The sequence below is a fragment of the Strigops habroptila genome, chromosome 1, assembly GCF_004027225.2.
Source record: "Strigops habroptila isolate Jane chromosome 1, bStrHab1.2.pri, whole genome shotgun sequence".
NCBI classification, from domain to species: domain Eukaryota; kingdom Metazoa; phylum Chordata; class Aves; order Psittaciformes; family Psittacidae; genus Strigops; species Strigops habroptila.
Window position 1 is genome coordinate 124,185,641 of NC_044277.2, and position 144,179 is coordinate 124,329,819.

General features: G+C 39.4%; 3 protein-coding genes across 8 annotated transcripts; 2 read left to right on the top strand and 1 right to left on the bottom strand.

Annotated features, from left to right (window-relative positions):
* The first annotated feature begins 12,324 nt into the window (after positions 1-12,324).
* Positions 12,325-42,591, top strand: MIOS (meiosis regulator for oocyte development). Of its 4 annotated transcripts, none has more exons than XM_030511851.1 (11): positions 12,325-12,667; positions 13,362-14,728; positions 14,937-15,035; positions 15,908-16,165; positions 17,432-17,601; positions 19,313-19,378; positions 20,019-20,177; positions 20,904-21,056; positions 22,416-22,620; positions 23,702-23,831; positions 24,058-26,310. In XM_030511851.1, the coding sequence occupies exons 2-11, from the start codon at positions 13,432-13,434 to the stop codon at positions 24,152-24,154; spliced, it is 2,634 nt and encodes an 877-aa protein (XP_030367711.1). In that variant the 5' UTR covers positions 12,325-12,667; positions 13,362-13,431; the 3' UTR covers positions 24,155-26,310. The 4 variants fall into 4 exon arrangements, with proteins under 4 accessions (XP_030367711.1, XP_030367721.1, XP_030367729.1 ...); XM_030511861.1 differs by having other exon boundaries at positions 12,428-12,458; XM_030511869.1 differs by lacking the exons at positions 12,325-12,667; positions 24,058-26,310 and adding an exon at positions 40,600-42,591 and having other exon boundaries at positions 12,684-14,728.
* On the bottom strand, positions 28,570-32,724 carry RPA3 (replication protein A3). The gene is made up of 4 exons (XM_030511923.1): positions 32,510-32,724; positions 32,108-32,182; positions 29,967-30,075; positions 28,570-29,077 (listed from the first exon to the last, which is right to left on the bottom strand). Exons 1-4 carry the CDS (start codon positions 32,606-32,608, stop codon positions 28,995-28,997), a joined length of 366 nt encoding a protein of 121 aa, XP_030367783.1. The 5' UTR covers positions 32,609-32,724; the 3' UTR covers positions 28,570-28,994.
* Positions 32,659-114,190, top strand: UMAD1 (UBAP1-MVB12-associated (UMA) domain containing 1). 3 transcript variants are annotated; one of them, XM_030511891.1, is made up of 4 exons: positions 32,659-32,751; positions 40,600-40,720; positions 95,360-95,445; positions 112,182-114,190. In XM_030511891.1, the coding sequence occupies exons 2-4, from the start codon at positions 40,639-40,641 to the stop codon at positions 112,437-112,439; spliced, it is 426 nt and encodes a 141-aa protein (XP_030367751.1). In that variant the 5' UTR covers positions 32,659-32,751; positions 40,600-40,638; the 3' UTR covers positions 112,440-114,190. The 3 variants fall into 3 exon arrangements, with proteins under 3 accessions (XP_030367751.1, XP_030367757.1, XP_032776275.1); XM_030511897.1 differs by having other exon boundaries at positions 32,667-32,747; XM_032920384.1 differs by lacking the exons at positions 32,659-32,751; positions 40,600-40,720 and adding an exon at positions 94,635-94,785.
* The last annotated feature ends 29,989 nt before the right edge of the window (positions 114,191-144,179 follow it).

Below are 144,179 nucleotides of genomic sequence, written 5' to 3' on the forward strand. Positions count from 1 at the left end.
GAAGGAAGGAAGGAAGGAAGGAAGGAAGGAAGGAAGGAAGGAAGGAAGGAAGGAAGGAAGGAAGGAAGGAAGGAAGGAAGGAAGGAAGGAAGGAAGGAAGGAAGGAAGGAGGAAGGAAGGAGGGAAGGAAGGAGGGAAGGAAGGAGGGAAGGGAGGAGGGAAGGAAGGAGGGAAGGAGTGAAGGAAGGAAGGAGGGAAGGAAGGAAGGAAGGAAGGAAGGAAGGAAGGGAGGGAAGGAAGGAAGGAAGGAAGGAAGGAAGGAAGGAAGGAAGGAAGGAAGGAGGGAGGGAGGAAGGGATGGAAGGAAGGAAGGAGGAAAGGAAGGAAGGAAGGAAAGAAAAAGAAAGAAAGAAGGAAAGAAGGAAGGAAGGAAGGAAGAAAGAAAGAAAGAAAGGGGGTTTGGTTTTCTCTGCATGAACTTTGCTGAAAGGTAGAGAGCATACAGGATTTCCTCACCATTCCTTACCAACAGACCAAGTGGCGTTTGTTACTACGCTGCTTATGGTGAGGTCTTCTTCTTGGAAAGATGAAGAATTTCAGAAATCTCTCCTGCCTTTGTTACACAGGGGGTTTAGATATTTGCTTGCGTTTATTACCATTCATCTGTCCAGTTTGGGGGTTCAGCTCTTGTATTACTACTTGAATGTCACACTTCACCGGCTGCGGCCTAATTCCGTGTTCTTGATAGCTCAATAAAGTATTTTGATCCCAATTCAGTTTAAACCACGTGGACTGAGCAGCTTTTGCCTGCAACACTCAAGAAAAACAAGTAATCTTCTTATCTTCTTAATCTTCTTAAACAATGTTCTTATCAATGATCTGGATGCAGGAGTTGAACGCATCATTGGCAAGTTTGCTGATGATGCTAAGCTGAGAGGTGCTGTTGACTCTCTTGAGGGACGGGAGGTCTTGCAGAGGGATCTAGCTAGACTGGAGCATTGGGCAGTCACCAATGGCATGAAAGTGAACAAGTGCAGATGCCGAATTCTGCACCCAGGATGGAGGAATGCCAGCCACAAGTGTAAACTGGGAGGGGGGGGCTGGAGAGCAGCCCTGCAGAAAGGGGTCTGGAGGTGCTGGCTGGCAGCAGGCTCCGTGTGAGTCAGCAGTGTGCCCAATGGCAGCCAAGAGGGCAAACCACCTGCTGGGGTGCATCACACACAGCATGACCTGCCAGTTAGAAGAGGTGATGGTCCTGCTGTAATCAGCGCTGCTGCAGGCTCACCTTGAGTACTGGGTGCAGTTCCAGGCCCCACCATTTAAGAAGCACAGGAAGCTCCTTGAATGCATCCAGAGGAGGGCAACAGAGCTGGTGACAGGGCTGGAAGGCATGTCCTGGGAGGAGCGGCTGGGGACACCGCATTTGTCTAGTTTGGAGAAAAGGAGGCTGAGGGGTGACCTCATTGCTCTCTACAGCTCTTCCCAAGGAGGGGAAATGGAGAGGGAGGTGCTGATCTCTTCTCCCTGGGATCCGTTGATAGGACGTGTGGGAATGGTTCAGAGCTGCGCCCGGGGAGGTTTAGAGTAGGCATTAGGAAGCATTTCTTTACCTAGAGGGTGGCCAAACACTGCAACAGGCTTCCTAGAGAGGTGACCAATGCCCTTTGCCCATCACTGTTTCAGAGGCATTTGGACATCACCCTTAATAACATGCTTTATCTTTTGGCCAGCCCTGAAGCGGTTGAGCAGTTGGACTTGATGATCACTGTAGGTCTCCTCCAACTTCCACTTTTTTTCTCCCTACTTCCTTCTTTCCCTAACAGTACATGCTGAAGGAAATTCGGGATGACATTTCTTCCCAGCCCTGCACTAGCGGAAGGGATTGAATGGGTATCACGTCCCCTCACAGGCATTGGCTCTGTCATTTTGTGGGAAGGAGGCCTGTGCCTTTTAATGGCGGGAGAGACGTAGAGTGTCTCTGGATGATTTGAGCATCTGAACAGATTTGCGAAAAACACGTGTGAACTGGTTTTTGAAACTCTTCTGTGTTCATCCAGTTTATTTGGGTTTCCCCAGGATGGCAAAAGACCACGTCTCTGACATCAGCGACGCTCAAAGATCAAGCCCTCAGCCTGAAGCAGGATGTGCTCCTGAACTAAACGGTTGCAAATCTTCCGTATGTGGGCAATACCTGCTCATTTCCTTGTGATTTCCCCCCACTCCCAACCACACCCCTCCCCCAGATACTGGTTTTTCAGAATGCCCAAGTTGGTGCTTTTGGAGAAACAGAACAAAACACGAGAGCCTGAGAACACTACCACTCTGTCAGAAATCCATCTGGCCCGATCCTCTGTCTCCAGTGGCACCCCGTACATGTATATGAGTACTGAGAGTATATGAGAATGCAGGTCTGCTTCTGCCAGGGTCCAGAGAGTGTTCATAGGCCTCAGTGCCTGGGACCGGCCTCCCTTGGGACCTACGCTGCAGATGGCTCCTCAGACCTAGGTCAGAGCTTGTCATGCAGAACTACATGCATAACTTAGCATAGCTGTTTTGTTCTGTTCCATCCCATTCCATTCCATTCCATTCCATCCCATCCCATCCCATTCCATTCCGTTCCATTGCATTCCATTGCATTCCATTGCATTCCTTGCAGTCACGATGAGTTTTATGATGGTGTGACCACTATTTACCTGAAATGCCAAGGGGTTTTCAGCACCAAAACCACTTTCGAAGACACAAATCAGACACAAATCAGGTTACAGGTGGAAGGAGTATTTTATTTATTTATAAATAAAGTTATTTTATTTATCCTAGTTCATTTTAGTTTAATTTAATTTTAGTCTAGTCCAGTTTAGATAATACTTTCTTTTTCTAGACCTTGCAGAGCTGATGCTCACAAGCATTAGCTCGATGCACACGCGCAGCCAGCAGCAGGCTGACGCATCCTTCAGTTTAGCTTGAAAAAACCTCCCTTGCAGCCTGACAAAGGAAAGCCGGGGCAGGAGCAGTGCCGTGGTGGTGCGAGAGCAGTGCAAGAACCCAGCCAGAATGGGCCGGGGAAGACCTGACAAGGGGGGGTGCTCAATGCTACAGAGGAGAAGCAGCAAGTCCCGGGGCCACGCTGTGGGGCCACCCTGGGAGTCCAGAAGGCTTCCTCCCCCCGCGTGCGGGGCACGAGGGCCAGCTGCGTGGAGCGCGAGCAGCCGCCTTTGGGCCACAGTAGCCCAAAGGAGCCCCATGGAGGGGCTGTGCTCGGCTGCGGAGGAGGCAAAAAACCCCGGGGACACTTGCCAGTCCACCCTGGGGGCAAAAAAGCCTTCCCCCCCCAGCTGCAGGACACGAGGGGCCACCTTCGTGGAGCATGAGCACCAGGCGATAACCCAGAGCACCAGGACCAGGGGAGCCCTGACAGGTGGTCATGCTCAGTGCTCAGAGGAAGGCAAAAAACCCCCAGGAACCAGGGCCAATCTGCCCCGGGGGAAAATTCCTTCCTGACCCCAGCGCTGGCGATCGGCTACTCCCTGAGCACATGAGCAAGACCTGCTCCTGGTCCACGGGCTGGTTATGCCTCTGAGGGGACACTGGCACTGCCTTTTCTGCCTCCACCTGCAGCCATCTCCGGGGCTTCCCACAGCAGCAAAATGCCGCTGGGCTGGTCTACCCTGGGAGCAAGAACCCTTCCTGTGCCTGGCACTGGAGCTCCAAAGCACTGCGGGAGGGCGCTGGGCTTTATACTGCCCCAGAGCACTGTGATGCTGCGCTGGCGGGTGGTGGCACTATGACACGGGGGTGACGGGGCCCCCGCAGCCCTGCCCAGCGCAGCCCTGCTGCTGCCCCTTCGCCCAGCGTGCCTTGGAGAAAGGCCTCTGGGGTGCTGGCCCTGAGGCAGTGCCTGTGCCCAGGAGGCCCAGGGGGCTGCCCCTGCCCATGGCGGCCATGCACTGGGCACCGCTGCGGGGTGTCCCTGTAAATGAACCTGTATGTCCGGACCATCTTAGTAAAGGCTTTTATACCACGTACAGTCATTTGAGTGTGGCGATCCCAGAGGTGAAAGAAGGAAGGAAGGAAGGAAGGAAGGAAGGAAGGAAGGAAGGAAGGAAGGAAGGAAGGAAGGAAGGAAGGAAGGAAGGAAGGAAGGAAGGAAGGAAGGAGGGAAGGAAGGAGGGAAGGAAGGAGGGAAGGGAGGAGGGAAGGAAGGAGGGAAGGAGTGAAGGAAGGAAGGAGGGAAGGAAGGAAGGAAGGAAGGAAGGAAGGAAGGGAGGGAAGGAAGGAAGGAAGGAAGGAAGGAAGGAAGGAAGGAAGGAAGGAAGGAAGGAAGGAAGGAAGGAAGGAAGGAAGGAAGGAGGGAGGGAGGAAGGGATGGAAGGAAGGAAGGAGGAAAGGAAGGAAGGAAGGAAAGAAAAAGAAAGAAAGAAGGAAAGAAGGAAGGAAGGAAGGAAGGAAGAAAGAAAGAAAGGGGGTTTGGTTTTCTCTGCATGAACTTTGCTGAAAGGTAGAGAGCATACAGGATTTCCTCACCATTCCTTACCAACAGACCAAGTGGCGTTTGTTACTACGCTGCTTATGGTGAGGTCTTCTTCTTGGAAAGATGAAGAATTTCAGAAATCTCTCCTGCCTTTGTTACACAGGGGGTTTAGATATTTGCTTGCGTTTATTACCATTCATCTGTCCAGTTTGGGGGTTCAGCTCTTGTATTACTACTTGAATGTCACACTTCACCGGCTGCGGCCTAATTCCGTGTTCTTGATAGCTCAATAAAGTATTTTGATCCCAATTCAGTTTAAACCACGTGGACTGAGCAGCTTTTGCCTGCAACACTCAAGAAAAACAAGTAATCTTCTTATCTTCTTAATCTTCTTAAACAATGTTCTTATCAATGATCTGGATGCAGGAGTTGAACGCATCATTGGCAAGTTTGCTGATGATGCTAAGCTGAGAGGTGCTGTTGACTCTCTTGAGGGACGGGAGGTCTTGCAGAGGGATCTAGCTAGACTGGAGCATTGGGCAGTCACCAATGGCATGAAAGTGAACAAGTGCAGATGCCGAATTCTGCACCCAGGATGGAGGAATGCCAGCCACAAGTGTAAACTGGGAGGGGGGGGCTGGAGAGCAGCCCTGCAGAAAGGGGTCTGGAGGTGCTGGCTGGCAGCAGGCTCCGTGTGAGTCAGCAGTGTGCCCAATGGCAGCCAAGAGGGCAAACCACCTGCTGGGGTGCATCACACACAGCATGACCTGCCAGTTAGAAGAGGTGATGGTCCTGCTGTAATCAGCGCTGCTGCAGGCTCACCTTGAGTACTGGGTGCAGTTCCAGGCCCCACCATTTAAGAAGCACAGGAAGCTCCTTGAATGCATCCAGAGGAGGGCAACAGAGCTGGTGACAGGGCTGGAAGGCATGTCCTGGGAGGAGCGGCTGGGGACACCGCATTTGTCTAGTTTGGAGAAAAGGAGGCTGAGGGGTGACCTCATTGCTCTCTACAGCTCTTCCCAAGGAAGGGAAATGGAGAGGGAGGTGCTGATCTCTTCTCCCTGGGATCCGTTGATAGGACGTGTGGGAATGGTTCAGAGCTGCGCCCGGGGAGGTTTAGAGTAGGCATTAGGAAGCATTTCTTTACCTAGAGGGTGGCCAAACACTGCAACAGGCTTCCTAGAGAGGTGACCAATGCCCTTTGCCCATCACTGTTTCAGAGGCATTTGGACATCACCCTTAATAACATGCTTTATCTTTTGGCCAGCCCTGAAGCGGTTGAGCAGTTGGACTTGATGATCACTGTAGGTCTCCTCCAACTTCCACTTTTTTTCTCCCTACTTCCTTCTTTCCCTAACAGTACATGCTGAAGGAAATTCGGGATGACATTTCTTCCCAGCCCTGCACTAGCGGAAGGGATTGAATGGGTATCACGTCCCCTCACAGGCATTGGCTCTGTCATTTTGTGGGAAGGAGGCCTGTGCCTTTTAATGGCGGGAGAGACGTAGAGTGTCTCTGGATGATTTGAGCATCTGAACAGATTTGCGAAAAACACGTGTGAACTGGTTTTTGAAACTCTTCTGTGTTCATCCAGTTTATTTGGGTTTCCCCAGGATGGCAAAAGACCACGTCTCTGACATCAGCGACGCTCAAAGATCAAGCCCTCAGCCTGAAGCAGGATGTGCTCCTGAACTAAACGGTTGCAAATCTTCCGTATGTGGGCAATACCTGCTCATTTCCTTGTGATTTCCCCCCACTCCCAACCACACCCCTCCCCCAGATACTGGTTTTTCAGAATGCCCAAGTTGGTGCTTTTGGAGAAACAGAACAAAACACGAGAGCCTGAGAACACTACCACTCTGTCAGAAATCCATCTGGCCCGATCCTCTGTCTCCAGTGGCACCCCGTACATGTATATGAGTACTGAGAGTATATGAGAATGCAGGTCTGCTTCTGCCAGGGTCCAGAGAGTGTTCATAGGCCTCAGTGCCTGGGACCGGCCTCCCTTGGGACCTACGCTGCAGATGGCTCCTCAGACCTAGGTCAGAGCTTGTCATGCAGAACTACATGCATAACTTAGCATAGCTGTTTTGTTCTGTTCCATCCCATTCCATTCCATTCCATTCCATCCCATCCCATTCCATTCCGTTCCATTGCATTCCATTGCATTCCATTGCATTCCTTGCAGTCACGATGAGTTTTATGATGGTGTGACCACTATTTACCTGAAATGCCAAGGGGTTTTCAGCACCAAAACCACTTTCGAAGACACAAATCAGACACAAATCAGGTTACAGGTGGAAGAAGTATTTTATTTATTTATAAATAAAGTTATTTTATTTATCCTAGTTCATTTTAGTTTAATTTAATTTTAGTCTAGTCCAGTTTAGATAATACTTTCTTTTTCTAGACCTTGCAGAGCTGATGCTCACAAGCATTAGCTCGATGCACACGCGCAGCCAGCAGCAGGCTGACGCATCCTTCAGTTTAGCTTGAAAAAACCTCCCTTGCAGCCTGACAAAGGAAAGCCGGGGCAGGAGCAGTGCCGTGGTGGTGCGAGAGCAGTGCAAGAACCCAGCCAGGATGGGCCGGGGAAGACCTGACAAGGGGGGGTGCTCAATGCTACAGAGGAGAAGCAGCAAGTCCCGGGGCCACGCTGTGGGGCCACCCTGGGAGTCCAGAAGGCTTCCTCCCCCCGCGTGCGGGGCACGAGGGCCAGCTGCGTGGAGCGCGAGCAGCCGCCTTTGGGCCACAGTAGCCCAAAGGAGCCCCATGGAGGGGCTGTGCTCGGCTGCGGAGGAGGCAAAAAACCCCGGGGACACTTGCCAGTCCACCCTGGGGGCAAAAAAGCCTTCCCCCCCCAGCTGCAGGACACGAGGGGCCACCTTCGTGGAGCATGAGCACCAGGCGATAACCCAGAGCACCAGGACCAGGGGAGCCCTGACAGGTGGTCATGCTCAGTGCTCAGAGGAAGGCAAAAAACCCCCAGGAACCAGGGCCAATCTGCCCCGGGGGAAAATTCCTTCCTGACCCCAGCGCTGGCGATCGGCTACTCCCTGAGCACATGAGCAAGACCTGCTCCTGGTCCACGGGCTGGTTATGCCTCTGAGGGGACACTGGCACTGCCTTTTCTGCCTCCACCTGCAGCCATCTCCGGGGCTTCCCACAGCAGCAAAATGCCGCTGGGCTGGTCTACCCTGGGAGCAAGAACCCTTCCTGTGCCTGGCACTGGAGCTCCAAAGCACTGCGGGAGGGCGCTGGGCTTTATACTGCCCCAGAGCACTGTGATGCTGCGCTGGCGGGTGGTGGCACTATGACACGGGGGTGACGGGGCCCCCGCAGCCCTGCCCAGCGCAGCCCTGCTGCTGCCCCTTCGCCCAGCGTGCCTTGGAGAAAGGCCTCTGGGGTGCTGGCCCTGAGGCAGTGCCTGTGCCCAGGAGGCCCAGGGGGCTGCCCCTGCCCATGGCGGCCATGCACTGGGCACCGCTGCGGGGTGTCCCTGTAAATGAACCTGTATGTCCGGACCATCTTAGTAAAGGCTTTTATACCACGTACAGTCATTTGAGTGTGGCGATCCCAGAGGTGAAAGAAGGAAGGAAGGAAGGAAGGAAGGAAGGAAGGAAGGAAGGAAGGAAGGAAGGAAGGAAGGAAGGAAGGAAGGAAGGAAGGAAGGAAGGAAGGAGGGAAGGAAGGAGGGAAGGAAGGAGGGAAGGGAGGAGGGAAGGAAGGAGGGAAGGAGTGAAGGAAGGAAGGAGGGAAGGAAGGAAGGAAGGGAGGGAAGGAAGGAAGGAAGGAAGGAAGGAAGGAAGGAAGGAAGGAAGGAAGGAGGGAGGGAGGAAGGGATGGAAGGAAGGAAGGAGGAAAGGAAGGAAGGAAGGAAAGAAAAAGAAAGAAAGAAGGAAAGAAGGAAGGAAGGAAGGAAGAAAGAAAGAAAGAAAGGGGGTTTGGTTTTCTCTGCATGAACTTTGCTGAAAGGTAGAGAGCATACAGGATTTCCTCACCATTCCTTACCAACAGACCAAGTGGCGTTTGTTACTACGCTGCTTATGGTGAGGTCTTCTTCTTGGAAAGATGAAGAATTTCAGAAATCTCTCCTGCCTTTGTTACACAGGGGGTTTAGATATTTGCTTGCGTTTATTACCATTCATCTGTCCAGTTTGGGGGTTCAGCTCTTGTATTACTACTTGAATGTCACACTTCACCGGCTGCGGCCTAATTCCGTGTTCTTGATAGCTCAATAAAGTATTTTGATCCCAATTCAGTTTAAACCACGTGGACTGAGCAGCTTTTGCCTGCAACACTCAAGAAAAACAAGTAATCTTCTTATCTTCTTAATCTTCTTAAACAATGTTCTTATCAATGATCTGGATGCAGGAGTTGAACGCATCATTGGCAAGTTTGCTGATGATGCTAAGCTGAGAGGTGCTGTTGACTCTCTTGAGGGACGGGAGGTCTTGCAGAGGGATCTAGCTAGACTGGAGCATTGGGCAGTCACCAATGGCATGAAAGTGAACAAGTGCAGATGCCGAATTCTGCACCCAGGATGGAGGAATGCCAGCCACAAGTGTAAACTGGGAGGGGGGGGCTGGAGAGCAGCCCTGCAGAAAGGGGTCTGGAGGTGCTGGCTGGCAGCAGGCTCCGTGTGAGTCAGCAGTGTGCCCAATGGCAGCCAAGAGGGCAAACCACCTGCTGGGGTGCATCACACACAGCATGACCTGCCAGTTAGAAGAGGTGATGGTCCTGCTGTAATCAGCGCTGCTGCAGGCTCACCTTGAGTACTGGGTGCAGTTCCAGGCCCCACCATTTAAGAAGCACAGGAAGCTCCTTGAATGCATCCAGAGGAGGGCAACAGAGCTGGTGACAGGGCTGGAAGGCATGTCCTGGGAGGAGCGGCTGGGGACACCGCGTTTGTCTAGTTTGGAGAAAAGGAGGCTGAGGGGTGACCTCATTGCTCTCTACAGCTCTTCCCAAGGAGGGGAAATGGAGAGGGAGGTGCTGATCTCTTCTCCTTGGGATCCGTTGATAGGACGTGTGGGAATGGTTCAGAGCTGCGCCCGGGGAGGTTTAGAGTAGGCATTAGGAAGCATTTCTTTACCTAGAGGGTGGCCAAACACTGCAACAGGCTTCCTAGAGAGGTGACCAATGCCCTTTGCCCATCACTGTTTCAGAGGCATTTGGACATCACCCTGAATAACATGCTTTATCTTTTGGCCAGCCCTGAAGTGGTTGAGCAGTTGGACTTGATGATCACTGTAGGTCTCCTCCAACTTCCACTTTTTTCCTCCCTACTTCCTTCTTTCCCTAACAGTACATGCTGAAGGAAATTCTGGATGACATTTCTTCCCGGCCCTGCACTAGCGGAAGGGATTGAATGGGTATCACGTCCCCTCACAGGCATTGGCTCTGTCATTTTGTGTGAAGGAGGCCTGTGCCTTCTGATGAGGGGGAGAGAGACAGGCTGATAAAGTTAGGGCTGTTCAGCCTCGAGAAGAGAAGCTGCGTGGAGACCTCATAGCAGCCTTCCAGTATCTGAAGGGGGCCTGTAAGGATGCTGGGGAGGGACTCTTCATTAGGGACTGTAGCAACAGGACAAGGGTAACGGGTTCAGACTTAAACAGGGGAAGTTCAGGTTAGACATAAGGAAGAAGTTCTTTATAGTGAGGGTGGTGAGGCACTGGAACAGGTTGCCCAAGGAAGTTGTGAATGCTCCATCCCTGGCACTGTTCAAGGCCAGGCTGGACAGAGTCTTTGGCAACATGGTTTAGTGTGAGGTGTCCCTCACCCATGGCAGTGGGGTTGGAACTAGATGATCTTAAGGTCCTTTCCAACCTTAACTATTCGACGATTCTGTTCTATGATTTTGTGATTTATATGCCCATTAGTAAGTAATTAATTCCCACCAATACTTTATAGATGATAAATGCTTGTTTCATCATCATCATTTACCAGTTTTCTGGAAAAGACAGACCAAGAGATTCTATGTACTGCTTTCTTGGCTTTGTTTGTTTGTTTGTTTCAGGCCGCCTTTGAAACATTCCTGGAATAATCTGTTATCTGATAAAACAGTTTTTTTTGGGATCTTACAGCTTCTTGGAAGGTTGTTTAAGATATTTTTTGCCTTTCTTACATGAGGTATGCAATAATTCCTCACTAGATTGATGTTTGAACTTTTTTTTATTTACCTAGAATTCCCTTATTACTAAAAAGATGCTACAAACCCCAGGGAGACCCCAAACTTCCCATGCCTCCAGAATGTTAAAGACATGTGAAAGACATTTCTATCCTTTGACAAACTTCTTGCTTTCGTTTGAGCTCTTTATTTAAATAATTTTCTTAATGACTGCCCTCTGGGAACTGACAAACCTTTCCATTTTGTCTTTGGTATAATATAGAGACTGTAAGGAAAAACACTCAGAATTACCATTGACAGGATTTAGATATGATCCACATGACAAATCTGTGCAATCACAGTAATATCTACTTTTAAGTATTTTTTACTTGCAGAAGTACGATAATTTTGAGTTTATCCTATATGTCTAGGTAGTAAGCCTTCAGTTGTTCTTCCCCTGTGCATGTTTCTGAGCCTACAAAGTCAAATGAAGACTGACTTGGCATCTGTAGGGTGTGGATTAGACTCCATATCCATGTGTATTTCCCCTCACAGAGCATATTCAGAAGCAGAGATGAACCAAAGGACACATCTAGAGAATGTGTATGGAAAACATCTGTATAATTACTGACAGGCTGAGTACCTCCCCCTTTTAACATTGCCCAATATTTCCTATTTAAGGCTGTGGTTTTTTATTGTTTATAGTTTTATTTAACTTTAAAGAAAGAAACTGAAACTATTTGAGCCAGATGTTTTTCCAGCTAAATTTTATCCAAAGCAATCCAGTCATTTCCAAGAATGAGGCTAATGAAAACCAGGTGGTTTTCTTTAGTTAAATAAAATCCACATATAACGTTTTAAAGCAGCAAGCTATACTTTGGAAAGTAGAGAGATAGAGCTTAGGGGAGGAGAAATAAGGTGAAAGAGGGATATACTTGCTGTAGTTCTTGTGCAGATCTACTTAATTTTGGCCAATCTGTATACCTTTGGAAAAGGTCATCTGCACCCAGTCAGGGAACACTTGGGTTGGAACAGAAAGAACTTGGGACAGAGTGAAGGTAGAGGGGCAGAACACAAAGCCAAGAGAGCTGCTGCTGCCGGAGGTGTGGTGTGTCGCACCCTGCACACTCCTGCAGTGGAAAGGCTCTGGAAACCAGCTATTCGGAGGGCAAACAGGCACCCAACAGCGTGTTCCAGGCTGAACGCTTTCTGAGGTTTTGTTCACACCGGTACAATCTTCAGCGTAAGAAATACCGTCCAGTTGTTAACTGCTTACGTGGTACTTCCACTCGTGGGTAAAAATTGGTGGTGATGTCACTGTTAGCCTTTTTCCCACCTGTTGGAGTACTTATCAATGCTAACTTTTTAACAATGAGCCATTGAACAATGCAACAGAAAGCAGTAAGAGTGTTGTGAATGCTCCATCCCTGGCAGTGTTCAACCGCGGGCTGGATGGAGTCTTGGGTGACACGGTTTAGTGCAAGGTGTCCCTGTCCATGGCAGGGGGATTGGAACTACATGAGCTTTAAGGTCCTTTCCAGCCCACCCCAACCCTGTGACTGCGCTATGACACCAGCGGGGTACGCAGCCGCCAGCTCGCGGGGTGACCCCAGCTGGCTCACCCACTCCACCCGCCATGCGGGTGTGCGCTGCTCTGCGCGGCGCCGCCCCGCCCTGCCGGGGGGCCGCGGCTCCGCGGGCCAATGGACCGCAGCGCGGCCGTGGCCAGCGGTGGGTGCGCCGCTCCGCCCGGCGGAAGGCGCCCTGCGGCCGGGGTCGCGCTCCTCCCCTGCCAGAAGTGACGGTGTTTTCCCCGCCCCGTGCGCCGGAAGCGCCGCTGTTTTCCCTTCCCGGCAGCCGGAAGCCCCGGTGCGCCTGCCGTGCGTCCAGCAGGGCCGGCGGGGCCGGCTGGCGGCGGGGCCGGGGCGCCCCGCGGGCTGGGTGATCGCAACCGCGCCCGGAAGGGAGGGTGGGTGCGCTCCTGCCGCCGTGTCCCCGCAGGCAGGAAGCGGCGGGGCAGGGGTGTGCTGCGGCCCTGCCGCCACCCCGGGCACGGCGGAGCTCGGCCGGGGCGTGAGCAGCAGGAGGCCCAGGAGGAGTAAATCCGCTCCCGTTTCGTGCTTCCCGATCGCGTGTGCGCCTCTCTGCAGGTACAGATGATGTTTGTAGGGTCTGTGGGGTCGGTTTGTGTATACGCGTGTGTGATGGTTCTGGGCACGCAGCTGCTGAAAGCGTAAATGGACTTTAACAGCAGTGCCCGTTTGTGAATGCTGTTAGGCCAAACGTGAGTGAAGAGAAGGTAGTTCTGGGACAGAAGTTGGGATTAGGAGCGGTAGAATAAGATAAAGAGTGGAAAGCTGTATTTCTGTAGAAATCTTTAAAGAGGGCAAGCCTTTCCAGGCTGTGAAACAGACTTCAGGCAAAACAAGCAGACTCGAGTTTTTGTCAATTAGTGCACTTCAATTAGACGCAGAGATTTTCTGTGTGTTTTAGGGAGTGTCTCTTTACCAGCAGCACACCCACATATTATGCCTCCTCACATCTCAGGTAATCCTGTCTTCATTAATACGCGTGTTGAGTTTGTAAACACAGCAAATCCTGCTGTTAGGCTTGTAGGTGGCTCTGTTGGCTCTGTCTCTGTAGGAATACACCAGCAAAACCAGTGAGCTGTGGGGAAGGTGATGTAATGCAGAGAACGCGTCAGGTTTCGGCCTGGAATTTGTACGTGTTCAACCCCTGGGCTAAAAGTCATTCAGAACCATACTTTTGTTTGTTTAAAGATGATCTCAGATTGCAAAGGAATGTGGGTTTTGATAACATTCGTACAAATTATTCTCTCAACAGTTTCCATATGCATGGATGTCACCTGATTCTTCTTACAAGAGTTTAAATCGTGTGTAAACCTACCTTAAACATGAGTGGCTCCAAACCTGATATTCTGTGGGCCCCACACCACGTTGACAGATTTGTTGTGTGCGATTCAGAATTGAGCCTTTATCACATTGACTCTGCTGTAAGTTCAGAACTCAAGGCGGGGTCCTTGCGCTTATCGGAAGAAACGACAGCTACGCTGTTGTCTATAAATTCAGATACACCATATATGAAATGTGTGGCTTGGTATCCAAAGTACGATCCCGAATGCCTCCTTGCTGTTGGACAGGCCAATGGTCGAGTGGTTCTTACTAGCCTCGGTCAAGATCACAACTCAAAATGTAAAGATTTGATAGGTAAAGAGTTTGTTCCCAAACACGCACGGCAATGCAACACCCTCGCGTGGAACCCACTGGATAGTAATTGGCTTGCTGCCGGGTTAGATAAACATCGGGCTGACTTCTCAGTGCTGATCTGGGATATCAGTAGCAAATATGCCCCAGAGACTGCAGTTGCTACAGAGAAAGTAAGACTTTCATCAGGAGATGCAGAAGCAGGACTGGTAGTAACAAAGCCACTATATGAATTAGGTCAGAACGATGCTTGCCTCTCTCTTTGTTGGCTTCCACGGGATCAGAAGCTGCTTTTAGCTGGAATGCATCGAAATCTGGCTATTTTTGATCTGAGAAACACAAGCCAAAAAATATTTGTAAACACCAAGGCTGTCCAGGGAGTGACTGTCGATCCCTATTTCCACGATCGTGTAGCTTCCTTCTATGAAGGTCAGGTTGCCATATGGGATTTAAGAAAGTTTGAAAAGCCTGTTTTGACCTTGACAGAGCAGCCAAAACCCTTAACAAAAGTTGCATGGTGTCCAACAAGAACGGGACTGCTAGCTACTTTAACAAGGGATAGTAATATCATTAGACTGTATGACATGCAGCATACTCCCACCCCTATTGGAGATGAAACTGAGCCAACAATAATTGAAAGAAGTGTCCAGCCATGTGAAAACTACATTGCTTCATTTGCCTGGCATCCCACAAGTCAAAATCGAATGGTAGTAGTGACTCCCAACAGGACTATGTCTGACTTCACAGTTTTTGAAAGAATTTCTCTTGCATGGAGTCCGGTGACCTCCTTAATGTGGGCTTGTGGACGACATTTATATGAGTGTACAGAAGAAGGAAAGGCTAGTTCCTTGGAAAAAGACATAGCAACCAAAATGCGGCTCAGAGCTCTGTCAAGGTATGGTCTTGATACTGAGCAAGTTTGGAGAAATCACCTCCTAGCTGGAAATGAAGATCCTCAGCTGAAATCACTTTGGTACACTCTGCATTATATCCTTTATTTTACAGTAGTTTATGTCCTAAAGAAGTAATACACCTTTGTATGTAAACCAGTTATATGAAATGCATGAAAATCTTTAACTATAATGCAACATCTTGTAAATACTCTGCATGTGTTAATATGATGTGACTTTAAATTATAAAAGAAAAGTTTTTCAAACACTTGGGAAAGAATTAAGCTTCCTATACATGAAAATACTTATGAAGCAGTATACTGAAGATATGGATCAAAAACTTTCAGGAAACAAAGGTCCCTTAGTTTATGCTGGCATTAAATCGATTGTGAAGTCATCTTTGGGTAAGAATGTTCCAACTTTGATAAGTTCTGTTGTAGTATTCTTTCAGAGTGATGCACTCATGGGTTTGCCTTTAAAAATTGTTGAAAGAGGCTATTTAAAAATACAGAAACAAAGTATTTCTGTTTGTGTTTTAATACATGTTAACAGTTTATGTTACAGTAATTTCTGGAATTTTCAGTGTTCTCAGACAGTCAGTAACAATAAAAACAAAGTATCCTTGGAGGTAAATCTTCAACTGAACTATTTCAAATATGTGGATTTTGACTATGGCACTGAAAATTCTTGCTCCCCACTTAACTGTTACATTTTTTGAAGTTCCACACATTGTAGTCACTGTGAATGTACTTACTACATTTGTGTGGCTGTATTTAAATAAGCTGTCTGGACATCCCATGCCTCTCATGCTCAGAGAAGTTTTTATTAGGATAATCTAATATTTGAGTCTTTCATTCTTTATTAATTATGTCTCTTATTAATATTATGCTCCTTGGAGCAAAAAGTAACTCTTCAGTGGTGGGAAAGCTTCTAGCACATTGGTGCTTGCTAAGAAGAGAACTGGTAGAACAGGTGCTCGGCTGTGTCATGTATTTTCAAATTGGACATACTGATAACTCCTGTCAACTGTAACAGGAACTTCCAAAATCTTAGGAGGTAGAGGATGGAAGAAAAGTCTTACTGGGGGATATGTGTCAAGTTTCGATGCATGATTTTTGGCAGATCAAAATAATTTTGTGTATGTTGCTACTTACTGTGGAGTTTTTGGTGGTAAAGTTCTAAAAGATGATACTCAGCTTTATGATGGAAATCAAAGTGTTGTGTTGTCATTGCAATTTAAACTGTAATTTAAGCATAATTTATTTCCCATTTCTAGGAACAACAGAGAACCTCAGGCACAGCAGGAGTGGATCTGATAGACAGGCAGATATTATTCAGTATCTGAGTGAGGAGAGATCCTTGGCTTTGCAGCTTTGTGGGTGGATAAAGAAGGGAACAGACTTAGATGTGGAACCTTTTCTAAATTCATTGGAACAGGAAGGAGACTGGGAGCGAGCTGCTGCTGTAGCACTTTTCAACTTGGACATACGGCGAGCAATACAAATTCTAAATAAAGGAGCTTCCTCGGGAAAAGGTGTGTATTGTGTTTAGTATCTTTTATTTTAGTATTGTAGCACCTTAGTAGATTTTTTTTTTTTGAAAACAGAATTATATACTATGAAAAAATGCCCGTTGTCTTATAGGTACTTGAAATGGTTGTATTGGAGCCTGAGAATCTGACAAATCCTGATATTTCACTCCTCAGACTATCATAAGCCTTACTGTCTAGTTAAAATAGATTGTATGTTTCAATTTCCTACTGATACGTACCACAGAAAGTCTTATACTCAGAAGCAGTGGGATTCTTTTATTTTAATGGAATTTCGTCTTGGCAAGGTGTCATGTATATCTGCTTCTGTTGAACTGTATGCCGCTTGCTGGTGGTACAGCAGCTGTGGAATAACTGAAATATAATACTCAGTCTATGCGGAAAACATTTGATTTTGAGTAATATTTGGTAAAAGTTGCAATGTATGAGGGAAAAGTTAAGATAATGGAGCCAGGAGATGGAGGTATTTTTGTTCTGTTTTCTTGACAGGATTCCTCCTACAACTCCAATTTGCATCTTTGTTCTCATTAAATTTAAAAGACTGTCTTGCCACTGAAGTGGGTAGGTGACACATGAAGGGAGCTGTTAAGGTTCTTTTATTTTTGATATTACCCCTTTTTGGTGGGGGAAGTGTGTGCTTTACATGGGGACAGTTCAGAGTAGAGACACACTGTCTTGTAATTAAAAAAAAACCAAACCCAAAATTAAGCTTTATGGCAGAATTAATATCTAGATGAAATAGATTTGATGTTTTCAGGAAACTTGTTAACTTGAAGCTGCTGTATGCAATCGTCATCCTTCAGCTAGGTCTGTTAAGTGATGGCTACATATACAATCCTATCTTTTCAGTGCTTGTGAATATGAATTATGGTAATGACAATCTTATCATAGTGATACAAACACATTTAGCAGTTCAAAACTATTTCAAAGTGCCAGAACCAGAGTGTTGTTGCTTAAAATATAACTCAGGCTGTCATGCATATGGGCTTGTGTCTTTTAGAGCTGTTCCCTTACCTGAGCAGAGGCATTTAAAGCAGACACTAATAAATGATAGTGTATGCACATTTATTTTAGTTAGTCCTACTATGTTTTGTTTTAGTTTGTCTACTACATTTTGTCTTACTTCTACTACATTCTGTCATCCTGACAGAATGTTCTGTTTCAAACTGATGCCTTCAATTACAGTTTTAATTGTATTTATTTAAGTCCTTAACTTGAATATTGTTTCACTGTTTGTTTTTAATAAATCAGGTGATTTGAACCTTAATGTAGTGGCAATGGCTCTATCAGGCTACACAGATGAGAAGAACTCACTTTGGAGAGAAATGTGCAGTACTTTAAGACTGCAGCTGAACAATCCCTACTTGTGTGCTATGTTTGCTTTCCTGACAAGTGAGTCTGGTTCCTATGATGGTGTTTTGGTGAGTAAATTTCTGTTTGTTAAAAATGCTGTGACTAATAGGTGCCTATGTATGTGTGTGCGCGCACACATATATGTAGGGGAAGTGCTTTATACTCCATGAATTAATTAATTAGAGTGTATTAATTTCTCCTGATGCTGTTGGATAACATTTTTTTTTCTGCTAAACAGCCATATTAGTGAACAAAACATGCATAAGCAGTGAAAATAGTCATATAGCTTACACATTTTTTAGAGGATTTATTGGATCATGGATTTATTGAACTACCAGAAATAGATTATCAAAATAATTTAAGCAGGGGGAAAAGGGGAAGGGAGATTAATAATGGAAATGCACAAAACTGAGTAAGTGCAGGGGATTTTACAGAACTTTGATCAAGCTGTATATGCATTGGATTGTATTTTTACTTGTTTACTGCTTAAAATAATTTCGCTGTGTTGAAACAGTAAACAGAATAGTTTCACATCTTCTGAACTTGGTATAAAATTGCCATGTGAAGAACAAACTAAATCTTTAATTAAGAGATACTTTGAGCCTTTGGAGGAGTAACATACTTGATCCTTGGTTAAAGAACAACAGAAATACTGGATTCCATAGGAATTATTTAGGTCAAGGGAGGACTCCTGTAATGCAGCAGGGGTGATTGGCCTAAACCTGTTGAAAACAAAGTTGTCATATGATATGATGCTTTTAGGGTATTTAATAAAAAAAAAAAAAAAAAAAAAAAAGTTAAGAAACCCAAAGGAGAGAAACTTGAGTTTTTTTCTCTTCAAGAGAGAATGTTCTGGTTCTCTGGATTTTAGGTAATAATTTTATAGTTGTTTTTTATTGATGAATTGCAAACTGACAGATTACAAGATGGATTGTTTTTTGGGGGTTTTTTGTTTGTTTTTGTTTGGTTTTTATTTTGGTTTTATTTTTTACTTCAGTGAGACCTGTTGAAGTTTGCATAAAAAAAGATTTTGGCAAGCATATCTCCTTGTTTTGGCATGTCAATCACAGTTTCTATTCTGAGAACATCAGGAGGGAAAACATGGGCACAGCAAAGTACCAGAATTTTATCTACTCAAGGATTTTTTCTTTTTCCCCATTCAGTGTCACTTCTAGTAAAAGGATTAAAAACCAGAAAGTAAATATTATTGCATTTCTGCACCTTGAGTGCCAGTGTTCTTGTAAGAAATCCACATTCTGGGTGTTTGGAATTAGTTTTCAGTTGTTTGGGTTTGGTTGTTTTTTGTTTTGGTTTTTTTTGTTTGTTTAATAACTTTTAGTTGTGATTTTTAGAAAGGAATTGGTGGTTAGGCTAGTTACTTTGTAAATATGGTGACTGAAGGTTTGTTTTCCTTCCCTCTGTGACTTGGTGAGAGTCTTGGCTATATGTGCTAGAAAGCTCTAAGTCCAGCTCTACATGACCTGCAAAGTTTCTTTTTTTAGAGTTTCATTAACCTCGCAGGATGTGTTGTACCAGGTTTTCCTGCCGTTTGAGCAGATTATTCCTGTAGCTAGTCTTGCTCTGATACCTGTATCCGAGTATCAATGATTAATCTCATACTTAGTGTTTGCTTTCTTCAGATGTGCCGTTTTCTTTGTACATAAGTAATTTCATAGTATTAGCTATAAAACAGTGCAAATGTTCTGACTTTTACAAACAATGTATTGACAAGGTGGAAACTTGCGTGTGATGGTAGTATTTCTGTGTTTCTCTTCAAAGTATGAAAATAACGTAGCTGTACGAGACAGAGTGGCATTTGCTTGCAAGTTCCTCAATGATGCTCAGGTAAGTTTGTGGTTGCACATTTAAGCAACTGTTAGGCTGGGCTTTATTTAGAGGCAGAAGAAACTCTGGGGTGGAGGGGTGAACAGTGGAAGCAATGAGTCATGAGTGATTTGTCTCATTGCAGTAGGTTATAGTCTGGTCTTTGGTTTGTACCTTCAGCTTGTTTTTTGTTGTTGTTTTTCTTGTTTGTTTGGGTTTTTTATTAGTATTCATGACATGCTGGTTTGTTAAATGCTGTTGCATTACCTTTATGTCTGTTTTTCTTGAGAGTATTTGTACTTACTCAGTGCTTATTTCCAGATGTTTACATTCGAATTAAGGCTTGGCTTTACAGCAGGAATGTTTTCTTTTAAATTCACTGAAGTATTTAAATACATAACCTCCCTCTTTGCTCTTCCTATCAGGAGGTTTAAAGTTTGTTGATAAATACTTGAATTCTTGCAATATGGTGGATATAGCCATATAACTTTTTCTGTGTAACGTCCAGCAAGCAACATGGTCTGTTGGCAGCTGACACTCTTAAAGAAATCTATTCAAATCATGAAAGTTTTGTCATATGCCAACATAAGACAAAGGTTAGGAAAGGAGTTAGGAAAGGCTGAATAGATGGCAAAAGTTAAGTAAATTTTCTGTTTTATAGCTGAACAGGTTTATTGAAAAGCTGACGAATGAAATGAAAGATGCTGGGAATTTGGAGGGAATACTGTTAACAGGGCTGACAAAAGATGGAGTTGACTTGATGGAAAGTTACGTTGACAGAACTGGCGATGTCCAAACAGCAAGCTATTGCATGCTACAGGTTAGTGTTTCACTCAGATCTTTATAGAGGAGAATTAAACATAGTTTCTTTAGCAGTATAGTACTGCATCTTGGGACAATATATGTCATGCCTGTTTTGTGGAATCATCTGAGACAATCGGTGTTAACTATGAATATGTATCTTCACTCTCTCTGGTTGAGATAGCCTGAGGCGATAGTAGGGGAAAGAGGCAAAAAGAAAACATAGCCCTTTTCACAAGCTGAAAGGGCTACCATTCCCCGGCTTATTGCTGATGTATCTCCAGAGAGGTTCGTTATTCTTTTTTTGCTTCCAGGATTTTGACAGAGAACTGAGGTGAGTCTTTTTATTTGTCTGTAGACATTGGGTTTTTTTATGATGGACTTGTCTTGGTCCTTACAGTTGCAGCTATTGCCAACACTGTGTTTAACTGCATATATAATCATAACAATGATATAGACTGTGTTATGTGACAGCATTTTGTAATGCTTCATTTGACAGACACAAGTTTTTAGGAGGACCTGGCAGCGCAAGTACTTTCAACCAGAGGCAGACTGGAGAAAAAAACTATCAAACTTGTGTTACAGTTTAACAGAGAATTAATCTTTTTCTAGACAAATTATGCTGTATTATTTCTCATATCTTGTAGTAAAGCTTTGTAAATCACTTTGTAAAGCCTTTTTCAAAAGTGAATAATACGTATTGTGTATCTTCAGCCTGTCTGACACTTTTCCCTGCCTGCTTTAGGGTTCTCCGTCAGAAGTACTAAAGGATGAGAGGGTTCAGTACTGGATTGAGAACTACAGGAATCTTTTAGATGCTTGGAGATTTTGGCATAAACGTGCAGAATTTGATATCCATAGGAGTAAGCTGGATCCCAGTTCAAAACCTTTAGCCCAGGTAAATATAATTCTTGTGTGAAGTATGACCAGAAAGGAAGGTGTCCTGGTCCTTCTGTAGAAAAAAGTTGCTGGCTGCACATTGGCTTTCATGAGGATTCATGTGCAAAAGAAAGATTTCAACTAAGGCTGCTCTAAAAAAGTAGCTGAGCTGTGGGTTGGGGTTTTTTGTTTTGTTTTTCCCAAATTTTTATTTTTTTTTTTTTAACTGTTGATAACTGTTTTGACAGAGAGTGCAGAAATATAGTAAAAAAAAATCTACATTTATTCATATCTAATCTAGGAAATCAGTTCCTCCCTTTTTTTTTCTTTAGCCTTTTTTCTTCCAAGTAACAGATTGTCTTTCGGAAACTGAAACTTCTCAACGCTTTTTTTTCTGAGAAAACTGTTTGGGTTTTTTCCCTCCCATGTTGAAAAACAAAGTCAGAGATGATTCATCCAGCTGAATTCAGCAATAGGGTGAGGACGGTGTTGAAACCAGGGAATTGAATCAAGAACTAGTTCAAATTGGCTCTATTTTAATTGAGGTGAACCTCAAAGCTATTTTGAAGCTCTCGAACCCTAAACTAAAAGTGAACAGCAGCAACTTTCGTTATCAGTTCTGAACATGAGCTAAACCAAAAACTAACGCCCTGTCCAAATGCTATCTACTTAACGTCTGGTGGCATTTTTAGCCAATGTGCTCTTACCACAGCACCTTCTGCTCTGTCATGTCTGCTAAGTGTGTGCACTACAAGCCTGAGGGCCCAAGGGTTTCTGAGGAAGGCTATTTTTGAATTCATGTATCCATCACAGCTGTTTAAGGAGAGCTGCATACATGCTGCTCCAAGCAGGAGGGAGTAGAGTTTACTCCTCCTTCCTTATGTGATCAACATAAATAGCCCCTAAGGAGTTTAAAACATGCTGCATGGTATTAAGTCACAACTTGTGGCATAAGGTATGCAGAGAAAGATTATTAGGAAATTCCTCATGTTGGAGACTGGTCATAGAGTGGGTCACCTGACTATAAGGAGGGAGAGACCAGATTTAATTATGCAGTAATTAGAGTAAACTTAGTTTCTTTCATGACTGTAGATACAGCTTTTTATTATCTTAACTAATACCTTTCCAAGTGGTCATAATTCTGCATGTTTTCATGTGCTTTTGGGGTAAGTGAACATCAATAAGGCCTACTTCTCAGAACTGCGTGGCACATCTCTAAGCCAAGATGTTAGGGACTCTTTCACAAGTTGCCTTGGCTTTCCAGGCCACTCTCTAGAATATCTGGTAAATAAGTGTTTGCTAGCTTGAACGAATTCACTCATAGGTGTAGCAAAAGTGGAACCAAACAAAAAAATTAATGGGTTTTTGTTCTCTTTAGGTGTTTGTGAGTTGCAATTTCTGTGGAAAATCAATCTCTTACAGCTGTTCAGCTATTCCTCACCAGGGACGAGGTTTCAGCCAATACGGAGTTAGTGGTTCACCAACAAAGTCAAAAGTTACAAGCTGTCCTGGTTGCCGTAAACCCCTTCCTCGCTGTGCACTTTGCTTGATAAATATGGGAACACCAGTTTCAAGCTGTCCAGGTATGACTCAGTGGATTTGAGTTAATAAGCTGGAGTACTTGTTAGAGGCCTAATCGGCAGTTCCCATTGGAAGATCTTCAGTTGCACTTTTTTCTTTCTATCTGTATTCATTCTGTAAATATTCATTTGAGGCAGGAAGACCATAATTGAAAACTTGTTTACATCCTGTCTGATTTTATGATGAAACCTATGTCTCAGTTCTTTGGTGTCAGACAGCATGCACAGTTACTGGGTTCTGACAGTTTTCCCAGTGAGATTGTCAGTGAAATTCCATGGTTAGACAGAAGAAAAGATGCAGGTATTGTGGTGGTCATATTGTGGTGGTATTGTGAGCTTCAGAACTGTAAGAAACGGGAAGTGTGTTTTCTTGAGATGAATTGTAGGGATACTACAGAAATTATGGAATGTAAATGAATTGACTTTTAGCTGGAAGAGAGGATAAATTTAATGTGCTATACTTTCTGTCACTAAGTATGAAAGAACAGATGGATCATGCTGTCACAGCTAAGAAATACTATGTCTAGAAAGAATCTTTTGGTTCTAAATGTCTTGGCCTCAGCATTATACAAGGTGTAAATGGAACTGATTTTGTTCGTATTTGTTACAGAGCCATGAGATTCTGTGCAGTTGTCATTTATTTATGTATTTCTTCTCGTTCTTTCACTGATCTGTTATGACTTCTATATTGTCGTCCCAATTCATAACTTGGATTTTGTTGATTTGTCTAAAGCAAACATTTCATGTGCAGTGAAACAGGCCTATAATTCAGTGGAACATAATCATTGAAACATAAATCACTGTTGAAAGAGATTCTGTCTGTAAAATTTGTTCAGCAGGCAAGTTTAGCATGCCTCTAAGATGTGAAACAACAGCTCGGCAATGCAGTTCTTTTTTTGGCATTCCAACAGTTCTTAACTTTACTGACTTCTCTTTTACTGAATTGTCTGGCTCTTTTCAGGCCACTTCTTCACATAATGTTGCTAATTTCAGATTTATTCTAATAGTGTTACAGGGACTGAAATGTAAACGAAGCATAATGATTCACGAGCGTGTTTGTGGGGGTGGGTTTGCTTCTGCACAGGAGGATCCAAGTCAGATGAAAAAGTGGATCTCAGCAAAGACAAGAAATTAGCCCAGTTCAACAACTGGTTTACTTGGTGTCACAACTGTAGGCACGGTGGACATGCTGGGCACATGCTTAGCTGGTTCAGGTAAGTTGACGTTAAAATCTTCCTTCACATGTGTACGCTGCACTGAGCAAGACGTGCCTCCTTTGCCGTATCTGGTTTAGAACATATGCAAAACTTCACTATGATGCTGAGTTTTTCTGAGCTACAATTAAGTATGTGTCCCTGCACATACTTAATTGTATAGATTACAAAATTATTGTTAGTTTTATTTTACCTGTTTTTTCTTTTTTCTACTATTGCTATCTAGGGACCATACCGAGTGCCCGGTTTCTGCCTGCTCTTGTAAGTGTATGCAGCTGGATACAACAGGGAATCTCATTCCAGCAGAGACTGTCCAGGCATAAATATTGCTTGAAAATGTGAGGCTTTCTTGTGGATCTCCATCATAGCCCAAGCATATATTTTATGACAAAGGTCACTTACTGACTGTGAAAAAATAAATTGCTATCAGGTTGGTAAAATGCTGTGTGTATGACTGTGCTTGGTAGAGACAGGTATTCCTGAAATGAGCTTCTGGGTGTAGTACGTGGTCCTTGTTCAGAGGATTGAAGCAGTCCAGTTCAAAAGCACTCCTGGAATTGTGGACTCTTTGGATTTCCTGAAATCCAAAGAACTTTTAATAAAAAGATTTTCAGAGTAGTGCCGTTCGGCCCTTGTGGGTTTTTTCCCAAACAGAACAGTGTTTATACGCTGTGAAAGTGGGCCTTCAAAATAAACACCTCAAAAGTGTTCTTCAGAAGATGCAAAGTGACTCTTCATTGTTTGATCACACTTTCTTATATGCAAATGATAGTTTCCTTGAAAGTTCTTTCAAAGTGCCACTGTTAATTGTATTCTAAAGATTTATTTTAAAGATAAATCAATTTCTTTCTGCTCCCACGTTTTGTTAATAGTAAAGCAGCATGTTTGCAGTTCAAGGTCTTATTTAATTTACCTACATACCTAGCTGATGTGAATTTTAATGCTAAAGAATTGGGGGTTTGTCTCCTAGTGATGTCTGTCCTAGAGAAGAGTTCACTGAAAAGTCATATGTCTGTTTCAGTGCAGAGTGCAGGTAAACTATGGGAGGTTTCATTTGATTAATTTTTAATGTAGTACTGTGAAGATCTGAAATCTCAAGGACTGGAAACTTGTAAATATTTAAGTTTTAAACTACATGCTGAATTTTGCCTACAGACATATTTAAGGACTTTTGAATAGTCAGCATTTCCCGGTACTTCTGAAATACGCTGGGAAGTGTGAAATGAACCTATATAAATCCTGCTTCTGGTCACTAGCAGACACCAATCTGCTCCCTAAAGGCTGCACAATTTTAGGTCATTGAACCGAAGTAGTTCTAGATGTTACCAGCTGGAATTAGGGTTATTTATTAACTTGAGAGGCAATGCTATTTTGCTAATACTGTGCTAGGAGCTGATCGGTATTGTTGTCCTTGATTTTACAGGCAACAAAATTCACGCAAATTAGGGAAAAAAACCTGTTTTAAGGTATGTGATAATAACATCAGTTTACATGGTGTGTGTTTATTTACTGGTAGAAACAGTATATGAGTTACTTAACACTTGCGTGCTATGAAATATTAAATGGAATGCTAGCAATAAACTGGTACTGTATTGCCAGGACTGTGAAAATGGGTGTTTTAAAAGAGAATATATTGTAATACACCACTAGTTTGAAGTGCTCTAGTGTAGTTGCCACAAGATAGAACGTAGAAGCATTTTCTGTAGCTGTACACGATTCCATTCAGGGCTTTGGGTTGCGTTTTCTGGTTTAGTGCTAATGTTGTAATACATCTGCTACGTTTATTCTGATCTAAAATTGTTGCCTAGGTGACAAAGATCTTTTTAAAGTTAAAATCTAAGAGGTACTTGGTATTTGTAGGCATGGGAGAGGAGCTACTTTTTTTCTTGTTAGAATATTTATTTCTCTTTCCAGTATTTTTGCACACTTCATGTTGCTGTTGAAGAGCTCTTCAAAATGTTCTCCATTTATAAATGTAACCTGGGGTTTACTGTATGATACCCTATTTATATGAATACAGGCAATAAAACGTTTGCTTTATGGAAATGAGGGTTTGTAAGTGTCAAGGATATGTTTTTATTCCTCTTAGGAAGAACATTTAGTAAATTTTCCTGATATTTCCATGTCCAGATGAACACAACTATTAACATTGTCTCATTTTCTTACGTAAAGAAAACTCATTTGTAATGTTTTCAACTTGACTATACCTGTTTGTGTCAAATTCTGTCATTTCATTAAACTAGGTGCTTACTTTGATACTTGGCATGTCTTTGAAATGTTCTGGATTATCAGTGTGTCCACATTCTAGCACAGTATAACTGTCAGTTTTGGCTGTTGTAATTGGGCTCTCAGACAAGTAATTCCACTATTTACAAAGTAAATGGTGTATGTTTTTTAATTATTAGATCTTTTTTTTTTTCCTGGTTTTGCTTTTACATTAATAAAGCTGTGATTTTGGGGGTGATCCGTTGTCTTCTAACACAAATGATCGCTACAGACATTTTATTAGCTGCAATTACTTTTACATTTTTACTGTTTTCTGATGTTTGCTTAACTCTCAGAGTTAACTAGGTGAAAGTGGCCTTGCATGCTAACATGGTTTGACACTATGGTTCATGCTGGTTACATTTCTTCATTTTAATTTCATTATATGCTCCAGCCTTGCTTCCCTTCCCTGATTAAGCACAAGCACTTCCTCATTTTATGCAAAGGATGCTTGCATGTGAGCACAACAGGAGTAGTACATGTGTCCGTGCCCGAGCGAGGACAGTGGAGCAGTCCTGGTGCTGGTGACCATGGTCAGCTGGGAGTCCAGGGAGCCAGGCATGTATGCAGTGACACTCCAGATGAGGCTTCTCCTTCCTCACCTGTGCGCAGTCCTGGAGCTTCCTGTGTGGTGCTTCACTGCACTGCTGCGTTCTGGTGCCCTTCCCTGGGGATCCCCAGTCAAAGGGAATTTCTGTCCTCTGGCAGACACCCCTTCTATACCACATTTGTGTTTTCTAGTTATGCTTACTTAGATTAGGATACTGCCAACTATGCCAGATGTTACAGGAAAAGGCAATGTGGCAGTGTCCCCCATGCCAAGGTTAGAAAGGCTTCTCCAAACATTCCCTTGGCAAGGGCAGGAGAAAAAAAAGCCAGGTCCTCAAAGTCAGTCACAAGTGTGGGAGCCGCAGGCTCACTGCTCTGCTCTAACTGACAGGAACTTCTCCCAGTCAGCTCTGTTCCATCATTCATATACTCTCCTCCGCCAGATGCCCATCCTTTACCGTACCCAAATCTTCCCAAAGCAACTGCTGGCTCCTATTCACACGTTCTGTTACTGGCCCTTCTGCTACCCTGCTTTTGGTGACATACCTCTTCAGTGTGTATGATAGAAGTGCTCTGGTCAGCGACACATGAAGCCATTATTTCCCATTTTATTATCTACCAGGTCTGGCAGTTTCTCACACCTTCACCTTGTTAGTGCCATCCTACCAGACAGCAGGCTCTATGGCTATTCATTTCCTTTGGGTACATAGAATGGCAATTTCCCACACTGCAACCCTGATAAAGGCATATGTGACCTGAGCATTACTTTACTTTAACATCAAGAATATTTCATAGTTCCTTGCATTGCTGTCTTACTGGTACAGCCATATAGCCAGGGTAGGCCATTTATTGACAACCCTTGATAGGCTGTAGAGAAGCAGATGAATGAAGAGCATGTACTGGAAACTTGGAGTTGTACACTGCTTGCCTAGCCACGTATCATTGCTGCACGACTGTGTAAGCAAGAGTCTTGACCAACAAAGAGAAACGAGCATTTCCCACTTGGATGTGTTAAAACATTTACACACAGGCCCGCACATCCAAGGATGGTCTCGGTGTGGGGGTAAAGTGCTGTAGCCATCTAGTGGTAGACTGCTTTATCAGGCCTGGATGGTCTTGGCTTACCAACTGCATGTAACATTTTACAGAATATATGTACGAGCACAAATACCAATTTTCTAAAGTATAATCATACAATAGACTTAAATGCTAGGAAAACATGCACGCAGTTAATAAGAATGACATTTTTTTCTACTGAGCACTAAAATATAGTGGTAGTAGTGTTACAGCACAGAGCATGGCTTCATGCCACACTGACCTCATGTTCTTGTTTGCTGTACAAGACTGACTCAGGTTTCCTTCCCAGTGGCAGTGGTTTTGTCATTGTCTTCTGAGTAGAGAGGGGGGAAAAAAAAACAGATCATCTGTTATCTTGATCATCCACCCAGTTTGTAGTAACTTTAATAAGTAATCTTTGAAACGTGAATTCCTTGACTGAAAACACACGTCTATAAATAAGCACAAAGCCAGGCGTCTGCATAAGGCACTAAATCTAGCTATTAAACCTGAAACCTGTTTGTATGAAAGGTTTAGTTAAACTACATTAAAATACTTTAGTAATTCAGAGAGAATATTTCCAAAGTTAGATTTTCCTTTGATTGTGTTACCTTAAGAGCTGTAAGAATTCTGCTATGTGCTGTAAGTAGACTGGATAGTAACAAAATTGGGACCCGTGTGGAAGTTTACATGGTTAAAGTCATCACTTGGACTCCCACCAAGAACAGAGGTCGTGGTGGGAAGTCAACTGCACTTGCAATCCCCAAGCAATCTTCCAAGTATTTAACATCAGAGCAAGAGTAAGTACCTTGTACTCCACTTTCTTAAAATTACCTGTGTCAGCTAAAATAGAACAGGAGTCACCACATATCACTGGAAAAACCCACTTTTTTATTGGAGGCCATTTTCAAGATGCGAAATACCCTCTGTTCAATAGATGTCTATCAAATCAAATGAGATTAAAAAAAAATCTTTACATTAAAACCCCACCAAGTGTCCTCAGTACAAGTTTCCTGTAAAAAAGGAAACTCTACCAACAACAAAAAGATGCTTACAAAACTTCAGCTTCTAGCAAGACCAATCCTGCAAGAGAACACCCCTCATGGATGCAGAAGGGTTAAATATATACAGACAGTGAGACAGCCACAGAAGTGTTCTCCTTGCTGAATAAATACATTTGCAAAGAAATCATTCCTCGGTGGCAATACATGGCGCATGTAACAGCATCTTTTCAGTGAATCGGTGGGAAATAAATGCAACTGTTACCATGCTGTCAATGTATGCAAAGAAAAATCAAGTGTTCCTCCCAGTGCCGAACGGGAAGTATTCAGGGAATTCATGAATAATTTTTAGTGCTTCATCGTATAGTTCCAGATCTGAAAGAGGGCAAAGAAAATGGCTATGATGCGCAAGTAGAATTCCCCACAAGCAAATGACAGCATTAAAGCCCTGCTTATTTCAAAACAGTATAGCTGAGCATTCCCAGAGCCCCTCATCCTCCCCGGTTTTCTCCAAGGCAGCAACCCTCCCATTGCTTGCTTTTTGGAAGGTTATTTTTAGGCCTGCAAGCTGCACGATTACACAAGGCAAGGCAAGAACCACGTGGTCAGGAGTGGGAGAATGACCAGAATGATCTAGGCTGGCTCCAACCTCAAGTCAGTCCCTACAGGTTGACAGTAAAATGGTATATTTTGTACAGGACTTTTCCCATGACACTCAACTTTTCTACATTTTACTGCATATGTGGTAGATTGAAGAAAGACCTTGTCCATAAGCAAAGATAATCAGGGTCTCCCTTTTTACTTATTATAGAATCATAGAATAGTTTGGGTTAGAAGGGATCTTAAAACTCATCTAGTTTCAAGCCCCCTGCCATGGGCAGGGACACCTTCCACTAGACCAGGTTGCTCAAAGCCCCGTCCAACCTGGCCTTTGAACACTGCCAGGGATGGGGCAGCCACAGCTTCTCTGGGCAACCTGTGCCAGTGTCTCACCACCCTCATAATAAGGAATTTCTTCCTAATGTCTAATCTTTCAGTTTAAATCCATTCCCCCTTGTCCTATCACTACATGCCCTTGTAAAAAGTCCCTCTTCAGCTTTCTTGCAGGCTCCCTTTTAAGTACTGGACGGCTGCTGTCAGGTTTCCCTGGAGCATTCTCTTCTCCAGGTTGAACAAGCCCAACTCTCTCAGCCTGTCTTAATTACTGATTGAAGAACTCAATATGAACTCAAAATGAATGTTATAATGTATATTCTTAACTTACCAAATGGACTTTTATCTTCTCTGAACTGGACATATGACATGCACATGATGGTTGCTTGATTTGTTACTCTTCCAACGACTTCAATAACTCCTGAGATCTCTTCGTCTAGCTAGAAAACACACCAAATATAAAATTAGTATTACTAAATTAGCTGCTGCCTTTACTGCACAGCACTTAAGCTAGGAACTCTCCACAACTGACTGACTGTTCATGACAGATTCTGTTCCCCATCAAACAGTACAGTACCACTGAACAGCCGTGTCCCTGTCCCGAAAAAGCCCCACAAAAGCCTTGAACCACTTACAGATTTAGCGTTTGTAACAGACAATTCAGTACTGACACAAAAAAAAGATACAAAGAAGCATCAGAGGGAAAATAACAGTTTATAAGCATATAAAAGTGTGTAATTTGATCACTGAACAGAGACTGGAGAAGACAGCAGAAGAATACAGATTTTAATGCCCTGCATTTAAACCTGAGAAAATTATAGAACTCTGTAAGAGCTAAGGAGGTATCATACACTCCAGAGAGCAGTTCCAGTTTTCCAGATGCAGGAGGTATAATGGGAAGTTATTTCTGAAGTAATCTGTCAGTGAGTGTTCAGAATACAAAGACATCGAGAATACAAGCTTTTGCTTGAACAAGGAAAACAAAATTAAAGGACCCCCCCCCCCAACAGCTAAAACTTTAACCTTGTTCCAAACCCATGTAGCTTGAAGATGTTTTCTTTCTTTTTTAAGATACCAATTTTAAGAATGTGGTACTATTTCAGTAATGTTCTTCCAATATCTAACTCTTACTTTTAGCTTTCTACCAAATCTGCTGGTACCCAGCAATAGCTTCCCTCTCCTCCCCATAATTTTGGATTTCTGTGTTGAAAGCAGGAACTACACATAGACACAAACAAAGGCATCTGTTAAAGGGAAAAAAAGTTAGAAAGCATTTTGGTTAGCAAATCTAGAAGTCCCTCCATTGACATTAGACAAACCAGAGAGATGAACCTGGTGTGTTTTTTCTGCACAGACCAGTTTCTCCTACAGCAGCGGAACACAGACTGTGAAGTGCCCAGTGCTGCAGCTATGCATCTGTGAAATTCAACCATTTGCTCTGCTATGGACTGTTGTGGAACTGTCGGTCAGACGTTGACATCTGAAGTTTCAACAACCCAAGGCAGGAAACCTTTTCACAAACTCAAGAAGGAGTGAAGAGACAGGCAGAACTTCAATTTCTTTGAAGATGAAGTCAGCAAGCTTCACCTTTATAAGACAAAACTTTGCCAGATCAAAGTCCACTTTTAATCAATAAGGAGAGCCTCCCATCTTGAAAGTCAGAGTGTACCATGCGCAATTATTTCACATGGGAATGACAAGATTTCTCAGAGAAAACGATGTAAAGACCACACACATGCTCAGTTAAAGCATTTGCCATCACAATGAAAAGAATCCTTTAATTACAACATTTGCTACAGGGACAAAAAAATACTTAAAGACAGAATAGAATACAGGGTGTTCTTCCACTAGTGAGTGGTATGTGGTAACAAAGGAAGCAGTATTTTTCTGCAGTAGTTGCTAGCATATCTTATACCCACTGCACTAAGAATGTTTCAAGCTAACTATGAAGTTTATCAGAATGCTCTGGCAAATGTTATAAAAGCATATAGAAACGTCAACTCAAAGTACTCATGAGAATACCATATTCTTGGTTTTTTGTTTTTTTTTTTTTTTTATTATCTTCACAAAATATTGTTAGGCATATAAAGGCAATAAGAAAAAGGGAGGAAAAAGCAAAATGAAAATCAAGCTAATACATGTAGTGGCATATATGACACTGTAAACAATGAATAGAGTAAGACAAATTAGCAGACAGGGATGTGTCTGACAAGGAATGAATTCTCGCTCTTAACATCAGCCAAAAACTGATGAAGACCAAGGCGGTTCCTGACATGCAGACTGCATGGAAGCTGGAAGATGTAAGAAGTAAAGGCAATGAAACAGGCGGAAAAGGGAGAAACCAGGGATTATTTCTTTTTCCTGACTAAAAACTCAATACACGTTAAGGCACGCACAGGTTTCAGAAGGGACCGAACCTCCGGTATCCACAAGAGGCAACATCAAGTATTTCCAAAGCATTCCCTAACTTACAGGGTCTCTCAGCTCCACCGTCGTGTGCTTTCCTTTCCCATCCGACAGCACGAGGAGCTTCCCGGTGGGGTGAATCTACAAGAGACACGAGGCGGTCGCCTTCAGAGGCCGCCGCGCTCCCAGCGTTACCGGTTCAGCCGCCTCCACCAGAGCGGCGCCGCAGGCTCTTCCCGGAAGATCAGACCGCTACCGCCGCCTCCCGCCCTGCCCGTAGCCGCGGCCTCCCTCAGGACAGGGCCCGCGACCTGCCGCACCAGGCACGGCGACAGCGACCCCTCGCAAGGCCCCAGCCCGGAGCGCACCCCGCGGCAAGGCCGTACCCAGGCAGGGCAGACACCCCCTTCCCAGCCCGCTCCCCCCGCAGAGCCCAGGGCGGCAGCGACCGCCGCGCACATCCCGGACCTTCTCGACGCGGCCCACGAAGCAGACGGGCTGGCCGATGAACTGCGCCAGGTGGCTGGTGGCGATGCGGTGCCGCGGCACGTCGTGGACGTCCCCCATGGCCGCACGACTTCCCGCCCTTCGCGGAGGGGAGTGGCGTCGTTACCCCTGGCAACCGCAGGATTTTTGGGAAGGCGAAGGAGGGGGATAGGGGCAGGACTTCCCTTTCGCCCGACGCGACCCGGAAGAGGAGGTGGAGGTTGGTGAGTGGCGGCGGGGCCGGGCGGGAGAGCGGGGGGGTTGTCGCTGCTGTTTGACGGCCGACCCCTTCCAGCCCTGACATTTAATCCTTTTCTCTGCTATTACCTCACGTTTTGCCTCCCCTAACAGCCGTCTGCCCGCTCCCTTTAGATACTGGCTCCCCTCAGGTCACTGCTGCCCAAGCCAGGTATTCCCGGTCTGTTAACCCCCGTTAGTTTTACAGGCTGTAGTTGACGCTCAAAACGTTGTGTGGCATGGCTGTGATACACATGTTTCCACAGACACGAGTAGAAACTGGGAGAGGGGTGGCTAGAGAGCAGCCCTGCAGGAAGGGATCTGGGAGTGCTGGCTGGCAGCAGGGTCATGTAAGTCAGCCAAGAGGGCAGATTACACCCTGGAGTGCATCAAACACAGTATAACCAGCTGGTCAAAAGAGATTTTGATCCTGCTGTGTTTAGCACTGGTGTGGCCTCACACTGTTCTGTGTGCAGTTCTGGGCCCCACCGTTTAAGAAGGATGTGAAGGTACTTGACTGCTTCCAGAGGAGGGCAGCAAAGCTGGTGACAGGGCTGGAAGGCATGTCCTGGGAGGAGCGGCTGAGGGCACCGCGTTTGTCTACTTTGGAGAAAAAGAGGCTGAGGGGTGACCTCGTTGCTCTCTACAGCTTCCCGAAAAGGGGAAGTGGAGAGGAGGGTGCTGATCTCCATGGTATCCAATGGCAGGATGTGTGGGAATGGTTCAGAGCTGTGCCAGGGGGGGTTTAGACTGGACATTAGGAAGCATTTCTTTACTGAGAGACTGGTCAGACAGTGGAACAGGCTTCCTAGAGAGGTGGTCAATGTCCTAAGCCTGTCAGTGTTTCTGAGGCATTTGGGCAGTGCCCTTAATAACATGCTTTAACTTTTGGTCAGCCTTGAAGTGGTCCAACAGTTGAACTAGATGATTGTTGTAGGTCCCTTCTAACTGAACTGAACTGTTCATTTTGTTTCTTTTCACCATTAAAAAGCTTATGCTTGATCCTCAGGATATGGGGACTGATGGACATAAGACAGAGCTAGCATCTGGATGTGGCACTCTCACCATGTCTTGCCTATTTCCATGTGTTTTCCCTGGCTGTCCCTTGGTGGAGAGGTTCTCCCAATTGCCCTGGTGGCAAAGGTGGCTGATGGTATCCTGGGCTACATTAGACATAGTGTTGCTGTCAGGTTGAGGGAGGTGATCCTTCCCCTCTACCCAGCTCTGGTGAGGCCACACCTGGAGTGCTGGGTCCAGGTTCTGGGTCCAAGATAGACGTGGGCATACCAGAGAGAGTTCAGTGAAGGGCCACAATGATGATTAAGGGGCTAGAGGATCTTACATATGAGGAAAGGCTGAGAGAGCTGGGAACTGCTTAGCCTAGGGAAGAGAAAGCTCAGGGGGATCTTACAAACACATATAAATACCAGAAGGGAGGGTGGGAAAGAGGACAGAGCCAAGCTCTTTTCAGTGGTGCCAGTGACAGAACCAGAGACAATGGGCACAAACTGAAGCACAGCTTTCCTCTGAACATCAGGAAACACTTTTTTTCTCTGTGAGAGTGACCAAGCACTGGCGCAGGTTTCCCAGGGAGGTTGTGGAGTCTCCATCCTCGGAGATAATAAAAAGCCATCTGGACATGGTCCTAGGCAACCAGCTCTAGGTGGCCCTGCTTAAGCAGGAGGTTGGACAAGGTGACCTTCAGAGATGTCCCTTCCAACCTCAGCCATTCTGTGATTCTGTGGTTTCCTTTCTGTTTTCAGGACTGGTGTTTCAGGAAATAATTGAGAAAATTTACCTCTGCTCTGGCTTAAAAGGGCGATGCCAGCACTGCCTATGTGCTGTGTGTCTCTTCTAACAAGCCACGGGTTAGTTCAGCTTGCTAACCAGCAGTTCAGCTTGCTAACTGTCACAAAGTGGTTTTTGTTAGTTGTGTGGGTTAGTGATGTGATGGCTCAGCAAACTGAACCAGCTTGCCAAGGAAGCAAGCTACCACCCAAAGCTGTGCAGAACCAGCATGTGGCCAGGAAGGGGAGTGCTGTGGGGTTTTATCTTCAGTAGGGTGTAGCTGGTTGTTATCTCCTCACTGTCACTATGCCATTCACCTTTTCAGTAGTTTATTTGCAAGAGAATATCCTCATGTCCTTAGCATGTCTTCAGAGATTCTAAAGGAGAGATCTCATGAGTGCAACAGTTGGAGCAAGATGCAGCAGGCTGCTGCAAAGCATTTCTTTTAGGGCTATTTGTCTTCCACATTTGAAGGGTCAACTGTTAGAAAAACATGTTGAAGTTCTTACAAATATGTGTCTGTATCATACTTAGCAGCTGTTGAAGGTTTGCAGTTAAAGAAAACTGCATGCAGGGAAAGAAGCGGGTTTCAACCTATTGAATATTGTATCTAATAAACACCTTGCTTTCTATTTTAGCATTTTCTATCTTCTTCAGAGTTTTGAAAGTTGACATTGGTTTGAGTACTGTTATTTCACTCCTGGCTTTGCCTTTGTCACAAGTGCTTTTATGGTCTGACCAGATTGTGGTTGTGTTTTGGTTTTGGTTTTTTCTTTTTTTTTAAATGATGCAGCATCTTCGAGTGGTTTTATATTATGGTAATGTGGGTTGCATCATTCTTGGTATTTCTGATTCCCTTAAATTTTATGAAAACTTTAAAAATAAATATTCACTTTTTATGTAAGTAAAAAAGTCTTTGTTAGTGTTTTGTTATATGTATATACCTCTTTTGTATTTGTGTTTCTCTTCATACTTACTCTTCTTTTTTTAAGAAGCACAAACTGAAGGAATATCACTAATGATAATGCCAGATAAAAGAAATGATATGTTATATTTTCTTTTACTTCTTCACATAGTAACTTACACTAGGGCAAAAGCTTTTAAACCGTTCTTTTGGTGTCACAGGGAAATTGTTTCGACATGCATGTTCTTGACTCTTAAATTGGTTATTTTCGTGTCATAAGCAGGGCTGTACAGGGCTGTAAATGTCTTGCTCTATTTATAGTTGATGCTTTATTGATGAATCACAGCAGATGCCAATATGGAAGAGATGCTCTGTTTCCTCCTTCCATAGATTATATAGCTTAAACTGCTAGATGTGAAATTACTCTGGTCCTTTCTTTAAGGTCAGTTTTGTATCTTGTTTTGACCACATTTCATCATTTATATAATTCCTGGCAGTGCCACTGCAATTCCGCTTTTCTGTATTCCTGGGCATCACCTCTTTATCTTGTCTGCATCTTTGTGGTTTTTAACATTAAATTACCTTTCTCCTCCTGCCCTTGTGAACATGCAGGAAAAAGCCAAAAAGTAATGCTAAATATGCTAGGATCTTCATTGTATAGAAAATTTTTATTGAATGTAACGTATTGGTTTGGCTCAAAGGTCACCCATACTTCTTGTCAAAGGAGACTAACAAAATGCAGGAGGAATAAATTAACCCCTTTGTGCAGCTCTGTAACTCATCTTTGTCGAATCTCACTTATGTTCTTGAGCCTCACAGAAAGACAAAATATTTTTTGCAGCCTCACAGAATTGCTATAGTTCACAGTTTATTACTTGCTAATATCTGAAGCGATGCCAAAAGTATTATCTTTAACTATCAGCGATTGAGATTGGAGAAAGAAAAAAATTATGTTCACTTTTTGGTGAGGGGGAAACATGAGGAGAAGGCAATTGCATATTCCTACCAAGGGAGATTTTTATCTTTAGGCAGTGAATTCAATTTTAGGTCTCCTATAGAAATAAAATTAATCCCATCTGGCAGGGAAAAGTGCTGTGCTATGTAGGAGAAGTTACTACAGGAACATGGTACTATCTCTGAATGGTGGGTGTATTTTCTGTGATTTTGTGCTGACAGCTTTAAAAAAACAACCCATAACTAAGTGGTTTTTTTTCTCTAGTTTGTGTGACCGTGCATCCAGGTCCACAAACTTCAAATGTAATTTTTACTCTGAAATTAAACTTTTGTGGAAACTAGTTGTTCTCAACTTTTGTTAACTGAAACCTCATCTTATCTACAAGTAGTAAAACTCCAGCCTGATTCTGCAAGTGCTTAAACTGTGTTCTTATCTTCAAGAGCACGAGTGTTTCCATTCAGCTCTGTGTTTCTTTGTTGGACAGGGGCTTTGTTCTGGTTTTAACATGTAACTCAAGAAATTTAGTGGTTGCATTTCCCGTTGCTGGAGAGATTTATGTTTACTTTTGAAGTACAACAGTTGATAAAATTCTGAAGAGAGAAAATATCACAAATGTCCCAGCATTGCCTCTCTACAGCTTTTCCTTTAACTATGCCATACGTGCTCTACATTTTGTTTCTGTACCCCCCTTTTATTTTGTTGTGCATTGTTAATACTGTGTTCAGCAAAGGTATTGAAATACTACAAGTAGTAGTTGGCAAGCTCCTTCCTTCACATTGGTTACACAGACCCGAGATCTACAACCACATTTTGTTCCTAAGTGGTAAACACTGAAAGCAAGAAACTGCCTCACTAAGTACATTAGTCTTTTTAATATGTGCATTCCTTACCACCTCCCCAACATTCACAATCACAAAATATCATATATGATGTTTTCTTACTGCTGGACCAGTGGTTTTGACAGCATAAGAACTGGAGGCCTGAGCTTAAGGAGTACTTTTGTTAGCTTTGTTTTTCTGCTTCAAGTAAAAGGATGTGTGGGGTGGGGTTTTTGTTTTGTTTTGTTTTCTGTTTGAGAAATACTGCTGGCAGTGGAATTAAGTTAAAGCTACTTCAGAAACCAAAAACTACAAAGTAAAGATCAACCCTCATGTACGTAGAGAAGATGAATTTTGTGGGTTTTAGAAGAAAAATGGGATACTCAGGCTGCCTTCTGTCAATGAAAGGAAGAAAATCTAGCATGTGAAAGTGCTTGTGACATTAATTTGGCTAGATCAAATTGTACTGATCGATAATTTACTCTGAATTGAAAGGTCTGTTGTCCTTTAAGCAGTGAAGTTTAGGGATGATAAATATGCAGGATTTAAAAGGTGACAAATAATGGTTTCCTATACAACTCTTTTGTGTCATGTAGATACTGCTTTTCTTTGTGCAAGAATGCAGGGAAGGGGAGCTCTATGTGATAAAGCTGAAAACTGTACAATAATGCAGATCTCAAAGAGAAAAAAAATGTGATCGGAACAACTGCAGCTCTGGCACCTGAAGTGGCCAACTGGAATCTGAGGCTTTACCAAAGCTATCTGTGAGATTTTATACATCAAGTTGATTTTGCTGTTTGTTGTTGCACACTTAGGATGAAGGTAAAATTGCATTTTAAACTGTTCCACAACTGCCTCTCCTTCATACATCACTGGAGCAGAAACCTGACTCTTGAGCATTACAGCACAGGTTTTTACCACTTGAGCTATGGGACTGACAACCTTAATTGGTAGCAGGAGAAGACTTATTCCCTGAGGGCTGAAAAAGGAATATGCTGCTGGCGCCATGTGTTGAGCCTGGGTGTGGGGGAAGGTAAGGAATAAATGAGATAATTAGGAGTTTCTACTGCATAATCTCCACAGAACTGGAAATATCAGTATTTCACATGGCAAGGCTGGGAAAAAAGCAAAGGGAATAAAGTGTAGATAAATAAATAAATAAAAAGTTACTTATTTTTATTGCTGCATACCTGGTTTGGATCATTTGTTCTGTTCTTGTGTACATCAGTGTAGTTTTAGTTGGTTGCTAGAAATCGCATTGTGTCAGCATAAGCAAGCAGTAGCTGGCCAGCCTGGGGGTATTCGGTCTTCAAGTCTCAGGTATCAGGCCACAGATCAATCATTGCTGCTTTTGCCATGTTCTGTTTATACACTGTTCCTGAAGGCCAGTGCTTACACTTCACATAGGACTTTCTGTGGTCTGGAGTATGGAAGTGTTTGCTATTGCTTGTAATAGCTGAGTGTGAGCTAGTTTGTATCTCATGAATAGTCAGTGCTGATTGTGCAGTTAATTGCTACAGGTCACTGGCTAGGGTTAAAAAAGTCTTGCTTATGGTACCATGAGTATTTGGGTGGGAAGTGAGGAATTCTGGTAAATAATTAATGCAGGATTTTTATTTTTCTTTTATTATTTATTTATTTGTAAACCCAAACACTACATGATAGCACTCTTTTTCCCACCTTATAAAGATTCTTTGTTAAATAGAGTGAAACAACATTGCCGAAACTTGACACTGTTTCAAATAACCCCTCTTTTCTTTAGACTGGACTCCTTTCCTGTGTTGTAGGTGTGTGTTAGATGCTGATACTGGTTTGACAGTCCTCCTTTAAATGTTGGTGTCTGCTGTAGCAGAATTCTGCTCCTCAAACTCTACTTCAAACATGAAATGACACTATTCCACTTTTCCCAATGTCATATTGGTATTTTAACAGAGAAGATGTTCACACACCTTTCTTTCAACCTTCCTCTCTGCATTGGGTGCGCAGAGCGTTTCAGCCAGAACATGGGCTGCTCCAGAGGTTGGATTGTCCTAAGTTCAGCCCTTGGAGGCTGGAGGCAAGTGCACCTTCAAGGGGTGACTGCTGCTGCAGTGCCTCTTTCCTTTTCTCATTGTCCCAGTGCTACAGATGGAGTTGCTGTTGTGGGAGGAGGCTGGGGAGTCCCATTGCTGCGTTCAGTACTGCCAGTTAGGTAGCAAGTAGAAAGTAGGTGGTGGTACATCGGTACCCTCTCAATAAGCAGAACCTGTGAATATGTGCTTTGTGTAGTTCTGTTTTTTGTTCTCCTGATAAAGCTTTTCTTATAATTTTTCTTGAAAGAAGAGAAACTCCCTTGAGCCTACATCTTAAAGTTCAGAATAATTAGAGAATGTGCTTAGAAGAATGTTTCATGATGTATCTGTGTTTATGGAGTGGTTCATAGGACTTACTTTGTAAAAGCTGGCTCAACTGTCTATCTTTTGGCTAATGTTTGGGGGGGGGGAGATTTAATATGAATTTGTGCTTTTTAAGCTATTCATAACTGCTTCTATGTAATCTTCCGGTCTTGAGAGAGAAGAAATACTGAGCATAATCCTTTGCAATTTATGTTTTTATCCCACTGGTTTCCTTGTTTTGTTCTAACTGTTGTGAACTCCTAGTCCTTAGCTGCTTTGGAAGACTCTTTTAATGAATTACTCTTACAAAAAATTTGCAACATATGATTTTGTTGCAGTTTGTTTTAAGGGAATCAGTGGTAACTGTTAATCAAATACAATGTTAAGCTGTCTCTAAGATTGCAAACTGGAAAAATGAAAATAGATACTACGCTAATATGTTAGGGATGCATGGGTTGGTCTTTTTAACTGATGCGCAGACACTTAATACTGAAAATTTCTAGTGCAATTTGTCTCTTTCAAGTATTCCTGTATTTCAAAGCTACATTCATTTTGGGCGTCTGTCTTTAGAGGCTCTAGAACTAACTCTGATTTCTGATGTGAAAGTTTGTGTAACAAGAATTTGAAGTAGCAAAAAAATAAGGAAACATGCTGGATAAATGCTGAAGGGAAATTCTTTCTTTAACTTTCCTTTAGAAAGGTTGAAGGGTTTTTTTGTTTTGGTGTTTTTTTGTTTTTTTTTTTGGTGTTTGTTTTTAATGGCTCCATTCATAACTTTTTAGAAAAGCCATTGATACTCTGTTCTCTTTTTGTGTATTGAAGTCAATTGCTACATCAAGAAAGTAATCTGTCTAACATAGACGTGCCTGATACTTCAAATCTGGTAATAAATATTAAGCTGTAACACCATGTATGCAGCCGTTGGCGTGTTGTGACCTTCTTATGGTAGACTCTGTTATCTTATGTTTATTTAACATGTTTTGTCTTCCTTTTAGGTAACGATTTAGAAGAAGGAAAAAAAAAAAAAAGAGGCTATGTTCAGCTTCTTCCGAAAAAGTCAAGATTCAAAGAAGGTGACAGTGCCTGAGAGAGAAGCAGATGGATTTGTTATTGTGGGTAAGAGGTGCTTCTATATACAGTGATTCTTACCATCTTTTAAATATAAAAATTTCTTTGAGGGGTTTAGACCAAATGAAATGTTAAGACATGATAAAAATTTTTCAGAATTCTTACTCTCCCTGAAGAGGTTCATATTCCTACTTTCATCATTTTGGACTAAAAACTGAAGTTTTATTTACATAGGTACAAACTCTTATTCAAGAGCATTGAAAATATGTTTTCTTGTTTTCCTCTCATATTCTGAGCAAGGAGAAGTTATGTCCTTACAAAACAAGAAAGCTCAAAGTTGAGGCTTCTAGCTTTATGATTAGGCTTGTGGGAACAGAATATCTCATTGCAGTTGTTAGAGGCCTGGGATTCTTTTTTCAGGTTCCTTCCTTTTAGTGTTACCCCCAAAGTCTTTTCTTATTAGAAGCCAAGAAGCATCTATGTGTTCCTAGTCACATGGCAAATGTAGATAGATGTTCTGTCTCAGAATCTGATTCTTGCTTAGTTTCATGAAAATTAGGCAGTTCAGGGTTTTTTGAAATCTTTTTGTTATTCAGATATCAATCTGAAATGTACTCACCTGTGAACTAGCTAAATTTGCAGCTTTAATCAAGCTTTTTCACAGCCTTGTAGGATGGCTCGAGTGTGCAGAAGAATTTATTGCTGTCATGCTGTAACAGATTCTTTTTCCTCTTTGAAAATTTGTGTTTTCCTCATTGTAAATCTGTCATCATCACTATTCAGGTTCTGCTGTTCTGATTTACTGACTTGTTCAGGAGTATTACAGTGTTTATTTAAGTGTTACTTCTTGAGCATTTTCAAGGCATAAAACCCTCTAGATTATCAAAATCTAACAATATGAGACACTATTGGAACTCTTTCTGAGGAGAACTTACTTATATTTTTTTGTAATAACTCCATTTAAGCAAATCTGATTTTGCATCCGTGACTGTGTTGTCATGTTTAATGGTTGCCTTTCACTAGATTTTGTTTATTTGTTGGTTTCAATGGCTACATCAAATCACTCCAGCAGTTGCATTGTGGAAGGGTCAAAGGAGACACATCATTGCCCTAAAAAAGCCTGGAGGCCATTTAGAGTTTCAGATTCTCTAATAGAGAGATCTGCACCCAAATGGTAAACATTGCTTATGCCCCACAGTTGCTGGTCCTGTTTCTGCATTTGATTTAGCTTCTCTACTTTTTCCTGAAATGCTGTCAGCGACTACTTAAACTTTGTTCATGTAAATTCATATTAAATCAACCTGTTAAATGTAAACTTAAGAACTATCAGTTTTGCTTGAATCATCTCTTATTTTATTCCTATTATTAATTTTTTCTCAGATGGAAGTTAATTTAGCAAACTGCAAGGACATGGACTGTAATTTCATCTTAACTAACTTCTACTGGGCAGAAGAATTGCCATCAACATTGTCAGTGTAGCATATCAGTGTCTTGCTAAATGGATGTAGCTGCAAAATTATAGGTCAGCACTTACACGGATACTTATCTAAAAGGTTTTTTGTCTAGTAACAGGCAGACCAAAAAAACCCCAACAAACCACAACACCTAGCTATTCTGCTAGTTAGTTTTTTTATTACTCAGATGGGAGGTTCTGAAGCTTCTTTAAACTTGGGTCTAAAATATTCTAGAATACCAATACTAAATGTCTTTAACCAATATGAGTAGAATTATAGGACCATCAGTGTGAATACTGCTCTAGGCAGTGAACACTCTTGAAGGGATTGAGAATTTCATTTCTTATGTTTTAAGTTGGTTCCCAAACCCAATCTTTAATTCAAAGCACGTAAGAACAAAAAGCCTAGTTCACTGATATTCTGCAGACATGGGAAGAAATGCTTCGCTTTCCTTTCCTGGAGAAAGAAGAGGAAAACTTACATCCTTGGGGGATGCTTGTGCCTGATTTCCACTGTTGTGGTCAAGAAAGCTTGTCTGTCACAAATCACTTGCAAGATTGTTCACACCATGCACAACTGATAAGGGCAGCCAGGAGTCTTACTGGAAGTCTGAATGAGACTTATCAAGAAAGGATCAAATGTCATGTCCATTAAGGTATGAAAGAAGGTACTTCTTTCAGTAATGTAGTGAGAGTAGTGAGCATCACCATTAAAAATAGGTAATTAAGTTGGATTTTCCTAACAATATTTAATCATTTACTTCTCTTTCTGTATCATCTGATATTTAAAAAACAGGGAAAGAGGTTCAACATTGAGAAATAAATCAGAAATATCACCCTGTCAGACCTTGAGGGTCTTTTTTTTTCTTGTTTTCTATTTTTTTTTGTCATAACTCCTCCAAATCTTGTTATATATTGCTGTATTTTAAATCTGTCTTTGCTTGTAGAATATCAATGCATTCAGAATTTCAGTATCCGAATACCTATTCTTTGACTAGAAAGATGATTCATAAAAACACTGGCAGCAACAAAACCAACTTCGCAGCATGGTAGCTGAAATTCTCTAGTTTAGCTTTTGAAGCAAATAATACGTGTGTGGGAGTCAAGAAAAAGAATCTGTAATTCACTTTCTACTAAATAAATATAAAATGTAATTTTCTACCAGGGAGTAAAGCATTTTTATGTCTAGCTACCAGTTCACTTATTTTCCAGATATTCCAGGTCATCTCATCTGTTCATGAAGCTGTAAAAGTGATCCTTGTTCTGCAGCAAGCCGAGCTGTTATTCTGAAAAGGGAAAAGAGGCTTATGGAATATGCACAACGCATGCAATTGGCTTTGATGAGTGAATCAATTGGAGAAATATGAAAAATGTTTGCCTGATCATCATGATTTCTTTTTAAAGTTAACATTCTGATTGCTAATATTCAGAAAACAAGTAAGTTTTTTGTTAGCTTGGTGATCTTGAAGAGTAGTAGTTCTTAAGGGAATTTTCATGTTTGTGGCTTTTGTAATATAAAATAAGTTCCAGCCTACCGTCCATTCCTACTGTTGCTAGCCACAGAGAAAAAGACAGGTTAGTGCTAGCATTTTGGTTTGGCACAGAGCTAAAAATCTCACATCATGTCTCAAAGATGCATGCTACTGGAATCCTAATCTCAGTCTAAGATTGGGAATTGAAAAACTGAGACAGCAGTGCTGCTTCACATGTGTGTTTGGTCAGAAGAAAGTCAGAAACTCTGCAGACAATCACGTGGTGCTGAAGGTTCCACTGAGGTGGGTGATGAGTGGTTTTTGCTTGAAGACAACCGAAATATAGAATCATAGAATGGTTTGGGTTGGAGGGGACATTTAAAGATCATCTAGTCAAATCTTCCTGCCAGAGGCAGGGACATCTTTCACTATGTTATGTTGTTCAACGCGACATCCAATGTGACTTTTGAACACAACTTCTCTGGGCAGCCTGTTTCAGCGTCTCATAGAATCAACAAGGTTGGAAAAGATCTTTAAGATCATCAAGTCCAACCTTTACCCCAGGACTGCCAAGTCCACCACTAAACAGTGTCACTAAGGGCCTTTTACATGGTTTTTTAACAATTCCAGGGACAGAACAATATTCTGGGATAAGTGATTATTTAATGATGAAAAGAGGTTGTAAGGTGGGGATCAGTCTCTTCTCCTAAGTAACAAGTGACAGGACAAGAGGAAATGGCCTCAGGCTACACCAGGGGAGGTTTAGATTGGCTATTAGGAAAAGTTTCTTCACTGAAAAGGTAGTTAGGCATTGGACCAGGCTTCCCAGGGAAGCGCGGTGGAATCACTGTCCCTGGAAGTGTTCAGAAAATGTGCAGATGAGGCCCTTAGGGACATGGTTTAGTGGTGGACTTGGCAGTGCTGGTGTAACGCTTGTCCTTGATGGTCTTAAAGGTCTTTTCCAATGTAGTTGATTCTATAATTCTAATAACTTGTGATTTAAAGACCAGTCTATTTCATGGATCTGAGTTACTGGGTTTTGTTTTGTTTTCTCTATGGCTTGTAGAAGCAGCTCAGTTGCTCATACTGATAAACTTGATTTGTAAACGTGTTTAACTTCTGTTTCTTCCTTGAACTTAGGACAGCTTCCTGTTTCATTTTTTTAGATGTAGGTTAACATGGATTTTCAATACTGACCAATGGCTATTATTTCAGAGCTCTGCTCTCATCCTCTTAAAGGTGGGAGCACTGACTTATAGGGAGCACTTAGCTGTCACCTGAAAGTTGTTTTCTGAGATTCAGCAATTTTGCTGCAGAGTTTTTCAAAGTTTCTAGAGTAAGTACCCAAGGCAAAATGGACAGACTCAGGATTGTCATCAGGGTGGAGTGACTGTCAGAGATAGAGGGAGGCTGTGGCTGTGGTAAGAAGGGTTGGCAGGAATTTAATTAGGAAGATATATTCCTGCTCTGTAAACCTCCCTTTTCCCCACTGTGCTTTCCTAGATCCTTGGGAGCCATCTAGAACCAGTAAGCAAATTTTGGATTAACATCTATATGTTATGCTTCTCAATATTGGAGGAAGAATGATTTTTGCCTGTTATGTTTCCTCTCAAAAGAACATAAATAGTCATAGACATAAGAAATAAAGTATTTTGACATAAGAAGGTATTTTGAAATCTCTTCCTAATAAGGAGAAGGATTTATGGTATTTAAGTGAGTATTGGGTCTGTTGAATTAAACAATGTGTACCTTCTGTTTCAATGCTGAAGACAAGAAGCTCTAGAGAACTGATGTGGTCAGGCTTGCACCAACATCTAAAACCTCACAGAAAAGGAGGTGGGAACTGCTGGTTTTCATCCTGAGAGGTAAAATACAGTTTAAGGCAAATATTTCTTTCTTATTAAGAAAGTAGAAGTGAACTGGTATTAGGTGAAAGTTCAGGATTTTTTTTTTTTTTTTTTGCGAGAAATAAGGTGTAGAATTCCTCACTACTACATGCTGGGACAAAGTTGTGGAGATAATGGGATGCAGCAAGAGTAGGCAGTGAGTTTGATAAATTATGACAGATGATAGCAGATTTTCTTATCTCAAAATTTTGGTGGTCGCATATGACTTTCTATTTTTTTTTTTAATTTATTTTTTAATCTCTGCAAGGCATTTGAGCGTAGATTTTATCTTAAGTGAGGTACTTGAACCTTCCTCTGGTGTATTCATTATATATATTACTGAGTTAATTCAGTATTATAATTCCTTCATATAGGACCATCCTCATCTATAGACAGGAGCATCTTCACTCAGCTGTGACACTGTGAAAAGTATGATTTACAGCCAACTGAATGCTTCCCTTTGTTAACTGCAGCGATACTGCAAAAGAACATCCTTAAAACATCGCAAAGTCTTCTGTACTGAAGATGTAAAAAAGTAAAACGATCAACACAAATCAGTCTTCAGTTCTGGAAATCTTTCCTGGTTTTGTGAAGTCCAGTTTCAGATATACTTGTTGTCCTTCAATTTCCCATTTCTGTTTTGCCAGAATAAATTTTGAATTTATTCTGCATGCAGATAGTTTTGGGCATATTTTTTATTGTGGAAGGATGAGTTAATAAATTGCATATTTGAATTAAGGGATACCCCCACTGTCACCCAATATGTAAAAAGGTCTTACAAGATCTTTGTTGTTTCCATATCAATCTTAGTAATACAGATCTCTATGTATATTTCAAAGAATTCCTTAAATGTTTGCTTCTCAGAGAAATGTGCAATTTTAAGATCTTCAGAAATGAGTCTGTTACGAAAGGGAAATTTAATATACTGATCTTCCCAAATCACAGGACTACCCCCATACTAGTTTATAACTGCAATTCAAGTAGTTCTTTTCAAGTAGTTCTTTGGTTTCTTCCCTCTGCATACACACCTCGATGATTAAATGCATCAAGAGATTTGTAAAATCTTAGTGCTACTGCTGCTGTTTGTTTTCTAGGAGTCAGTAGTAATGTGTACTAGATTCCTGTGAATCTCTACGTTGTTTTTTCATTAATATTTAAGGAGCTTTTAGTGGTGCTAGTAAGGAAGGCTGGGCTGCTGCAGTGTTCTAAAATATACTATTACATTAAAGAAATGCACACGGCTTTGTGCCAGTTGGAAAAAAAGCAGTCTCAATGTCCTTTCATTTTCTGCATCAGTGGGCTTATATTATGTATTTTTTATATAACAGTAAGTGCTTCTGTAGTTATTTCCAACGTTGCAGTTTTCAAATAACCAAGCTGCTATTTCATTAGGTTGTGTAAGTTTAAAAATATTTAATACCAACTTTATAATAATCTGAGATTTGGGAAAATCTTTTAATATTTTCATCTAAACAATACACGTCAGCCTGTGCCACTGTAAGTGAACACTTTTGCTGCACACCAAGAAGTTACTGTATTAAGTGACCTGTTTCTCGAAGTGCTGCTTTATGGGTTTTATACTTAAAAATCGTTAGTAGCTCATTTGGGCATTGAGTTTTACAGCCAGAGTTGACTGTAAAGGGAGAAGGAGGAATTCAGAAGAAACAATCCTCTCCTGTTACCGATCCTTAGTTGCATAGAGAGGTAATGGCTACCCTTCATTCAGTAATGAAGTCTAACTAATCCTCTTGGGTACTAATTTTGCAGAAAAACAAACTGCATTTTTCAATAGTACCGCTAGATGGGGATTTCTCTTGTATTCAAGAGTTGGAGGGCTTTTCTCTCCCGTTCAGGCACACACACACACAGTGGAGTAGTAGTAATTATCAGTACACCATTTTATTAGACTGTAGGTTTTCAACAGATTTATAAAAAGCTTTTTAAAGCCTAATATCAAATCTATAATGGCATTCCAACCTAATAAAAATAATGAAGCTTGAAATGTTGACAGCATGTATCTTAATGTTGGCTTGTAATTCCTTCCAAACAGATCTGTTGAGGCCCATGTGGGACCTAAATAACACAAAGAAGTAAATTTGCATATTTTACAGCAGGGGGAAAAAACAGAATGCAAAAACATGAATAATTAGGAGCACAAGCTTCATGCTATATTAATACTGTTGAAAAGCATGTGTTGATTGTATTCTGAAAGCCAGTAGTGATTTGGTTGAGTGAACTCAGTCAGCATCTCTTATGCAGATTAAAGGAACTGGGTTACAGAACAACTGAAATTCATTGTTTTGCTGTATAAGGAGGTATATTTCTTAAAGGATTTTTTTCCCTCTTGGTTTCTGTACAGCGCAGGGAATCTTTCTTTTTAATGCCTCATCAAAGCATGTTTTTGTTGACAAAAGAGCTGTGCAATTCTTCATTTACTTGTACCCCTCTAGATTTTAAAAACAGTTCTTTCAGCCACAAATCAGATGTTAGCATTTTTAGTACTTTAATATAGATGACCTACTTACTTTTCATTCCGTAACATTTCTCTTTTCTTTTTTTTCTTTCTAAGGCTTGAGCCCCTGGAACACATTCATGGTGCTTCCATGCTGTGAATTTGATTATTTTTGAATTTGAAGAAATGCCCTTCATTAAATGTTAGCATACAGGCCATTTTTTAATCTGGATAATATGAATCGTTGTGTTGGCTTCTATTGATTGCAACATAAAATGTATAACACACCTTTTAGGAATAAAAAAGCTATTTACTTGAAAATAGTAAAGAGTATTAAAAGAGATTTATTGATTTCTTTGGTTGAATATTGTCTTGGCCCCTTAATTCAGTTATCTCAAAAAGTTACCTGGTTTTGAACACTGACTTAAGGTAGGAGAAAAGAAAGAAGATGAAGACTTCCTGTTTAACTTCTACAGCAGTTTTAATTCTGGGGAGAAAAAAGAAATATGTGCTGCTGTGTTAGAGAGCTTTATTTTGAGTCTTAAAGACAGACAAAAATGCACAGAACCAAACAATTTCAATCTGTCTTTTAAACACATCTTCTGAATTTGCATAACTAAAGGAGGAAAAATGGTAAAATGTACCAGTCTTTTTAGAAGTTGATGTAATTGTAAGAGGTTAAAGAGGCATCTGGCAAAAGGTTGTTTTGAGGTCACACATGCATCTGGCAGTTTGCTGCCAGCCCTCTAAGAAAATATTGGTTGGAGTTACGTTCCTGTTTTTCATATTAACTGTCTTCTGACTTGATGTATAATAGTCACTTTCAATATGTCCAGGTCTCCCAACTGCTCCTGAGAGGTTTGGTCCTACTGATTTTAAGTCTTTCAAATAGTGATGTAGCAGAATATGCTGAAATAAGAAAATCCTTCCCCCCCCGCCCCGTCCTCCCCTAGAAGTTTATCCTCAGGAAAGATGAAGGTGTTTCTTAGACATTGACTACTCTGCCATGATGTATTTACATATTTGACATAGTATTCTTTAACCTTTGCTTATATAGTAGGGTGATTGCTTCTGACACCTGGATTCTGACAATTTTACTCCCATACATAGTAGTTTACTCTCTTGTAGTAGCACCTTAGTCTATTGGTCCATATAGCATTCTTAAAGCAATTTGCAGTTAGAATACAAGAAGAGAAGATACTGATTACTTATTGTAAAACAGAGTAAAAATAGCAAAATGTAGTGTAAAAGTAGGGATTTTCAAGTGCTGTTGTAAACTTTGTTTCCCAGACTATGCTGGTCATTAAATCTCTCATAGAATTAAAAGCTTCTTTGCTTTATGATGCAAAGAAAATAGTTCAAGATATGCAAATATATTTTTAGCCCAAGTCTGATTTTCCTGTAAAAAGTGAACTTAACACCTAGGGCTAACTGAAACACAAGAGTTAGAAAATGTGTTGCAGGAGTGCAAGTTGCTGTTCTGGCAAGTGATAAATTCAGGTTGAAGTCCCTCTTTCAGCAATTTACAACATAGATGATAATTCTCTGTAAAGAGGGCCCTAGTCATTATCCCGTGCAATCACTGCCTGTCTGGTTGGAGTCAGACTTCTGCAGATGTTAATGAATGTTAATTTTATCTGAAGGAAATGTTATGTTGAGCTAACTTTACACATGCTCCTCCTTATTTCTGGCAATTAAATTTTGTACATTTTTTTCAGTGGAAGAAGAAAAATTACTTTTCTAAAGATATATTGTCTTGTTTATTTTTAATTAGGTAGTATAAAGAAACAAGACAGTTATGTTCTGTGTTTCACAGGTGTTTCAACTCAGTCATGTCATAGGCTTCAATATGAAGCAGTAACAGAAGTATAAGGCTTTTCTTTATAAAAGAAAAGATGGCCTGTCACCTTCTGCATAAAGGTGTTTTTTCTTTAGTTGCTCTTTCTTGATATGGTAGGTTAAGTACCTTTCATTAAGGGCCAAAGAAATTAAAGTATATAAAGGATATAGGTGATTTATCCAGTCAATTGTTTTGCACTTCAGTGCTATTTCATCTACTTCTGCCATAACACATCTTTGGTGGTGCCAAAAATGTAATGTGTTTTCTGATCTCTGCTCACACAGCTGAATGATCTTCAGCTTTTTCATGCTGCTTTTCCCCCACAAATGAGGGCTGCGTGGAGTAAGTTCTGAAATTATTCTCTCTTCCTTCAGTCAAAAATAAGCATTTGCTCACAGCATTGGCCATGGCTTGCTGGCGAAATTAGTAATAATTTTTTGTGACCATGATCACTTTGTGCTTTTTATACCTTTTATTAAAATATTCTAGCACTATTTCCATCATCATGGGAATGTCCTTTTATGGGATAGTAAAAGATAAGAGGAATGAAAAGTCCTAGAAGTAGTGGGCTGCTTCATTTGTGCAGTTTGTTTCTTTAACAATTAGCACACACTTTGCTGTTCTTACAGTTAACCATGTGCATCATAGGATGTAATCAGTCTTAATGCTGTATATTGTTTCCTCAATTTACACATGGTTGTTTGCTACAAAAACCGTATCTGGGGCAAAAATTATAATGGACAGAAAAACATTCAAAAGCTTAAGTGAGTTTAATTCAGGAACATATGTACAGTGTGTTTCTGTCTTTCCCCCTCCCAGGAGATGAGATAAATGTGGGACTTCAAATACACTCAGCATATACTGTATGTATATAGTCTTTTAATTTCCTTCTTGTTTTTGTCAGGTGTCTAGGTGAAGTTAGGGGAATGTTGGATTAGGCAAATATGGATTTTGTATTTTGTCTGTAAGAATACAATTACAAACTGTAGAGAGAGCTATCACAATTGGTAGTATTAAGTTGTCAATGGTGAGGTTCATTTGTTTTGGTGGAGTTTTGTGGGTTTTTCTCTTCCAGTAACACCCAGAGTAATTATGAGGTATTTGAGCATATGACTACCATTAAACATGTACAATATACTATTTTTTTCTTTTTTTTTTTTTTCTTTTTTCAGTTAAAATGGGGCACACTTCCTTAAAATGATCCAAAGAACCAGAACTTTCCTGGAACAACAAAAAAAAAATATTTGCTGTTAGATCGTATCATTCTAAATCTCTTTTTCTCAATATACTGCAGTTGTTAAGGAGTTTGAGCCCATATTTTTCCTATTCCAGGGTGAATAAGGGAGAGGAACAACTTAAACCTCACAAGATTAATTTTAATCCTCATTTCAGTTTGTATGAAAGTTAATTTTTTGAGAAGGAGGGAGTAGGACTTTATGGTTATTTCTTTGGTCATTTTATTTTTTCAGTGGGAACTTGCCTACATAATTTCTTCTGAATAATTTCTTCCTTAGGTCTTGCAGAAGAGGAAGGCTGTGACTAAGGAAGATTTGATTTACAAAAGCATTGGCAAAGCTATTATAGCAGAAAGCAGCCAATATTATCTTTAAAACATGGATATTAAATACACATACCAATGCATCCTTCTTTAGGAGAGAGAATTGGGAGAGGGAACTAGAGCTGCTTTCTTTCACTGACCTTCAAGTTATGTCAACACTGTTATAAAGAGATGTGCAAAGAGCTTTTAATGTACGGAGTCCAGTGGAATATAAACTTAAGTTGGACATACCAACTCTTATAAAAATTTACTCCTATTTTACCACTTAGTGAACCAGAGGTGAGACCAGAGGAAAGAACCAGTAGTAGTTTCCAACTTGTGCATTGTGTTTTCAAAAAATAGGAAAGAGTGAACCAAGAAGTAGAATTAAACATCTCTGAAATTCTGTTTACAAAATGCGTTTTGAGCATATTTGCCTAAAATGGCACATTGGCAAAAACAGAGACCAGCAGTAAGCTTGAATTCTTGGTATGCTCTGAAGCTGAAGTGTCTGAATCAAGGCACCATGCATCAAGCACATCTGTCCCCTTGATTCAGAAACAAAAGGTGAAGTTACAGCATGGTTTTTTAAATATATTTTGTGTATATTCATGCTTTTTCAAGCATTCATCCGAGAAGTGGAAGACCTCAAATCTAGTTCTGCATGGGCTTATCGCAGTCAGATGCGCATCTTGTAGCATCAAAGTCTGAAACAGTCCAGCTGGGAGGACCTCCAGTGTTTATATTGGCTGCACACTGGTCCTACTGCAATAACGCAAGATGCAGGAACTTCTCTGACACTGCATAAATCATTGAACTGCAGTGACCTGGGAGTAAGGAGACTGTAGTATTGGTGTCTACTCCCTAGCCTGTGTGTGTCACCAGTTTGCCCTTTTTTTCCCTCGAACTATGTGAAGACAGAAGAGTGTGTCGCTAATTGTTAAGCCTCAGGCTTAGACCCTTTCTGGTTTGTTTTATCTCTGTCTCAGGCAATCTTTCCTTTTTGGGTGTCCCGCTTCAAAAGGGGAGAAGGGAAGAAAGGTGCCCCAAGCAAATTAAAGTCTAGCTGACCAGGAGGGTTCCCTGTGGGAAGCAGGAGCTTGAATACCTTTAGACTACAGGCACCAAATCTCAGGGCCGTTGCTTCTAGAGTGGGCCAGTTAGAGGGTGAGGGGAAAAGTGGGATCTGTTCTCATTACCCCTGTTTTAATTTCCAGGGAAAAGGTGCTCATTATGCCTGGAACATACGCAAGGCAAGGGGAGGCAGGAGTTAAGCTACTTCCTGATCACATCCAGGACGCTTGTGTTCATGTGCAGAAGCGACAGCTAATGAATTTAGATCCTTAATGCATTTTGTGGCTTCTAAGACAGCTGCTTTTTTGGATTATTGTTTCAAGTAGGCCTTTCCAGGCGTCATACCCATTCTAATCTTGTTGATAGCAAAGTATGCATACTGTGTGAAGATAATGAGTCATGGTTCATTATAATATGCTTTTCATTTTAAATAGCACAGAACAGCAGTCAAATTCTATAGTTGCAGGCCTTTGCTATTAGACTAAATTACCTTTCTAGGAGTACTAAAAAACTATTAAAAGAAAGAAAGGGGAGAACTCTAGGACAAATAATTGAGGATCATACTTTTGGGTGATATTCAACTTGTCACAGCCGCAAAGGCATTCATTATCTGTCATGAGTTGATTTAAAAAAGCCCTACTTTGTTGCTGGGAGGTGTATTGCAGCACGGCTGTTGGGTGGAAGAGGATGTTTCATTTGTGTGAGCTCCTTCTACTGGCTTCTTAGTGATCCGATGGGCATGAGCCCCCGGCCCCCACAGAGGGGAGGATGGACAACACTGACTGCTAAAAGAAATGAGATCTTCTTCTGTGTAAAATAATAGTAAAAGCTATCCAGCATATTCTCATTCCAGGTATGATTTTAAGAAGTTATTGAGAATTTAAGATTATGAAATGTTTATACATTTTACTTGCTTGCATATTGCTTTTTTAAAACCTGAAGCACACAGTACTGCTGTGGAAGTTGGTTTAAAGCTGATCAGGGCCATAGTGCAATAGTGTTCGTCCACTCTTTATCCTTTTTAAAGACAACCCCCCACACAATTTCTTGTTATATCTTTTAGTGGTTAAGCAATACAGGCTCATACCTGCTTAATGTCAGCAGGTATCTTTTAGCTGCACGTCTTACACACTGACCTTCATAACAGCTACTTTTGAGCAAGAAATGCTTTCTTTTCCAGCTGTAAAGCTAACGATATTTGTATTGTTCTTTTCTGGTTTCAGGTATGATAATGTCTAAGTGGTCTTGTTTACTGCTTCCCTTCTCTCTTTCTTTTTTTTCCTACCCTCTCCCTTGCGTCCAGTGAAACTTCTGAATTCTCTGGGTCTATATTTCTTTAAGTCTTCAGCACATTCCTGGCAGCATAAGCCATCTGTTTGCTTACATTCTGTAGCTAAAGTCAATGAACTTCTTGTACAGAGAATGAATTACAAAGTTAAGGCATTTCTGGTGAGAACATGTCTAGGCACTTTTGATCTTGACTCTCCAGATCAGACTTCACATGGGGTGCAAATGAACACACCCTTAGAGGCTCTTGCTTTAAAACTTCTATTTCCACTCTACTGCTGATGTATACCCTCTGTTACCTTTGCCACCTGGAGAGAAACCAACAATTATTTTTGTTGTCTGTCTGTGTGACTTCAAGTAGCACAAGTGCTCTGATGTAATACCTGGAGCGCTAAGGACTCATCTATTGATGTAGTGTTTCAGGGGTATAGTGTACTCTGGCCCTTTTGAGGGGATTGAACCGTGTGCTACCCTGACATGCTGCAAGCAGAAGATGATACCTGTTATACTGTGGGGTATTGTTTGATTTTTGCCTTTACTTTTACTTTGTAAATACATCTCAGATGCTTTTTACTACTGTTAAACCATGCAGAAGAACAGAACTGGTGTTGAAATGGAAAAAGCAGGCATTGTTTGAGAGGTCAAGATCTTAAGTGTATTCTTTAAGATAACTAAATAAGATAAATGCTATATAAACTGCTTCCAGAAATTATCTGAAGGTCAGAACATAATGTAACATGGTCCTTGTCCTTTTTCTTCCTCCAAAACAACAGCTTTTAATTAGAAACTCATATTCTGAATTTTAAATTGAATGATGTGTATGAAACCTAGTTGTGAAGTACAATGTGCAGGTAATCAGGGTAAGTAATGTGACTGTCACTGCTTTAGAAATATGCTGAAATGCTAGTCAAGGAGAGGCAGAGATATCCTGAAGTGCATTTACTTTTGTCAGCTGTTAAAATCCTGTGTACTTCTAGATATTACTAGCTTCTGATGTATTCCCTCCGTGACACAGTTTAGTGGTGGACTTGGCAGTCATGGAGTAAAGGTTGGACTTAATGATCTTAAAGGTCTTTTCCAACCTAGGGGATTCTATGATTCTGTTTATTAACAAAAGACAGATAGAAGAGTCTTAGCTTGTACACTTGATGGACAAAAAGATATCCAAAGGAAAAGCTTTCTGTATTCTTAGACTTCCCACATTCTAGCGGTGTACTAATACAAAGTAATTGTTTTTTTAAATGGAAACATTTTATTTGTGTGTATTTCTCTATATCCTGAAGCTAGGCAAGATGAACTCTTACTAAGAGGTGGGGTGAAGATGCTCAGGAGCAGTTTGTAGGTTTCCTTGAAACCTTATGTGCTTGTTTGGCGTCATGTCTGTGGCCTTCCTACTTCCCGAAGGTAGATTTATATACAATTATTTTTGTTGGTAAAACTGAGGCTCTCTTGCCAGTAAGCATAATTCAGGCTATAGCCATGGTGGAAGTGTTTGGATGTTTTAGATCTAGATGTAAACTTTGTAGATAGATCAAATAAATACAGTTTGAACAAATAGCATTGCAGATGGGGGAGGCTTTTTGTTTAGTTTATTGTAAACTGAGTGTCTGGTTGCCTTCCCCCCACTCTTAAATTCTGTCCTTATTTTAGCATTGGAGGGTCAATTGTACTAAAACTTTACCGCATGTGCACCACCTGCTTCTGAACAAAATATTTCTAGCAAGGCCATATGTATATACTTTTCTATTGCCAATGAATTACTTTCTGAACAGTGAATTGAAGGAATAGCCTCAATTAAAGTGTATGCACTGGAGATAAATTCGGTATTGTATTAAAATTGAAAAGATTCAAAGCTAAATGTGGAGTTAATCAAGTGAAGCAGAGCTGCACAGTTCTTGACTTTTCTCTGTGAGATCTTCCAGGGGAGATCCTCAAGCAGTCAAACAGCAGGTAGGCAGACTAGCAAAAGGCTGCAAAAAGAGTGAATATCTGGTCCAGCCTCAGCATACCATTTAATTCTTGTATCCTTTATTATTCTTCACTGGAAGAATAGCAGGATAGAGGTGTGTTAGTATCTTCTATGATCATGCTATTTTGGCAAAGGAGAGTTTCAGGACATTAAATATTGCATATGATAGAGCCACTGCAACTAAATCCTCTGTTAATGCCTTAGAACACAAGAGGAAATGGGAGAGGGACCAAATATGTCTTTAATTTACCTTTGAACTAACTGATTTCAGGTGGCCTGTCTAGTAGGTTCATTTGTCCATGTAAATTAGAGTGCTCTTTTGACCCCAAAGTTAACAAATTTTAAAATGAAGAGGTAGACATAGAAAAAGTGTAACTTATCAAAGACATGATACAAAGTATTAGCTATCCCTCTTCATAATTCAGCTTCTGTTGTTCACAAGACTTATCTTACAGAAACCATTAGCTCTTGGCCAGTTTCCATACACTTAGGGGAAACTTTAGGTTATAATTACACTTTACAACTTCTTTTAATTAAAAAAATGAAAAAACAACTTCATGTTGCCAACAATTTACTTGTGTCTAAGTACTTTCATTAAATATTATACCAGTGTGGAAATTTAGTTCTTAAGAAAATGAGCCTAATCTTTAGAAGTTCATATATGTGAATATATTTCACAGAGATATATGATTATCTATACAAATTGTTGGTTTCCAGATTTGGCCACAGTAAAGTTTTCTTTCCCTGTGTAAACTGAAAGCAATATTAGTTTACTTATGAGTGTGTTTACCTGTTATTTTTTGCATTACATGCAAGTTGAAAGTTGATGACATCTCTTTTATATGCAGCTGTCTGTGCATTTTCAATATAGGAGGAAATACAATCAGTTCAGCATGACTGGATTACTATAAATAGTTCTAGAAAATACCTTAATTTCCTTTCCACATTTATTTTGTCATGTGCCTTACCATCTCTTTAAAAATCTCTATGATGTAGTCAAAGTTGAGTGTTAAGTTTTTATTTTAAAAATTCGAAGTTATGTCAGAGTGGTGCCCATACTTGAAAAAAAAACAATAAAATAGAGCCCATCTTATCAAAAAATTGTGGGCATGTTTTGCTTCTTGTGTTTTAGAGAGGTAAAGAATGTAATTATTGCTGGTAATAGTGATGAAAGCAAGAATGCAATATGTTCTAGTGCTAAAACCACAAAAAGTTAATTTGGAATCTAAATAGCATATTTCTACATTAATTGGAAAAAAAAATACAGATTTCAGTCTTTTTTTTTTTTTCCCCTGTGAAAGCTAATTAGATAAAAATTATTTTATGGCATTTCTAACTTAATATTATTTTCTAGGTGAAAAAGTTGAGATTTTAAATAGGATAGTTATGCTTTCTAAGTCTATCATCACTTGTTTATCTAATGTGACTTGCCTGCTTCTAATAGGTATGAAATTCATGCATTTTGTGAGTCAGGTAAGTGCAGGCTGCAATAATATGCAATACATAACACATCTGAAAAGAAAAGCATCTTGCAGAAGAACTCATTGTTCCATTACCAGCAAACTGCATACAGCCTGCTCTCCTGTGGCTTTAATTCTCATTAGCTTTAGCCCTCCTCCCTTATCCTCCTTTAGTCTGACCCCTTCTCCCGCATCTGTCTCCTTTAATGTCTTGGCAAGGGATGGCACTTCTGAAAGTAGCTGGTGTGCTGGTCCAGTCACATTGCCAGCACAGAGGACAGTAGCCACCCTCAGATAAGCCTAATGGAGCTCTTGGCTTTGGGCTGCTGGTGAGTAACAACTGACTCGAGAGGCTGCTCAGAGCCATATAACCCTTGGTTGTGCTGATCTGGTTTAGTAGTTCTGTTTTAGGGACTTGGTTGAAGCTTAATTGACACAGACCAATGATCTCAAAAGTGGTTAATGAATAACAAAGGAAAACACATGCACCATCCAGCTGCAAAAGCCTTTTATTTTCTTTTTCAACATATTTTAGCTGTGTACTGCTTGAAGCTTTACAAACGCTAGCTGCTTTGTACCATTACCTGTGAAAGCCTATATGTTGTTATTCTAAACTATATCTTTTAGAAATATTTTTCAAACTGTTGAAAATCTTTCCTTTGTTGTAATCATTACATAAAACTTTATTAGAAGTGGAAAAAGTCCTAGATTTCCATGCTGAGTCACAGTCATTTTTCTTTCAAAAATGGGTGGTTCAGCAATGTATTCTTTTATTAGTATAACAGTATTGTTTATGTGTACAAGACTTGGTAGATTGGTGTTACATTTACAAAAATACAAGTAGCTGTAGCTTAGTTTGTTCCACAAACACAATGCAAGTATTGTGCTACTGGGTTGATACTAATTCTTCTGTTTTGTTTTGGTTTTTGATTGATACTATTTTTATCCTTTGTTTGGAATTATTTCAGGTAACTACCTAAACTCTGGTGAGTTTTACCACAAACTTAGTTTGTTGTGCTTTGTGTGGGGTTTGGTTTGTGGTTTTGTTTTTTTTTAAATAAAAGGTATCAAGTCTTTACTTGACTTACCTTGCTAAGAAAGTAACTTTCAGGAGAGCTGTAAAAAGGCCATGTTTCAGCTGAGAAAAACATTAGCACTGGGACTTTATTCTCACTGTTGTAAGTGGCAAGTTGAGTTTTCTGTCATTTGTGCCCATGCCAAGGGAAAATGACAAGCCATCTAGCCATATAAAAGCTGGATGTTAAGGGGTGTGCCTTCCTGTTATGAAACTTGCTGCAATGCCCAAATTCAAAGTAGATGAGAATGTGTGCAACATGTCAAGAACAGTGGAACAAGGAAGGATGCAATGAAATAGATGTGCTGGAATGTAGATTGATCAGGGTGACTCTCTGCAGAAATAAAGCTATGAACTTTGCCATCCCTAAAAGCATCTATTAGGTGAGTTCAAAGTCTGTCATTGTTGAGCTCACTTATTTGAGTAGAAACAACTATAGGCAACCTGTCTGAGAGCAACCATATGTCAGAAGCTGACTTAAGAGTATGATACGCCAACTATGTTTCACAGATGCATCTTTCCATAAAAAAATATTGCTTGCTTTTGCAGATCTCTATGTTATGAGTCCTCTAAAAGGGAGAAAAGGCAAGTATACAAGAGAAGCATTTGAAAAAAGGGGTGGCAAAACAAAAAAAAAAAAAGCTTGGGTTTTTAGAAGTCCTATAAATTGGGAGCAGGATGCCACTGCTTTGTTCCTGAGAACATCTCGGTTGCCACCTGGAGTTGTAGTGAAGGTTATTGGTAATAGATAGTGGAAGAAAAAAGTCATGTCTACACAGGTATTGCTTGATAGCTTCAGAGTCAGCTAACTATTAAAGCCAAGCGTCATCCAAAGAAACTAGGTCCCTTAATTGGTTGACATGGTTGAAAAAAATACTGGCATAATGCCTGTATGTATGCAGGTACACCTGGATAGCCATTGCAAGTTTATTATTTAAACTGGTCAATTCCAGGGTATTTTCAACTGTAGTTTAGGTAGTTTTACTGGTATGTTTAAGGTACTGTACCTTGATACATTTAAGAAAACATGTCTTTTAAATCAGAACTTTTTCACAAGTGGAGTGAAGGCATTTTTTTCCACAGTGAATTAAGTACATTTGCTGTGTCCCACAGTGAATTCAGGCTGAAGAAGGCTGAAACACTTATTCCAGTGCTAGTGTAGAAGATAGTTGATTATCAGCAGAGTCAGGTAAAGTTAGAACATTAGAACAAAGGCTGCAAAAAAATCTGTAAGTCTCAAAAAAAAAAAAAAGTAGTCATAATTTGTATTTCTGTGCTGTGTGCACACTTGTCTTTTTTCTCCTTCCTCCATGTTGACCAAGTTAGCTTTCATGAAGAATTACAAAATCTTGATATGATTAAGTGAAGTTTTCAGAAAGTTAAACAGTTTTGTATGCTTGACACATTGAGATAAAGTGTTTAATATTGCCTATATATAGTGCCTTCAAGTTTATTTTTAGTAAAATGTAAGTACTTAAGAATTCTCAAGTACTGAACAAAGCAGTTGTCACCCTGAAAGTTTACAGTGGCAAGTTTTAGCTTGTACTAACTCTGACTGAGGAGAAGACATATCTTTTTGTTTATCTGTTCACCACGGTGACTTCTGAGCATGAAGCAATGTAGTTGGTAGATGTGGTATGATATCGAAGGAGTTCATCCATCTACATTGTCTGCATTGCTGTATGTTCTACTGTGTAAACATTGCTAAATTTTGGGGGCCTAGAAAATGCAGAATAGAAGTAGAATAGAATTCTACTGTAAATTAAAATGTATCTTGGTTGAGAATTACTCTCAATGTGCCACCCATACTTTGAAAGTAGACGTTTGGAAGTAGCTGAATAAGGGCAGAGCAAATGCCAAACAATTGCCCATTTCCTGAAATCTTTGGGCAGTATTTGGAGGCAAAGTAATAGAAAGAAATGCTCAGTATAAAAGTGAGAGAGCTGCAACAATTTATAAGATGGATTGTGTTGAGTAGGTCTAGAAGTTGAGTGTAGGTCTGGAATAGAGAGCATGTTGGCTTTGCTGACCAAAGCTTAATATTAGTATCAGCCAAGAAAGGTTGGTTGACTTGTCTTTCACTGTCTTTATGCACTTCAGTTGATGAAGTGTTCTGTTGCATTTGGACAATCGTAGTAGTGTGGTATTTTGGCGTCTTTCAAAGAATGTAAGAGTCAGTTAGGAATTCTGGGTGTGTATACTCTCAAGAGCTATTGTTCCAGATTTCATATGATTGTTTATAATGATTACAGATATTCTTTCATACCTTGTTCCGCTCCATCCTATCCAAGTAAAAACTAAACTCTAGTTCTTTTTTCCAGTGCCACAGCAGGTAAGTGCAGAGAAATCAGTGTATATGTATTAAAATAATTGGGTTTTTTATAAGTGTTCACTACAGTGAGCTCCAGAACAAGAGAGCTACACCTGCCCATTTGGGCATATGCTGGCCACACTTGTCTCTCAGAACCCATTTACTCTAGATGGTGTTGCTGGTTTTGCCTGTTGGTGCATCTGAGGTGAGGATTTCCTAATAATGAAGAGGAGCGGAGTTGTGTTGATTCTAGAGGGGGGATTTCCAGGTGGAACTGCTGTAGGTGGGTCAGATTTTTCCCCTCTCTGTATATAGCCCACCAGGGGGAGATGAACACCAAACTTTGCAGGAAGAGAAACATACCATAGAGGCTTTGGCTAGGCCAGCTTTTCTGCATCTGAGAGGACAATACCTAGTGACCACCCCTGAGTATCAAAATCAAGATGTGGAGTGTGGGTTGTTTCTTATACTCTTGAAGAAAGAGCAAGGCCATTGCCATATTTTTAACTTTTTGCTGCTATACCATTGCCATAGTAAAATGTTGTAGGAAAGAGAATGGTAGTGATACTGCTATGGATTTTCTAAAACCTTTCTACCTGGATGGCCTGTGGCTTTTGCAGTTTGATTTAACTGTAAATTGTACCTTCGGTGTGTCTGGGTTTGTCTGTATGGATGAGTCCAGACAGATTTCAGTTCATTTTGCCCGAGCTCAGCAGGTTGCCTGGACATGGGACCTCTGCACTTTTTAAAATACAACAGTGTTGAACTGTGCCTGAGCTGATGACCCGGCTGAGAGGAAAATTTTCATTACCTTGACACTAGTGACATGGTAATGGAGTTACATTATCTGGGCTGGAGGTGCCTTGACTCCTGCCAGTATGGAAGGGTTGGCAAAGGCATTTGTCAGCATATAGTTATAGAGGGACATCCTTGGTCTCAAGGGCAAATGCGTTACTCATTCCAGTCTGGAAACTGGCTGGTTTAAAAGGCTATTGAGATGAAGTGGTTCTTTAGGTTCAAGAGAACAATAGAAATTAAAAAAAAAAAAAACAACAAAAAACCACAACAAAACAACTTAATTTGTGACTAGTGGCTGCTACAGAATTTATTCTATAACTTTCTTTACAGTGTCAGCCTAGTAAAATGTAACACAAGGAGGCTATATTTGAACTGTCATATGTATTACAATCTTTTGAGCATGTTCAAGAACAGGAAGTCCTATTAAATGCTTTTTTGGGGCATCAGTCTTGTTCCAAACCTGTTAGTTTAATACTAAGTACACTTCAATCTCTTTTCAACTGGTATAATTTTCCCAGGAGTGATTATTTTTAGTCAAGCATTTTAATTGAAATTGGGAGCTTTCCTGAAAGCTTAGTATTTAATTCAAACAACTTAAAGAGTTTGTCATTCTTAAAGAGCATATGTCATGATGAACTTACTTCCTTCTTCTTCTTCTTCTTTGTGCTTTTAGAGGTCTGGGGTTTTTGTTTGTTTGTTTTATGTTGCATCTTGTCATCAATCAAATGATCAGAACAGATAATTTGATTTTTAGCATATACCATTTCCTATGCATTAGTAAACAGAAGAAATGGGAAAAAATACTTACATGTAGATTTTACCTCCTTGTAGCTCTCTCTTTTTAATGGCAGATTCTATTCATTATCCAGGCACACTGTAGTATCTTACACAGCAGTGTATCTATGTCTTTTACTGTTCTTCATACTTGCATGCCTGAAATCTGCTGGTTTCATAGTAATGATGTCAACAGTTCTGGCCCACTCTTTGGATAAATAGAGTATCCAGAATAAAATGGAAATGAACATCTGAGGATGTTCGGACTTGCCAATAAAATAAATTGTTGACTTCTCCTGAAGGATATGTTTAATACTTCCTTAAAAAAATATATATATAATAAAAAAGCACAGGTTTTATAGCTGAATATACTGGATATGGGAACTGAATATACTGGATATGGGCTTCTCCTGCTGTGTGATTCTGATACCAGGGTACAACTGTGCTTGGTTTTTACAGATGTGTCTATGGTATTCAAAATACAAGCTGATTGGGGATACCTAGGAATATTTCACCATGGGTGCTGTCATGTTCTTTGAAGATTTACTTTTAACACTGTTAACATTAAGACTACAGTCATATCCATTTTATCTGTTTTGTATTAGTAGCTAACAACAAAAAAACCCTCAAGTTGGAGGGGGGACAGTATTTCTTCCCCCCATTGTGTTTAACATAGCGTAGCAATATTAGCCAGGTTGGCAGGGCTTGATGTAGAAGTCTTATGAGACATTTTCCATTAATTGGAAAGTCCTGTAGATGTCAACTTTAGAGGTAAAATAGTTGAAGTTGTACACAACGTGTCATAAATAGTTGTCAGGTATATTTAAATTTGATTTTTTGCCATGGTATTTCTGGGCAGCTGCTGATTTTAGGAGGGCCACTAAAATTGCAGATGTGGAATATTTTGAAAGACTTTTCTTGGGGTTGAATTTTTTTTCTTTGTTTGCTCAAGAGATACGTTCTTTGACAAATAGCACAAATCTGCTCTAGTGAATGGTTGTACAGTTTATCTGTAATAGTTAAATCTGTGTTTGCTAAAGATCTTGTCTTATTATTTACTGTTTATTTGATGTCAAGGACCACATTTATTAGCTTGGAAAGTATGGGGGAATCCAGGCTCTTACCACTAATTGTTTCTCTCTTAGACTTTTATCCTGATCAGTGAGTTTTATGTTTGAAGGGTTTTTTAATGTAAATTTATATGGTAAACCACATTAGTTTTCCACTACATCCTGTGATAAGCATGTTTAGCTAGCAAAGAACCTCATCCTTGATCTTTTTCTTTCACTTTTGTGTTCAGCTGCTCCTGAATAACATCCTAAAAATAAACTAACTTTAGTGAGATCGCTTGTTGACATTTATATTCAGTGAGTCACTGTAGTGTGTTGCTATATGATTAAGATCTATTTTGGCTTTTAATCATACATCCGTGTGCTGTACTCTTGAAAACAAGTAATTGAATGTTGAAAATTCTGATTTCTGTCCTGTCAATTTATTGAAGTCTAAATTTCTGTATAATATTAAACTTAGTAGCTGTTGCCTGAATATATTGCGGCTGAGCTACAGTGCATTTTTGTTGCAGTAAAGGCTCAACACTTACATTGGCAATAACATGGATAGTTTCAGTGACCCAGTACAGACTGTGTAATAGACTAAAAAGGAATTTTCATTGACATGTGCCAATTAAGGAAACTTTTAGTGCTTTATGAGAAGAGGACATCTAGAATCTAGACTTCAGCTAATTAATTTCAAGTGACGCAAACAGGAGAGATCTGTTGTAAGACCTGGGGGGGTTTTAAGTAAGATTTTTGTGCATGCGATATTAAACTTTCTGTAAAAGGATTTTAGAGCTGATATAGAGGATATATAAAGAAAATCAAGATATCATTTTCTAAATGGCATATATGGCAATTTATATACAGTTTTAAATAGCATTTACTATTATCCACAACATTTCCTGACTTCTGTGCTATTTTGGGATAAGCTGGTAAATAGTTTTTGTTGGTCCATGGTTCTGTTGTTTTTTGCGTGCCTATATGTGTATCCCCTGAAAAGTGGCAGCCACAGACATTCTATGTGCCAACATTGCTGGTGTGGCTGCACACAAGTTGAATCAGAGAACTGATCAACTAATCAGGTACACACTGGGAGTCTGGCCTGAGGGCAATGATGCAGTCTGGCTGGGATGGGGATGCAGTTGGAGAGAGAGAGAGGATTTCAGCTGCAGCTTGCACTTAACGTTGGTTAAATTGATTGTGAAACCAGCCCTCAAGGTAAACCTATAAAGCCTATGTGTACTTACTACATTTTTGTAAATAAACATGCAGTGAGGAAAATCTAGTGCTTCTTATAAAAGGATTATTACAGTTGTCTGAATTTTCATAGTAAATGTTGCTGTTATTCACAAGTGTGAATCAGAAAATGTGTGTAGGCAATGCAAGGGAGGCTTGTTTTCAATAATAGTTCTTTTTCTGAAAACTGCTTTTAAAACTCAACATAGAAAAAAGTAATTAGGAATATATCTTAGAATTAATTGGACAATATATTTAAGATGAATGAAAAATCAGTTTGTGTATCATGGCTATATTGATTCCATTAACACTGTTATTCTGTAGTTAGCTCTCTTAATGATCTGGCTTGCTGCTCTTACTGAATTTTCTTGGTTTTGTATTACCCAGTTATATCCATCAGGTTAAATCAGTGAGGAGGTAGACACCATGATACATCTGTATGCACATCTCTGAGAGGGTTTTGAGTCCATCAAAAGCTTGGTCAGAATTTTCTGTGGATGCAAAATTCTGTCCTGGCACAGTTTAAGGCAAATATGAACATTGGTTTCTTAGTAAGGGACATATTTTAAGCAGCTGCAAGATTCTTGGTCTGAAACCAGAAATTTTTCTTCCGTAAAAAATCAGACCGACTCAAAAGTCCTGAGTCAATAATTTATGGTTCACTTTGTCAGTTTATGTAGGAATAAGTAGTGGTGTTTTTCACACAGTATCTTTTTTGTTTGTTTTAATTCTTCTTTTATGGGTGCAGCAAAGTATCACCAAACTGGGTAAAGATTAGTACATTCTTAACCTTCAGAACTCTTTCTTTTTTTTTTTTTTTTTTCTAAGCTGGTTTACTGCAAAGATTTCAGACAGTTACACTTAACAGTTTAAAATCAGGACATACTGCTTCATAGAAAGTCTTGCAAAATTAGGGAGCTATATGTAGGAAAACCCTTGTAAAACTAACTGATTCCTTGCACCATGTTTCAATGCTGTACAACATATTTCAAGGTTACCAAAGTTAATGCAGATGTAAGATTTATTTATTTACGTATGTAGGAGAGTCCTCCCCATCTCAACTATAAAACAGTTGCTGCTCTATTGTACTAGTGGAGTTATTTCATTAACATTTTAATTTTCTACTGATAAAACTTACTGCGTGGAATCAGCTTTGTCCACATTTCTTCAAAACAATTTTTAATCATATAGTTGTACTTTGCAGCTTTGATTAAAATCACGCAAATGCTGCAGATTCTGAAATGTCAATGCAGATGTATTGAAATGTATTCATACACTTTTCATATGCATGGTATAGTATCTCTGTTTACGGTGATAGTAGGCATGTTTTGAAGAATAAAAGACCAATATTTGGGGATTTTTTAAAAAGAAGGTTGTCTGATTTGTCTGGCTATTTGATTGCAGCTTGCTGTTAGATGACAGATTGTTTCAATGTCTGTTTTTACCAAAAAGTTGTTAAGCACAGAGCAAAAATAATTCATTCCTTAAAACTGGAATTTATTTTGTTTTTAATATCTATTTGATACATATAGAATGTACAGTTTTAATTGACCAATATAAAGCTTTTAGTCCTGTGTGTGAAATTCCAGCATTCACAAATCTCTGATCACAGAGCATGTGACTAGGTGATGGCAGATAGAATTTCTCATCTGTTGTCACTGCTCACTAACCTAAAGGAGCCATGCAGATACTGACACCATAGTTTTAATCTTGATCAGACGTGCGTTAAAAGACTGCATTAGTTTGTTAAGAATTAAATCCCTCTTTGAGGAATACATGTACATTAAAAATCTGTAACCAGTTCAACTTTCAAACAGTATGCAAGTAGCAAATGAAGGAAACTACAGAATGAAAGAAAAGTCACCTCCATTTTATTGTATAAGCAATGTTCTTATAAAGCTTTGCTCAAGTAATAAATCTTCATATTTACCAAACTTTCATGTAATAGAAATAGATGTTCAGCTGATAAAGAGTTTGGTTTTTATAGCTTCATTTATGGTCCTATCACTATCCACAGAACTCAGAATGTAATAAATGACTCCCAGAAGTAGATTAACTAAATTACAGTTTAATGCAATAGTGCTGGGTATAGTGGAGGAGTGATTACCCTTTGCCTGAACACTCCTGCTGGCTAGTCATTAGAGGAAGGGACATTGGATTATTTTCTGAGCATCTAGTTCTGAAGTCCTTGCTGAAGCAAAACACTTATTTTGGGGGAGGGGGCTTGATGGATTTTATTGTATTAGTACAGGGACTATAGCTTGAAAAGAAACAGCCCATTAGAGGGAAATACAGGGTAAACTGGCTTAATTTCTTCTTTGGATGTGGACATATTGAAGGCCAAAGCAAGATGTTTTTAACTTTAGGGATGGAATAAAAAAAGTTGTACACAGCTTTCAGGAAATTGCAGCTGCAGTTACTTATTCTCTTTTTCATCCCATCCCTTCAGTCTTTGTAATAAAGGCTATATTTCACCTCTGATTTAAAGAAAATCATTGCATAGCAGTAATTCCTGTTTGGTAGTAACTTTTTTTGTCTAGTAGCCAACTTTATGATGCAGTGTTACAGAAGGTGTCCCTGTCCCAAGAATTTGTTATCTGAAAGACAGAGAAGAATTGCACAACTCAAGAAAAATAGGAAAGATTGTGGAGGTTTCATATTTTTAAAAACAAATCTATGGTGGTTGTTGTTAAAGAACAACCTGGTGTATGTGTTCCAGGGAGTTTAGTGGATTGTCTTGAAAACTTATGAATTTTGTTTTGTAATTTTTCCCACACATGACTGATGGCATCTGGCAGTTCATCAGAGAAATCAGCTGATGTTATCTTCATGGGTACATTGGAAACGAAAAATAGCAGCAATACAAATGGTCAAGGCTTAGTCAGAGTAGCTGCTATGTGGAAAGGGTGGCAGTGAGGTGTAGACAGGAAAGGAGCTCAGAATGATTTTGGCATGAGCAGTATTTGGTAACTGAGTTATCTGGAACAAGTCTTCATGGTTGTAGCTAAACTGATGCCCATGCCATGCACATGTGCATTACGTAGAGACTTTTTAATTATAGAGTGAGTATATTAACTGGTGCAGCAAGTTGCCAGCCATCATGGATTTAAAATCAATTTTGTCAACCTGACTGTCATCTCAGCAGAAGGTTTGAGACCTGACTATTACATGGGTCTTGGATTATCATGCCCCAGGCTTACATATGCTTGAGCTTTGAATACTGGCTTTTCAGACTGAATTGTTAGCTGTGAAGTTTTTTTCTAATCAGCCATTATACTAAGGCCATTGCTACCTTTTAAAATACAGGAAACTCAATTAGTTACACTATCTGTTATTAATTTTTCTCCAAATCACAGTCACAGTATTTTCTAGGGTAAATAAACCTAACATTTTGCTTTGAAAAGAGATGAAGAACATCAGTATGGACTCTTCTGCTGAACTGTTCTGCTGGACTGACCAGCAGCTGCAGGGATGGGCACTGCTTGCACTGCTCCAACTGGTGTCAGATACCCTTACTGTGATAATATGTGAGACTATATTTGAGGTTTTGGCCAGATGGTGTCAGTTATGGAACCGAGAACCGACCTCAGGAAATGCAGAAGTTAAGGCTTGATTACCCTTTGTTAACTGTTTATCCATACACATCATATTAGCAGCTCTAATTAATGATAACAGGCTATTTTACAATACAACTGTTTGAGATGTGACTGTACTTTGCTTTCTGTGCTTAAAAATGATCTTTGTCTTATGCCGTGGATTCTTTGCTCTAATGTCTTTGAACTTAAAATTGCAGAAATTTAATTGAATTTGCCTCGTGTTTCAAAGCAGATCAGCCTTTGAATTTTTAGTTCAGATTTTCTCTCCCTAAACCACGGTATATGAGACCATACTTACATGTTATATTGAAAGCTTCTGTATTTCTCCTGTGCTTCTCAAAGGAAATGTTGAACAGTTGTAATTCTGAAGTAACCTGATCTCTCAGTAACTGGTATAGAGTTTGTCTTTAAGAATGATTTTTTGATTCATTTAGGTTTTATTTTACATACTTTGTATGTTTGTTTGGTAAAATGCCTTCAGGCAGGACAGCTTTTATAAGCAGAGCTAATATCTCCTATTAACCATGCGTACCATTAGACGAACTAGACTAGCTTTTCGGAGACACCAGATCTTCTTCAGGCATGAAAATGAAAGTTGCTGCTGCTGCTCCTTAGCCAGATAGCATCCGAGACAGTTGCTCAAAGTGTAGGTAAACGAAACCATTCTGATAAGAAAAGAGAGTTGATGCTTTTGAAAGGAGAGGAAGAGCTAGTGGGGTGGGAGGAAAGTTGGTAGGGACCCAGATTTTTATGGGTGGGAGAGGTTAGTAGAGGGTGGGGATTCATAATTGCTGTAAAACAAAGATCTTTCTTGAGGCCATGATTTTTAATGTCCAGAAAAAATAACAGATACTACTTACAAACTATGTGCAAAACTGTAGTCAACTCCAGACAGTCATTTTACACTCATATTCCATTTTCAAAGCTTAATTGCATATGGTTTTAGGCTTAAAGGGCTTGTGTGACCGAAAGCCTAATACTTCTGTCTACTCCAGTTGATTTAATAAGATATATTACCTGTGCTTATAGACTTTGTCCTGCCTGAGTTCTTAGACCTTTACAACTACAACAAACCACCACTGCAGTTATTTTTTAAAGTCCCTTGTTATTTGTCCATGCTCTGGCAGAGATTTATTTTACTCTGGTAGTTGTCTGAGACCCTGTGTGGAAATATTAAGAGGTCATCTTGGATGATTCGCCCTTCACTCTTTCTTGACCATTTTACATTTGACACAATCTGCTATTTGGGTTAGCAGGTTAGGCTTGTTTTTCAGTGAGATATGTAGACATAATTTTTATTATCCCAAAGGCAGACCCATTGTATTGTTACTGGGCCCAGAGCAAACCATGCACTTAAACTGGCAAGTTTAGCTTATTTAAGGTGCCAGCCCAATTTAACTTTTCTTGCGTTCACACCAAATGCAGCACTTGTATTTGTGTGTTGTTTCCAAGCCAATTATTTGCATACATTTAAAAAGCAATCAATCAGATCTGGTCTGTTAGGTCAAGATAATATGAACATAAATGCACATTCTTACAAATAAGCTGCTCTAAAATATAAAGTAGAAAAACAAATGTAGTGTGAAATGCTATGTAAAATGCAGGCGTGGCATAATTAGCAAAGGACAGTAGAAATTCTGTTTGTTAGGACTTGAATAGTAACAGTCAATTAATTTCTCACCACGGGAAATAGCAAAGCATTTAACAAAGAAACATCATCTGTCTCTACAGCATAAAGATTATACAAAGAATCACAAAACTGAGACAATAGATCGTAAGTCATGAATTAAAAAAAAACCGGAAGGGACTGATTTCGTATTTCTTTGCAAAGTAATTTCTATCTGTACATTTTAATAATTGATAGATTTTATGAATGATACTATTTTATATAAAACAAGCACATACACAAAGCACAGCTTGGTATGTATGTTGCGGTAAATAACCTGTACAATGTAATTGTAGGCTTGATAGCCTAGGCAGAGCCATCATTATTCAAACTAACTGTATAAAACTCAGATTATCAGTTCAAAGTTAGCTAGTAAGGATATGATTAATGTTTCTTCCCTTCCTTTTCCTCAGTACCAGAATAATGGAAGTGATCTAATTTGGATAAACAGAGAGGCAAAGAAGCATTGTGTTAAATGCAGAGAGAAAGCAGTTATAAACAAATCAAGAGCTCAAGCTCTTGTAATAAAGTCAAATCATATGATAAAACATTTAGCACTTCTACCAAAATACTTTGAATTACCCCAAGAAAGCTTTGGTGACAGTGTAAACTCACTAGGCTCCAATTTAAGTACCTTTATTGAATTCCTTGTATTGGATCATGTGGATATCTGACAAGCTTATTTTCTGTATATAGACAGTAGAACCTTTCTTCTCCTATAGTAGGCTTGATCTTGCATCACTAAAGTTAATTACTTTACTTTTTAATAGGACCAGGATCAAGCCCCATGAGAGGATACAAGGATATTTTAAGGGTAACACAATTAAGGGAAGAAATAACATTATCTGGAATTTCTGGCTTACTTCTCCACAGCTTTTCCAAACATCACATGTCAGGGCTGTTGGGAAAGGTACAACTTTCCATTTAATTCCCCAGAGCATGTGGGGATCTGCTTAGCAATTTTTTGAATTGGGGTTATTTTGAGAAAGGCTGATGCCAAATTGATATTCAGTGGATTTTTAATATCTGTCCTAAGTTGGCTACTTTTTGGTGGTGCTGCTTTTTACTGTTGTTTACTTTACATTTTGAAAGTCTTGCTACAAAGCATACATAACTTTGTATTACTCCTCTGGTTATTTGGGACAAAAAAACCTAAACCCTTCCCTCTTCTCTTTCTCCACCCAACAAAAAACAACCAAACCAAACAAAAAACAAACCAAAACAAACAAACAAAAAACCCTAACCAACCAACCAATCAAAACAAAACCAAACAAAAAAGGAAAATATTGGGCCTCATTTAAAATAGAGAGATGAAGGCTAATGTAAATCGATTCCAGAAACAGTGGATAAGGAGGGAACAGAGAGAGGGGGGAGGACAGCTTGACTCTGCATTGCCTCTTTTACCCACAGAGGAATGCTGCCAGCAAGAATATGGACTCGCTGGAAATTAAGTAAAGCGATCCTGCTCAGAGCACAAAAAAAGTAAAATAAATATGGCTGAGTTGCTGGGTTTTTAGATGTTTTTTGTATCCGTTCCTGGGTCAGTGCAGCAACACAGTATTCATTAGTCATGGCAATCTAGTCCAACAGTTATACGCTGAGTGTAATATGCTTGATCTAGGGGTGCTGCAGTCAGATATGTGCATACGAATGTTGTCCAGCAGTTAATGTTTAACTCTACTGGTTTGCATGTTTACAGATGGTTTTTTCTTCTGCAATGTTTTAAGGCATTTGTCCACTTGAAGTGTAATACTGGAGAGCAGTGACAACTTCTTGGAAATTGTGAATGCCCCAAAACACGTGGTAATAAGAGGTTGAAAATCAAAATCTTGAGGAATTATGGAGTCAAATGCAAGTGAAATTTACGGTATACACAATGTGACATTTCATACTAAATCCCAGGCTGCAGTTTAGAGAAGTAATTTGGATTCTATTGGATATGCGTAAAGTGTTTGGGTTTTGGTTTTGTTTTAAATTCCCCTACTTCATTTTCAGTAGAGCTCTAATAGATTTTATTTTTTTTCTCTGTGGGGCTACTAGTCTGTCATTGCAACTTAAAATGCCATCAGCTTCTGCTGCAAAGAATTTTAAAGAAACATTCCACTTAGGGTAATTTCAAAGCAAGAGGAAGAATTTGAAAACAACCCTTCATATGTTCTCCGGAGATACCCATCACAAATATTTAATATAAAATGGCTGACTTCCAGTGCCAAAGACATGGTGATTTTTTATTGGTATATTTGCACATTAAAACTTTGTGCAATAAACAGTGTTGCATTATGTGTGGTAAGCGATGAAATTTTAGAGCTCAGTGAATTGCGGATTTTTGGTTGATCTGTAATAAATATCCGTCAGTGTTCACACACACACTCCCCTTTCTGCGGCACAGCCTAGTACTAGCTTCAAGTGCCATTCTTATAACATCCTTCTGTTTAAAAAAAAAGAAGAGAGATAATTTATGAATAATGGGAGAATAATCTCATGGGGCTTTGCCCAAGAGGCTTCTACTTAGGGTGCAGACAGGACTGATGAGTTCATTTAACAGATCACTGTCACCAAAAGGGGCTGACTTCTCCCCTGCACCTGAGTCAGTCTAGCCATTTGTCTGATTTCTTGGTGATTTGATTCATTTCACTAAGCTGGTGAAAAACAAGTCACCCACACACACACACATGCTTTGGGGTTTCCTGCCTGCTTATTAAACTGAACCGTCTCGCCAAAACATCAGATGAACAGCAGACAGTCTGAAGGACCAGCTCCTTTAGAGAGATCTTACCTTAGCCTAGCTGTCTTAAAACTATAGGCTAGGAATGACTGCGTGGTACGTGATTTACAAGAAACAGAATCATGTTACTTCAGATAAATACTCTGTAAAATCAGGTTGGGATACCAGTCAGAGGTCATGTGTTTTGAGTTGCAGTAAAAGTGCACAGGCGTTCTGCTGCTGTTGAACGAGTATTTGAGCAAAGAGGGAAATTAGTAATGAGAACATAGAAAGGAAGTGGCATAACTGGGAGATAAAAATGAATACAAGAGCTTAATTAAGAGCAAAAGAAGACAGAAGGTATTGAAGGAAGGGGTGGCTTTTTTTCTGCTCCTAAAAATAGCCCTCAAAGACAAATATTGCCACCAAGAGAAGCTGATCTAAGTATCTGATAGTCCAGTGAAACATGGTTTTCCCAAATGGTGATTCCCATTTGCCTTAACTTTTACATGGGCCCAAGCAGCAACATTGTACATTTTTCTTCTGTACCACAATTACATACATATTTTTAAAAAACATTTAGCCCTCTCAAGTCTAGTAGCTCCATATTTGCATTGCTTCATTAGACTGAAGAGATTTAAAACATAAATTGATCACTGAACAAATGCTTTATTAGTTAAACGGGAGCTTGCAGGCAGTACTTTGCTGATTTTGTGCACTAGTCACTTCACTTCTCTAATCTCTAAAATGTGCATGTGGTAAAATCAGCCCTTGCCAGTTCTCTGAAACACTGCAAGTTGAGTGAGAAGTATGAACGACAGTGTGCAGAAGCCACTTGGCCACCAATCTCGTGCTGGAGAAAGGAGGTCACTGTGCAAACTGGGTGATGAGTGTCTTTTGTGAAATTTGAACATGGAAACCTGTCCAGGATGGTGACTCACATAACACAACCAGAGTCTTCACATGCAAGCTGTATTACAAAGGCACTGTGCTTTTGCTTTCTTCCACTGCCTTGTATGTCAGTGAGTTCAGCCTCTCAGTCTTGTCTTCCAGCTCTTTAGCTTGCCACTCATAGTACCTATTTCTAGACTTACTTACCTTTTCAGGACAAACTTGTGTTTGCTGTGTGGAAAAAACCTCCAATTTGATATGTCACCTTACCATTATCAACCAAAAATGAAAGCTATAAAAAAAAAAAAAAAAAGCATCCGGACTTTCTACACAGCCATTGCTTTAAGCTGCTCCCCCCGTCCTGAATGTTGCAATCCCTGGTAGGAGATCAATAACACGGGAAGGATAGAATAAACATTCTGCAATATGGAAAATGTTCCATTGCAGTAAGAAGAAACTGTTGTTGCTTTGCCATGTATCTCCATTTATTGATGATATTAGTGTAGTAGTACTGAAGCTAATCTATTGCCTCTTGAAATTTTCTTTCAGTTGTCCGCACTGAAAAGGACTTTTATAAGGGATTTTTAGAATGGAAAACATGTAGCTTTTGATTCTGGTGGTATTATACCCTTTCAAATATTAGTATCAGCACTGCCACTTTCAAATTTATGGAAGTGCAGATGGTTGAGAACAAAGGGTTCATGTGATTTAAATGGCTTTAATCCTGGATTATTTCAGTCAAAACTCAACCTTAAAATATAGTAGTACTAAGTGGGAGGGTGATGCTTGGGATTTTACTGCTTTTCATAGTGAATGACAATGTATTTAGCTTGTTTAAAACATTTATCAAGATTTACTTCCTAACAAAGATTATGATAGTATCCAGTTATTTCCATTACTGCCAGGGTATGTTATCAAAGTGGAACTGAATCCAAACACTCCTCCTTGCCCCTTGAAATACTGTTAGCTCTGCGTATTTCTGATTCTGATCTTATTTTTTATCTAGACTTTGCAGGTTGTGGCTTGCACTTTGTCGCAAAATCCCTGTCTATCTTAAATAGTTGGGATTTCAGAAAAGGTATTTTATAGCCTTGTAATACCCAGTGCAAACTTTCAGACCTGCTAAATGACTAACATAATGACTGCTGTAATGCATAGTGCATTTTGGTGTTTGTGGAAGTATATTGATTGTAGTTAGTTTTTATTTTACCTATCTAAATGTCTTAAGTTTAACTTCCTTTTGAAGCAGCTATGTATGAAGAATATATGTTTGAAAATGTTTGAAAAAAGTTTTGAAGTCTTACTTAAGAGTTTTGACCTTAGTTTACATGCTCCTTATTAGCTTTCTTTTGAGCTCTCAAGGAATGTCACCTGATTTATCTTACTAACATTGCTGTAGTAGCAAGTCTTCCATCTGAGCGAATTGGAAAGTATTATCAAAAGTAAAAACTACAAAAGGAGTTTCATAATACTCTGTTATGGTTAAAACAACTTTCTTTAATTTGCATCCTAAAGCTGATTCTGCATTTCTTTTAATTCAAATCCTCCTGTCTAGATAATGTTTTTGATGAAACATTTATTAGATTATTAGAGATTAGACTTTAAGTTTCTCATTGTCCTCATCCAGAAATACTCAGTTGCCATAAGAAAATGGTGACATCTGATATGCATACTTAATAGACATCAAACGGGTTTTTCATTAAAAACTTGGTTTTCTGCCCTGCACCCTCTTCCCTGATGAATTCAAGTGAGACATTTTCCTGCTAATACAAGGTCTAGGCCCATCTGTGGTTGAAAATCAGGATTCAAAACAGGGTAACAGCCAACAAATAGGTAACTTTGCCTCTTTATACAAACACTGGAGGGCTTGGAGGAGACAAGGATCCTAGAACTTTTTCAAGTAGGCATTACTAGGAGATCTACTGCAATGAGAAATGACATTTTGAAGAAAGTAAAAATGTTTATAGAAGTGCATATAATTCTTCAAATACATGAATTTGAGAAACATTTTCATTTTAGAGGAAAGGTTGGGGAACACCAGCTCATCAGCTTCCTTGACCTGGATTCAGTGGGTGCCGTAACAAATTGAAGTCTTTTCCTTGCTACTTTGTATAGCCTCTAGAAAGCCTGTGTCTTCCCTGTCTTCTCAAGTAACAGAAGTGAAAATCAGAAGTAGGGCAGGATTCTTTATTTAGATACATTTGTAAACTAGGGTAAAAATCAAATGTAGATTGAAATCATTAACTTTTACTCCTAGAAGTATGAATTTTCAATACTAACACTATCTGATAGGCAATCTCACCAAATCTCACCCCTTAGTTTGACAGTTACTAAGGGGTAACTTCTAAAATGAAACTAGTAGTTTTGATTCAAGAAGTTCAAAAGCTATGCTGAATTCAACTGTCTCAAAGAATTTAAACAAAAAACTACGCAAATGAACACACAAAAAACCCCAGCCTGGAAGCGGCACAATAACTTTGTGACAGGAGCTGTGGGAAGACCATTATAAATGCTTATTTTTCTTAAGATCAGAACTTGTCAGAAGACCCAAAACACAAGCAAAAAAAGCCCCAAAGAAATCAGTTCTGTACTATGAAATGTAAGGTTTTCCAAGTAAAACTAGTGTTTCCATTGAAATTGAAAATGATAATTTGCAGATAAACATTTACTTTTCATCTTTCACAGTGTCTTTTTTCTTTACAGAACAGACTAAAAAAACCTCTCTAAAAAGAATTTACAAATCTGTTAACCTTTTGTATGGAGTGTGTTGACTTGTGAAGCCAAATCCACCAACTAGTTCTTAAAATACTCCGCTTTTAAGAAATACGCAAAAGATATTCAGTGTCATTAGTGTGTTATCCTGAGTTACTGCTTTTGGACTACATTAAAAAAGCAACAAATATGTAAAATTAGCTTGTAATCATTCTAAAGCACTGCCTACATGTAGCCTAAACCCAGTCCTCATTAATTAACAACACAAAATCAAACCTTTTCCAACTCCTAAAGGTAGAATGAAAAGTAAGGTAGCCTAATTTTTTTGGGTTGGTTTTTCTTTTTTTTTTTTTTCTCTTTTTCTATGCTAAAAGTTGAAGCCTTGTGTAATGTCTAGTTGGTACTTAGCTGGGTATTTCTAAGTACAATAGAGATAAAGGCAAAATAAATGAAATGGTGATCAGGAAGCTACAGACAATATTTTAAAGAAGAATCCTTAATGCAGCTCGGCATTATGCAGTTCTCATTTTTGCATCAGTCAACATTAGTTTAGGGAAAACTCCTGAATATTTTCATTTCAATAAAATGGGAAGTGTTTTCAGCTACATCCAATTTATTTCTGGATAAGGCATCCAATAAATTTCATGTAGCCAAATAACTAAAATCTCAAAATCTGACCAACCATTCACTGTTTTTGAAATATAAAAGTTAACTTATCGATGGAGTGTTTTCTGGGCACATGTTAAATGTTATTAGGATATATTGGAAAACCTATGTAATAGTTTTGGTTCTGATATTTTAACAATAAGTTTTGATTTTTGTATGTTTTGTGCATCTTACATTTTTTATTATTATTATATACTTATTATTTATTATTCACACTCACATTTTGTTGTGGTTACCTGAAAAAATGAGGCCATACATGGAAAAGTTGTGCATTGCAAATTGCACAACACATGACTTTTATCCAGATTACGTATATCATGACTTAATTTACTGCATCTTCGCTGTAATGAGATTGCTTTATTTCTTATGTTGTAGAGAAATGAACGTTCTTAGTAAGTGATCAGGACTTCATTGATATTTTATCTTGATGAAGGAAATTACAATTCTGAAGCATTGTGTAAATAGATATAAATAATAACAACAACAGTAACAACAACAATTTCCATTCATTATCCTGTAATTGAATATGATATTTAACAGCTTCAGTAGTGATCAGCTGATATGCAGTATCTTGGTTTGTTGTTTTTTAAAGTTAAGCATTGCAGTTCTTATTTAATACATCTGCAGAGTTGCTGTAGATGGTCATTAAAAGTATCTACAGGAACCTGTGTGGTGTGTGTATGCCTGGGGGAGGGGTTGGTTTTGGTTTTGTTTTTTTATTCATAGAGGAACACTGATGTAGAAATCAAAAGCTCAGAGTAAAAGAAAACACTTGTTTCCAGAATAGCAGCAACTTAAAAAAAAAGAAGAAAAGTCTTTGAAAATTTGGAAGTAGTGTGGTTTGTTTTTATTGTGAAAACTCTCGGGAAGAACAATTCAGAGTCGGTGCCATTCTTCCTAGCTGAATGGCGTTTGGTTTGTGAAATGGAGCAGCTGCGGTAGTTTTAGCTTGGCTCACAAAACCATTTGCTTTTTAATCAAGAACTTCAAATTCTGTGGTGGTTGTTCATGATGGAAATGGCCAGCTATGCCCTGTGAGACAGCTGTAGTATAATTGAGGCAGACTATGTGAAGCAAATATAAATGCTGGATGGATGTCTTAAAAGCAGAATATTCAGTAAACTGTAACTGAATTTTTAAAAGGATGAGAAGTATTTATACAGGCAAGAATTTACTACATGTTGAAATATTTTATGTATAGCTATGTTCTTACATATATTGCATAAAACAGGGTTTAAGTGTTCAGCGTTATCATTCAAGTTATACAGTGCAATAATCCAGGTTTTGGTGTAGTGTGTATAACTGCATAATGAGAAATGCCCCACTTTTCCAAAAACACTACTACAAATATAGTTGAGGTCTCTTTCTTAAATTGTATGGGATGTTTTTTTTGTCTGAATGTACACATGCATTTCACATGTTCATGCATATGCTTTTTGAAGAAATAAAAATACTTATGTTTTATCAAATGGAATAGAAGGCTACTGGAGGCACTAAGAGGAGTCATTAATCTTCGGTGGCAGTTATGGCAGTTGCATATGTAGTAAAACTTTTTTTAAAGAAGGTAAGTATTGAGAAAATAAGTGCTCCAAACCTCAGACTGACTGTTTGTTTTAGAAGGGAATTTTCTAAACAGGAGTTTGACTAAACCAAAAATATCTTGGTTTGCATCACCAATCAGAAAGCGCTGCCCATATGGTTAAAAAAAAAAAAAAAACAAAAGGAAGGTTGAGTTTTAACATTTTGTAGTAATTTTACAGTCACAGTTAATAACTGTTTTGAAGTTGGAGTGGCTAGTTGTATGTATGCTGAACTATACGTTCTGCCTATACGTGACAAGTTTGTTATGAATTAATTATACAGATCAAAATGTTCCACTCTCTCCAGACAGGCATTTTCATTCTCTTGCTAACTTTTACATAAAGTTTAGCTTAACTTTAAAGAAATGCTGTTCCCAAGTAGTATGAAGATAACAGTCCTTGTGGCAGAGTATGATGTTGCTCCTAGATGTTCTCCTTTGTTTTCAAACACTTTGTTCCATTTTATGTTTCCAGTGTGTGCAGTCTCAAGCTTCTTTGATGCTGACTAATTGGGGGGGGGTGGGAAGACAATGTAAAAGGGTTAATCCGTTACACTGGTATTAATGAGTCAGCTGGATCCCTGCCATTCTCCTGTTTCTGGTTCACTTAGCACCGATTAGCACAAATGACACTTAGTTTTGTGGGAAGCAAACTATGAGCACGGTAGGTAATGCAGACCTCAGATGAGAACAGCCTGGTCTCAGGTTAATACAGGTAAAGAAATCCATGCCATGTGGGTTGAGATAAGAAAATAATCCTGTTTTCCTGCTGGACCCCTGGGAACACTGAGAGTGTTGGTAGGGCTGGGATATTTTAAGCTCACACGTGGTAGATCAAAAGGTGGTCAGGTTGTTTTTTGAACTCCATTCTCGATGTGCTGCTGGGGATTCAAGCTTTGGATATACTCACCTGACACCCATACATTAGAAGATGGTGAAAGAAAGTCATTATTTGCATGTCTGTGCAACTGAGAGCTCCTTTCTTAAATCCAAGACCACTTGTGGCAAACTTTTGAAAAGGTTTGACTGGGTATTAATACCGCAATAATGCCTCTATGGTCTGTCCTGAACTTTTAATTTGGGATTCTGGGACAGTAATAAGGAGACTTTAATTCTAAGAGGTATTTTCGTTACTTTTAATTGCAGCACTCATTGTAAATTGATTAAAGAAGCAGATGCAGAGAAGGAAATCATGCTTCAGAACACACTGTAGCCAGTTACTTTTTACGATGTTTCTTACTAATTTAGAAACAAATTCAAGCAAGGCAAATTCAATCCCTCTCTTAAACCTTTTTTCCGCGTATGCACTGAAGTCCAGGTGAAGCTTCACCTCCTGCCCCTGGTGCTTCTGGCTTTGGTCTTCCGCTGATTGGCAAACACCCTTGTTCCCACCTTATTCCTTCACTGCAGGCATCATTTCACTTGCACTGATGTGTAAAAGAAAACACGTGCAGGGTGGCTGCAGTATGGGCCTTGGGTAGGTAGAGCAGGGTTGGTGTGTCTTTTGTGCCAGAACATTTACTTCCCTCCCAGATCTCTTCAGTTGTTGGGATACTCTTAGAGACACGCTCACGTCCTACATCTGAAACTCTTCTCTCTGTAGCAGAGGTTTTTCTTCTGATTCTAACCTTTCAGAACAGCTATCTAGGTTCTGTATACCCTTCATGTTTAAGAATCATATAGAAATCATGGATTAGGTCACTTATAGGTGTGTTTGGCTTCATATGTCTTCATTTGGGAGAAATTCTTCTGATTTAGTCACTGGATGAAAAGGTACCTCCCTGCCTATGGAGCAGGTGTTTAACATAGGTGCCTCCTACTTACTTTTTGGGGAAGCCTGTTAGCAATAGCTGTGTGGAGAGACTGATCTCCTAACTTAGTGGTCTCTTGCAGTTGTTCCCCTTTCCCAATAAATCAGCCCCAAAACATTCTGTGCCTTTGTATACCACACCTACAGTTTGACAAACTCACAACAGGAACAGTCTTCTAACCTACAAGTTGCTTAGAAAGTTTGAGACTGATTGTTTTTGAGGCCTTTGTTCCTAATTAATCCCTTTGGGGCAGGACAGTAAAGGAATTTTTTCTAACCACAAAAGCTTTAAAGTTAAGTAGTATGGGATATCTGAAAGGCAAAATCCCATATGCTGTCTTCTGCCATGCCTGGTCCTACTCTTTTAAGAGTTGTTTGGCCGGTAGGGGTTTTGCAAATGAGGATAATCTGATTTTATCAGCTTGCTGCCACCCAAAAGCAAAGGTGCTACTTTCCTCCACTTCAGTGAATCTTACTTTGCTCCAATCAGCTCAATCCACCAAAAAAGATGGGTTAATAAGTGGAAAGTCTGATGTTTGTCAGAGTCTGTGCAGGGGCAGAGCCTTTGAGTAAGGGGAACAGGAATTCCCCTCCTTAGTGGCGGTGAGCGATTAGACCAGCTTGTGTGGGGAATGACAGGAGCAAACAGCTCAGAGCAAAGAGGTCCATGCATATTGGCAGCATTGAGTTGGTCTGACAGCAACCTTGTATAGTATCTGTACTGCTGCAGTGCTTGTGTATATAAACCTCTTGGTAGTAAGCTTGTCGTCCTCACCTCTTCTCAAGGGAGATACAAAATCCATTGTCTTCCAGACAGAGGCCATGGCTTTGGGGAAAAAAGGGGTATCATTTTGTGTTCCTCGCCCTGGATTTTTTTTTCCCTTGTGGTTTTCTGCACATCAGGCTGCATAATGATTGGGGGCAGATCACAGTGTGAGGATTTCAGGTGTTGAATATAGGACACATTCCCTAGTAGAGCACACGTAAAGCAGTAACTGCATCATGGAAACTGAATTCTCTCTTGTTTTGTGGAAATCATTAATCTACTGTAACAGCTGCCTATCAGATATGGGAGTTCAGGTCTTTGTGACCTAGAATTTCATCTACCAGTTTTTCAACCAGTTGAATAGGTGTCAGGTAACACAGCCCTTTGTGCATGGGATGGGTTGGTTTGCTGGCTTGTTTTATAGGGAGACAGCAGGGTGACGTTGATCTGTGCTTTTCTCTGAGTACTGAGATCAAAATGGAGGTGGTAAGAAGTATGGCTAGAAATGGGAAAGAATATCAGAATGACTGTTTCAGGTCTCAGCAAAATTCCTCATGTTCAGGGTTCAGGTGAGTGCATTATAAAGAGAATTTATAAAAATTGCATGACCTTACCTACTTTTTTACTGCTATACCCACAAAAAATCAAATACTTGGATGGATTCTTTGCGTTGACCAAGTAAGATGTAGATTTTTTCATAAAATTACTTTCCCCATAGTAATTCTTACAGCCAGTTTATGTAAATCCTGAAAGAGCTGTCATCCAGACTAATGCTGTTGGCTTCCACAGACAGCTCCCTGAACACAGTAATTCAGCTTTGTGTAGTGGGTGTTCACTTACATGATTCCCTGGGGCTCACAAAGTAAAAAGAAGTAAGCAGAAAACTAGTTGCATTGTTGACCCATTAGGAAGAAAAGGAAGAAAACTAATAATACTCTAGTTTCCTACACCCTACTGATAGTTTCCTACAGCATCTCCAAAAAGGAGCATTTCCTAATATAATAAATTGTTTGGGGTTTTTGGTAGGTTTCAGAATTTCATCACATTTTTGATACGTGAGTGCTCGCACACCTTTGAGACTTCACATGTCGATTTGTATGATGTCTACAGTGGCGACTACATTTAGATCCAGAACACTGCCTTCTGTTTTTTTCACGATGGAAAGCAAGACTGGTGCTGTGATAGGGTGTGTTTCCACAGGACAGCTGAGCCAGTTGACTGCCTGAAGAACAGTCATCCTGCTTCTTGCTCCTGAAAGCAGGATTACTTTTTATCACCCTTGTGCCAGCTCTGCCAGCTCATTTGACGTTTCTGATTTAGCTCACTAAACTGGCAAAAAACTAATCCAGCAGGAAAGGGAGTATGTATTTATCTTTTTTAACCAGTTCAGTGAGCTCAGGTGGCTTGCAAGATCTCAGGAGGCTCTGGAAGCCACCACAAAGGAAACAGTGGGAGCACCTGGGCTCTGGGGAGAGGCAGAACTGCTCCTTCTTGGCAGCACTGAGCTGTTAGCCTGACTCATCCAGGTTGTGAAAACTCACCCTTAGGTTATAGTGTTCACACTACAGGTTGGCTGACAGTTCTTCAAATAGTAGCCAGGAGGGAGTTACCAGAGTACGCAGCTTGTTTTTGTAGGGTGGCCTTGTCTCTTGTGTTTTGAAACAGATACTTATTCTATTCTAATTGTGTTATTGCATGGAAACATTCTGCAGAAAAATTATATGTGCAGGGTGGACTTGTCCGGGAACTTGGCATTGAGCAAGTGGATAGGCAACCACAGAGCCTGGAAAAAATTGTACTTCAGCCTCTGAGACAATCTGCCCATTGGATTTTGAGGAATTCAGAAACCTTTGTACTTCTGGTCTGCTGAACATTGCAGGCTCAGAAGCCTAAGACAGAGTGATCCTTCATCTTTGAACATCAGGAAGTTTTTCTTAGAAGGCCTGGTAGCCTCATTAATGTAGCTGACACATCATCATGGATTTTGAGTGCCCTTAAGCCTGAAGTTCTCTTGAAACCCTGGCTGCAGAGTTTGAAACAGCCACAGCTCAGCCCACTGGCTCCCCAAGGCCTCTGGGAAGGGGGTGATTGCCATCTCACAAAACAAGAATGCTCTTTTTTGAACACTGCCCATCTGCCTTTGTGCTTTTGAAGCTGGTGTGGTCCTACGTGGGTGTTTTGTTGGTTGTTTTTTTGTTTTTGACAAATGTTTCGGTTTCAGCTGGAAAATGCCATTTCTGTGCAGAGTTTAGGGAAGGGACTGATGTACAGAGTAGACATAACTTGGCATAAGTGTTGCTAGCCCTCAGATGGTTCCACACCATTAACAGCTGATGATAAAAGTTACCGCTGGCTGTGACCTTGCTTCATTTTCTCCATGTTTGAGAAGAGCATGGTGTAAAGTCCTGGTAGATTTTTTTTTTTTAAAGGAATTATTCAAGCACTGCACAATTATTCTTTTTTCTCCTCTTTGCTCTGTGGGCAGTGTTAGTGTCACGTTTTGGTGTACATGCGAACGTTTGGACATTTCATTGTAAGATACAGCCAAAACCATATCAGATGGACTTTTACATCCAATGCCCTTGTGTCTTTGTAAATGGATATTTTAACATGGTGGGCTTCTTCAGACTTTTTAAACTAGATTTCTTTCTTCAGAAATTTTCATTCATTCCCCCCCCCCCCCCCCCCCCAAAAAAAAGCACTTCTGCCCTGCTCTTCAGATACTTTTTAGGAATTCTGTTAGTGCTTTTTTGTGCTGATCCTTCATTTTTTTTTCCTAACAGATCTCCACTACTGCATTTGTGTGACACGAAAACGCAATCAAAGATCCAAACTACTAGTCCAGAAGTACTAAAAATGTGTAGATATGTAATGCTCTTTATCTCGTTGCCTTTGAACTCAAGTAATCTATCGATATGTTGAAGTGAACATTTCCATGTTGTTTACACACGTGTCAAAAGTAAACCAGAAGTTCTATAATGTAGTTTCTTCTACAAAGCTGGTTTTAAAGTAAAGTTCCTAGAAATACTAAACCGGATTAAAGCACAAAAGTAATAGGAAAATAACACTTTAATCCTACTTAATCCACGTTATTGACCCATGTGTTCTAATAAATAAACAAATAAAAGTATGTAGTCCTTTAATCATATGTGTGGAGCTGGTTATTCATGAGAGAGGTCTGATCCAAACATTAGCTACTGTGCTGGTTTTTGCCATTTCTAAGGACAAGTAAAATGGATTTATGTTTTATTTTGTGAGGAGACTGCCTACTTCTTAACCTGTGTTGGTTGTTTGTGGGTTTTTTGGGTTTAGATCCCTTTCCCAAGTCTGAGATAGCTCCAAAGATGGTGGTAATGTAATGGAATTAACAGGAGTTATGGAAGCAGAGATATTTTATTTGTTTTATTGAATAATTTGTTGAGACTGCTTTTGGATATAGGTTTTCCTTTTTTTTAATATTCAAAATCTTTGCGTAACAACTTTAGGTATATTTTAAACTTGTTACTACACAAAATCCAAACAGAGATTTTATGCTTCCTTTTTAGAGGAAACCAAACTATGCTGTGTTCCTAAATACTCTGCAAGCATGTGTCAGAAATGCAAAAGGTGCAGTGGATTTACTGTAAGGTTTTCTGCTCAGGGCTGATGTTATGTAGGCACAGTGACATAAGATTGCCAAGCTGCCATCTAGAACATATCTTCCAGGAAAATGTGAGGAGGGAAGCTTTTTGAGTCACTGTATCTGTAAACTTCTTGGTGGAAGCTTAGATGTTAATTCAGCATTCTGTATCAGATGTATTGGTGCCGGCATGTCACACAGATACGTATAAACTGTGTATCAGTGTATCCATATAACTTGGTGTGTGGTGTTATATTTTAAATTGATTCAGCTTAACTTTGTTTCAAAATTGAGTGGGGACATCCATGCGTCTGGGAGGATGGTAGCACTTTAAGTACGGAATGGTTATTACACTGTGGAAGATTTCTTGTAATTATGTCGCATAAAAGTTAACTTAAATGAGTGTCCTGTCCTATGCATTAATTGTTCTCCCACTAAGTATTAACTTTCTACTACTTTCAGAGTTTCTAGAAGATGGGGGGGGGGGAAGAAAAAAGAAAGTAAGTTCATAATAACTAATGTGAATGTTGCAGGCAGCTGCTCCCACGGAAGAGTAGTTATTGGGATGAGGTTGTATATGATCATCTGTTTATCACAGTACATTCCACAGTAGCTAGTGGGATAGAGATGTAAGTGACCCAAATATGGGTAGACTGAGGGATTGATTTACAAGTTTTTCCGCGGGTTTTCCCCTCTTCTTTATTATTTAAAAATTATTTATTGTTTAAACATGACCGAAATGCTGTTAAGATAAATTAAAATACAGCGTTCTTTGGAACAGGAAAAACAATGACGTTCAGTTTCTCAAAGGCTTCCTTGAAGTTCTAGTCATAGAATCATAGAATCATAGAACAGTTTGTGTTGGAAGGGACCTTAAAGGTCACCTAGTTCCAGCCCCCCTGCCATGGGCGGGGACACCTTCCACTAGACCAGGTTGCTCAAAGCCCCGTCCAACCTGGCCTTGAACACTGCCAGGGATGGGGCAGCCACAGCTTCTCTGGGCAACCTGTGCCAGCACCTCAGCACCCTCATAATAAAGAATTTCTTCCTAATGTCTAATCTAAATCTCCCTTTTTTCAGTTTAAAGCCATTCCGCCTTGTCCTATCACTAAATGCCCTTGTAAAAAGTCCCTCTTCAGCTTTCTTGTAGGCACCCTTTAGGAACTGGAAGACTGTTCTTCCACACTGCTACAATAGCCCTGGCTATTTCTCTGCATTATTATAGTGGCTTCCCTTGCCTTCATTCCCAGTGACCAACCGCAGCAATATTTGCCAATTGACCTGCTAGCAAGCCAAGAAGAACAGAGAGCAATGGGTTTTTCCTTCAGCAGGTGCATTACACCTGATCTCTTTTTACTACCGAGCTGCAGACGATTACGTTCTGTAAACATCTCCAAGTCTTCTATCTCTGTGCCAGTTTCAGCCACATTTGACAATGTTTTTGTGCATTATCAGGGTCAGAAGATTGATCACATAAATCTAATTCCTTAAGTAACCAGCTTAAATTTGCATTATTTGTTTTCTAACATAATTTGCATTTTAGTAGCAAGCTTCATATGTGAATATTGGGCTATCAGCACCTCAGGTTTTGACAGGCAAATAATTTTAATGCATGCTGGACCTATTGACATGCAAGTTACACAGTGTAACCAAGACACTGAGCAGGCAGACCACACTGCAGATTTTGGAGTGCTCGACTCTAGAACCACATGACAAATAAAACAGGAGTAGGGGACTCCTAATCTCATAGTTAAGTGAGAGTAGTGAAATAATTTCCTATTGAAAAGTTGAATGTTATAATAAATATTTACCTTTTGAACAACACCTGAGCCTGTAATCTGAGATAGGATTTATAGATTAGTTTTCACTAATGACAAGAAAATGATATTGCTGAAATGTGTTTAAGGGAAGGTTGCTGGCCAGCAGTACTCTGCGTGAGCTGTACTATTATCTTCAGCTGAGTTTGTTTTGTTACTACTGTTTCCCCAAAGCCTTTTACCGCTCATCAGGAACTGAAGAAGTGAAGACTTTTATTGTTTTGAGATTAAACTTGTTATCATCCTTCCAAGCAAAATAAGAAACACAGGAAGGATTGTGAAGATCATGACTGTCATATTCTCATCAAGGGTAAAGAAGACAAATTTAGGCAAGAGAAACAGAATAAATCAAGGTAAAATAGCATTGTCTTTATCTCCCTCCCTTGGAAAAGCAAAAAGGATCTAGTGGAAGACTGTAACCATAGATGAAAATCTTGCTTGCAAACTGCTGCTTCTTTTGCACTTGTTGCATACCAGCCCAACCGTACAGCAAAATTAGATTACGCTAAGTGTAGACATCTTTCAGTACTCAGGAAGCAGATTTGAGAGTGAGGTGGAAAGGAAAGAGATTATATAAATTAACACTAAATTTCTCCAAATGCCTAAAAATCTAAGGGATTTCTTGTTTTAACCTTAACCTTAAAACAATATACTTGTTCTGTGGGGTGATTGACCTGGTCTAGATGACCATGACAATACGCTAATAACACTCAGTGATTATAGAAACAATGAATCTAAAAAATAAAAAAAAGAGGTAATCAAGTCATAAAACTTTTCTTTTTCAAAAAAGTAGGTTAAATGGTTTCCTTCCCCAGAAAAGTATGATTCACTTGGGCTTGGAAGGTTGCATTTGTTTTGAAAGAAAGAGGAGGGGCATACCTGACAGATGAAGTGAATGACAGGAAGATTTAAAGGTTCTCTAGGAATCTCAAGAACTGCAACTTCATGCATGTAGAGACTGGCCTATGGCATGCAATCTATGCCTTCCAGGCAGTTTTGCAGGTTTTGTTTTGTTTTTTCCTAGGGACAATGTTCATGATAAATGTTAATATATAATAAATACGCTGGGGGCTGATCTGCAGAACAGTATCAGTTGAACAAAGGCAGAGTACTGAATAGTTTTGAGGTTCTCCCTGAGGCATTGGCACACATGCCCTGATAAGCGTGAATGTTGGGTCAGAAAACTTAGAGGACATACTCTTATGTAGCTTTTGTTTTCAACTTTTCTTATAAAATCATTGAACATGTCATAAGCCCTTACTTGGATCTGTACTATATTACTTGTACTATGTTTCAGTACTAAGGATGTATTGAGTAGCTGATAAGTCATATCACCAGCTCATTCCGATAGCAAAACTAGGTAAGAAAGGTGTGACAGCATCTAGAGTAGTAAACTCTAGAATGGGATTTCCAAATAGCAAAATGGAAAAGTGAGAGCTTCCAAAAGATGTGCTGTGGAAGAGGGTTCAGTGTTTTTGTGGGCTACTTAGAAAGGCTGCTATGCATATATAATGGAGGAGAAAGTACTTGCATGGGTGCCTCACACCAGTAAATCAGAATGAAATTGATCCTTAGCATTTCTTTAGGCTTGACATTAAAGTATGGCAAGCTAAACCTAAAGTAAAATAACATTTCATCATAGGGGATCCTGGCTCATGGATGAATGAATTCTACAGCTTTCTTTGAACATGACTGTGGACCTGGAGGTAACCTGGAGGTAAATAGTAGAGGGACAGGTAAAACTGAGAGATGAGGGAGACTGTGGAGCCTCCATCTTTGGAGACTCAAAATTCAGCTGGACCAGCACCTGAGGAACATAGTTTCACTTTGAAGTTGGCCCTGCACTGAAGTGGAGGTTGGACTAATGTGACCTCCAGGGATTCCTTTGGACCAAAATTTTGCTATGAAACTCTTTAGCTTTTGATTCATTGGCTTTCTGAAAAAGTTGGGCAACTTCTTAAAAGAAAGACATAAAGGGGGGTCAGGGGAGTTGAAATGATTTAGCCTCAGTGAAGTGGTTGGAGATGGAGCTGGATTTAAACTCTATAGGTCCTTTGTTCTAGGATCCAGGAAAGCTTTGAAGGAAGCTAGAGTTTTGAGAAATAGAAAAAAGCACAGAAATAAAAAGATTTTTGCAAACTTCAAAGTATGTAGATCTGGGATACCAGAACTTTACAGGAGCCTCTAATCCTCTCATATTGTTTTTCTGTTGCCATCTTCCTAGAAGTTTTTGGTTTGGGTTTTTTTTGTTTTTTGGTTTTTTTTGGTTTTTGGTTTTTTTTTGTGGTGGTGGGGAAGTTTCTGTGAGGGAGTTTTTAATCTGTGGTTTTACTGTGATCTTGATAGTGGGATGCAGGTTGAGAAGATCCTGACAGAATTGCTTAGGAAAATGGAGACTCTACATTAAGATCTCCTGCAGAAGGATGGGATACCAAAATGAAACTGGGTGGAAATTCAGAGTGCCACTCCCATAATCTTCAGTGGCATGTGCTGTAGTTAGATTTGCTGTTCCTCTTTATTGGGAAAGGACTGAACGTTGTTGCTTCATGTCTATAAATGCAAAAACATTCAGGATAATGTTTATCTTATTACATTTTCCCCCCTCCCTTTTACAGGTTTGAAGAAATCAGTCTTTCAGGGTTCTTATTGCAGGTTTTATATAGATTTTTCTCATGGTTTGTTAGGATAATTAGAGAAGATACTGATAAGTTCTACTCCCAGTCAAAGATTTATTTGTAGGGCCCCTTAGTACCTAGGTATACAAACTGTTGAAACTCAATATAAGGCTGCCAAAGATTTACCATGTGCCTGCTTAGTCTAACACAGACCTCTGATGTATATGGGCTTACACAGACTTCCTTCTCATTCATCATTCACCCTTATGCAGCATAAACTCTTAAACTCTTGTTTTGCTGAAAGTTGCAGCTGTGGAGAATCTTTTTTGCTGATGTATTTAATTTTTAGGGGGTATTATTAGCTTCTTGAAATGAAACTGCTGTTGATATGAAAAGCTTTAATACGAAATCAGGATGAGGTGACCTCAAACTAGGATGACTTAATTGTTTTGCCAACTATACATATTCTTATAAGGCTATTATGTTTTGGCCACGTGGACATGGAAGCTAACGAGGATTGATGTGTAGGTTTTATAGCACTAATGCTAGGTGGAATGGTAGTCCCACTTTTAAGAAAAGAGAAGAGCCACCTATCCATTAATGTCCCATCTCTCACACTGCAGAAGAGAGCAGCTGGCCAGTGCCTCATTTGATTGAGATGGATCATTGAGTGGTCTATTAATGACCAATGGTAACTGCCAAATTGCTTACAGTTTATTATATTTTGCTATAATTGTGTACAATCCATTCAGGGGGATAGGACTAGATGATCTTTAGATCTTTTTCCAACCAAACCATTCTGTGATTCTATGCCCATTAGTGAAGATTCTAAACTTCTTCTCTCTGTTCTTCTTTTAATTGTCTTGATCCCATAAAACCAGCACGACATTGCGTTCTGGGTTCTGCCATCAGCAATCCCTGGTATCATGCCACTGCAGTCCCCACCTCACTCACAGGGTAGGAATTGGCTGGTAAACATATTTGACTGATGATCTGGATTGGCACCTCAGCACTCTTTGGTACTAAATGTAGCTATAGATTCTTCTTAAAAAGAAACCAGGGTGACCGAGATGAGGCTTGAGGATAGAAATGGTAGTGGGGAGAACAGCAGCCACTTGGCATCCATTGCTGCTTGCCTGTCTGCTGCATGCACAAAAAAAAGGAAAAGAACTTTTTACTTCACAATAAACTTGCAGTGGTGCTGAAAGTAAATGGAAGCTGTGGTACACCCTGGCAGTGGGTGCTGGAGAAACAAGCATGGCTCGAGGGAGACTGAGCAGAAGCACTTTTCACCCATGCTGAAGAAGCTGGAGGCAATTTAAGTGAAGCTGGAGAGGAGCAGGACTCAGGAAAGTGATACTATCAAACCTCTTTACACGGAAGTGCGATTGTAGGGACTCCTGAGACTCAGATGTTCAGCAGGAAGGGGGAATTACAATACTTCTTAAACATCTCCCTAGATTGAAAATGCTGCCACTATCAATAGACTGAAGCCTGAAGTTCTGTTAGTTTATCCTGGAGCAAGGTGACTTACAATTGGTGTGTCTGGCCTGTCTTTCTTCCTTATCTCAGGGAGAGAGGGGAAGATTTATGAGTAAGAAAGAGGGGCAAGAAACTGCAATAAAACCTTGATACTTCTACAGAGTCAGCCTCTCCAGTTTTCAGATCCTACTAATCCTCTCTTCAAACTTTTTGTCTTTTGGTTTCCAAGTAGAAGAAGATAATGACAGGCAACAAAGAGTTAAGCAACTAACTAAAGTATAATGGAAAATAGCTGTTTGAAGTTGAAGGTGACATTTGAAAATCCGTGTATTTGGTAGTTCGTTACTGCTTGCTGTGTTGCACGTGCTTCACTGTCTCACAGGGTTCTTGTGCAGACCAGGACAAATGTCAGTCTAAATTTTAAAAGACTCTAAAACGTATTTACAATTGGTTTTAATTTTTTAAACTGAGGGTGGGCTCAACTTTTAAATGCTGTTGATCAAGAGACTACACAGCTTGAGGATAACAAAATGCTGGAAGAGGAAAGAGTATAAATAGAAATGCCACTTCCTTGTTGAGTAGAAGCCAAACTTGTGGCTGAACCTTTCTTTACAAGAGTTCAATGAGGTCCAGAAAGGCAGCTGAATGCAGATTTCCGAAGAAACCAAAGATTCTGAGGGGGATGTACATAGTAGATACTGAAGACTCAACTGGGTATTTCTTTCCAGTGCAACACCTGGCTGCAGTTCTTGGAAAAAGAAGATACCAGTGGAACTCAGGGAATGTTGGTGTAAATCCAGCACCAGCTCAGTGAAAGGAGAAACGTATGTCTGACCTTTGAGTGCAATGCCATTTATTTGGACCTGGAAGAGGCTTAATATAACTTAAAAAGATCCTCCCAAGGTTGAGGATTTGAAATATGGGCTTATCTGGACAGTAGGATAAATATATCTACTGCTCTCTTTTCAAACTTTAAAATATTTTTCCTTTGATAAGTATGGAACCATTTTACAGCAATAAGCATAATATATTTTTATCCTCTGATAAATTTTTCTGGTAGCATCCTGCATATTACAGGTTATGCTGCTGATGTTTAAACCATATTACACTGCATGGAGCGCCCCTCGTTCTTATTCTTAATAGTCTCTAAATAATTCTTATAGTCTCCAAATAATGTATGACATTTTTAGATACATGACTGAGATTTTTTTTCAATAGGAGTTTTATGACTAAAACTTTGCATAATGCTTTCAAACCAAGGGATATATGAGCCAGAATCTGTTTTGTAAAATGAATCATTTCATCTGTTATCTCTTAATTAAAATAGAGCTTTAAACTTGCTCTAGTTCAAACAAATTAGTTCAAGAAATCTTATGGCCTATATTTATACAGGAGGTTAGGCTAGATGATTACAGTGGTTCCTCTGGCCTTATCTGTGGATATGTTTGCAGTTCAGTTCTGATGAAAGACTTTTTTGGGGAGTGGTGGTGGGTATTTGGTAGGCCTTCCTACTAAGGTCATGTGTTTGTGAATTTGTCAGAGCCAGGTTTCAGTTGCATAGTTTGGTGAAGTTGTGATTATATACCAGTTTGCATCAGGATTGTATAAGGGATATTGTTTGGGTTTCTTGTTATTTTCCAAGGTGTTGGGGGGTGGGACAAACGACATGGATACCTGGTTCTTTGGTTTTTCCCAAAGTCAAAAATTATCAGTCAGAATGTATAAAATGCTTAAAAGAACCCACAGTAATTCCTGCTCCCAAAGGTCTGTGCTCTCATGGGATGTCTGTCTGTTTGGTGTTTACTTTCATAACATGAAGGTAGATGGGCAGAGGAGATTGCAGGCTTGCAGTGGAGAAGAGGAAAAGCCAGATCAGAGGGAGGCATTTGAAGGGCTGAGCCAGAAAAGGAAGGAGAAACTGTGACTTCTGGTAAAGGGAAGAGAGAAGAATTTAGGTCAATGGGAAACCAAGGCAAGCTGAACAAAAAAAATAAATTGGGGGTGGCTAAACAAGATGGGTTAGCTTTGGCAAGATTGACAAGGTTGGGAACTGGTAGAGCTGGGGAGATATGTGGGAGTGAATTCATTATTTGGGCTAGTCGAAACAAGGATGACTAATCTGGATATTTGAAATAGGAACCAGTAAAAGTAGTACACTGAAAATACTGATTTCTCTGGAAAACTATTCTATCCTAGTGGATATCTTGGGCAGCTTGGCATGCACCTGCCTATAACCATTCTAACTCCAGTAACTCAAATAACGACAGCCTATGCAAAGATTCGTGCCTTACCGTTGCAGGACCATATATTTTTATTTTTAGCAAGGAAGAGCTCTGCATTGAAGTTCAGTTTACAAAGGCAATTTGGGTTGTGAAACACTATAGATATTGCTACATTTTGGCCTCCTTAAGAACTCATGACCTCCAGGAGCTGGATGTCAAAGTTCTAAGTCAAAAAATTTCACTTCTCTCCAAATGAGCTGTTCTTATTCTTCCTTTCCTGTGAACACTTTTACATTTTTGACCTTTTGGTCCTGATTTCAAACAAAGATTTCTTTTTGTCTTAAGGAAAACTAATCACAGGAAAAAAGTATATTCTGGATAGCATTAACATACATGAATTTGGTCTGTAGTTTTTTGCATATAAAAACTTCTGAGTGCTTTCTCAGGAATGGTATGTAAATGCAATGAGTAAAAAGTTGGCTCCTGTGTTTCCTAAATCTCCGGTGTAACTCTCAGTATATTTATGCATATACCCAACTTTACCCAATATGAGTAATTTTCACTGACTTCAATTAGCTGTCTCTTTGCTACTGACGGGCTATGCAGCTCTTCCCTTACACACTGAATGAGTCTTTGTTCAGCTCACTGCAGTCTACTTGGATCTTCACAAGTCTCCACGCAGCCAGCGTAAGTTCCCTTGACAAATCCTGATTTTAGGGAGGGGTATCCTGTGGAGTCTTTCATCCTGCATCCTTCATGGAATGTAGGACTAGAAGGGGCATAAAAGGTCATTCATCTTCCTTGTTTTGGCAGGATTGAAACCATTCGTGACAGATGTTTCTCCAACCTACCTTTGAAATCTTTTGGAGATGGACCAGTGTTTAGAGTGACCATTTCCTTAGGCTGTTTCAAGCGCTTATGTAGCCTTACTCCTGGAGAAATTGATCTAGCCTAAATTTGGTACAATTTAAACTTATTCTGCTCCACAGCAAATGTACGAAAAACGTCTTACTGTCCTCTTCATACATCTGTTAACCATTTTCGCACCTCCCCAAATTTTTGCAATCTTTCATTGCAGAGTGCATTTACAAGAGCTCTAATAATTTTTCTTTGAAGGCCTCTTTACTTCATTACAAATGTAAACTAATGGTTTGGCATAATTTGTTTCCATGGCGGTTACTTACCTCATTATCTTATAGGTGCTTACAAATTTTGTTTTTCACATTATTGTGGGGTGGAATCGATGATTAACTGAATACCCATCTTCTTTGGTCTCACTCCTCCTCTCCCCTTGTTTTAAGGTGGTATGAATACAAGTGCTTTGGAGTATTTTATGTAGAGAATTACTAGCTGACTGAGAAGCATTTTTCCATTAAAAGCTTTTTCCACAAAAGATCGTGGAAAGCATAGACATTAATAGAACTAATAGGCATTACTGACCTGTAACAAAGAGGATTTATTGATGATTCTCAAAATACACTGTTAGGAATAATACCTGAATATTAAACAGCATGCCCAATGACTGCTTGTTTTTATAAGATACTTTACCAAATATTGCATCGTACCCAGGAGACCTGACCAGGTCCTGAGGATAGCATGGAGCAAATGTGTGGACCTGGGTGTCATTGGCTTCCAGGCTAAGGGGGCATGGGCAGAAGCTGGTTGCTCTTCCCAATAGCTTCTGCCAGGTACATCGGCTCTAACTAAACCTCAGGAGAAAATGGTGATCCATTTTTGATGGGCACAGGCTTAGCGAAGGAGTTACACTACAGTAACTTGAACCCTTTCATTTAGCATTGTTGCTGCAGGACTCCTTAAGGATAGAGACTTTCAAAATACTCCATTACAGAAAGCAGTACCAGTTCAAGTAAAAATAAAAACAGAATTACGTGACTAAATCTTTCACCAGTTGTCTCCTCTTACAAACTATTTACTGAGTAGCACTAGTAGCAGAAGGAGATAATACACAAAATCTTTACAGCTCCTTGTACACCCTCCCACCAACAAAGATGATCAGAGAAGATACTCTAGGTGGATACTTGGTTTACATTTTCTGAGAAAAAAATGCTCTTGGGTTGTTTTTTTTTTTGTTGTTGTTTTACTATATCTTTAAAATTAATAATGTACCTTCTGTCTTTAAAATAAATTTAAATACTCTTGTCTCTAGTTTATTGCTGTGATCTGCTCATCTTATAGGTTGGTACCAGCTGCAGCTTTTGGGATAAACTGGATCATGTGTCCTCAGTAAAATCCTGGGCAGAGGTAGCCACATCTGTGCAATGGGAGGAGGTTAGTGGCCAGCCTGCAGAGTAGTCATTGTTCCAGTACAGTCAAAACCAGGCAGTTTCTCTCAGTATACCGTGTCTCTCTTTCAACATTAATGCACAGATATCCTCTGTATGGAAACAAAGTTACAAATTAGGATAGAGTAATGGTGCACGTTCTCCCAGCCTGACATGGCACTGGGATGTGATGGATGCATGCTCCTGGTACTGCCTTTGCACCAGATACTTGTACTGCTGTCTCCTTTGTTTGTCACTTTGTTTGCTAGTATTAGAACTTAATGGTCCTAAAAGGTGCAAAACAGGGGGCCTGCATTTTTTGTTCTTTCTTTCTTTCTTTTCCCCTCTGAATTTTTCCCTTTTATTAACTGACACAGATTTATTCCTGGGTTTTGCAGACCACTTCTCAATGTTTTACTCTTTTCATGTGTTCGAAATTGTAAAATGTAAATGTGGCAACAGAGTTCCCCCTTTCCCAGGGAATTATATAATCTGATTTTAGGAAGACTCAAGAGCTTTTCGTATTCTTTATAAAAAAGTTTTCAGTGATTGAATAGTTTGATTTGTTTTCACTTTGCCAGGTGACACAATTGATGATCAAAATAGAGAGTCAAAGGATAAAACTTCGTTTCCAGAGACCAGACCGATGTACAACCAACCTTCACAGGTAGGAGAATAATTTCCTTGTAGCACACATGATGAAACTTCCATAGCAGCTCACTTAAGAAGCATGAATGTCCTGCAGGAGAAAGTTTCAACATATTCATATCTTCCACAGTCTGAGTACCTACTCAGTCTTCCTTGTCAACTATCATACAAGAAGCACTGCTAGTAATTAGATGGCGATATTACCAAGGCCAGCGGTATTGGTTTGAAAAAGAGGTAATAAGAAGACTGGGCTATATGGTATTGCTCAGTATCTTATTTTTATACTTGAGACATACAAGCACGAAAATGTAGCTAGAATGTTAATGAATTGCATAGAAGCATTAGTGTGGTGAGTAGTGATGAAAAATGTCAAACATTTACGTAAATCATTTATTTCCTCAGCTACAATTATGAGTAATGTGTTGTAAATGTGTGAGTGTAATAGACTGTCTATACTGCATGTTTGCTTTCTGTTTCACGACTATGTGGTTGTAAATAATCTGGACTTCTTTTTCTTCATCCAGTCTATTTAATATTTAATCCATGTATACCAAAGAGGGCTTTTCAGAATATTTCTGCATATGATGTACACATATTTCCTTCTCGTCCTCATCTGAAAATGTTTTTGCAATGAGTATGAGCTTGTTTTCCATTGCCAACTAGTTTTAGCTATTTGCAAGGTAACTGTGACACATTTTGCTTGGACATTTTGTGCTTTTGAGGTGTGTTTTGTTAGGGTTTTTTTTTTTTGGGGGGGGGGGGGTGTTGTGATTTGTTTTGTTTTGTTTTTTTAATCTTAACCTCTACTTTCTCTCTTCCTCATATCTAGCCTTGAAGCTAACTGTGTCTCTGTCTGTCCATCTCTTCCCAATGCCATGTTAATGTTTATTATTGCTAAGTCCCTTGGTATATCAAAGGTGTGTGTGGTAATGATGTCGCATCTTTAAGAGTGGTCAACATGTGGGTGTGATCCGTAGTCTCCTTTTTTAATTTCAAATTAAATACTGTGTCTGATCCAGAAACCTTTAATTCATCATAAGTAATGAGTGGTTTGCATTCTGATAATGTGATAGTATGAATTAATTACAATTAATAACAAAATTTTAGTCTGACTTCCAGATCCATGCACATCTGAGCCAGGGTGTTTTGTAACCAAGTCCTGCAATTCTGAGCGAATATTGATGTTGTGGGTACCTACTGCACAGACATAGTTTCCCCTAATGTGGTGTTCTACTAGGTATTCTGAACTGCCAATTATTGTAGTGTCAGTGGTTTATTCAATTATATGGAATTTCAGTAAAATAGGAACTTGTGTAGATTTTAAGTGTTTATTAGTTAGAGGAAAAAAGCAAAGTTTTCAAAATAAAATGGCAGATATTACAGCGAAAATAAACCGAATATTTATTTTAACCTTTCTAATAAAAGACTTATGTCACGAAAATATTGTACAAACTGGCTTGCAGCAACATCAGTTAAATTAAGATACAGCATTTGATAGTATCTAAGTTATTATTTCCAGTGTAGATTTCAGTATTTGGACTTCATGTTTACCCTAAGGAACTCTCAATTTCTCAAATTAAATAGAGTAACTGAGGATATGGATAATTCTGGCCATTAAGAAAGCAATATTCCTATTTGCAGTGGTGAGTATATTTTTATAAATTTGTGGGAGAACTCTACCAATTTAGCAAAACTGGAAAAGGAGTGTATTACATACTCAGTCTCAGTATCATTGAGACATAGAACAGTAATTGAAATCATAAACTTATTAGCATTAAAGAAGAATGCTTCATAAACATAGTACAGCACATTAAACAATATTTGCTATTCTGCAAAATGGGATCAGATATTTGTCATGCAGAGTTGAACAGAAGAGCGTTTTGTTCTTCAACTGCATCTTTCAATTGCTGGAAACTTGCTTTTATTTTTAAATATAAACTATCTTACAATTTATGAGATGTAGACTTTGGGGAACATGGAAAATGCTTTTAGAAATGTTATTTAAAGAAGAATGAAGTAATACTTTGTTCATGGGTCGCTTCCTTATTCAAAAGGGAAATGAGGTTGCGTTTGATTTTTGAAAAAAGTATCTTCTGGAGTGTTTTTTGGTAACTGTCGTCATCTTTGGAATTTCCCATTTACTTGGGTACTATGGGATTTGTTTGCTGTACAATTACTGAATTGTCAAATACATAAATTGGTATAATCTTGCTTAAATTATTTAAACTAATGCGCAAATAAAAGCTTACACCAAGATCATCTTGCTGCTACTAGCAACACGTAACCTCTTGCAACAAAGGCCATATCTACAGTCTGCGTTATTCTGAGAGGTTTTGATATTGCATATATGTTAGAGGAACTGCAGATATTTAGAAACTCGTTGGAGGAAGGGTGTTCTCAAAGGCCAACTTTAGTCCAGACATTTCATCTCCTGCTGCAGTGAGTGGGAATAGAAGCTGCCGCTTTGAACAGTCTCATGTGGAGTATCCTCTCCATCTCCATGAGTACAGATAGAGGTTTGCGAGGGTCATCTCCCAGTGCCGAGTCAGTCCTATGGAGATGTGTCGTCCGGCAGGGTAATGAGTGCTCTGGGCCTAATCAAGCATCCACGATGCTGCTGAAGTTGCTTCAGGCTCATGAACTAAAAGTCATATGCACATTTAAGTGCTTTTCTGGAATGAGGCCAAAATGCTTAGCGCTCTGCAGGGCTGAGAACTTGAATTAGTCTCTTTGTGACTGTGAAATACAAAGCTTCTATTTTTAACTGCAACACCATCATCATAGAAAGAGATATTACGGTTTTATTTTTTTCATGCTTGTGAGTTTTCTGTTATTATAGTACAATTTCCAGATAATTCAATCTTTATCTGCTTTCAGTGGGAATTTAAGGTTATAGAAGATAACAGAATGGAAAGGTTAGTTTTGATAGATGAAGAGTGCTAGAGACCCTAGTAATGTGGTGGGGTTATTTTTGATAATGAGCTCTTCCATTGGTAAAGCAAATTAGTGCAACCATGTATTTTTGTCGTACTGTGAGAGAACAATTACATAGCATATCTATTAGGAGACATAAAAAATACTTTTGACAGATGGTATGGCTGTGAATTAGGATTTATGAAGATTATTGTATGTCTGGTGTCCAGGACACCTGGGATTATTAAATTGATGTAAGAAACAACAACAACAACAACAAAAATTACATTTCTGGTAATAGCTGCAGTGTTTTGTATCTCCCTACTGTCACCTTAAGAAGCAGCTTGTGTTTGTTTGATATTACACTTCTTGACAATCCAACATGCGCTCTTTAGCCAACAGATGTCAGCAGATTTAATGGGTGAAAACTGTACCAGTAAGTGTATTAAAATAAACTACCAAAAATGAGAGCTGTCTTTAGATTGTAAACTAAGATTTTCCTCTTGCCGTGTGGTGTTCTTGGTTTGTTTTTGGTTTTCTTTATAGTCCTATTTCTCCCTCAAATACTTAATAGCTGTTGCCTTCTATCTAAGGAGCTTCTTCTACGTTTTCTAGGGCAAGAGAGAATCCCTCAAGGGATTGCTTAATCCATAATTATCTAATTTATATGTTGTTGTTATAGCCACTCTTAATTATATACCTTGCTGTGATAACTTATCATCATGGAATGTAGTTTTCTTTATGAATTGCAATAGTTCTCTTATGGTTCTTGTGCCCTTTCTTTTCATAATTTGCTACTAAAAATGAGAATGGAGCAGATAGAAAGCCCATGTTTCTTGAAGTAAATTTAATATTATCTGTGGTTTCCTGCATATGCTTATGATGTGCACCATTTTGGGGAAGTATGTAAATAAATTAGAAAACAAAAATTGTATCTGAATTGCCAGATAATGTCCTCATTAAATGGATCCTTTGTAAAGCTGCTATGTAAGGATTCTGGATAGATGTAAATAACAGTTTCCCAGGCATCTGGTTAGGGGTCGTGTTAGTCAATTGGAAAGACAGAAATACTATGAGGAGATGTAAAATACCAAAGAAGAGATAATAGGAGTTGTAAGTGCACAGAGTAGGGGAAAAAATAATTTTCTTTTTACTCTTCTAGAGAAATTAGCAAGTATTGCTTAAGTTGATAGACTTTTAAAATATCATTTTGAGCAGATCACCTGATAAAATTTTAGGGCATGAATAATGCTAATGTTACCTTGTTTTCTTTTTTAAAATTATTATTATTTATTTAAAAAATTAGATTGAAATGAATTGTTTCTTCCAGAGCTTGTTATTGCCCAGTTTTTACTAAAGCTTAGCTGTCTGGATTGTTTTTGCAACTTACTGGAAAAGGAGCTATTACCATGTCTGTTCAGTCACCCAACTCTTAGTTTATGGTTCAGAGGGTCCCATATTTAAAATCACCAGAAGCGTGTTCTGGGCTAGATTTACTGCATCATTTTAAATATCCTCCATTTCCTTTAGAGAAAGTGGTTTATATTTCAAAATTATTGTCCAATGTTTGTGATTGCTCCCTTTTGACAAAATATAGTGTCTCTAGAAAATGTTGCTGCTCAGATTGGCTTTTTTTTTTTTTAAGCTCTTTTAAGCTAAAATTCTAGTCATGGCCTGGTTAGATTAATTGCTTGTCATATGTCATACTAACTCCAAGATCTTTTTCACAAATAAAGCCCTTAAAGCGTGTAGGTCCATATTTTCTGTCTTCTTAATTAGGTATGTAAGCAATAATCACTTAATGAAATTATCCAGTCTTAGAAGCGACTAGAATAAGGCTGTCTTGCAGCAAGTCATCAAGCATGTACTTTTCTCTGAATGTTGGTTCTGTCAAGAAGAAAGATCTTACGTTTTACTCAACTATTGTGTATGATCATAAGCCAAGCTATAGCAAGTCAATTTTTAACATTACCTTTAAAGAAAGATGACTAGTTTTCAATGTTGGTGGCTGCAATGGACATAATCTTTCTTAGCTCCCTCTGTCCTTTGCATATATAGGAAATAGTTGGCAGTTCTTTGAGTGATATGTGTGCAGCCACAGATCAGAAATGCACGCAAAGCATAGCTGCCATATGATAAGAAAGGCACAGTACATGGTCATGATCTTACTGAGAATGAAGGTTAATAGCCCAGTCACCCAAAACCATCAACTATTACATATTACAACTATTACTATGCCATAGCATATTTACTTTATAATGCTTCATTATATTGTAATGTTCATATTGCTACCTGGTAATTGACAAAAATATTTAAGAAGTCTTCTAAGAAGTCGAAGAAGATCTCCAGCATATCTGGACTAGTGGACTTAAGTCTGCCCTCAACAGTTGGGTAACTTAGAGGGGAGGGTGTGTATTATATATAAATACATCAGGTGTACATACATATGTAAAATTTAGGCAACATGATTATCCATAAAAAAGCCTGCTTCAGCATGTCACAAAGGATTAGTTGCAATGGCCTCACAAACAACATTTTATAAACTCTCATTCATGTGATTTATTGATCCAGGGTCAACCAACAAGACCTGGGGGTGTCTTGTAAGACTGTCGCCTTGTAGGGTTTTTCTCAGTTCTAACGTGAATAGTTATACTTGTTATCTGTGTAACATGATACACGGCTGAGGTTATTTCAGATACCTAGTAATCATAGTAACATCAAGAATGCTATGTCCATTGCCTTTTTCTTAAAGGGAAGCATTATATTTTTAGATGTAGGGAACTGGAGTGGGAGTTGAGAGATGTGAATTAACGTGGTTGTCACCAACTTCCTCTCTGAACTTGGAAAACAGTTTATTTTCAAAAACTAATGCAGAGGTCTCTTACAAAGAACTTTTCTATAACACTTTGCAAGTGTGAAGTACTGTTAAACCCTTTATATAACTTAAGTTAAGATTTCATTACAACAAGAACTGAGGAAGCCTTACAGTCTTTTAAGATGTGACTTGAATGTTCTGTTTGGCCAGCAAATACACGTAAACACAACAGATGGATTGGAGCATCCCTCCCTTGTGGTCAGTTTGTATGATTGGTGAGGTTTGAGCAACAGAAGACAAAATCACCTCCTGTAGGGACATACAGACACACGAGCATGGTATATTTTCATTTTTTTAGTGCCTATAAATAGGAATGTATGTACCCACGTGTATGAAGTTCATAAAATAGTAAAACTGGCCTGATTGGCAGCCTCTTCATTTTGAGAGCTAGGCTGTAGTAAAGGAATGTGTACTCCAAATAGTGACCAAGGCACATGCATTCAGAAGCACAATTTGCATACCTCCCTATTTAGTTTGGGCAGAGACTCACTATATGCTTGACTTAATTGCATGCTTACTCAGTTGCGTTGGGTGGTTATTTGTAGCAGGAGAAGCTCAAACTGGGTGCCCAGATGTTCTCATCACATATTTTTGCCTTCTTCTAATTTTGAGATCTTCTGACCAGCTTAATCCCCAGATAAAACTACTGATTATCCTGTATCTCTTGCCCAAACACATGCAGTCAGACTAAAAGCCAGTAATGCTGGTTCACTCTGCTGCTGTCAACAAATTGATTGGTCAGTCATTCTGCCTCTGGGAGCAACCCTTCTGGGCTCTCCAAATATTAAAATTGATCTAAAATGCATACACCACTTGATGAGACTCTGTGCTAACACAGCCTTATGGTGCAGTGATAATTACAGCATGATGCATTAGCATAAAATGGTGGCTAAAAGACTGTAGCATAGGACAGCTTATTAATAATTACTTTAAACACCAAGTAAGGAAAATAACAATGTCTTTAGGTTAATTTTGCTGCCACTTTCTGGGGAAACAAACCAAAACAAAAAAAAACCACAAACAAACGAACAAAACAGAAACACAAAATACCAGTGGGCACTCCTTTTAATGGAAAGGAACTATGTCATGAAAACTGCCTCATTTCAGTCCAAAATGTTGATATTGGTAAGACAGGAATATGTTTTTCTGTACTTTCCATCAGTGTGGTGATCCTTTCACCACAGTGTGCTACTGCTGTAATTTCTGCCTTAAATCCCCAAAGCTTCACCACTCCTCACTCATATCAGATTTGTGAAAGACTGTGCATTGGGTAGTACATAGTCAAATTTTGTTCTAAAGCACTTTATGAAAGTCAAAGATAAAATGGAAATTAATTTGTTTGCAAATTTCTTTGCTTCCACAGTGTTACAAATTTGAAGAATGCTTTTCTACTGTTGTAATGCAATTAGTAGTCCTGCTTGATAAAAGCAAATCTATTTTTAAAGCAAAAAAAAGTACCCTTCCTTTTCATTATGGTCCAGTTATCTTCATCTGACAGAGAACCAAGTTCTGGCCACTTTAGAGGCCACCTTAATTGAAGGAAATGACCAATATTTGTTTCTTTATATTTAATTAATTAATTATTTGGTCCTTTACTGCTTTAAGAGTCATCATGCTTTTATTCCTGCATCTCAGAAGCCTAAGCAGTAGATGCTGGGGACAACTCAGTCTTCTTACTATTTTTACATTGAAGCTTTACAAACTTTGGCTCCTGGTAACCTGTTTGCTGAAGGTGCTGTTGGCAACTGCTCCAACTACAGATTGTCTATGGAGGAACATAAAGTCAAATATCCATCCTTCCTTTTTCTCACTGACTTGAATCTCCCAAGCAGGTGGGAAGTTGTGTTAAGAGAATCTTGCCTAATTCTCTGTTTTAGGCATTAGAATATTTTACATCTGTAAACAGGACATATTGCTAGTCTTGCCACATGCTTGGATTTTAAGCAGCATGATAAAAACCTCAGTATAAAGCACCTAGTACAGCCATTTTTATTCACACATCTGCCTGAGAATCCATTTGTGTTCTTCAAGACTGAGGAGAGAGATCATTAGGAAGATCCAGGGGCTTAGTTACCTAACACAACTTCTGAAAGCATGGCTGAGGATGATGTTTGCAGGTATCGCTGAAGAACACCTGGGTTCAGACTAGTAACTCTTTGCTGTTTGCTCTACTTAATTAGCTTTTTTTCTGAAAACCAAATCCAAGATAATTTCCTTTTCCTTTTATTGTAGATGGGAATTGTTATCCCTCTGTCTTTTTCCGCTCACTGCTATTTACATTCTATGGAGACATTTCACGGATGTTGCAGACTACCTCAATTACTCAAGGAGAGATGTCTTGAAACAATAACTTCTGATTTATGCAGCTTTTCCCAGTTGTTTCAATTTGCTGAAAAATTTATTGCCGCCCCCCACCCCCCCTTTTTTTTTTTTTGTGAGACCGTGTTTGCTAAATATTTCCTTATTGGCTTTGTATGTTTAATTGTCTAAGTTCTTAAGTAGACAGCTTCCTTTCCCATTCAAGTCCTTGGATTTTCATACACTTTAGTACAATGATGAGAGAATGTAGAATTATCCGTCTTTTTAGAGCTTCTGCTCCATGGATATCTACCATCTCAGAGAAACTGTCTTCTTTATCCTGCCATAACAGATAACTATGTTGGAGCTTCTACAATTGCAGGGATTGGGAGCAAGAGGTAGAGAGAAGGAGGCAGAGACCCAGTTTGCCTAAGCTTGTCCTGTTCAGGATATCAGCTTCCCAAAAAGTCTTCAGGATATTTTTTTGCTTGGAGCAGTACAAAGAAACTCAAATCTTCTTGTCACTAGCTACGTCAACCGAATGTAGCTGCTAAATTAAAAAGGATTATTTAAATACTGTTGATTCAATATGCAATTAAAGTTTTATAAATATTAATTGCTTTGTATATTCTCTGGCTGTACTGAAAAGTTACCTGAGTTCTGTATTACATCAGGAATGAAGGTAGCAGCAAAATAAATGTGAGTACTTTGTGCATTTGGACGACACTGAAGTTACAGAACAAATCCGTTATCAGCATTTATCAGATTTCTCTATTCATTTTGCAATATATTGACTTGCCCTTCATTTGTGATTTGTGGCTTTGGAATGCACTGCTGGTTTCTAGAGCTGCCTGCATTTCCAATTACAGTTCTTCTGGCTTGCAGTTTACTTACTACAGTAATTTTCATGAACTTTTTAATCTTTCAGCATACATGCTACAGAAAAAAAATCTGGCCTAGTTAGTAACATTTCCTGGCACGGGTAGAAACACAACGTGCTGAATGGTGTTCATGTTGCTTATTATAATGTATGAGATCTTTGCTATGAATAGCTTGCATAGTACTTCAAAGGAAAGGAGGAACTAGATAAACTGTTCCTTACTGAACCCACACCTCTCTCTTTCTTCTGAGATAATTCTTATCATGATATTCATATTGCAGAGGAGAACGTTGTACAAAATTCACCTATTAGGGCAGTGCCCTAAGCTCAGGGACCTCAGAGAGGCACAGGGAGGCAGCAAGAACAGGAAGCCTGCTGCTGAGGGGGCACAGCTGGTACAACTCTTCAATTATCAGATTCGAAAATGCTAAAATTGGTTGGGATAGAAGGAAAGATAAGAGTGTAATTATTTTAGTTATGGTGGGAAATGAAGTATTTTTAATAAAGATGTAGAATCCTTTTCTGCTTCATTTTTATTTCTGCTTTCTCTTATTTCTGCAGTCTTCCTTCATGTTGCATCTTGTCCCTGTTTGTTTAATTTTATAGTTTCTCAGTATAGATGCTCATGTTTAAGATGTTATGGCTCGCTGTCTTTAAAAAAATTATTGAATGAAGTAATTAAATAATAGGAATTAGAAGTGAAGGAATAGAAGTAGGAATTAGGAATAAAAATATCATTATACAATTTTGCTCATAAGGTCAATATATTTGCTAAATTTATCACCACCCCCCTGCAAATATTTCCTGTGCCCAACTGTTATTATAGAGGATTGAGTAAAAATAGAATCTTTATCTTGTTCTGGTTTGAGTTTCTGAAATTGTTAACAAAGAAAAACGTGGGTTTTTTCCTAGGATGAACAAACGAGATTGTTTGGACACTAGCAATGAAGCCTTTTGTGGTACTTGAGAATAATTTTCAGGGTAGGATTATATTCTGTAAGTGTTTCATAAATAAAATTTAGAGGCATCTCTCATATTTACTGGGATACTGAAACTAACACGCTTTAACCGTGCAACATTCAGATATCCAGAGTTCAAATGGCAACCTCACGATTCTTCCCGTCTGCAGAGATTACCAGTTTTAGCTGTTTGGGAGGGCAAGGAGCATGTACTAATTACAGAAAGTTCATTCTGCATTTAAATTCAAAATCGTTTTATGTTAGAGAAAAAGCTGGTTCTGAATAATTGCACTTTTCTAATTGCTTTAATGCCAATAAGGATGTACAAATGTACATCATTATTGATACTGAATGTGTGGTTTAGCAAAGATTCCCCTACTGTTCTTTGTAGGCCAGGATACTCTGTGGGCAGCTTTTGTATAATAATGAAAAACTGTAGAATGTCAGAGGTACTTTTCACTGTTTCTTTAGAATTTTTTCTTGAAGATTTCAACAACATTAACCTGACCTTGATTCTGTTTTAGTCTAAGAAATGGCTGAAAAGCATGCTTTAAAGAGGAAAGTGAAAAATATCAAAAAAGTATGACACAAATCAGTAAAAATATTCCTAAATGCTTATTTTAAAATCTGGTTCTGTTTTACTCTGAACACCTATATTGATAAATGGAGAAAAAACATGCTGCCTACCAATCACACAAAATTTGTGCAGGTAGCAGGACCTCTTTAAGAAAGACAAATCACTGCTGTATTACAGAATGAGAGTCATAAGAAGCTGAGAAACAAGAGCCCAAAGCAAATGGGAAAGCTGATTTCCACTGACAGCCATTCTTGCTTCTAAAAGCCTCTCCAAGGACTCAATCTTAGCCCGAAGCTTTCAGGCATGGAAGTCTGCCCTGTTGCAACCAGTGACACCACCAGTCTTAGGCTAGCATTACAATTCCATTCACTGCATTTCTGTTAAGAAAGAAACTGTCCAGAAGCCATTCGGATACAGCAATGAGCTACTGCAAGGTCTCCAGCATTACTACTTCCACCTGCTTTTGTTGTCCCAGAGAGAAATAACTTTTCTCTTGAGTCCCTGGAGGTGTTGCTGACTAAACTTTTGAGTGAGACTCGAAAGAATAGCAGCTCTCACGACTCACATAAGGTTTTCCAAGGCATCTCAGGGGCATCTATATTGTGTTTGTCTGGGTGTGTTTCTTCCTTTCTTACAGTTCTGTAAGGATATAGGTCACACACTTACCAGTGTGTTGTGTGTGAGGGGAGGTTGTTGTTGATGTTTTGGGTTGGGTTTTTTGTGACATTTAAAAACTATCATGTCATGTACACTTCCCCCCCTCCAGCTAATCCACTTTATTGTTTTAATATTTTAAGCTATTTCTCCTAGCTTAAATTTTTGAATATGAAGCTGTAAACATTCAGAGCACCTGATGAATAGTTTTTCTTTCCTCCTCTGTTTCATTTTGCCATTAATGTTCTGATTTGAAAAGTGAATCATTACCATCAGTGGAGATGCTCACTCTGCAATTCCTACAAATTTTCTAAAAAGGCCCAGTGAATACCCTAAAAAGTATCAACTGAAACACAAATGGAAGAACAATCCCCTAAGACAATTTCCCTTTCTAGATACATCAGAAATAACTGCATAATGCTAAATAAATTCTGAGATACATTATGATACACTGTTTTCTGTAATACCACAAAATTGCCTGAAATAAAGATAATATTTTTTGTCACCAGTAGTTTTATAAGTCTCTGTCATAATTATGATACTGCTGGATTTTTACTAAATATTCTGGAAGATTGAATATACTGTTTATTTCTCAAGGCTGTCTTTTTAAAGGAAATGGGTCTGCTTCTGGACATCCCCCCAACCCCCTTTTTTTTAAACAGAAATTTCTTTAAATGAATCGCTTCTTGTTAGAAAACCTTGTTTGATAGTTTGGATTACAACAATGCTAGCACTGATCTTGGATGCTCCTTCGGAGCACTGTAAATCCAGTTTCTCAGTACATTGTAAACTATGCATTTTTTCTTCCTTATGAGACTCTTGGCAGACTTTATGGTTAGCACACAGAGATGCAGCAAACTAGATGTTTTTAAAGGCAGCTGAGAAATTTTTTTTTTTTTTTTTTTTTTTTTGAGAGCAGAGGGGAAGAATTTACCTTAGGGGATAAGTTTATACTTCGTTAGCTTTGAAACAACATATAGCACCCATCCTGTCAGAGCGCAATTAGTATCTGGTGGCCAGCTACCGTATATGTGTAATATATACATATACATACTGTTTCTTTTATCCCTGTTCATTTGGATTGCAAATCAAGAATGAAGAAAACACCTTGCTTATTTGAATTAAATTTGATTACCGTACCTTCTGTAGTTTTAACTGTTTTTTCCGACTCCCTGATGTTTGGTGAAATGTAAATTGTTTGGTGATCTTCTGTGTCCATTCAGTTAGTATTTCTCATAGCAGGATTGTGTGTCATAGCATTTGGTAGTGCTTTGTTTAGCTAATGTCCAGAGAATATGCTCTGAATAGATTGTATTCTGGGTAAATAAGTTAGGCATTTAAGTAGAAACCAGTGTGACTGATGTGGGATATCAGATTCTCTAGGATTTGCAGTTCTATATGTGCTTGAGGAATGCATGCATGAAAACATAAGCCATTTCATAACCTTGACTTTGATTGCATCACATAGCTTTGTGCTGGTGTCTGCATTGTAACCAGCTTGGGCGATCTCAGCGCTGATGGGAGATGGATGTTCTCTGCTAGTGTGCCCAGTTCTTCATTACATTACCACAGTCACTATAAAAGCCTGATCGTCAGGTTGGCTTCATCAAGGTTTTTTCCACTATGCGGATTCTCCAGCATATGTCTTACCCCATTTAAAGGATGTATTTATGCCATAAAAACATATGACACACTGTGTACTAGATAAAGGGCTCCACAATATTCCAGGAGTTAAACTGCAAACATGACAGTTTTCCAGCAGCCTATCTTCCATTAAGTTTCCAGTTAAATTTTGGCCAGTGTTTTTCTACCAGGTTTGGATTTTGCATTCTGCATTAAAGAGTTATCCTCCCCAAGTTTTGCATTTTTCCCATTGCATAATTTGTTGGGATATCAGCACAGTAATAGTAACATAAAATGTGACTTGCTGTAAATGAAAAAATGAATGTGAACATTTTAAGATAGTGAAAAATAGCCATTTTCATGGGAGAGACAGTAGTGGTTTATATGTGAAACTGAAATAGGAAATCTCGAGTCCTTTTCCCATTTATGCTGTAAACTGATCTTGTCATATTGGTCCTAAGACCTTCTCGGGAGGGGTTGGATATACTGGGAGCCAAAGACCATTGGATCCAAGATCAGATTATGGCATTTGTTTTACTGACCTGACCCTTTTCTTTGTTCCTGACTTATCTGTACTATGTTGCTCACAGCCATTTTGGGCTTTATTTATGATACTGTTTTGACTATTCAAATAGGATCAGAATCTATAGACTACTAAGAACCTTGCTGACACTATGCAGAGATTAAGTATGGTTAAGTGATGTTGAACAGTAAAATAATTCTAATGTAATTCATCCTTCCTTACTGCAGTCTTGCTTTGAAATGTGGAGAGGGACCTGGGAGTAAGAAAAGCTGGTTCTTGCTCTGTCATTGTAAATACATGGTGTGGGTTGTGTGCAGAAAGGGTTTTAATTTCTGGGGCTGCCCATTTGGTACCCTTCTAACAAATGTAAAGTTTCTGGGGGAAAAAAGAAGATCCAAGATGCTTTGTGCTCTCTCCATTTATTTTTTTTTGCCTTCTTTGAAGTTAGTTTTGCCACGTGATAGTCCAATTTGCATTGTAAATTGAGTTCATCCAGCTTGTGGGACAATAGAGATATAAACAGGTGTTCATAAAAGTATAGTTTGCCAAACAAAATAAACATTAGATTCTAGGGATTTCTGATTATCATCTGAGCTATGGGAATAGGACAGCAAGTGAGGGATCATTTTTCCCTGGAATGTGGGAGTGGGGGGAAGCAGAATGGTCTTTGAAGATCCGTTTAATTGATTCCTCAATGTAACCTTTTCCTGTTTTTCATTCGGGGCTTTCTGGCTCCACTTTCCCCTTCAGAATATGGGACTGATGTAATACAAGCAAATACCAGCACCTCCATAAATTCTCCTCAGGTTATTTATTTCAAGAAGGAAAGCGCAGTGCAGTGTAGAAATTAAGGGAAGTTTTTAAGTTTACAGCAACTACAAAATTAAATACTTATTTGAAGTATTGTGGGAGTTTTTCAGATAAATATCTTTAACATAAATGTTCTGTGTGTTTGGCAGTGTTCTTAGCAAGATAATATGTCTATAGAAGATGTTTATGAATTTTGTTACAATGCACACCTTCAGCCTATTTGGCCATGACAAGAAGGAAGACTTCCTCTAAGTGTTATCAGTCAGCAGCTATAGAAGTTAAGATCCTCTTTAAAGTGAGAGCTGCTGATCTTCAACTTGAAGATAACTATGCTGATTAGAACAGACAAGTACAAGACGTTTTAGGGTTTTTCCTGAACTTACAGACTTATGGTGCTATTGCCTTGGGTTTTTTTGCTCAGAGCTTGGAAAGCTGCAGTAGAAGAACTATGCAGTCTTCCTGACTTTTCATCATCTGTAAACTGTAGCTTCAGGGATTATTTGGTACAGACATGTCAGTATTACAATAGCTTAGAGAATACTGTTAAAGCAGGAGAAACCCAGTGACATACCCTGTCTGTCTCCATAGGGCTCTGAAGTGACCTAGAAGAGTAGACAAAGATGGGACTACCCTTTCCTTTTTGATACCTATAATTATTTTTAACAACTAGCCAGAAGGTGATCTGAAAAAAATGGGGAAAAATCAAACAGGCTTTGTTACTGCAGAGTGAACCCAGCAGCTCAGTAGAAAGATGTTTTCTTCACTTGACTCCTTTGAGCTCATTCACTCCTCTTTTGTACTGGATCGTAACAAGTAAGGTTAGTAGTTACATCTAGCAGTCATTCCTTTTAATAAAACTTCTTAAGAAATTTTACATTATTATCCTGTAACATAATAATAACTGATTTGGGGAAGTTCATCTTAAACTTTAGGTTTCTAGTCTTCATGAGTATAAACAAAAGCTTCCAAATGAGGGTCCATTTCAGAGCGTGCAGCACCACTAATCTCTTCTGACCCAGTAGCTTATGGAGGCATGAGCTTCCTCAGTCACCTAAGCACTGACTCTGAACTGACATAGATTGGCAAGATTATCTATTTCATTGTTGACAGTTTAATAGAAGGTTTAATGTTTGCTTATCTGTCCTACTAGACGAAATGTTGGGTTATGTGAGGAATGAGTAGTGCTCAGGTTGCATTCAAGTCAAATCCAGTCCTTCCTCTGAGAAGCAGACAAACTGCTTTACCTGGCTAAATGCTTAGTTGCGTTACTTACTCCCACAGTAGAAAACAAACCACCTCACCACCCAAACTGTCCTTCTGCCAAACAGCGACAACCTCAGGTTCTCTGTAACAGTCAACTCCAGCACAGGTCAGATCTTGAGCGGCACAGCTCCCATAAAAATAATGGAAAAATTTAGGATGAAAGCGCCCTCCATACAACTAGATCCATTTAACTCTTGTGATCAGTTGAACACCAAATTAACTTTTAAAGCTTTCAGTGCTCTCCCTTCCCTAATAACAGCATAAACTTTGGACTTTTCTGGCTGTGTGCTGTGTATGGAGGGTTGAAAGGAAGAAGTCAGGACTTCAATCAGAAATTCGTGTCTAATGTTCTTGGCTTTGACATGACTTGTTAAGCACTTTTGAACAAATTACTGAAGATTCCCATATGTATGCTTATACAAAACAAAAGTCCGTATAACAAACATCTTATTCCTAGAGATGATGTGAGAGCTATCAGTTTGGATAGCATTTTATGGCTATAAATAGTAAAGTTAGATTTGATTTCTAGTAAATAGTCTTTTCTCTGTTTTTGAAACAATAGAAGTTTTAGGATAGACACTTAATAAGGTCATATTGGTAGGCCAGTATCAAAGCTTGCAAGTATATTGGGTTCAGCATCCTGTCTGCTGGCATTTTCTGTAAATTATATTGACCTTTTTATGGTGAGTTTTTTTGTTTGGTTTGGTTTGGTTTGGTTTATTTTATTTTATTTATTTTATTTTTTATTTTATTGTTGGTTTTGATTCAAGGGTTTTGGGATTTTAGTTTTTGTTTGTTTTAAGTTTTGTTGACTGTTGTTATTCTATAAAGCACATGTTTGGCAATGCATATATTGCAATTCCTATTGCAATTCCAATTTTGCAATTTCATTTTAATTTGGAAAGCAACATCATTAATACTTTGAAATAACTGGGATAGGACTGTTTTATAAACATCAGTCATGCCTTTGTTGGACAACTTCTCAAAAGGCACAAGGGGAACAAAAGACAGAGCTTCATCAGTTTATGAAAAGAGTTATATGCAAGTCATTTCCCCTAAGCAAGACTGGACATTATGACAAAAAGTCCCACCAGACTTATGGGTTTCATAAATGCAGAGTAACAATAGTTTGAGAAATCTCACTAATCATCAAAAAAATGTATTGTTGTTTTAGCATTAATTCAAGTCAACTTGACCCAAAAAATTGTATCTACATGAATTAAGAACTGCTGTTTCAGATGTATTTCAACCAAACTCTGAAACTGATTTTATTTATTATTTTATTTTTTTCATGTATTAGTAGGTCATGATGGTTCTAAGCACAGAGCCTTAGCTGCCTGATTCATGATGTCTAAATTTCTGCTTTTCTGTTCTCTTTAGATAAATACAGGGCACCGATCGCAGCTGAGTATATCAAGTGCTGAGGTGGGAAATGAAAGGAGTCAAAATTTGGAAAGCAGCCCTTTCATGTCAGATCTTCTGAGTGACGTACCCTTTGCCCTAGCACCACATGTGTTAGCAGTACAGGGCACCCGTAATGATGTTCCTGACCGATTGCTCACCTATGACATCAATGATAATTTATCAAGATTTTGGTATGACTTTACCCTTGAAAATTCAGTGCTTTGTGATCCTTAATGTTTTCTTTAGTATTTCTGTCTGTGTCAAGGAAAAAGTCCTAAGGTGAAGATAAAGAGTTACTTTAATCGACTTAATATTTTGGGGGACTACCACTGGTGTATCAGATGAATTGTGTCAAAAGGATTCTTATTCACAACCATGTTATATTTCTTAGCTTTAAGTGAACTGTGACTTACTATGTTAAATATTCTGGTTATCTCCAAAGAAATCAAGTAAAATTGTTTCAGCCTGAGACTGGGTGTTGGTATCTACTTCTGGTAGGTAGGCTGCAGACACAGACATTTCATAACCTTAAGATGAAGTCTACACACACCTGCACTGTTTTGTTATTTCACTCAGATACTAAACATGTAGATCCTGTTGCATGTGTTAAGATCACCTCTGATTTTCTTCACATAGAAACCAGTATTAACATTGAAGCAATATTGCTTTGCACTCCTGGACAGACAGCTTTTCAGTTAAACCAAGTTTTAAAACTCAGAGTTTATTATGAGTACTAAAATAATTATGAAGACTTAATAGAACTGGTTAAATTTACCAATTTCAAGGTGAAAATCAGTTGCTCCTCTCCCTTTCCAATAGATGGTATTTTTGTCCATCTCACGTTGCGCCTGTAGAAGTCCTCCCCGCCTGCCTGTTGGCTGCTGTTTGTTCTCATTACCACATGTGCTCCTGATTTATACACAGATCAGCTTTTCCATTTTAACCTCCTTGCCCCCTGAAGAAGGAAATCTCAGGACACGTACTTTTAATGGTCACACCCTTCTTTTTTTAATTTGTGTGCCAGAGATACAGATGGCAATGTTTAACAACAGGAAAACATTACATTGTTTCTTATCCAGCTAAATTATATGGCTAAGTACCTAAACATGCATTCTCACAGACCACTGTGTCCCCTGCTCACAAGCTTTAAGCATGTTTTTCCCTGACTAAAACCAGAGCTGCTGTTGCATGAGCAACAGCTCTCTGATGTAACATCACAATCTTTGATGAATAATGATCTGTGTCACACAAAAGACCACTTTTTTTCTCTATTGGGGTAGAATATTTATATTGTGCCAAATGTTAGTGGATGTTTTCATGTATTTTCTATGCTCTGTGGTAGCTTAAAATACATATATTTTTAGACTTGCATCCTCTTACAGTTTTTGAGATAAATACTGTAAATGATGGAGAAATTACATTGTGAATACATCTTAGGTTGTTAAATATTTGTGGTTTAGATTTTTTTAAATGTATGTATTTAATATGTTTGACAGCTATGTTCATAAATGTTTTGAAGTTATTGTTTCAGGGAACATATCTGTGCTGCAGTCCAATAAAAAATGTGCTAAATAACAGTGAGTTATTTCTTATGTGTGAGAGTTATTACTCAGCTTCACCTGTATTGTTTACTATAGCTGTGACCATTCAGACTTCATGGGAGCTTGGACTTGGAAATTCAATTTGGAAATCTTTTCATCAGTGTCATTTAAAATAGGGGTCCTTCTGATCAAATATATTTCACATTCATTGAATGTATTCTGTGTGGTGGTTTAGGTGTTATCCATAGCTCTGCTCTGAGGATACTATGGCTGTGAGCTGGGAAGTACTCGCACCTCTTATAAGGAAGAATTGATTTTAACAAGTTGTTTAGAACTGGTTTGTGTGCTAATTTTTTAGTTAACAACGCATACCTGAAGAACTAAATTTAATTTTCATGATTGCTTTATATTTAATCATTTGAAAAATAAATCATTCTGCAAATAGCGTGTTTCCATTCAAGTTGTCCATTTCGAATCCAAAATGTTTCTGCAGCTCAGCTGGTCTAGAAGCAGAACTGCAAAACACTGTTGAAGACTGAACAAACTCACAATACTTGTTCTTTCTTTGCTAGCTGACTTGGCGTATAATTCTGTGCATTCATTTCTTGCCAGAACTTAGATAATTTATCTAAAATAATTACATCTTGTCAGAACTGTGCTCTGTTACACTCACAAGCATCCTTCCAAAAGAAAAGGAGAGGCAAAGGAGAGTAGGGAGGAGGTTGTGTTCACCCATGATGAGAAATGTGGACAGTAGGTTAAACATTTGGCCTTCATCCTTCGTCATGTTCTGTAAAGGGTAAAATCTACACCTAGGAAGAGTACTAGTAATGTGCAAGGATGCTGGAAATGTGTTTCCTGACTGCCCCCTCCTTAGCCAGGGCTGGGGAACAAACCTCACCCTTGCTTGAGATCATCCATAAAAAGTGGATTGAAGCCTAATGGTATCCAGACAGCAAAGGTGAATTTCTTCCCACTGGGATAAGAAAAAAGTACACTTAAACTGTTATAAATTGGTAAGATTTATGGATATTACTATGTGCCCACTGATAATATGAAGATGGCACAAAATCTTCAGAAAATTAAAGATTTTGAAGAGTCTTAGTTCATAAAAAAAAATGTGAATTACTTGTGTAAGATGTTTAATGTTTTATTCTAAGTGATTATTGCATAGGATATATATGAAGATATGTGTATCTGCCAGTGTCAACAAATACTGAATAGTTCTATATCTTATCAATCAAATATTTGAACACCAATGAAGGAATATAGTTAGTTTTTAAAAGAAATTATAACCTATTCAAATATAATCAATATTGATATCAAAATAGTAAACCACCCTGGCTGTCTTTCTGTATATTCTGTATAAAATGATGAGAACTTGAATAGAATTGCTTGCTTAGTGTTATACATAGATATGTAAATTATTTAGAACTGAAAGATATTTCATAGCTGGTGTCATTAATATGAGGATTAAGACAGGTTGCCAACTTCAGAACTAATAATAAAAGAGAAGTGTGATCCTGGGCCAGTGAAGTGCTGCAAATGGGAGCTCTGTCCTTGCCATGAGTGGACATATTACTAGGCCTGCACTCCTTTACTAAATAGTTTATTATTTAGAGTTACTGTAGCTCATGGGAGATTCTGAGTTTTGTTTGCAGTTCTCTACATTTTCCCTGTAAGAGATGTACTCTGCGTTGTGTGATAGCTTCCTTATGGAACTTCTAATAAATCAAACATAACAAGACACTTCTTATTTCCTCTGGAAGAGTTGTAAACACAGGCTCTGGAAAAGTCTAATTTTAAGCATAGGAAAAGGGGAGTGAAGCCCACATGTTTGAAGGTAAATCAAAGAATAATTGCATCCAGAGCAGCCCAACAGAAGGCTGATTGGGAGCTGGTCCCCGCAGACAACTCCCCGATGACAAACTCAGAAGTGGAACCAGACAATGCCATGTCCAGCAGGTCAGTCAAGGAGGTGGTTACAGATCCCTTTTCTGATATTTTCTCTAAAGTATGACCCAAACCCTGATACTGCAGTCCTGCAGCTGGCAAGTATACACTTTTGTGGTCACAGCTGAGAGCTTTTGACCCTAGAGCAACTAAAGGGAAAAGGAAAACAGCATATTCACCATGGTAATTACAGTGTCTCAAAATAACACACAGCTCATTGCATTTTTTAGCTGGAGAACCTGTTATGTTCACAAAAGCACTAAAGCAGTCTCCTGGGCAAGACGAATGGGTTGTTCTGAACAATAGCATAAAACTTGCACTTGAGAAACCACTCTCCTCCTCACAACCACCCTTTTGTTATGACATGACAATTCATCTTGCTTTGGGTTTTCTCTGCTCAGCCTAGCGAGTATGGAGAGGAACCAGAAGTGCAACTCCTAGGGGTAAGTCTTTCCCTTCTTAGCTAACTGCAACTGTTCTACCAATGACAGGGCAATTCCAGATTAACCAGATTTCCTTTTGAAGCTAGAGAGTGTCTGTTACAGCAACAGAGGCAGAAAATCCTCTGTATATTCCAAAGGCAGGCTCCTGTTTGGTGCAGTAAGAAGAAGAAGGTTTAATAAGCAGAGCTGGGTTTTTTCAGCCCACCTGCTGTATTGCAGCTCTTCAGCAGCGCTGAGCTTGGCATTCTGTAATGAGCTCACAAAGTTAGGAAGAGCTATGTTAGGCCTGATTTCTTCTCATCAATATGTTAAATTCCTTAAACTAAGGAAAATTATTGATCTCCCTGTGTCCTCCATTGAGATCATATTCTTTCTTTACCAGGTAGATATTTATATCCTTAGAGTCTCTGATAAAACTCTTTTGTGAAAAGAGACCTTCAGTCTGCTCCACTCTGCAAGAGGGTTCTGTTCCCATAGGCACTTTGTTAGCCTTCCTTCTGTCTGAATCACAGCCATTCAAAAGAAGCAATGCTTACTGGAACGAGAGAAAAGTCACTATGTTGTTCCTGTTATGTGGACAGTCAGTTAACTTGGAAGCATTACTGTCCAAAGAATGAAATGGAGATTTTTGTCAATCCAAAATTTCATAATTTTCAGATGCCAGGAGTGTAAGAAGTAACCTTGATCTTCCAGGCACAGCATCTCACTGTTCAGTTCTGAAGCACATATTTTAGGTTCTGCATACAGGTATGTGAAGATTTTTCTTTGACTATATGATGCTAATGAGTAAGGCTCTTTTAATTCTCCTGCATGCACCAGATAAATGATCGAAAAAACAGTAAGATCCAAAGAGCTACTTTGACTTCTGTGCATGCAGTCCCTCATAAAACAGAGTTTTTCCCTCCGTATATAAATGATTTTAATCATTCAGTAGAAATCCTAAAAAATAATGCTTTAAATTTTATTTTCTGAAACATATTAATGAAAAGCTTTTCTGCCTCTATGGTGGGTGCAATAGTTCCTGACTAAGCCTGGCTATTCTATTTGCAATTACTTTGAAGCTATTAAAAATTATTAGTTTTTTACAAGTATCTACCTATTATGAAATGGCAAGGTTCTCGTGTGTTCATTACTTCTTTTAGTAGTATAGAAGGAAAAAAATGTAGTAAAATTACACCAAACTAAGGAAGGGGTGGGGGAAAGGACATGTAAAGCAGTTTTCATTGAACGTTATTTCTGTAGTATTTGCTGTAATGAAAATACGGAAACTAAATGACGTGCAGGTGGTAAGAATATGATGGCACCATCATATGGTGACCTGAATCAGAAACTATATCAGTATCACGCCCTATAGTCTTTTTTTGTGTACATGAAGTAGGTAGCACCATGGTCCCTAATGTTAATGCCTCCATACATTAACGTAAATAATAGAGAGTAACAATGGATCACATACTAATTTCAACATCACAGAGCAGGTACTGTTTTTTTAGTCTGCAGCCCTCCATGCAGTAGTCTTTCTAGACTGTGTTTTACTCCCAAAAAAGTTAGTGAATATTCTATTACGGTTTACTTTCTGATGAGGGTAGCTCAAAGAGCTTTGTTGTATTGCAGCTCAGTGGTTTGTCAAATACATCCCTTCTCCAGAAGCAAAAGAGTCTGAGCACACTGCATGCTTTGTATAATACACCAGGAGTTGTAAAGCTTTCAGCATTGTACTGCAGGTTATGATGAGATGTTGGAGAGGCCTTTTTTTAATTCTGTAGCCGAAGAGAGTATCTAGCGGTGGAAGTGAAGTTACGATGGCCCCAGAAGGATGCAGCAGCTGTGGAACAGAGACAAGAGAGGGCTTAGTTCTGCCAGCCAATTCAATTCACTTTTCCTTGCTGCAGAGATAAAATAAACTCTTGAGATCAAAGATCTAATTTACAAGGCTGTCCTCTTAAGTCAGTTGACACATGTACTTCAGTAACAGAACATAAAAGAAACTGCTCACAAGCAAACAAAAAAAAGATGAGCCTCAATTATAAACATCCCTCATCCAATTGTTTGTGAATATCAGCATTACAGTGAGAGTAGCCACTCGCATCCAAATGTTCATGTAAGTCTTCTGGGAGGTCAGCTTTGGGCATCCATCTAAATCACACTGGAAAAGAAGTCTGAAGCAGATGGGCTCACAAAACAAAGGCTCAGGTGAAATGGACCATCACAGTGAGAAGGGAATTACTACTTAAGGCAACTGATGCTTGTTAGAACTGAAAAAAACTTTGGTGACCACTGTGTCACCCTTTCCATGAAGAGATCTGCTATTTGTCTGTTTTCCTTAAGAAAACTAAGCAATGTGTGATGTTTTGGAAAACTGTACTCTAATTTCCTTTTTCATCTGTTTTTAGAAACTACTGGTGCATCTGCTTGGCTTATTCTGCTCTTAAAGACATTTTTAGATTTCTGTAACTCCAATTTTGTCTATTATATGTTTAGATAGGGCTTTTGTCAAAGACTTACTATTCATCTTACCAATTGAATCAAAGGATCTTTTTGTTGTTATTTGACTTTCTTTTGTAGTCAAAGTCTTTTGTATGTCTTTTGTAGTTTGGCTAGTTCTCCTTCAGTTGTCTCTCAAATAAAAAACATTTACACTTCTCCCTCTACTTGATAGGGTGGAATAGAACATATGCCTTAAATTTATCCCAGAAAGGACTGCCAAATTTTATTTCAAGCAGTATTACAGTACTTTCAGATATTACATATCAATCTTAGTGTAATTGTGGCTAAAATTGGACACACAGCGTTAACATACCCTCTCTATCTTTTGATGTAGTTCAAGTAACATTGGAATTTAACTCATATTTTGAGGGCAGGCAATGTAGGAAGGTGTCATATTGGGAATTGATATTGGATTAATAGAGGGATTTAAAATTTATTCCTCTTTATATGTTTACTGCACATAGTGTGCAGTATATGCATTCACTCAATGATAAAGTGAAAATAACTGCTTCAAAGCTAGAAGTTGCCATTCTAGCTTTTTAAATGGCATCAAATAAGAGGCTGTTGATTGAGAAATGGAAATGTAGTTTTGCTGCAGATCTCTCAAATGCTTTACAGTAGAAATCAGTATTAGGATTCATATTGAATATTAATATCATAAATTGAAGACAAATTTTAAATCTTAGGACAGCTGTAAAAAATAGAGCGAAGGAACAAAGATGGCTGATGTATTTTTGTTTTCTCAGTGGCTAGCCAGCAAAATTGTCTCTAATCACATTGCAGTTATTTCCATTAAAAAAGTTTGTATGGAAGACTGTTGGTCTAGCTACTGATTTGTAGAAATCTGAGAGAATATCTAGGAATAAAGCCATTTTCCAGGATGATAGGTTTTGGCCAAAACTGTTCACCTTCATATTTAAGACGTGTAAGTCTTCTCAGACTAAGTCTCTTCACCAGCACCTCCAGCGGCTGTCTTTACTTCAGAAGAAAGTTGTGCCCTAATTTAGAAACATCAGACCGATGCCTCCTGATCTCTACTCCATGCAGCTGGATCTGGACAGATGGTTTGTTTCTGGGATGGGGCATATTCTGGTAGATAGCCATTTCAAGGGTGACAATCCTTAAAGAAAAGGATGTTGCACATCGATACCCTGTGGGAAAAAGCAATACAGGCTTGACCATCTTCCATTCCTATCTCCTACAATAATAGCAATGCAACGACAGAGACCTGACACACTTCCTCTAAGCATGTAGGGTGATGCTGATTTCCTGCTCTGTCTTCTTGGAAAACCACTTACCTATAAAGACTTTGAACTGAGCAAGATCATCTTCTGGTGATCTGCCAATCTTAGCAGATTGCCTGAGCCATTTCACCCTGCTTAGACCAAAGGGGGAGATTTAGGCCAAAACGCTAAAGACATCCTAGAAGACGAAGTCATCCCAAGATTGATCTGTTCACCACAGACATCACAAAGAAGTCAGATAAGACTTGCTCTACAAGGATGTCCTGTGGCAATGGAACTCTCTGGCTATTTATAAGAATATGTGCACAATGACTAAAAATAACTTTTTGGTATTAGATGGGTTTGTATATCCTTACCTTCAAGCTGCAGAATAGGAAAAGTGTTCCAAGCATGTCCACTACAACATCAGCCTAGCTGCCCAAAGATTATTTTCTCCAAAATAAAAATAGTTGTTATTTAGGAAGAATAAAAGCCAACTAGTACACCCTTCTTCTTAAACAGATGAGGTAGTTTAAGTAAAGGATAAAATCTTGCTTGGAAATTTGTAAATAGATTACTGTGGTTTTAAATTGCAATTAACTGAACAAGGCCTTTCTGGCACCCACTGCCTCATCTTGCTTCAAAGAGGTATTTTGGCTTGTATGCAAACTAATATTCTGCTTCCTCAAAGAAATGAGCTATGAAGATAATGCTGATGCTGTTTCCCTTTGAAACACCATTTGCTTCTGCTATATCACTTAGTCTGGACATCACGGCCCAGTCATCTGTCAGTCTCCAACAGAAGAGTTCACTCTTTTGGAACTTCTTCCAAAACTGATATATTCCAAAACTGGTATCAAAACAGGTAATCTATGCAAACACATCTCAGCAAACTGGATCAGCATAGGCATTGCCAGAGCGTTAGAAGAGGAGAGAAGGCATCCCCACAATGGGATTTGGTGTAGAGCACTGGTGACATCAGAAATTAGAATATCCTATGCTGTTCATTGGCAGGGGGGAAAAAAGCAAAAAAAAAAAAAAAAGAGGTGGCAGTGTGGCACTTTTTGCTCTTATTTTTAAAAATACTGAGGGTCTGCTCTGTAGTAGCTGGCAGGAACATTTTTGAGAACATGGTAACTCAGCAACACTTGGCTTACTCTGTTTACCTTTCCCCCCTGTATATATCCATTGATCTTAAACTCCTCTGACCTAGGAGAGAAAGCCTCTTCTACCATGTTTATTACATTATTAAGATGATGAAATTTGGGGTAAACAGAGAAGAGGGATGATTCTTACCTGAGAATTTCCTCCCTTGAACCTTTTGTCCCAGATAAATCCAACCTGGGCTTGTAGGTGCCTTTTGTTAAGTGCCTGATGGTATTCTGGCTCAGGCCAGGCCAGAAGGTCCAAGCAAGCAATTTCTCAGATACAAACCTTCCATCTTCTCTGCTGCCTCCATGCTGATGTTCTTAATTACAATCCCAGTCATCCTAGTTTCCATCTGCTCACAGGAGAGGAGGGAAAGAGGAGCACTTTGGCCAACGTTAAGATGAGAATCACCTTCTGGCTTGTCCTCTCTTCCTTTGACCGTCTGTGCAGGGAGCCAAGCGTGGCTGTTGCTGCCAGAGATGGCTCCAGCAAAATGCCTGGAAATGGTACAAATTTATCTATTTCAGCCTTTTTATCTTCCTTGTCTCCTGATGAATTATTTCTGCAGAGATCAGACCTGTCGTTAGCATTGGAAGGCTGTATTACAAATGGGTATTCATTTACTTTTAAATAGGTATTTTGATTTGTTCGAAGTTTTTCAAGTCCTTACAATGTGGTCTGGGAAAGGTTCAGTGGGTTGTTTCTTTCCTCTAAATATAATGAAAGGGTTGGTCTATTGCCAGCCATGGAAGGAGGAGGAGGAAATTAGAATATTCAGCATTTAAGGAAAAAGTCAGATAAAAATAAAACTTCATTCTGTAGATACAGTTTTAGTTACAAAATGAACAGCAGTTCAAAGTAGAGAGAGGTAGAGGAAGTTAATTTATAGTGACCACTTCCTAAAGTGGATTGAGGTGGAATTCACAACATAATGCTAGAGCTGTAGGCCAGCAACCAGTGTTTTTCAATCTGCTGCTTTCTCCAAATGTGTGAGAAAATGGCCTTGTGAGTTCACATAACTTCCATGAAGCTCAGTTGCCAGCTGGGGCCTACAGATAGTCCTCAGAGTGGAGAGATCCTATGCACACACACAAAAAAAGCAGTTCTGAAAGGAAAAAGAGATTCTTTGCACAAACTTGGGTTACAGCAAAGTAGTTATAATTTATATCATCATAATTGAGAACAGGTTTTGTCCTAAAGGTTATAGCAAAATTCATGTAAAAAGTTAGGGTGACAGAAATGTCTCATAAGCTCAGGTACTTAAATAGAGAATGTAGATATATATTATGTATGTGTGTATGTGTGTAGGTATACATAGACATACAAGATGATTATTCACAAAGAGATACATTGGGTGAGATTGGTCTTCAGTTTCTCCAGAAGAATTTTCTCACATCCTTTAATTCAGATGTCAGATGCTTCATATCACTTTCCTGGCTGCAAACCTGTGTCCTGTTGCCATCTCTGCTGTTAATAACACACTTACCAGCTTGTCCACATGGAGAAAAGAAAGGGGTTTTTTTTAATGCCCCATCAAAAAACAGTACTTGAAGTTTTCCCAGTTGTAACTTGTATGAAGGGGGAAGTGGCGATATACATGGATGAAGTTGCAGTTTCTAGACCTCACTCTCCTGGTTTTATGTGAACCATGTGCCTTTAAGAACTACTCTCTATCTTCATAATTCCTTATTATAGGAAATTGCAGTTGGCAGCAATCAGGTTAAGTATTTAAATATTTTACATTTAATTGAGGGGATTAAATTCGCATTTCCAATTTAAAATGTTTTCCCATCTTAACTACAAAACCTGGTCGTATGTTTTAAAGCTTTTTAAAAACGTTAATACTGACTTAGTGGGAAAATACTTGATTTCATGAACACAAAAGAAAGCACAGTATCTTTTTCTCATCATGTAAAGAAGGACACATTCTCTAGCAGGGACCAAATCGTTTATTATTTTGACTGCTGCCTTCCCTTCACTCCCCTTCTCCATTCCTCTCTCAGTGATAGATTTTAGGTGCCAAATCTGGAGAAAATCCTCATAATAAAAGAGTTGGCAGAATCTGGTCAAGAACACTGATCCTTCTTTGTAGGGATCATGTCCAGCTCATTTTTTGTAGTGTACATTTTCCTACAGGTTTTGGTGGGTTTTTTTGAGTGTGACTTAGATATTTCCAAGAATGAGGCTCGGGGAAAAGGAATTGTGGTGACCTCTTCTTTGAAGTTAAGATTAAAAAAAGAACAAGAGAAAGTCTATTAAAATGTGGCTGCCTCCCATGCTTTTTATAAACGTGCTGTTTGTGCAGTGCCTGCCAGGGAGCCCGTCTGCATCTTGTGTGTTCCAGTCAACAGCGCACACCCTGCAATTGCAGCTCCTCTCCATTTTCAGGCAACTCTGTCTCACCTTTCCTCTGCTGTTGGCAAATATCTGAGAAACTCACCGGTACAGTCTTCTGTACCTTTGTCATGAGAGTTTTGACTATCAGGCTGGTGGAGCAGCTCAACCCCAGTGCTGTTGATAGCTCCAGCAGGGTGGCAGTTTGAGCCAATGTGATGGATTTCAGGGCAAAAGCTGGGTTCATGTTGTCCTAGGGTTGTTTTTCTTTCTTAAACCTAGACAGTTTCAGCCATTTAATTCTAATCTAAAAGAGCATTAAGATTGCAAAGCCAAGCATGGGAGTGCTGCTCCTTTGGGGGGCAGAGTCTACATCTGGAGTATTTCCAGAAGCTCAGCAAAGTGGCTGTTACGGCAGGGCTCCTAAAAGGCAGCCGACAGAGGAGCTGTGCTTTGTAGGCCAGCACGTTCAGCTAATTGCCTGTCTCACTGACATAGATTGGAGCCTGCAGCCCCTCGCTGGGTTCACCTGCTGTTTCTGGAGACAGAGTGATCATTGATCTCAGTGAAAGCAAGGAGATCAATTGGGAACCAGGAGCTTTTTTTCCTTATGAAGGCAAAATTTTACTCCTGTGACTGGTTGTTGCTCCCATTTCCAGTCTCCTGCTGGATCTGAACCCTGCTTCTCATGGATCCAGACTCCTGCCTCACAGTTGCTAATAATTATACATCTAATTCAGAGGTCAGACTTACTGCTTGCCTCAGATACACACCCAAATTGTATCCTGGGTGCACATTAAGACAAGGCCATAGTGTCTGCTATTTTTTCCCCATGTTGCCTTCATTTGGAAAGAATGTGTGTGGGTAGAGGAGTTGCTGTGGTGCATTTCAGCAGATCCCCATCTGGACCATCAGAGTCCCAGGCCTGCAGGACACAGCAACCTGCATCTCAGAGCATCCCTTCCCAGAGTTCACATTCAGCAGCATTCTGATGGCTGTCATGAGGGGTTCTTGATCCTCAGGGTTAAACCTTTCCGTTTCAAGTAGATTGGGTATGTGTTCTACCTTTAGAGGCTGGCTATAATGCACTGAAGGTTTTAAGAAAAACAATCCGAGAAAGATCATTCGAGTACAGTCTGTTCACAGTCAAAATAAAATACCAATGGAAAAAAATGTTTCCAGGTGTTGCTTGGAGTGAAGGATGAACTAAGCCTCATGTCATGGGCAAACAAGTTCTACACACTCAGGTTCACCGCAACACCACCACGGCTCCCTTCATGTCTCAGGCAGACCAGTGCAAACTCCACACACTGTGGAAGTACCGCTCCTCAGTGGGAGGCTCTTGGGGAAACATTCAGATCCTGCTAGGACCAACTCCATCAGGCACTTCAGAAACCACCAGAGCTACCTTTAAAGCAGCCTGCTGCTTACTAGGGCAACTTTTAAGCTGTCTCAGGGTGAACACGGCATAATCGCAGTCTCTCAACCCGCTGAGCAAGGATGCAGCGGGAGCAGCGAGTAACGAAGCAGCTGGGATTGAAATTCACACAGGATGGTCACATCTGTGGAGGATGAGAGGTTTTCAGAAAATCCTGAGCCCTATCCATCCTCTTAAATGGACATCAGTTTAAGATGATACTCTGGGTACTGTGCTTTGTTAATACTCTGGGTAGTGATGATTCTGATTAGCCACGTTCATACTATGTAAGGAGTGCTGCCCAGGAAGAGTAGTTCGGCAGAGTAAAAAAACATCAACCAAGGCTGAAGTCTTACCACCCACTCTTACACAGAATCATAGAACAGTTTGGGTTGGAAGAGACCTTAAAGATCATCTAGTTCCAACCCCCTGCCATGGGCAGGGACACCTTCCACTAGACCAGGTTGGTCAAAGCGTCATCCAGCCTGACCTTGAGTGCTGCCAGGGATGGGTAAACCACAACTTTTCTGGTCAACCTGGTCCAGTGTCTCACAACTCTCATGATAAGGAACTTCTTCCTTATATCCATGCTAAATCTCCCCTGTTTAAGTTTGCATCTCCCCTGTTTAAGTTCAGGCATTTCTAGTTCTGTTGCTCTTGCCTGATGGGCTGAATGTCCCCTGGATTCCACAGCACATCTTCTGGTTGGGTTTGATTCAAAAGGAAACCAACTTGTATGCTCCAGGATGGCTTCATGATTCAAACAGGAATCACGTAAGTTGGAATCTTCTGGAGATGGCCTCCCAAGCTGAAATTAGCTGAAATGCTAACACACAGGCACCTCTTGTGTTCAAACAGGACTCCACTGCAACTCCACTGCAAGAGCTCTGCAAGCACAGGCTTGAGCTGGAGAGATGCTGAATGTTCTTGTGAAGTCATAAGCCAGGGATTTGTTATGGCAATTATATAATTATTATGTAATTGCTACCAAAGCAGGATTTGTCATAAAATCAGTTATCCTCTTATCCTCTCCATGCAGATCAGATAACAATATTTTTATACAAGAATATCATCCGGTTTCCTACGTCTGTTCATTCTCTGGATATACTGAAACACTACAATACATTCTTCCAAAACGGTTCTTGATTTTCCACGCTTTGCCTTTCATGCACATGACTACTGGGGAAAAAGATTCTGTGTTTATTGGAAGACTTTTTAAAATTATTATTCCCAACTGAAAGAAAACAATCTCATGATGGAGTGAAACATAAAACAGGTCACTTCTGCATTTGCATTAGTTGAAACTGTAAAATAATATAAAAAAATTATTTTCCACTTTCAATATTAATTTTTGGCAAAATAATTTTGGAAACAAACTAGAACAAAATGTTGAAATAGATATTAATGGAGAACTCTTCTTTTCCTTCTAAGTCTAAAGTTGCCAGAACAGTAAAGCATGTGAAGAGTTTAAATTTTGATGACTATTGACTTTCCAGTGGTAAATATTCTCAGTAAAACTGATTAGTTGCCTCTTTAAAAGAAAGGAGGAAGATAAACAATGCTTAGTTGGAAATGGTTTTATCTATCCAACAGGAAAAGCAACTATAAGATTTTGAATCCTCCTCCAGGTTCCTCGTCATCATTATCTGAGACAGTCTTCAAATTATGATTGCCACCGTTAGTGAGCTTTGTGATGAGGATTTTTTAACTGGAAAAAGAACTAGGAATGTTGACTGTGTTTTGTGTATGGTGCACATGCTTTCATAACCTTTTCCTAATCACACCATAAGATGTAACATGGCCTGGTAGTGGTTACTAAGGGTTTTGGCTGAAAGCAGCAGCACTTTTCACTCTATAGCCTTCAGATGTAGCTTTATATGACTCCTATATTGACACCTGTAACTTTATATGACTCCTATGTTTATATGACTCCTTTATATGACTCCTATATGGAGGAGCTTTATATTTCTCCTCCAAACACAGTCATCTCCCCTGATCCATACTGTATCGAACAATTTGAAAACAACAGTACTAATGGGAAGGTAGTCACCCACAGAAAGCATAATCACATTTGATTTTAGAAAATCATAGTAAATTGAGCACCCTGCCTGGATCTCACTTGCCTATGTGCCTTTTACAAAAGGATACATGGACTATGGATGATTTATAAACAAATAGTATTATATTATTGATCTCTAATCTCCATGGTTACTGGGCTCCTCCAGTTTCATCTTGGCTTCTATGTAATTAAAACCTGTTGCACATGTACAGCAGTGCAAGCTTGGCTAGGCTGGAAACACAGGAATCATTAAAAAGGACAAAGAAGGAAATTTCCTTTATTTTGCACCATGGCATAACTGGCAAAGATGCTTTGTCTCTATGTATGGGATTGGTGGGAAAAATTAAACACTGTGCTCAAATACTATATACTGAGTGCTTGTGAGTAACAGTGCACTGAAGCTAATGGCGTGCTGATCAGATTTAGGTCCTGATCTTTGTCCCTGGTATTGTTATAGACCTTTCTGGCACTTTCCACCTGTTGTCATATCAGGATCTGGAACACCCTCATCTTTAGAGTCGCTCTGTTCTAACGCGACTTTGGAGTAGTGGAAAGTACAGGCTTGTACAGTTAATTTTTAACATTTTTTGTTTCCTTCTTGCTGTATGAACAATCAATGAGAGTGTTATTATTGTATATAAAAAAAAAAAGCCACATGAAAATACCTACACATACAATATTAAGTACCATAAAACCGAGCTTTTTTCCCCCTCCTCTATTTTTCAGCTACAGTAATCTCAGACAGTTCTTGGAGCAACAGTACGGGAAAGTTTACTTTAAACTTCAGTGAAGTTTACTTTTTTAACAAACATGTTTTGAATACTCTTCTATGTCACCTTTGAACTGACCTGAAGCAGGTTAGTCCTCTTCTAGATACCTTGAGTCCAAGCTATCTAACTACTTTAAAATGCAAATAGGAAACAGTGGGGAAGCTTTTGCATCTTGAAATAACTTTTAAAAATCTCTCCTTTAGTCTCCATGTACTGATTATTCTTTCACTTTTCCTTATCAGACTGTTTTCCATTTAATTTTAGTTTCCCTGTTTCTGGATTCAATTTCCCCTAGCTTCATCTTTGTGGCATATTTATCCTGCCGCAAGCTATTCCCTGAGGTTGGGGATATCTGCTTTCCAATCTAACTGCAGAGGTAACTGCTCTGAAGGGCACAGTCACCTTTACCATGGCAGCTACCAGAGGGCTCACTGACTGCTCCTTCCCCTTGCATTTCTGCATATTTTCAAACAGTAAAGTACTGCCTGTTAGCCTTGTCAATATTTTAATACTCTGCGGCCTCTCTCCTCCCATTCTGTTTCTTAAAGGCCACAGATTCCTTCCCAAATAAAGCACGTTGATGACTTTTTTTTTCTTTCGTTCCACTGTAGGTTCACTCCCAAATATGGTACTTCTGGTATCTATTGTATCTCTTGAGGCTCCCAATGGAGTGGATACTCACAACTAGTAGCAGATAAAAAAAAAAAAAAACAAAATGGGATTTACAAAGAAGCTTTACAGAATGTTCTTCCGTGTAATCCAGTTCAGAAAAAGTAGCAGAAATGACAGGGTTTAAACACATAAAGCCCATAAAGTTGTCAAACCAATATGCTTAGGTACTTCTGTACTCACAGAAGGACCATAAGCAACCAAGAAATCAGCTTTTAAAACACAAAGTATATACAAGTCGATAAAAATCCAAAACATTCAGTGTATGGAAAGAGGGTTTGTGGATGTTTCTGGCTAGATCAAATCCCAAAAGTTGACAATAGGAGTCATTCCAGAACTGCATTTACATGATACTTCCATAAAAAACAGTGAAGCAACAATATGATTCTATCTACGTTTCAGCACAATTGCTTCATGTCCTCCTCCAAACGTCTAAGTCTCTGAAACTTTTCCCTGTCTTCCAAAAGAAAACAGTGGCCAAGAAATGAGCTTACTAGTGAGAATTTAAAATAGGGGTTTGCAAAGTGGAGTCTGTGGAAAAACACCATGAGATACATATATTAAAAATTATAAAATTGGCTTCAGAAATCAGAGGGAGTATTTGGGTCTTCACTTCTTTCTAAATAAGAATCATAAATTGCAAAATGTGTAAGGCTTGATCACATTAGAGAATTCTCATAAATTATATATTCCATAGTTGGACATTAAACTGTTAATACAGGAAAGCTTCAGAGTGTGGGTTTCCAATTTCCCCGTTATGAATTTTTGTCAGCACGGCTTCCTGTGGTCAGATGATGTGTCCTGTCAGTGCTAGGCTTTTTTTTTTCCCCCAAATACTTAATTGAATTTTAATGATGCCCAGAAACTCACACACCAGTGTTAGGTTGAAAGGCAGTGCTAGCGGCTATTCCAGTTTTTTGCTCCTGATCGTATCTTTGTGACTTCTTCCAGTTCTTTGTGAATTCTTGTAAGCATGTCTAATTTTCTCATCGAAAACTTAGCCACATGAGCCTTAATTAAACACATTAGTAGTCATGGAACAATTAAAGTAAGTTTTCATCAGAAAGAACTGGTCCGCAGGGAAGAGGAGCTGTACAGTAAGTGTACTGTGTGCTAGCACATTATTTACAGAGGCCACGCTGAGAAAACCCAAGATCAAATCAATAACAGTTTGCCTAAAGAAGAAACTATCATGCCTCATGGATTGAGACACTAAACTCTTCTTCTTGCCTATTATTCTTAATACACAGCCACTCTCATTGAGCTTAATCAGAATTCATGAAGCTGCTAAACCCAAGAAAGATTATTGATCTTATTAAAGATGTAAGAGCACCAGACTGAGAAGACAGGGCCTCCAGAGGGAGGAGAAGACAGGAGCCTCGGGGGGGAAGCTGAAGCAGCTATAAACTTAATTCTGTGTTTAGCTGGTAGGTTCTGCAAAGAAACCAGAGGCATTTTTCTTCCCTAGATCAGGAGCTTGAAAGCCTGGGCACAACTGCCCCACACTGAGCACCTAAATATCTTTACCTACAGCTTCTAAGTATGCCTTCCTGGTCATCATCACCAATGTTTTAATTAACTTTGAAGACTTGATTCCTCTTCAGCTAATCCTGTCTAATGCTTCTGAAAACAAAGGAGTGGCATAGGTGTAGCTGGATGGGAATTCAAAAATTGTGGATTGCAAGGATGTTACAGATGGCCTAATTTGACTGACACAGCTGGTACTAAGACAATCATTTAGGTCTACTTTTGTATCCTAGGTTGCTCTATTTTTTCTTTCAGTACCAGCTCTTTTTAGAGTTCAAATTAATTGCTATATTTATGGAAACTGTTGAGTGACAACAGTGGAACTCAAGCTGTGCAGATGTTTGGAGTTTTTTGTGTGTCAGTTGCCAAACCGATAAATTAAATAACATTTGTTTAGACTTACCCAAAACAATTTTTTTCCATTTTTCATGATGACAAGAAGAAGTAAAGAAGCCCCAATTTGAGTAAATTGTTCCTTTTGACAGGCAATTAGCTGTTTTATTCAGGAATAGCTAGAACCAGAGGAATTGCAGCACTCAGCTCACAGAAGTTTGGAGCCAGGGGTTCCCCCTGCTGAGCTGCGTGGTCATGCTGCTTCACTCACTGAGGTGCAACAACCAGCGCTAAATTTGCAGGGATCCTCCAGTCTCAGAAGACAGCATGTTCAGAGCTGAATCACCTACAGTCCCTCCAGTACAACTCTTCCATCTTATTTCTATATAAAATGTATGACAAATATTAGGTCAGTCAGAGCCCATCCCTGTGAGACACTTCCTGTGAGAAGTCTCACATCCCTGTGAGACAATTCATTACTTCTGGCTCTCACATTTTTTCTCTCTGCTGAAGGAGCAAAGGGTTGGAAAGAAGGATGGCAGAAAACGGGAGGCACTGGCTCTTGCCTCCCCTCCCTGGCCAAGGAGGACAGAAGAGCCTGCAGCTGGACACATCAGCATTCAGGCCGATGACAACGAGCTCCTCCTAAACTTCCCCCTGCCCTGCTTGTAGAAGTCCTGCTCCACCCTGGATGTTTAATTATATACACAAAATACACCAGTATCAGGATCAGGGACTGCGGACCCCACCCAGAAAAAGTCAATACCATGATAATTAGAGAACTGATGTAGGTATGAATTAAAAATCTGAATTAAAACAATCTCATGAGGAGGAAGGTCTTGCCTAAATAAATAGCGCCTATGTTCTGCATCACTCAAGTGCCAGGCATTGCATCAAAGGAGGCACAAACTTTTCTTTTTGCTCCTCCAGCTTTATTTATCTTAGGAGAAAAAAGCCAGCTGAAACTATTTGGCAAATCTGATCCAGATTAAAGTGAGGGGAAACTAAACCCAGTACTTTTGATAATTACTGTAGTCATCTAAAGCATTCACCCAGCTGAACACCACAGTGGCATTCTTGCAGCACACCTGCACAGGCAGGATCATCAAGCTAAACTGGAATTCATTTTATCTGTCCACAGCAGGTGAAAATTAAAACTTAAAACCAGCAAGAAGCAGCACAGGTCTCCTGGCCAGCAACCATTCTCTTGATAACAGGTGACATGCAGCTGCTTGAGTGAAAACTACTGCCAGAAAGGTAGGAAGGAATTGTTGGGTTCATTTCTATTGCAGAAGATAGGAAGTTGGAGCTGTGTCAGCTGGGAGGAATCCTTTCTGGCTTCCCACTCTTTCCAGAAATGGTCCTTTCCACTGTGGTGCACTCTTATGTGCCAGCCCAGACAGTTCCTTGGTTGGTGAGGGGGTACCAGGTCCTCCAGCAGGAAGAGAGACGGGCCCAAGCCCTTGCTCCCCTTGTTTGTTCTCCAGGAATCCCTCACCAGAATCAAGCAGTAGGCTGGACTGTATCTGTGTGCGTGCTTACATACTGTTCAGAGAGCTCATGCTGGGCTTCAATTTCATGCCAGTGATGTGTTTCCCAGAAGCCCTGATCAGATTAGTCTTCCAGTTCCGCTGTGTTATTCAGGTAGTGTCATAGATTGTTTTTTTTAATCTACAATGGATATATTCTGTGTTTATGATCTAGACTTCTGGCTGTGAAAAGGAGCTACAACTTCGTCAGGAATGAGATTAGCAAAAGACCACCTCAATCTTAACAAGTATTTATGGAGTATGCCCCATTGCAAAGATGAATTATATTCTCATTTTCCTGCATTAGAAAAGCAAGCTTTTGCCTCTTACAATAGTCCTTTGAAATCAACCTTAATAGTTTCTGTGGAGTGAGGGCTGATCTCAGCATGCAGCTGTGTATCCAGGTGTGTCAACCAACATATGCCATGGATGTTTTAAGCAAATAATTCCATGCATATTGTCATTTACCTTCCACATCAATCTGAATAGTTACAAAAATCAAAATTCCATGGTATTATCTAGGCTGATAAAACAGTTTTCAGCATGGAATCTACTATAAAAATAGTCAACACTCGACATGAAAACAGAAGAGGCTGCCCAAACACATGCCATCCTTTTGCAACTTTTTGTGTATCACATACCTCTTCAAAGTATTAAACATGAACGTAAGTAAAAGTAGTTGTAAAGTGTTTTATTTGGAGACTGGAACGCAGGACAGGCAGCATAGGGGAGAGGCCAGGAGGGTAGACCTCTGAAGGATTTTTCCCTAGGCAAGAAAGGGCCCACGACAAAGTTCTCTCTGATCTTCTGGAAGACCAATGAAGAGAGAGATGACTTATTCTGAGGTGTGGCAGACATTGTGTTTCCATTGATAATCCATGCAAGTCCACTGTGTGTAGAGCAGTATTAGTTTCACACAAGAAATGAAATATAGTCTGAGAGACAGGAAATATCCATTCAGCAAACAAAATAACAACAGGACAACTACAAAGTACATAATACCAGCAATAAGGATACTCACAAATAAACACCTCAAAAGGGCAGAATTACCTTAGGTAGGAGTTCTTTGCCATTCCAGAGTAAAAGTACAGTAACCATTACCAAAGACATGTTCTAAGAAATCAGATATTATTAGAACCATTTAGGATTGATTTGATACAGCATGGAAAACCATCTCATAGGAAATCCATCCACATGTCTTATTGGTGGAAATGGCTACACATTTTCTCTGTGTGTCTCATAGGCTCAGTATCTCAGGAGGAAAATAAGATATGTGGATATAAATCTTAATTGGTAATTCTGACTCTCATAATTCAATTAATTCCTTGTAGAAGTTTCTTCCTTGAATAAGCCATGGACTATATCAAATCACTCTTATTATGTTGTTATTCTATTGATGTTCTGTTATTATTTAGAGATAGGGTAACAGGAGATTGAAATCTAGGTTTCTCTTTCCAAACTGCTGATATATAGCAGAATTTGGCATAGCAACTAACTTCCTTGGTTTTATTAAAATTCTGTCATGTAATTACAATAAGCACAACCTTTTCTCTCTGAACCTATATGGATTCATAATAGTGTCCTTTTATAATGAATGTTTTTCTCCTAAAGATTCAGGTTTCCTTGTTCTGCAGAATCCTTTTGATTAAAGTATGCCCATAAATGCTGGAATGCTGCAGGATGATGTTTTTTGGAGCTGCTGCTGTATGCTTGTGAGTATGCTGCATGTCTTGAAAGAAAATGGTGGTTTCAAGGCATATTTAAGTATCTTATAACAGCTTATTCTGTACTTTTAATTTATGATACTTTCTGAGCATGTTGAATTTTAGCTTATACGTAGGCTCAGCCCAATACTTTCGTACAAGTGTGTAAGGCTGCTGCGAGGAGTGATGCACTGCAAGCTATAATTTAGAGGCAAGTGGGAACTGCCTGAAATACGTGTATCTTCTTAAGTTATTCCTAAAATGCTATTATCACCTTAACTCTCCCCAGTATCAGCACTAAACACCCTTTCCTTCCCTCTGCACTGGGGTAGGAAGGCAAAGTTATTCTGTATTTCCATGGCTGTGGAGCTGTTATCGCTGCTGCTGGCTCCAAGAGCCTGGCCCAGCTGGGGATACATCTGGGTTCCTGAGGGCTATGGTAGCTCTGGGCAAAGCAGGGATTCCCCAAACACCAAGACATCCTCAGGAAGATGGTGTTGGACAAAGGGCACACTTAACGAAGCTGACACACACATACAAGAGGTCTACCTGCATTTTAAAATTGAGAGGCGTGTATTAACATGGCACTCAGACGTCACAGCGATGACCATTCGATACACCCCAATACCTGGATCAAAGGATCAAAGTGATCATGCTAGTGTATGTATTACAGTTTCTAAATACACTACTTAAAATGCTATTGCAAAACCTAAACCAATGGGATCTTTGTTCTCATAAACTTTACAGTTATTCTTTACATAGTGGTTTGTATGTAAGACTCTTGTACAGCTATTCAAGTTCTTGATTGTTTCCATGAAACTATAACCAATCAAAATTCTTTACTTGCATATAATAAAGTGGGATATAAGTGGGGGTCTATAAGGATGCTGGGGAAGGACTCTTCCTTAGGGACTGTAGTGGTAGGACAAGGGGTAATGGGTTCAAACTTAAACAGGGGAAGTTTAGATTAGATATAAGGAAGAAGTTCTTTACAGTGAGGGTGGTGAGGCACTGGAATGGGTTGCCCAGGGAGGTTGTGGATGCTGCATCCCTGGCGGTGTTCAAGGCCAGGTTGGACAGAGCCTTGGACCACGTGGTTTAGTGCAAGGTGTCCCTGCCCATGGCAGGGGGGTTGGAACTAGATGATCTTAAGGTCCTTTCCAACCCTTACTATTCTATGATTCTATATTTTTAGTGTTATTTAGTTTAGTATACCTAACTTGTATACATAGAAAATAGCAATAAGATACTGAAATTTAAATGTAATAAATTGTTTGATGGGAATTTGTAAATGAGAACTCTTCTTTGGAAGGTTTGCTCCTTGAAAGAAGAAAAGCTATTTTACTTGGGAACTTAAACCTCCACTGGATGGAATATTCCAGCTTTTTGGACTATTGGATGGACAAGCTGAGCTTCTAAATCTTTTCTACCCCCCATGTGTCTTATCACTGTCACTGATAAATTTAAACAGCAAGAAGTTTAATTTATAGGTATGTAAGAATAGATGGCAGATAGATGAAATGACGTTTACACAGCAGTTAGGGGCTATTTGTCACAGGAATACTGAGGAAGCAGGGAAATGCCTGCGAGCTGGCAAAACACTAATAGCAAAAGTGGACTTCCACTTGCATAAAACACAGGAATAAGACTTCTAATTTATTATTTTTTTTAATCTTTATGTTAACTCAAATGTTAATACATACTGGGGAGTAACATTTTTGAAAACATCATCTTGTTTCCATCTACACTGATATGTAGTTCCTGAGTGGCAGAAGACAAAAGTTTGCTAGCTGATAGTTGCTTGAAAAATCCCACACAATTTCATGGTAATAGTTAAACTTTTTGTCAGCATCTGAGAATCTCAGTATTTTTTATACTTCAGGGATGAGATTGGAAAAAAATCTTTACTTTTTACATATATGTCACATTGATTCAAATTAAGTAAGGGCTTCTCCATGTTTATAATCTAAAAATGCATTTGCTTTGTAAATACAAACACTTAATTTAAATTATTCTCTCCTGAAATCGACTTCACATACCTCTGCCATCTTCTTACCCACATTATCAGTTCTTTCTTTTCCAAGAGAAGACCTAATCAACAAATCCACATTCTTTCTCATTTCATCCACTCTTCCCCTTTTTCCTCTCTCTCCCAATCTGGCAATTGTTATCAGATTTTCATTTTACCCCTCCTCTTTTACCAGTAATCCTGTAATTTTCTATTTGGTTGGGGTTTGGTTTTGTTTTAGTTTTTTTTTCCTTGTTCTTTGTTTTTCTTAACTCTTCATGTCCATCCCAACATACACAGAAGGATGTCAATCTCATCCATCTTTTCTAAAATCCTATGTCTGACCTCATTTTGTTCTCACTGAGATTTCTGCTGAGTTTTCCTCCTGTCTGTAACTCCTAAAATAAAATAATGCATTGTCTAAAGCAATTACCTTGGATGGCTTTCTGCCAACTTCACCTTTTCCCTTTCTTTAATTTTTGCTGTGTATACTCCATTCAGCTCTTCTGAGGTCACTATTAATGTGATTGAATCTCAGGACTCCATCTTCACGGCCTGTGAGAGTATTGATCATACTGTGACTCTGAAATCTTGTCTTCTCTTGACTCTCCGTCTTTTCTTGTTTTCTTTTCCAAATCATTGCCAATTCCTTAACCTTTCTTTCAGTTGCGGGAGATCTTCATCCTGCTTTCTTTTTCAACAGGTATCTCACCTTTCTCTATTTTTACCTCTTATTATTCTATTCATGTGTTTTCTTAAGTTATTTCTTGTGATTGCATCAGTGCATCTCTACCATGCAAGTTCTCCACTTTTCGTTACGCATACCTGGTTTCCCCTTGACCCTAAAACACCAAAGTCAAGATGACCTCCCTGAATTCTTTCTATGATTTTATCAGCCTGTCTTTGTATCCTTTCCTGGCATTCCCTTTTACTGCCATTTTGAAAGCAAGTTAAGGGCATTCATGGGCACTCATCTATAATTTTATCTTGTATCTTACTGTGCAGCTCATTGTTCCAAGCTAACAATACCATTTTCAGTCGCCCGTACATCTCTTTCTTTCAGAAGTTTTTTCATACATGTCTTTCAGGCTTTCTTCTAGAGAACTATACCCAACATAGACTGTAAAAAAACCTACGCAGCCTTCCTTCAGAGTTATCTCAAATTCCACTACTTTCATGATGCATTCAGGAAACTGAGAATTGGTATCAGTCTGCAGCGTCTTCAGTAGGGAGTGCTCTTTTTAATGTATTTGTACACTTGTAAGTATGTTGTGTGCTACATTTTGCAGTATAGATACCTAGTCTATACTAAATATCATAGAATCACAGAACGGTTTGGGTTGGAAGGGACCTTAAAGATCATCTAGTTCCAACCCTCCTGCCATGGGCAGGGACACCTTCCACTAGACCAGGTTGCTCAAAGCCCCGTCCAACCTGGCCTTGAACACTGCCAGGGATGGGGCAGCCACAGCTTCTCTGGGCAACTTGTTCCAGGGCCTCACCACCCTCACAGTGAAGAATTTTTTCCTAATGTCTAATCTAAATGTCCACTCTTTTAGTCTAAATCCATTCCCCCTTGTCCTGTCACTACATGCCCTTGAAAAAGTCCCTCTTCAGAAGCAGGCCCTCTTTAGGCATTGGAAGACTGTTATAAGGTCTCCCTGGAGCCTTCTCTTCTCCAGGCTAACACGCCCAACTCTCTCAGCCTATCTTCATAGGAGAGGTGCTCCAGCCCTCAGAATATCTTCACATACTCTTGCTCCCTTCTTCTTGTTTTATTTACTTCATTTTCTCTCATAAAACAAGCTCTTTTGCTTTAAGAACTGCCTCTTTGGGTGCGCACAGTAACCAGTACAATATCCCATGACACAACAAATAATAATTATTTTTTTTTTTAACTCTACTCACATGACACTGATGAAATTTCCAGAAAACACATATTCTCCCTGCACACCTGTAGCAGCAGGTACACAACAATAAGACTCAGCACTAAATAATCTGATGGCAAAAAAGTAATTAAGTTCAAAGATGTCAGACAGTTTGAGGCATAAATATTGTGGCATGTCAGCCACTTCATCACATTAAAATAATGTAAAAATATAGTTTGAAAACCAAACCTATGCAGTATTGCACACCTTGGACCAATCAAAATCTTTTCACAATCACGATTTCACCCCTACTTTTAGGATACTGAGGCAGACAGAGATTCTCACTGCTGTCAGTCAGAGGGGTATATCTCTTCTCAAAGGAGAGGAAAAGGGGTTGGAGAAGTACTTATGTTCCATGTATATGCAATGCCAAACATAACAGGATCACCATTAACCACTAGGTCACTCAGGTGCTACGACAGTAAATGGGAAAAACAGTTGAATTGAAGTTGGTTAGAGAATATTTTGAATTTAATTTCTTAAATTACTTCAGATCAGCATATTATGATTTTATATCAAACAAACAAAAAAACCCAAAGCACAAAACTCAGGCCCACTGCATTGCATAACTTGTAAATCACTTCAAGAGACTTCAGTGTGAAAGGTGATATGAAAGTGCAAGTTGTTAACCACTGTTGCAGCTTATTTGTTTACTCTCTAACCAGATTCTGCTTCTGTACCACAACTAATTAACCATAATGCTTTATAATTGTATAAACAGAATATATAATAGATCTGCATAAAATGTAATTAATTCTGCCCTTAAGGAAAGCTTTTGTAAGTCAAACCATGTGCTGTTTGAGAATTGCCTCTTTATGTTCTCCCTTATAAAACAGGTATAGTTCCCTGCCAGCGGAACTCGGGGAACATTCTAGAAAATAATGTTTGCTAAGGCTGGTCTGGTGTTTTCTTGCAGGACTGACTACTGGGAGCCCCATCTCCAAAGCTGAGGTGGTTGCAGCTGCCTCTGCCTTTTGCTTTATGCAGCCCACAGTTAGGAAAGGCACTTTGATACAGAAATTAGTATTTAAAAAATAGTTTTAATCTTAGTAGTTTTAAATTAGTTTTAAAAAATAATATTTACAAAAATTAGTTTTGAAAGATCAAGCCCACTTGCTCTTGCCATGCAGTATTTATTTGGTTTATCTTGAGATTTGTCGGCCTTATTTTCTGTATTTTTTTGTATATTAAATTCCAGGCTCAACTCCATCATTGCTAGTGGACCTGCAAGACCAGAACAAAACCTCAGACAAATGCAAATATTTTATTTCTGGTTTATGACCCATAAATAAGCACAGCCCGATGTGGTTAGAGAATTGCAATTCTCCCATCTGGTGTTTGCTGCGCTTGTCCTTCCCATGTTAAAAAAAAAAGGGACACACAGGAGTTCAGGAGCCCTCAGGGATCAGACACCTGATTTCATTAGATGAGGGCCTGCTTCCTTGAAGTGACAGAAGAGGCAGCATCTATCTTTAAGACCTGTTCAAAGGTGTGGAAGTGCCATGTCATCCTTACGTAGGGACCAGAGCTCTGTCTGTCCCAGGATCTGGCTGGTAGAGAAGTCTTGAAACACCAGGCTTAGCAGAGCTGATTTGAGACCAGTGAAAGACTCCACTAGACTGTTTTCAGAGAACACCTGTCATTGTAAGATGCTGATCATAGCCAGCAGTCATCCAAGCACCCCAGGATGGAAAGTTCCCACCTACCTAGTACTCTGCTGATGGTCTAGTTGGAGATGCATTTCCAAGGACCACTGTGCCTTGGGGCATTGGTTCTTGCTTTGGACATCTTCAATGCACATGACAAAAGAAGATAAGATGAAGATAAGATGTTTGCTGAAAGGAAGGGAAAAAAAATAAAGAAAGAGGAGAAAATAAAGGGTGAGCAAAGAGCAGAAGCCTCCTTGATCAAGCCACCACTCAGCTGAATGGGCGGCACAAGTTCATATTACACTCCTCTGGAATGATAATCACACCCTTCCTCCAGCCTGACACACCACTGAGAGGAGGATTATCTTTGCATGGCTGCCTAGATCCCTCTCACTGACAAAACTGCTGTATCTGAGAAGTATTTGGCAGAACTGTCACCACATACACAAACAGAGGAGCCGACTCTCCTAACCTCAGAGGCTTGGTATGGGGAGTAGTCTGTATCAGCTTTTGTGCCCTCCAGATCAGCTCTACAGGTCACTTATGTAACTTGTAAAACAAAACACACAGTTTCCTTGGGGGGCTTTGGGGTGGTTTTATTAATTGGTTTCCAAACCTTTTAAGGTAACGTTTTTAAGGTAATAAGCATTTTTAATTCAATTGCTTTCCCACCCACATCCACTTCTGAGTTCAGAGCTGTCTTCCATCCCTTGGTTAGATAAGAAGTCACAAAATATTAGTTTTCTTCTTTTTTTCAAAACTAAGAGATACAGCTCTTTCCACCCTTGCATGATCAACTGCACTGCTTACTCCCTTTCTCTATACTTCTTATGATCAGTTATCTCACATATCATCCTTTTTCCAAATACATTTTTTGTATAACATTCCCTCTCATGTAACAGAGATACACTGTATGCTGGAAGAGCTAAAGCCATAACTCAGTCTACAGGAGAAGGTCTTCCCCTTGAGACATTTCATTCTGGGCTTATAATAACTGAACAATTACATGAAAGAGTTCAGTTTCTGTGCGATGACCCTGATTTCAGCTGTTTATTTGAATGTAGTAGTTCTGTCTTCACCAAGAGTGGTCATATTACATCTCAAGTGTCATAGAAATTATGTGTGCCTACATCTACCTGGCTGACTAGTTCCAAATCTGCACATGACAAGCTTAGAAAGAATTTCTTCAACTAATGTGTGGGGGGTTTGTCATTTAAGGCTATGAAGAACCTGAAGAAATTATCCAAAAGACGTACTTCATTGGGACTGCTCTGCTCTCTCGAAAAACCAACTCTCTCTATGGGCAAGTAACATATATAGACAGATTTGCCAAATAACGCTTTTCTTTCCAAGGACCCATAAATCTCAGATTACTCTCGAGAGTAATAAATGTTGTAATAATGCTGTTCTTGATTACAGGCAAGCCTGTAACAGCTCTGACTGGTAGTGATTCCATAATTATGTTTGATTACAGACATGCTCCTACTGTACCAATGCAAAGGGGGTTATTTGTTGCCTTCTATCAGTCTCCTGGATTCCACTGGAGACCAGGAGCATGCTGTGCCAGCGTGCACAGCTTACTCAGCTGCCTTCCTCAGAGCTTTGTCACTAAAATGTAGCATTTAATAGCAGGACCTGTGATAGGGGGGCATGCAAAACCTTTTTTGGAGCTGTAACTAAAACACTATATAACTGCATCAGTGCGGGCCACTTTCTAGCAGGATCCTGAATTTCAGCAACTCTCAATGGCTCTTGGTTGTTAATAAAGGTCTACTTCACAGTGCAGGGGCTAAAGTTATTCATGCCTTTACTATATTACAATTACAGCAAGAACCAAAATGTCGATGAGAAATACAGAAAAACAATATCTGTAACACTGTCCATGCTTTCTACTACTACAGAATTGAAAAAAGGAAAAGCTCCATTAAGTCAACGAGCCCTCCCTCTGTCAATGAACAACAATAAAAAAAATATCATGCCTTACAGTTTATTCTCCAGTGCTTTGTTTATTTGGTATTAAATGACTCATGGAATAAGGTTTCCACCTCTCCCTGTGGGAGGTTATCCCAGCTGCTGAGACCTACTAGTAATTCGCTTTCCTTTGTCTCTCTTTTAATGATGCCTAAGTTTTGCATTCTATTTTAGTTTGGGATGTAAAATCTACAAAGGAAATTCACATTCCCAAACCGGCTTTTAAATGCAATTAAGGCTGTGACATGAACCCACAAACCCAAGGAAACTTGCAGTTAAACCAGAAATGCATCATATATTTCACTTAAGCACTGTGCCACCTCAATGGTACACTTTTAAGCTAACTGCATGCTTCCTTGTTTTTACAGGTTTGTTCCTTAGTGTTATGTAAATGCACTTTTATTGTATGTAAATTAGCATTACGCTAACTGTTAAGGCCTGTTTTATACCTGTCACACCAACAAACCACTTTTACAAATAAATATTTGTTCTACAGGCAAATATATTATTAATATTATTCAGAGCAGCCCTGCGGAGAAGGACTTGGGGGTGTTGGTTGATAAGAAACTGAACATGAGCCAGCTTCAGTGTGTGCTCACAGCCTAGAAACCAACCGTATCCTGGGCTGCATCAAAAGAAGTGTGACCAGCAGGTCAAAGGAGGTGATCCTTGCCCCTCTACTCTGCTCTCATGAGACTCTCACTTGGAGTATTGTGTACAGTTCTGGTGTCCTCAACATAAAAAGGACATGGAGCTGTTGGAACAAGTCCAGATGAGGGCCACAAGGATGATAAGGGGGCTGGAGCACCTCCTGTATGAAAACAGGCTGAGGAAATTGAGGCTGTTCAGCCTGAAGAAGAGAAGCTGCATGGAGACCTCATAGCAGCCATAGGGCCTATAAGGATGTTGGGGAGGAACTCGTCATTAGGGACTGTAGTGGTAGGACAAGGGGTAACGGGTTCAAACTTAAACACGGGAAGTTTAGATTAGATATAAGGAAGAAGTTCTTTACAGTGAGGGTGGTGAAGCACTGGAATGGATTGCCCAGAGAAGCTGTGAATGTGCCATCCCTGGCAGTGTTCAAGGCCAGGTTGGACAGAGCAGTGAGCAACATGGTTTAGTGTGACGTGTCCCTGCCCATGGCAGCAGGGGTGGAACTAGATGATCTTAAGGTACTTTCCAACCCTAATTATTCTATGATTCTATGATATATGACCTGCCTGGAAATAATAATTATTTCCAGCATTTCATCTCAGTGCTGTGACTCTGCTCTGGCCCCATAACCTGTTGTATGTGCAGAAGCTCCCAAAATGGAACATCCTTACTAAAAGTACATTGCTTATGGAGTAGCAAACCCTAAACCAATGTGGTTCTCTGATACATTTTATTCTTATTCTTCTTACCAGGCTGCAAAATTTGTTTAACAAGAGAATATTCCCCTGCTTTGAAGATGCAGAGACAACATGTTTACTTCTCAGTAGCAGTTGTAGAGGCCACTGTATCACTCAACAGCATCCCATTTGGCTGGTAAAGGAACAGTGGTGACAAGCTCCAAATAAAGTTTGGTACTATTTGTTATGCCTAGGAAGAAAGATGGTGGTGAACAAGGCTTTATTTGTGAGAAAAAGTAAAGCAGTGTAAATCCAGGGAAGGACTCTCTGAAACAGAGGCTGGAGTTCCCAAACCCTCAGATTTGCATTTTAAATCAGTGTCGTCAAAATGTACCCTTACTAATGCCAGCACAAACCCGATGGCTAGGGCATTGGTGTGGTACAAGTAATCATAGTTAGTGCAGTTCAAAAAGAACAACAAAAAGCCAGATACAGACCAAATCAAGAAATCTTAATGAAAGATGTCAGGGACTCTGCTATCAGACACTTACAATTCTTTTAATGGATCATAATGGCTTCAAATCTACCTTGTTAAGGGGACACTGCTCATTTAAAAAGTAAAATGCCATATAAATCAAAGTACTTTAGAACACATTTGTGCTTTCCTAATATCCTCAGCAAGGTAACTGCTCACACAAAATGATGCCTTTCATTTATTGTATTTGGTATGATTAATAACAAATATAACAATATAAACATAAATATACTCAAATTGCTACTGGTATTTGTTTGCTGTTTCTACCTTTTCTATTCAAGGTACTGTTGCTGTACATGCTTAACATAGAGTACCTGAAAAAATAATTTGTTTCCTCACAGATGGTTCTATGATGTAGCATGAGGGTGTTTTATAAATAGGAAGAATTACTTCCATTATGTCGTGCAACATGAAGTGTTGGATTATTTAGCTATTCTTATTGATATTTTACAGATAAGACACTGGCAAGAGAAATTAAGGTTAAAATACTAGAAGTGCCCATTACATTTGACACATCAGGTTATCAGAATACTTACTATTTTACACTGTTTCAATCAGCTCACTTTAGTGTACAGCAACTGTACAAATACGGCTGCAAGTGTCCTTATACCAATTGCTTAGAAGTGGAATAAAGGGAAAGCAAACCTGCAAAAGCTGTCAGCTACTCCTGTGACAGGACTTGGGCTTAGTCCCAGCTGTGCCAGATGGATTTTTTTTTCCCAGATGATAAACTGGGGAAAAGGGATGCAGATGGAATTGAGTAAAGTGACCAAATTCTGAACAGTAACTTAGGGCAAGTTGGGTGGCTGGAGATAACTCAGCTTCTCATGGGGTATGGTCTGACATGGTTGTCTTGTTAGCTAACGGAAAGTGTTGAATGGAATTACCTGTACCAAAGGATAGAAAGAAACGCTTCAGACTGAATGAGGAGCCTGAAGGAAGAAGGACTACTGATTTTAGCTGTGAGTTGAATGTTCACCTTTATGTTATGTTAAATCAGATGCCTAAAGAATACATAATTCAAAAGTCCCAAGTGGTTGGCCTATTTTCCTGAAGAAGAGAAGAGGATGTAGCAGCAGGTCTGATTCCAGATGAGATAAGAATTTGTTATAACAAAGGCAATAGTTAATGGGCATGTTCTGGTTTAAGTGAGTTATTCAGTACCACAAAAAAAGGTTTCTGTCAGACAGGAAAAAAAGACAATTATCCAAAATGGTATTCAATTTTCTTAAGGGAAAATCTTACACTTCTTATTCTGTAGTTTCCTGTCTTGTTCATTATGCAGTCCTTACTCATAGTGACAATCCTGTGCAGTGAATGAAATACAGAAAAAAGTAGCATTTGACAAAAAAGATAGCACTATAAAACCTTTTTGCTGAAATTCAGTGCTAACCTTAATTCTGAATTTTTCCAGTTTG

What these genes read in the sequence shown, in the direction of transcription:
- RPA3 (XM_030511923.1), bottom strand. Translation starts at nt 32,608, where the DNA reads ATGGGGGACGTCCACGACGTGCCGCGGCACCGCATCGCCACCAGCCAC. An exon ending in CGGTGGAGCTGAGAGACCCT is followed by an intron (nt 30,076 to 32,107) that starts GTAAGTTAGGGA and finishes TGTGTTTTCTAG; the next exon opens with CTAGACGAAGAGATCTCAGG. An exon ending in AGAAGATAAAAGTCCATTTG is followed by an intron (nt 29,078 to 29,966) that starts GTAAGTTAAGAA and finishes GCCCTCTTTCAG; the next exon opens with ATCTGGAACTATACGATGAA.
- MIOS (XM_030511851.1), top strand. Translation starts at nt 13,432, where the DNA reads ATGAGTGGCTCCAAACCTGATATTCTGTGGGCCCCACACCACGTTGAC. An exon ending in AGGAGCTTCCTCGGGAAAAG is followed by an intron (nt 16,166 to 17,431) that starts GTGTGTATTGTG and finishes TTAATAAATCAG; the next exon opens with GTGATTTGAACCTTAATGTA. An exon ending in CACATGCTTAGCTGGTTCAG is followed by an intron (nt 23,832 to 24,057) that starts GTAAGTTGACGT and finishes ATTGCTATCTAG; the next exon opens with GGACCATACCGAGTGCCCGG.
- UMAD1 (XM_030511891.1), top strand. Translation starts at nt 40,639, where the DNA reads ATGTTCAGCTTCTTCCGAAAAAGTCAAGATTCAAAGAAGGTGACAGTG. An exon ending in AGATGGATTTGTTATTGTGG is followed by an intron (nt 40,721 to 95,359) that starts GTAAGAGGTGCT and finishes TCACTTTGCCAG; the next exon opens with GTGACACAATTGATGATCAA. An exon ending in TGTACAACCAACCTTCACAG is followed by an intron (nt 95,446 to 112,181) that starts GTAGGAGAATAA and finishes TGTTCTCTTTAG; the next exon opens with ATAAATACAGGGCACCGATC.